This window comes from Dromiciops gliroides, chromosome 4 (genome assembly GCF_019393635.1).
Source record: "Dromiciops gliroides isolate mDroGli1 chromosome 4, mDroGli1.pri, whole genome shotgun sequence".
NCBI classification, from domain to species: Eukaryota; Metazoa; Chordata; class Mammalia; order Microbiotheria; family Microbiotheriidae; genus Dromiciops; species Dromiciops gliroides.
The window spans coordinates 254386915-254531093 of NC_057864.1; the positions used below are offsets into that span (position 1 = coordinate 254386915).

The 144179-nt window shown below is 41.8% G+C and overlaps 3 protein-coding genes across 14 annotated transcripts; all 3 read right to left on the reverse strand.

Moving 5' to 3' along the window:
* Nucleotides 1-2969: 2969 nt before the first annotated feature.
* Nucleotides 2970-92015, reverse strand: LOC122752894 (trem-like transcript 4 protein). Of its 8 annotated transcripts, none has more exons than XM_043999863.1 (7): nt 23510-23520; nt 22708-22815; nt 22471-22517; nt 20718-20802; nt 13521-13633; nt 11409-11470; nt 2970-4763 (listed from the first exon to the last, which is right to left on the reverse strand). In XM_043999863.1, exons 2-7 carry the CDS (start codon nt 22710-22712, stop codon nt 4566-4568), a joined length of 510 nt encoding a protein of 169 aa, XP_043855798.1. In that variant the 5' UTR covers nt 22713-22815; nt 23510-23520; the 3' UTR covers nt 2970-4565. The 8 variants fall into 8 exon arrangements, with proteins under 8 accessions (XP_043855798.1, XP_043855797.1, XP_043855791.1 ...); XM_043999862.1 differs by lacking the exon at nt 23510-23520 and adding an exon at nt 23273-23489; XM_043999856.1 differs by lacking the exon at nt 23510-23520 and adding an exon at nt 83893-84047 and having other exon boundaries at nt 22471-22815.
* Nucleotides 50701-63982, reverse strand: LOC122752896 (natural cytotoxicity triggering receptor 2-like). Its single transcript, XM_043999864.1, has 5 exons — nt 63823-63982; nt 62815-63159; nt 61692-61776; nt 52437-52558; nt 50701-51276 (listed from the first exon to the last, which is right to left on the reverse strand). Exons 1-5 carry the CDS (start codon nt 63884-63886, stop codon nt 51257-51259), a joined length of 636 nt encoding a protein of 211 aa, XP_043855799.1. The 5' UTR covers nt 63887-63982; the 3' UTR covers nt 50701-51256.
* A 10358-nt stretch (nt 92016-102373) lies between the features above and the next one.
* Nucleotides 102374-110083, reverse strand: LOC122725632 (natural cytotoxicity triggering receptor 2-like). Of its 5 annotated transcripts, none has more exons than XM_043962840.1 (6): nt 109935-110083; nt 108914-109096; nt 107810-107867; nt 103566-103660; nt 103073-103155; nt 102374-102984 (listed from the first exon to the last, which is right to left on the reverse strand). In XM_043962840.1, the coding sequence occupies exons 1-5, from the start codon at nt 109981-109983 to the stop codon at nt 103079-103081; spliced, it is 462 nt and encodes a 153-aa protein (XP_043818775.1). In that variant the 5' UTR covers nt 109984-110083; the 3' UTR covers nt 102374-102984; nt 103073-103078. The 5 variants fall into 5 exon arrangements, with proteins under 5 accessions (XP_043818775.1, XP_043818770.1, XP_043818774.1 ...); XM_043962835.1 differs by having other exon boundaries at nt 108914-109258; XM_043962839.1 differs by having other exon boundaries at nt 108914-109258; nt 109978-110036.
* Nucleotides 110084-144179: the final 34096 nt, after the last annotated feature.

The following is a 144179-nucleotide window of genomic DNA, read 5'->3' on the forward strand; positions in this document are numbered from 1 at the left end:
TTGGGAAAGTCACTTAACCCTGTTTGCATCAGTTTCCTCATCTGTCATATGAGCTGGAGAAGGACATGGCGAACCACTCCAGTGTCTTTACCAAGAAAACTCCAAATGGGGTCATGATGAGTCAGACACAACTGAATGACAACATAATTATGCTTTAACTTCACATCCCATCCAGCTGTCCATTTTGGTATATTGCCTTCTTGGTATATTTCCATGGCATAACACCCCCCCAAAAAATACCCACAACAATTTTCTACTCCATGCTCTTGTGTCTCTCTTTTTGTATATGTATCCCTAGCACTTTGCATAGTGACTGGCACATAGCAAGTGCTTAATAATTGCTTTGCCATTTATTCATTTATTTATACATGCATGTATACATACACGCATTTTTTTCATCATGAAAACTACAAGGAAATAAGAAAAAATGTTTCTATTGCCTTTAGGAACATGATAAAGCAAATTCCGTAATCTATAACAACTCCTTCATTTGTCTTTCTAGGACACCTTATGCACCTATTTTCCATCCAACCTCCTAATTATTCCAATTTCAAAAATGTAATACTGTCTTGGCCATGCCTATAATAGGCACTGCCAAAGAGACCAGGATGATAGAGGTAGATGCCTGCTGATTTTGGTCAGAGGTCTCCCAGATTCTCTTCCTTGATTCCCTAAGTTTTTTCCTGACCTGAGAAGTGTCAGAGAGCCTAATTTGACTGATAAGCATACTCAAATTCATCCAGTAAACTTAGGAAAAAGAGAAATTTTAGACTGATGAGTGGTCAAAAGATAAAAATATTTTCCTTTTTTAAAAAAAGGAATAGCAAGTTGTATATGATAGATTTGCAGTTTCATGTGCAATCATTTTCTCATTCTACTGTATCGTGGAAATGCTTGCTTTCTTCCATAAATTAAAAATTTAATTAAATATTATTTTAAAAATAAGCCCTCTATCCTTCCCCAATTTGAGAATAAAAGAAAAACAGAATCCCTATTGCAAGCCTGTATGTGTAGTTAAGCAAAACACACGTCTGTATTGTCCATGTTCAGAAATACATGCACACACATATATGTGTATATATACATACACACACATATATTATAAACAAAATAAAAATAAAATACTCTAACACTAATTTTAAGCCTCATTCTTCCCAAGAGTTTCTAGCTCTCTTCTCTCTTGGATCTACATACTTATTTTTAGCCCCAGGAATTAAGTAGTCTTTTCATTTCTCTTCTGTGTCATCAATCCACCATTTAGCCTCTTGATCCAAGTCAAGATTTCCTTCTTCAGATTGTTTTTCTACTCTCTCTGATTTTACTTTGAAAGAATTATTCTATTTTTTCTGGAAATATTTTGTCTTCCCTAACAATCAGGAGAATGGATAAGTATTCTAGCACTTACACATTCTCCTACAGAAAGGAACTCCATCTACATCTAGTCTATCCCTAAGATCTTCTTGCCCCTGGCAGATATAACCAGCACATTCTCATCAGTTTACCATTATCATTCAGTCAATCTAAGTCAAGTCTGACTCTCTGTGACCTCATGTGGGGTTTTCTTGGCAAAGACACTGGGGTGGTTTTTCACAGTAGTTTTTGTATCCAACTGTGATAGTGAACTGACATGTGATAGTGAACTACTTGTGGCCACATTTATTTGACCCATTGATCAGTTTTCGGGGGATCCAAGCAGGTTCTTAGTGATGACCACTTCCCTTTCCAGATACCCAGTAATGAGCTCTTGAATCTTGCAGAATCTACCCTGTTTTCCTTTTTGAAAATTGGGTGACATTTCCTCTTCTCCAGTCCCACAACACTTCAAATACTCTCTGTGAGTTTTCAAAGATCACTTATACAATGGTTTAATAATCAAATCTGTTAGTTCTTTACATATCATAGGATACCAGATTCCTCCGGATCCAGTGAACTGAACTCAATGAGGACATGTAGGTTATCTCTTATCATATCCTGACTTGGGTTGGGATTGAAACACGGGAATCACCATCCCTTGTGTTTCCTACATTTGGCAGACACCTTCTAGTACCTCTATTTTGGGGGGGGGGAGAGAGAAAAGAGGGCAAGCTCCATGGAAGAAATGAGAAGCTAGAAAATTGTTATTTGGGGTCCCTAGGCCTCCTTGCTTTTCCTCACACAGAAAACCCTTGGCTTGGTGTGTTTTGCAGTAGCTATCCCCCATATGGGAATTCACTCCCTCCTCAGGTTTCCCTGGCATCTTTCAGGTCCCAATTTGAAGGCAAAATAACTTCTTCAACCCCTCTATCTTTTATAAGTGCATATATCTTCTTGGTCTATAGTTCTTTGCATCTTATCCCCCCTCCCCCATTACAGTGCCTTCAGCAGAGACTGTTTTTTGCCTATCTTTATATCCTCAATGCTTAGCACAGTGACTGGCACATAGTAGGTGTTTAATAAATACTAGTCGACTTGAGTTTTTCTGCCCACTTTTTCCTTTGGCAAGGTCTTTGATGTGAATTATTATATTACCCCTAGGACCTTAGTTCCTCTCTCAATAAAATAGGTGGGGTGGGGGGTGGTGGTGGATAGGGAGACAGTGTCTAAACTATGGTTTCTGAGCTTCCCTGCGGCTGTGACATTTTATGGAAAGGTGATTATGAGTACTATTTCTGTGTTTAATTTGCATAATTGTTACTAGAACCTTAAGAGAATGAACTGAGGAACAAATGAGTTGTCTGGAATTGTATATCACACAGTGCCTTGGCACATAGGAGATGCTTAACAAATATTTGACTGACTGACTGGTAGACACTGGAGAAATAGGGTCTAGTCTCTTGAACAACATTTCATCTACAAGGCTGGGATGAGGTGTAGGTCATCCTAACTAAATAAAGGTCACAATCTGTGGTATAATAAACTGAGGCAAGATTAGAACAATTTTAGGAAGAGAAGATTCTCTAGAGATGGAAATTTAAGGAGAGGAAGATACATCATTCTGTGGGAGCAGCACAAAAGCCTTATAAGGATAAATTGTGAGAATGTAGAAAAAGATCTTAGAGGAAGATGTGACCTTCTTCAATTGGTGACCCTGAGAGGCACATACCATGAGAAAATCATGGGGAGGTAAAGAGAGTAGGTGCTAGAACTATAAGTGGCAATGGAAGTACTCATTGGGAAATCTTTGGGATTTGGAGTTTATTATAAGTTTTTTTTTGCTGCAGATTATATGATTCTTTAAATATATAACACAACTTTGTTCTGATATTTCTTAACCAGTGTGCTTGTGAGTTCACACCACTCTATGGTTCTAAGGTCTTCTGATATGATAATGAGAGAACATCTACTATGGAGATGTGATGAGAGTAGTTGTTCAAACTCTCAGTGACACTGGGAAGTACTCACTGTGAAATGTTTGCATTGGAGATTTACTTATTGCAGATTATATGATACTTAGTGCTCCCTTTTTAATTTAATGAACTAAATTATGAATAGACATTAGCTAGTGTGTTTGCCCATGAGGTATTCACAGCACCATTTTACCCTCTTCTGGGAAGAGATTTCCCTGGGGTTGTGGGTAGGGATTCACACAGAAGAAAGAGAACATTACCCCCAAACTAGACTTGGTTCTGGTATAACAACAAACACTTCTGGTGCAAGGATTACAGAAAATCATCATTTATATGATGTCTCTCCTCCAGATCAGCTCAAGAACACTTCCATCTGAGTTGCTTTGTGAGCTATGTTGACTTAGTGGTTGCCAAATGATGTGTTTGAGGGAGATTCTTGGGGTGGAGTTATCTGGTTTGATGCCACAGACTACTTTCTAGGTCTGGATTCTGGAACATTCCCTATTTGAACTCACATACTCCTATTTAACTTATTCACTTCCTCTGACTCTTCTTTCACTTTGCTAAGGACTCAGAAGAACCCCTCTTGTTAGTTGTCTCTGCTATTCTCTCTCTCTCTCTCTCTCTGCTATTCTGTCTTCCCCTTTGTTCTAAGGCTCTCAAATATTGGAAAAATACTGTCATCTTCTCTGTGCCTTATCCTTCCTCTATACCAACACCCTCGTCCTTCTGTGCTCCACATACAGTAACTGTGCTTCACCAAGGGTCCTGGTTCACAATTCCAGGGATTCAAGGTTTTCACATGGGACTGATTAATCCTTGAGGGTGCTAGGGGAAGGAAAGGGGTAACTGGGCCGGCTGAGTAAGAATTCTCCATATAAGGAGGGATAGACTGAGGAAGGAAGAATTGATGAGTAGCAGAAAGGGCCTGGCTGTGGTTATACACCAAAAATTTGTGATGGGTAAATTAGCCCATTAATATGTTAATGTGGGGAAATCAGCTCATAATTCATGAGATAATCAGCCCATTAATACATAGATATGTTGATTTGTCATTTATCCTAAAATTATTTCCTGCCTTAATTCCCCAGTGAAACTGTTAGCACCTCAGTGGTGGGACTGGGTCTCCTCATGTTTTCTCTCCTATGACCCTTAAGACTGCTATCCCCCCAAAACTTGAGGTTCTATACTAAGTAGGTCTTTCAATGACTACCTCACCACTGCCTTCTCAGGGGAAATTTATCTGGGAAGCTGGCATCTGGTTCTTGCAATGCTGGCATATTCCACAGACTCGTTGGGGATATGAGTCAAAACAGGGTTGTGCTCCATCTGTGTGTTGGCATAGATTGACTCTCCAAAGCTCAGCTGGGTTCCATGGACCACTAAGGCATATTGGATGACCTCAGAATCCTCTTCTTGCATTTCTATGGTGACATCCTAGGAGAGAGAGAGAGAGAGAGAGAGAGAGAGAGAGAGAGAGAGAGAGAGAGAGAATCAACCAGAAAGTAGAGATCATGGTGGGGGAAGTTTCCAGTATCAACTTTGGAAAGGGAAATGCAACATTACAACATGCCTAGGAAACATACCTGGGAATGTCATGGAGTCACCTATGAACTATTGGAGCTGTCTAACACATTTCCCTCTTTTTATAGAAGAGAATACTGAGGCCAGGAGAGGGGAGATGACTTTCCTAAAGTCACATATGGAGTTAGTGATATAGTCAGAACTAGATCCAAGATGTCACAGTCATATTTATTCATTCATTCAACAACCTTTTATTAAGTGATTACTCTGTGCCTGGCACCAAGCTAGTTGCTTCCTTAATCTGTTAACAAACATTTACCAAGTGTGTACCATTTGCTAAGTACTATGCTAAGTGCATTTGTCTTAACTGGATACTTGGGAATTACATGAAATAGCTTATGATGCAATAGGAATCATATTAGGGAATGTAGGTCAAGTCCAAACTAAGGAATCCAACTGTGAGTTCTGTAGCTGCCTTACACAACAGAAATAGTTTATGGGGCAGCTAGGTGGCACAGTGGATAGAGCACCGGCCCTGAAGTCAGGAGTACCTGAGTTCAAACCCTGCCTCAGACACTTGACACTTATTAGCTGTGTGACCCTGGGCAAGTCACTTAACCCCAATTGCCTCACCAAAAAAAAAAAGTAGTTTATAAGGTTCAATCATGCAACACATTGCTTATAATGAGCATTTGACATCTACTACAATCCTAGATCTCTCAGGAACCTTTTTTTTTTTTTTTTTAAGTGAGGCAATCGGGGTTAAGTAACTTGCCCAGGGTCACACAGCTAGTAAGTGTCAAGTGTCTGAGGCCGGATTTGAACTCAGGTACTCCTGAATCCAGGGCCGGTGCTCTATCCACTGCGCCACCTAGCTGCCCCTCTCAGGAACCTTTGATAGCACCAATGACCCATTTCCTGGTATTCTCTTTTCTCTAGGTTGCTATGACACTACCTTATCCTTCTCCTCCTTCCTTACTCACCTTTGCTGGATCTTCATCCAGATTACATTCACTAAGATGAGCATCACCTAAGACTCTATCCCAGACTCTCTTATCTTCTTTTTCTCTACTAGTTCAATTGCTGATCTCATTAACTCGTTTGTTAATGATTCTCACATCTACTTATTCAACCCTTATTTCTCTTCCAGCCTCTAGACTGAAATCTGCAACTGCCTATTGGACATCTTGAACTGGATATCCATAGATATCTCAAACTCAAAATGTCTAAAATGAATTCATTATCTTTCTCCCCAAACCCTCTCCTCTTCCAAACTTCTCCATTACTATATAGGGCATCACTATTCCTCCAGTAACAGAATCTCATGACATAGGTATCATCCTCAACTCATCTCTCTCTCTCTCTCTCTCTCTCTCTCTCTCTCTCTCTCTTTCTCTATCTTCCATGCCCAATCTGTTGCCAAGGCCTGTTAATTTTACCTTTATAACATCTCTCTCACACTCCTTTCTCTCTTGACACTGCTACCACCCTAATGTAGTCCTTTATCATTTAGTTGTTGTTCAGTTGTTTTTTAGTCATGTCTGATTCTTCTTGACCCCATTTGGGTATTTTTTGCTAAAGATACTAGAGTAATTTGCCATTGCATTCTCCAGTTCATTTTACAGATGAGGAAACTGAGGCAAACAGGGTTGTGATATGCCCAGGGTCACACAGCTAGTAAGTATCTGAGGCCATATTTGAACTCATGAAGTAGAGTCTTCCTGATTCCAAGCCCAGTGCTCTATTTACTGTGCCACCTAGCCTCCAAAGCTCTTGGGCTATTACAATCATCTGCTGGTTGGTCTTTCTGCCTCAATACTTTTCCCATTCTGGTTCATCCTGCATGCAGCTGTCTAAGTGATCTTACTAAAGTGCAAGTTGATTTTGTTACACCATCCAACCTTCCTCCAAATTCAATAAACTTCAGTGGTTCCTTATCATCTCCAGGACAAAATATACCATCCTTTGCCATTCTAAGCTCTTCACAATCTGGTACCCTTCTGCCTTTTTTATTCTTCTTACTCCATACTCCTGCAACCCTTGAAGTACTCTGTGATCCAATGACACTGGCTTCCTTGCACAAGACAGTCTATCTCTCAATTTGGTGCATTTTTGCTGACTGTTCCCCATGCTTAGAATTCTCTCCCTCTTCATCCCCACCTTTTGGCTTTCTTGTCTTCCTTCAAGTCTGAGCAAAAATCTTAACTTCTATCAGAAATCTTTCCCAATCCCCTCTATATGCTAGTGCCATCCCTATGTTGATTATCTCTAGAGAACCAGTCAAGAAACATTAAGCACCTACTATGTGCTAGGCACTGAAGATACAAAGGAAAGCAAAAGTTCCTGCCAAGGAACTCACAGTCTAATGGAGGAAACAAAATATAAACAATTTTGTATAAATAATCTATAGGGAGGTTAAACTGGAAATAATCAGCAGAGGGAAGGCACTGACCTTCTATAATCTATTCTTATCTAGATTTAGAACCAGAAGGAAACTTGAAGGTCATTTAGTCCAACCCCCTCATTTTACAAATGAAGAAACTGTGGCCAAGGAAGTTACTTGTGACTTACCTAAGACCTCACAGCTAGTACATATCTGTTGTAGGCATTAAAATTAGCCTCAGGATCCCTGAGCAGAGCTGCCCCTCCCTCTGTTTCAGCTGCAGGTAGCCTCTGAGCTGGGCTAAGCTGTACGGGAAGCTGGAGGGATACCGGAGTTTGCTTCACATTGCCCTCAGCTCCTGGCATGTGTGGCATGGAGCTCAGCCAGCCCAAGTTTCACCTGAGAGAGGTGGTTAATAAAAAGAGACATAGGGAGACATAAGGGGGTTGCTACAGTGAAGAGGAAAGAAAAAAAAAGGGGACTGACAGAGCAAGTAGAGAAGACAGAAAGTGGGGGGTCGACAAAGTGAAGGGGGCTTGGAGTTAGAAGACAGGAGTGGAGCAGTGAAGCAGAGGGCTTTCAAGTTAAAAGAAGAAGCATGGAACTGAGAAAGCTGGAGAGGACTGAAGGCGAACCTGTCCAAGCGAGGCATGGCTGCAGGCCACAGAGGCTCTCGCCAGAACACCCATAGGCGAGAGGTGGCAGAAAGTTTAAAAAGCTGACAGGTTGTATTTTAATTTTGTTATCCTACTTCTTTTGTTGCCTTTATCCCTAAGTTTATTCATCTAAAGAAATCCTTATGCTGTTATTTACAGAGAGGCGTTTGCTTATCAATTTGGGAGAAGCAGTTGTGGGGGAATTTTTAAAGGGTCATATTATATTAAAAGCAGTCAGATAGCCAACCAGTCAAAAGTCCACAGATTAGGCCCCCCAAGTTAATAAAATATTTTGACATTTGAATGGTGACCATGGCAGGGACTTATGGCCCAATTATAATTTTTCTAAAGTTGTAATTTTTCATATAAGCCCAGTTATACATTTTTCAGATTAGATTAGCTAGTTAATAATTTTTTTACAGAGATTGGCAAGCTACAGCTGAAAGATGCTGGGAATCCAGCTGTAAAGATACTTGGATAGAATTTTTTGTTAGAGCCACAAGTGGCTTAGCAATTTCACCAAAACAGGGTATCCATTGCCTGCAATACCCAGCTGCTCCCAGAATGGCCCTTAGCTGCTTCTTAGTTAATTCTGCCACTCTTTGGGCTTCTAATAAGCAGTCATAATGTGTGTCCCCAACTTTAAGGGTCACATGGGGTTTGTTACTCTGGGGAGGAGAATGGATTGGGATAAAAGGATTAATATATTCAGGGACTCATTGGAAAAATAAAACTTTCAGTATTTACTGTTGTCTCCTCCCCTGAACGGTATCATTTATCTATATTTCCCTGATCTGTACCCCTTTGAGAGGGTATGTGACTGTTCTCATTTTGTTCCTTTATATCTCTCTGAAAAGGCCTATAACTGTTTTGACTCCGCTTCTCTATATCTCCCTGATAAGACCTAAATCTATTTTGATTCTGATTGTAATAAGGCCTGTAATTGCCCTGATTCTTTCCTTCTGTACCTTCCTGATAGGGTCTACGATTATTCCGGTTCTGTTGGTAATAAGGCCTGTAATTGCCTTGGTTGTTCCCTCTCTGGTAAAAGTTTCCCTGATTATTCCTATTTCTCCTAAAAAATTCTTTAAGGCTTTCAGACATTACCTGTCTCAGTTCATACTTTCTAGTTCTACATTCTTTCAACAAGTGTCCTTGTTTTCCACAATATTGACACACTTTAGGGGTTCTGTACTGACTTTTAAATGTTTGACCTGAGATGCTTCTGCGAGCTTGCTTTGCAGTATCCTGCATGGGGGGCTTCTGCTGACCTGCTTTTAAAGACTGGTCAAAATCTGTTACTGTACCCAGGTTATTTTTTGCAGAGGGAACAGTGTCCCTCTGAATACATGGCTCACTATGGGTAAAATTCTTTCTCTCTTTCAGTATTGTATAAGAAAATACCATGCTATAATATTAGTAATGGGGAGAAAAAAATTACAATTGCTAGAGCTATTATTATGCTACCAAAATATGGCTCAAAATTAGTCAAAATGTCACCAGTAATATTAACCATGGGCTCAGTGGGGAAAACAGACTCACTCATCCCATCATTCCAAAAATTTTTTATAGTATGGATGAGGAGAAATCCGGGAAGGCCATAAGAAAATACTGAGCAAGACACGTGTTTGAAATGAGATATTATGTCATCCCAGAATACCCTAATGAAAAAAGGCAAGAGGTAAAAAAAATATTCAATCATGGTTCAGTATAAACGCTAAGGCTTTTCCCTGGTAGCAAAAACAAAACAAAAAAACACTAAGGCTTGAGAGGCTTTTGTAATTAAGGGAGGCAGTGGGTGGAAAAATTTTTCTTTTTATAAAAAAACAAAATTTCCTAGTGGCCTTTTTTTTTTTCAAATTTACCAGGTTAGTAGGTTAGCAATTCCTTTGGCTCGCCAATAAATATGTAAAAAAAATTAACCTAATATGTAAATTTTATAACTGTGGTCTATATGAAAAATTATAGCTATAATTGAAAAATTATAACTAGTCTGTAAGTCCTTGCCACGGTCACCATTCAAATGTTAAAGTATTTTATTAACTTGGGGGGCCTAATCTGTGGACTTTTGACTGGTTGGCTATCTGACTGCTTTTAATATAATATGGCCCTTTAAAAATTCCCCCACAACTGCTTCTCCCAAATTGATAAGCAAACGCCTCTCTGTAAATAACAGCACAAGGATTTATTTAGATAAATAAACTTAGGGATAAAGGCAACAAAAGAAGTAGGATAACAAAATTAAAATACAACCTGTCAGCTTTTTAAACTTTCTGCCACCTCTCGCCTATGGGTGTTCTGGCGAGAGCCTCTGTGGCCTGCAGCCATGCCTCGCTTGGACAGGTTCGCCTTCAGTCCTCTCCAGCTTTCTCAGTTCCATGCTGCTTCTTTTAACTTGAAAGCCCTCTGCTTCACTGCTCCACTCCTGTCTTCTAACTCCAAGCCCCTTTCACTTTGTCGACCCCCCACTTTCTGTCTTCTCTACTTGCTCTGTCAGTCCCCTTTTTTTTTCTTTCCTCTCCACAGTAGCGACCCCCTTATGTCTTTCTGCATCTCTTTTTATTAATCGCCTCTCTCAGGTGAAACTCAGGCTGGCCACCCCAGAGCCAGCCGAGCCCTGTGTTGCGTTTGCTGGGCGCTAAGCAGCAAACTCCGGTGTCCCTCCAGCCTCCAATGCAGCTTAGCTCAGCTCAGAGGCTACCTGAAGCTGAAACAGAGGGGGAGGAGCAGCTCTGCTGGGGAGCCTGAGGCTAATTTTAAGGCCTCTTACTGTGGTGAGGTTCAAACCTACATCTTTCTGATTCCATATCCAGTCATCTTGTCTGCTAAGCTGCTGTGTGAGTGGAAAAGTCAGTTTACCTCTATAGATCTCTGGTTCCTTATTTCTAAAATGAGAAGGTTGGCCCAGATAATCCTTAAACTCCTTTCCCTCTCTTAACCCTATGATCCTGTGATCTGCTTGGAGGTGGATTTTTTTTTCCCCTTTCTGGTCTAAAATGATGATTTCACTGGGGAATTCCAAAGGAGGAAACTGCTTTTACCCGTGCAGATCAGCTTCTGTTTTGAAACCTACTATCTTTTTTTTTTTTTTAGTGAGGCAATTGGGGTTAAGTGACTTACCCAGGGTCACACAGCTAGTAAGTGTTAAGTGTCTGAGGCCGGATTTGAACTCAGGTACTCCTGACTCCAGGGCCGGTGCTCTATCCACTGCGCCACCTAGGTGCCCCGAAACTTACTATCTTAAGAACATTAGTTGCCTTCGGTCCCCAAGAGGCTAAGTGGTTTTTCCAAGGTCACCCACCCCGTGTGTGTCAGACACAGGACTTGAAACCAGGTCTTCCTTACTCATTGGCAAGTTCTCTATCCACTGGGTCATGCTGTTCTGTGCCATGGAGAGAACACACTCCCAATCCAGGTCACAGGACTGTTGTCAAGGGCAAATGAGATAAGGTATGTAAAGTTGCATTGAAAGCTACAATGCTCTGTGGACACATGTAAAGGATGATTAGTGTGACTTACCCTGGCCTTTTGCTTCTGGTCTTTTGCTTCTGGTTCATCATAGATGTTATGGTGATCATCACCTGTCAAAGCACATGCCTTTAAAGGACCTGCCCTTTAGGAGTGATCTGAGATCTACTCCATTCCTCATCATCCCCCCAATTGGGACCTACCCACTGAAAGAAGTGTTTGGTATGTTTCATAATGCCTTTCACCATTACCCCGATCAAAACTTACCTGTTTTGTGTTCTACTTCTACTTAGTGCTCTAAGGGGAGAGAGAGAGAGAGAGAGAGAGAGAGAGAGAGAGAGAGAGAGTGTGTGTGTGTGTGTGTGTGTGTGTGTGTGTGTGTGTGTGTGTGTGTGAGACAGACAGAGACAGAGACAGAAAGAGACAGAGGCAGAGAAAAACAGAATAAAACAGAAACAGAAAAAAACTCAGAAGGAAGGAAGGAAAGAAAGGGAGTCAGAGACAAAGACAGAGAGAGAGACAGAGGTAATGGTAGAGAAAGAAAAAGAAAGAGAGAGGGGGTGGGGAGAGGCTGACAGAGACAAACAAAGACAGAGAAACAGAGGTAGAGAAAGAGAAAATCAGAGTGAGAAATCAACTTTCTTCTCTATTCAAAAGCCTTCAGTGGCACCCCATTGCCTCCTCAATAAGGTATCAACTTCTTGCTTGGCATCCAAGCACTCTACAATTTAATTATTGACTACCTTTTCCATCCTCTATGTTCCAGCCAGACAAGGTAATTCTCTACGCTGCCTTTCTCAACATGACTGTTCCTTGTCTTCAAGCTTGTGCTAATGATCCCTCCTGAGCCTAGAATCAGACTTCTTATCGCTTAAACCCATCATCCTCTATTGAAGTCTTTCTATTCCAACCTGGTTTAGGCAAAGTACCACCTGTCCCATGAAGTCTTTCTTTCTTTTTTTTTTTTTTTTTGGTTTTTGTTTTCTGAGGGGCAATTGGGGTTAAGTGACTTGCGCAGGGTCACACAGCTAGTAAGTGTTAAGTGTCTGAGGCCGGACTTGAACTCAGGTATTCCTGAATCCAGGGCCGGTGCTCTATCCACTGCGCCATCTAGCTGCCCCATGAAGTCTTTCTTGATCCTCTCAAATCCAGGCCCCTAACTGGGCTCAAAGTGATCCCTTCCTTTTCAAAGTTCCACTTTTGCTGGATCTGCCATGACTATATTTCACTTTCTCGCATTTGATCCTTATTCACAAACAAGTCTTTTCCTCCATTAGAAGGAGAGTTCTAATGTAAGTGCCTTGAGGGTAGGCTTGGGGTCACATCTTTCTTTGTATTCCTAGCACCTGCCATAATGCCTTGTAAAATGGAAATCCTTAAATGTTTGCAGCTTTAAATTGGTTTGTGAAGGGGCAGCTAGGTGGTGCAGTGGATAAAACACTGGCCTTGGATTCAGGAGGACCTGAGTTCAAATCCAGCCTCAGACACTTGACACTAGCTGTGACCCTGGGCAAGTCACTTAACCCTCATTGCCCCCCAAAACAAAACAAAACAAAATAAATTGGTTTGTGAGGGATAGGATAGGAAAAAAAGGAGAGAAAAAATGTTTTCATAGGAAACCTTTTATTTACTTGAGATTTCTAGCCATTCATTCATTCATTTTATATACATTGATTGATTACCTTTTGTATGCAAAGTACTTTGCTAGGCTCTGAGAATGAGGGGGAAGGAGAAAAGAGAAAAGCAATAAACACCAATATAGTGCCTACTATGTACCACCTTTTGTACTAAGAGCTTTACAAATATTTCTTCACTTGATCCTTACAACAAACCTGTGAGACAGGTGCCTGCATGAAAGAAAGATGAAAAAGAAGACAAGACAGTATCTGGCCCTGGGAAGCTCCCTGTGTATGGGGGGGGGGGACAGATAAGAAAAGTATACACAAACTAGAATAAAAATGAGAATGAGTCAAGTGTCATAGAGGAGAAAAAGAAAAGGGGATCAGCACAGGCTATGTGGAGCCCTGGGCTCATCTTCCCTCAGTCTGGGAGTCAGCAATGTTAAAAGGGTGTGAGAGTGAAAAACCTAGAGCAGTAAGGGAAGGAAGGTAGGAGGGAGCTGAGGGTTCCTCAGGAAGAAGGCCAAGTGACCATGTGTCTTACCTGCCCTTGGTTTTGGGGAGATTTTCACGGTATACACTATGCCTGCACTGAGGAGCCCGAGTAGGAGCAAAGAGGCCAGCGCCGCACCCCAAATGATGAATGTCTGGTGGTCTCTGAGACAAATGGGAAGGGAGACCAGTCAGGTGAGTTAGTATTAAAAAAAACAAAATCACCCAGGGGAAGGCAGTTTGCACTGTGTTTGAGGAAATAAAAGAACAGAGTTTTGTCTTTGGGGCTTCCTACACCCTTCTCCACAGGTGCCCACAGGAAACCCCAAAATCCTCCAAGCTACTTGGCATCCTGCTTCAGGGCCTGACTTACTTCAACTAAATCCAAGCAGTGCCTTATATTCCAGATCTTTCCCAGAATTCCCCACTATCAAATAGATGATATTTGTAAAGCACTTAGTATGGTGTCTGGTACATAGTAGGTCTTAAAAAATTGTTTGTTCCTTTACCTTCTTCCCTTACCAAAAGTTAACTGTTCCTACTATTATGTCTCATTCCCACCCTAGGATATTTCAAATTGGATGCCCTGTACTCTCAGCCTCAAATCTGACATGTTCAAAACAAACCTATCATCTTCTTCCAAAGTTCCTTAAACCTCAGTATTATTTTTGGTATTTATTTATTTATTTATTTGTTTGTTTGTTTATTCATTCATTTATTTGTTTGTTTGTTTATTGGTTTTTATTTATTTATTTACTTTTCTCAGTATTATTTTTGACTCCTCACAATCTCATCCCACATATAACCAAGTTGACCCCTCTGTCAAATCTTTCTATCTTATATCAAATGATTTATATAATTTATCTCATATCAATAAATCAACAAGCATTTATTAAATACCTACTATGTGTCAGATGCTGTAAGGATATAAAACACTGAGGTACAAATAATGAGACAATCCGTTCTCTCAAGAAGCGTATATTCTACTGAGGAGGGAACAAATTCATGTATAAGCTTATTCAGAGGAAATGCAAAATAAATTCAAACAATTTAAATTTTTCAGTAGTTAGGGAGAAAGAGGGGGCACTAATAGTTGGGGGGATCAGAAAAGGTCTCATATAGAAGATGGTTCTTCAGCTTCATTTTGAAGGAAGAGAGAGAAACCCTGAGGCAGAGATGAGGAGGGGATGCATTCTAGGCATTGGGGACAATCCATACAATACATGGAATTGGGAGATGGGCTATTGGGTGAGAGAAATGGAGAGAAGACCAATTTGGTCGATCTCTAAAGAAAGAGTAGAGGTTTAATATGCAATTAGGCTAAAAAGAGAGAGTAAGCCCAGTTGTAAAGAGATTTAAAAGCCAAGAAGAGATTATTATATTTTATTCTAGAGGCAATAAGGAGACAGTGGAGTTTATTGACTTAGGGATGTGACACAGCAGTCTGCACTAAAGAAATATTACTTTGGCAGCTTCTTGGAGAAGAAAGACTTGGGGCAGGAGAGTGATATAGGAAGGTATCCCAATGGTCTAGGCAAGGAGTAATGAGAATCTGAAGCAAGCTGATGAATATGTGAATAGAGAGAAGGGAATGGAAGAGAAATATTGTGGAGGTACAAATGGGCAAAACTTACACAATGTATATATACACATATGTATGTCAATGTGTATATACACATATCTGTATCTGATATATGATACATAAACATACATATATGTATTTTTATACTTACATACATACATATTCAGGGCAGTTAGGTGGCTCAGTGGATAGAGTGCTGGGCCTGAAGTCAGGAAGATCTGAGTTCAAACCCCTGGCTCAGACACTTACTAGCTGTGACCCTGGGTGAGTCCCTTAACCCCTATTTTCCTCAGTTCCTCACCTGTAAAATGATGACACTCTAAAAAAGAAAATAGCAAACCACTCCAGTATCTTTGCCAGTAAAATCCCATGAATATAGTCCACGGGGTCATGAAGATTCAGGCATGACAAAGCTACCTAACCACAACAACACACGCATATACATATATGTACAAATATACATATGTATACAGGGAATCTCAAAAGTCCTAGTGAAATTTTAAGCTTCAATCCCTTCAGAAGGACACATGTTGCAAACTTTTAAATCTGAAAATTAACTATTTAAATGTTAGTAAATTTTAGAACTTTTAATTAGCTTTCATCAGCGGCTACTCAGCAGCTGAAATTACTGTACTTGTGATCCTAGCTGCAAAATCATCTAAAAGAATGAAGTGTCGATGCAGACCTGGCAGTTTTTATGTGACCACACAAGAAAAAGTCTAATGAAGATAGATCAAGTAATTGAAATAGCCATGCAAGGAGACCTTCTCTACCATCTACTGGTCTGAGAAGTATCATCAAGACACTTTTGCACATGAAATGCATAACGCAAAGTCTTAATAAAATTAAAATTTAATATTTAAAATTCACAAAATGAATTAACTGCAAAACAAATTTAAATAATTAGGCTTTCAAAAAACTTTTTGCAATTTTGTAGCACATATACTTCTGAAGTTGTTGAAGTATAAAACTTCACTAAGCTTTTTGGGACATGTTAGATGTACACACATATGTGTATATGTATGCATATATGCACAAATACAGGCATACATGGTTTTGTCAGAGCAAAAGATCCATGAGAGCAGGAATTGTTTCATTTTTAGTCCTGGTATAGTTGGGCTTAGCATAATGTTTATGCTAAATATTAAGTGCTAAATTAATGCTAAATGCTAAATGGGCTTGCTAGATGTTTATTGAATGATGAGGTTGTAGAATCATAGACTTAGAGCTAGGAGGGACCTTAGAGGCCATGGGGATTAAGTCCATCCTCATTCTAAAGACGTCAAAACTGATGTCCAGAGAGGTTGGGTCACTTGCCTAGAGTCACACAGCTAATGAAAGTCAAAGACAGGATTTAAGCCCATTGGCCAGGTAGGTGGCACAATGGGTAGAGAGTCTGGCCTGCATCCAGGAAGACTCATCTTCCTGACTTCAAATCAGACCTCAGACACTTACTAGCTGTGTGACCATGGACAAGTCACTTAGCGCTATTTACCTCAGTTTCCTCATTAATAAAATGATTTGGAGAAGGAGATGGCGAACCACTCCATTATCTTTGCCAAGAAAACTCCAAATGGGGTCACAAAGAATTGGACACGACTGAAAACAACTGCACAACAATAGGTGGCACAGTGGCTAGAGGGCTAGGCTGGGACTAAGGAAGGCCAAAATTCAAATCCATTCTCAGATACTTACTAGCTCTGTGATTCTGGGTAAGTCATTAACCTCTATTTGTCTCAGTTTCTTCATTTGTAAAATGGGGATAATAATAGCCCCTACCTCCCAGGGTTGTTGTGAGGATCAAATGAGATAATAATTGTAAAACACTTAGCACAATGCCTGTCACATAGTAAGCAATATATAAATGTTGGATGTTATTATTATTATGCCAAGTCCAGAATTCCGTTCACTACTCTGAATCAATCACCAAGGATTTACTAGGTTCCTGCCTGAGGAAGAAAAGCATTATGCTAGACTTCAGGGATATAAAGACAAAAATGAAAGTATAGCTGTTCTGAAGAAGCTTACATTTTATTGAGGGAAATCAACATGTATATAGACAAATAAATACATAATGCATCCAAAGCAATACATGAGTGGAAGGCATTAACAACTGAAAGGAAAAGGGAAGGCAAAGCTTCTTTTAGAGGGTTCTATGTGAGCTAAAAGGGGCAGCTAGGTGCTTAGGGGAAGCTAGGTGACTCAGTGGATAGAGCCCTAGTCCTGGAGTCAGGAAGATCTGAGTTCAAATCCTCTCTCAGAGATTTACTAGCTGTGTGACCCTGGGAAAGCGACTTAGCCTCTATTTGCCTCAGTTATTCATCTGGAAAATGAGGACACTGTAGAAGCAAATGGCAAAGCACTCTCATATCTTTGCCTGGAAAAGTCCATGGAGTTATGTAGAGTCTAAAGAACTGACTAAACAACAATATGAACTAAACCATGAAGAAAACCAGTGATTCTTAGAGATATATATGCAGAGGGAGGGCCTTTCAGGCAGGAGATGGAATGTCACGTTACAAGAATTGCAAGTAAGCCTGTTTTGTCAGAATGTAGAAAGCATGAAGCAAGCAGTGGACAGTTAACCTGGAAAGGTGTGACCCACATTATGAAGGCCTTAAAAGGCCAAACATAGAAGCCTGCTTTTTATCCTAAAGGCAATAGGGCTCCACTGGATTTTTCTGAGGTATGTGATCACACGTGTGCCATTGATTGGAGCATGAACTCATAGCTCTATAGAAGTTGTATTAGAAAAGAGAGAGAATGGATTCAGGGAGACCATTTAGGAAGCTATGGACACAATCCAAACAAGAGGTGACAAGGATGTGTGCCTCAAACTTATCTGCAGAAAGCCTTTCCTAATCTCTCCTCTCTCTCTCTCTCTCTCTCTCTCTCTCTCTCTCTCTCTCTCTCTCTCACACACACACACACACACACACACACACACACACACACACAGTTAATACTTCCACTCCAGTGACCAACTTCCATTTATATTTTATGTTAATATATCTTATTTTATTTATTCATTTATTGCATGTTGTCTCTCTCCATTAGACTATAAGTCTCTTGAGGGCAGGACCTGTGTTTTTGCTTTCTTTTCTATGTCCTCAGCTAAGCAGAGTACCCCACCCATAGTCTTGCTTATTGACTAACAAGCTAAATCAGAGTGGTGGCTATTTGGGTGGGAAAGGGAAGACAGAGGAAAGAGAAATTGGTGAGATAGAATGAGTAAGTTAGGGATCTATTTGGATCTGGAGAGTGAAGAACCAAGGGTGACTCCTAGGTTGCCAACATGGCTGACTAGAAGGGTTGGAGGCTCTTAATAGAAATGGGGAAATTGGGAAGAGGGGTTGGTGTGGGGGCAGACAACGGATAGGTTGGGGAAGATAGTGAGTTCATTTTGGACCTGTTGAGTCTGAAGTGCCTATATGAAATCTAGCTTTTTATAAACAATGGCTATTTGATGATGTATGATTGGGACTGAGGAAGAACTGAGGAAAAACACACACATATACATATAATATATACGCATTATATATATACACACATATACGTATATACACATTATATATATGCACACACACATATATGTATATATGTCCATCTGTATGTGTGTGTGTGTATATATATATATATATATGGGCAGCTAGGTGGTACAGTTAATGGAGCACTGGCCATGGAGTCAGGAGGAATTGAGTTCAAATCCAGCTTTAGACACTTAACTAGCTGTGTGACCCTGGGCAAGTCACTTAACCCCAATTGCCTCAAATATCCTGGGCCATCTCTAGTCATCTTGATATATATCACAACACTGAACCCAGATGGCTCTGGAGGAAAGAGTGAGGTTGGTGACCTTGCATAGCACTCTCTCACTGAAATCCAATTCATTGAGAATCATGACATCAACTCTGGATATCACAGTCCTCTTTGAGAACAAAGGACAAACAACTACAGCCATACATATGCATGCATGCATGTGTAATGATTGGAGTGACGCCACCTGCTGGAGAGTTACTGTAGGAAAGCTCTGCCATGAGGAGAAGATGTCTGAGGGCAAGCCATGAGGCTTTTCTTTGGCATCAGGAAGTGTCGTTTGCTCATGGGTACTGTCTATCAAAGCTACCAGCCAATTAATTTGGAGCTGTGTGTGTGAGTGGATGGGATGTTCCCAGTTTCACAGGAGGCCTGTGCGATGAAGGAGGTGTGGTGCTTTTTCTTTCATCAGGACTCTCATGGAGAGTAGAGCAGAAATGCGGGCTTCCTGAGATAGATAGCTGAATCTAGGCCTCTTTCTCTCTCTCTCTTCAGCAAATTCTTATTCTCCTTAATAAATGCTTAAAAGTCTAACTCTTGCTGAAGCTTCTAATTTATTGAAAACCACTCATTAGATATTTCAGACAGATTAGCTAGAATTTTAGCCCCTTACACATGCATGTGCAGACACACATGTATATGCATGCATGTGTATATTTATGTGCACATACATATTTACATATATGCATATCTATATCTATCTATATATCTATATATGTGTGTGTGTCATATGACTAGACAAGCTAATTCAATCACCTAGAAGTAATTATCTGTTCTTAATCCTTTTTGTGTCCTGGAGTCCTTTGTCATTCTGGTAAAGCCTATGGACATGCCCTTTGCAGAAAAGTGCTTTTAAACGCCTAAAATAAAATATTTAGGGTTACAAAGAAAACATTTTATAAAGCAAAATAATTAATACAATATTTTTGTAACAAGTTCATGGACCCCAGGTTTAGAACCTTTGATCTAGAGAGAGATTAGAGAGATGAAAATCAGGATCAGGCTAGATCAGAAACACTCAGCCAGAAGGGGCAGACATGAAGGATAAGACACCAAAGGAAACTGAGAAGGAGCTGAGAGGAGGTGAGAGATCAGAGAAAGCAGTTTCATGAAAAGCCAAGAAAGAGTTTCCAAGAGAAGGGGAGGTGAGGTGGGGGTGGGGATGATCAGCAGGGGGAATATTAAGAAAAAGGACAATTAAGAGATCTTTGGTAATCTTGGAGAGAGCAGTTTCAGCTGAGTGATGAAGTCTGAGAAATGAGTGAGAAGGGAAGTGGCAGCAACAAGAACATTCTTCTGGGCAGGCATGTTTTAAGCAATCTTTGTTAGGAGGGAAATTTTCCTTGCTTCACAATTTTGCCTGGTTCTCTAATCTATAATGGGGGGAAAGGGAAAGGCAATCAGTAAGGAGAGAATGCTGCCCAGCTTATGAAGAAGAGAGAATTGTTTAACAGAGGACTTGGGGCTTTGTCTGGTTCATGTGGGCATGAGGAATGTGATAAGCCCATTGTCCAAATTTTAGTGGTTTGGGGGGGAAGGTCTTAGCATATAACAGATGGCAGTGTGGGTTCAGGACTGAAAAGTGCCAGGCTAGGGCTAAAAGAAATCAGACTTTAAGCCAAGCTTAACTTTAAAATGAGGGAAAGAGGGAAAGGTAAGAAGTACAGGTTCACTAGACCCAAGGCAACCCTCAGTTCCCTTTGTTTGCCCTTTTGTTCTCCTAACCAGAATGGGAGGCTGGAAGGAGGTCACTTAAGACCAATAGTCTGAGGCAGCACAAGTGAGACCCACATGACCTGCTGAGGCTGGGAGCTCTTGAGACCCAATGGATTTCCAAAAAAGGAGTTGTACCTGCTGGTGACCAAGGGGGTGGCAGAGGTTGTGACAGGTGTCTCAGTGGTAGTTTGAGAATGTTTGGTGGTCCTCAATGTCGGGGCTGAAAAAAGAACAAAGCCAAGGAAATTCCTGCCCTTGACCCTACACTCTCACATGCCCCCTCTTCCCCGGAGAGGCCAGAACAACTGGACTGCTGGTCACTGTGAGCTGCTGGGCCTTGAAAAAGCTTAGGCATCACATAGATGCATGCTGTGGGGTAATATTATAGAAGATCATATCCTATTCAATATGTATTGTCAAGTAGTCTAGCCTATTGTTCCTATGACTAATGCTACCATTAGATTCCTCCAGGCATTCTGATGGCCTGACCAAGGATTTCCCCATGAGATGCTTTCTCTATCCCCAGGAGTTGGGTGGAGCTGGTGTCCAGAATGAAAGCAACACTAATAATTTCCAGATGGAAAGCATTTATAATTAATAGAGTATATTTCCCACAATAGTTGTAACAATTGTACCACTCCCCACACAGGCCCATTTTACAAATGAGTCTAAGAGAAGTGGAATGACCTCTCAGGGTCACAAACCAGGTCATTTTTAAAACTAAGACTTGAACTTAGTTCTATTTTCTTTCCATTAGAACCTGCCAGGATCTGCTCCAACACCACAGCTGGTGGGAACCCCTCTCTCCCTCCCCCAACCCCTTGGCTCATGGGACCTGTGGTAAAAAGTTTTAACAGTCGGTTAGTGATAATGGAGAGATGCCAGTTTTTTTAAGGACCACCCTTACGGGGAGGAGACCAGCAGCATGAGCTACACACCCCAGGCTGCCTGCTGAGCTGGTCCCCTGGCTGCGCTGCACAGACAGATGCTGACTAGAGTTCAACTTGGCCTGGCTTGCGGTAGCAGCACACGCTTGACTCAGTCTCTCTCCCCAAAGGTGGCCTTGGGCTTTTGGTGAGTTTTATACGGAATATAGACTAAGCTTAGACTTAAGACTATTTGTTTTGGGGCAGCTAGGTGGCGCAGTGGATAGAGCACTGGCCCTGGAATCAGGAGTACCTGAGTTCAAATCCGGCCTCAGACACTTAATACTTACTAGCTGTGTGACCCTGGGCAAGTCGCTTAACCCCAATTGCCTCACTAAAAAAAAAAAAAAAAGACTATTTGTTTTGTATTTCTACTTTCCTATCCCTCTAATCAACATCACCTGGTAACTACCACACAATAAAAGCTCTAACTAGAAAACCAGAAGCTTCTTCCATTTACTAGTTTGGGAGATAAATTAAGGGAAAGGTTAAAGAGGGGAGATTTATGATCTAATATCTAATTTTAAATCTCACAGACCAGAGCTACAGGCATCATAAATCAGTGGAGAACAATTCCATGTGTCTGTGTATATGCTAAGAGGACCCTATGTGTGTCTCTGTCTGTGAAAGCCACAGGTACATTTGTATGAATGAGGGGGAGGGTGTGACACTAAACACCCAAAACATAGAAGCCTCAGAAAAATCATCTGCTCTGCATGGGACTGAGACCAGGGAAGAAAATGCCTCACCAGGCCCAGGGCCCAGAGGACAAATCATGGTGGGGAAAGAAGTGAGGGGAGGATAGGAATGGGGAGGGGCAGGAAGCTGAAGGCCTGAAAGAGGGGGAGCAGCTTTCCCCTGGAGACCAGCCTAAGCTCCCATCCTAGCCCAGGGTCATGCTCACAGTAGGTGCCTCCTAAGCTCTGCTTGACCTGAAGGGGGTTGAGTTGGAAGGGACTTACCTGGAGAAACCTGGAGGCTGATTGTCCTGATAAACTCAAAAGTGTTGCTGAAAGAGACATAGATTCCACATGAATAGATTCCTGAGTCCTCCACCCTGAGCTTAGACATGGTGATGGTGATGATGCCACTGTAGGGGTCAACCTGCAGGGAGGCTCGTGGGTCCCAGATTTCCAAGAGAGAGACTGAGTTCTTGGTAATTAGTCTATCACACACCCCTCCATTCTCTCTCCACTTACACCATGTTGTCCACCTCATCTCATATATTTGGGGATTGTAGCTGCATCTCAGTATGAGTGTCTGCCCCAGCTCGTGCTTCACTTTTTCAGGCCTTTGGCCCTGAGAGCCTGAAAAGCAGATCTTCAGATCAGGGCGAGCCCAGCTGGGCCTCCCTTGTGTCCCCTCCCTTCCTTGACTGAAGAATATGACCAAGCTAAGAGAGCTGGTCACCTATAATAACATTCTTTTCTAAGAAGAAATGGCTCAGAGAGCCAGCCCCTCAACCAAAGGAGCCTGCTACTGAGTGCTGGGCTAGTGAACAATTAGCAACTAGTTCAATCAATCTGTCTCTTTCCCTCCCTCTGTGCCTCTGCCTCTTCTCCTCTCCCCCTCCTCTGTCTTTCCTTCTCTCTTTTCTTTTTCTTATACGTTATATTTCTTATACGTTATATTTCTAAACATAGCCATGAACATACATATACAAATATATGCATATATATATATGACATTTTAAAATTTAATCTGCATTATTAATGATTTCTACATCCCTTTTTAAGTCATAAATCAATAAAAACAATAAATCACCTCTTCCTTTGTATGTGCTGTTTGGCAGTTTTCAAAGTGTAAATGCTCCCATTGGAAATTTAACAATCAGCTCTTACAAGGCAGTGGCTCCAGCACACCACTGTTCCTATCCCTCCCCAGTCCTTCATACTAACACAACATTGCACTCCCTCCCTTCTCCTGCTCTCCTCTCTCTCCTCTGCTCCCTATCAGTCATCACCTCCACCCTTCTCTGACCTCCTCCTCACCCCCAGATACCCATTAACAGCAAAAGGAGCAGCAGCAGCAGCAGCAGTGGATCTGCCTGGGCCATCATGCCTCCATGGGTCCAGAGACAGGGCACATGGGAGGTGGTCTCTTCATGCTGCCCTTGGGCTGATGTGTGGCAGGAGGGTGTTGGTCCTGATTCTCTACTGCCTAATTCTGAGCCACTGAGAGGAAAGAAGAAGGAAGAGAGAATGAGGGAAGTTATGGTTGGGGAAGTGAGAGGAGTGGAAAGAGCAGAAGGGCTGACCTCAGAGCAGAGGGGAGAGAGCACTTATTTCTGGATGATTCCACTTGTCAAGGCTCTGACCCCCAGGATGACCTAGGGACCCTCCTCAAGAAGAGCCTTGGAGCATGATTTCAGAGGGGCCTGAAAAGATTTGTATGAACTGATGTATAGTGGAGTGAGCAGAACCAAGAGAACATTGTGCACAGAGATTGCAACACTGTTTGCTGAAGAACAAACAACTACAATATGTTGAAATTCTTTCCTCCATAAATACCTGAGAAGATGGTGAGAGCTACCCCTCTGCATATACAGCCTCCTGGACTTTGGAATCTGGCAGTCCACAGCTGGATGCAGCTTTGAGACTGAGCTAAGAGAACAGGGAGAACATCTGCTGTTCTTAAAGATGATAAAAACCTAAACTGTGGCCATGTAGTATGATCCTCAGTCATGTCAAGTCCCCTGTGGGAGAAGAATGAAATCTGGCAGACACCAGGTGGCTACATGAATACCCCTTCTAGCCTAACTTCAAAGTGGTGTCACTGGGTTAATACATCCTGCCAACCTGCAGATTGAATTAATGTAACATAAACTAATTGATGTTGTCAAGGGTGACTTGTTCAATATCCCAGATCTTCCCACTAAGTAAAATGGGAGAAATCTATGGTGAGATTGCCTTCTAGGAAGATCTGGGAAGAAGCCTAAGGCCGACTTTCCAAAGTTTTGCTCTAAACTAACACAAATGCTTATAAAGGGAGTTAATAACTGTCCTTGGTGGAATTCCTGATCCTGGTATTCCCAGGGCCTACCATTCATTAGTGAGAGAGTACAATTAGCCACAGAAGAGAAAGTCATCCAGAAGACTACTCACCTCACACCTGTTAGTAGGGCATGTCTGATACAAGAGTTATCTGTTTGTTGGAGACAGATTATTTCCTCAGTCTACTGAAAATCTGTGAGTTCAGTTTTTTATATTTTTATTTTTTTACCTCTCAGTTCTTTATTGAGATGGCTCCCTTGCAACAAATTCTGGGCACCATGACTTACCTCCCTCACTTGAAACATGAGGAATTAGAGGTTCAGAGGAGACAAGTGACAAGTACAAACCAGGGAGAAGCAGATGTGGGGTAGACCAGAGGCCTTTCAGCTCTCAGGACAATGGTCTTTCTTACACACCACAGTTCTCCCACCCAAAGATCATGCAGCTGCACTCTGCTCCTGTCCCCTTCCTCATGGCAGGGTCATGCTCTTCAAGAAAAGACAGGTGTCACATTTTTTGTCTGTTACAAATGGGGCCTTTGGTGATTTTGGGGTGGGGTTGAATCCCTTTACTAGAACAGAGCAGCTGCTCTTGTTTCTACTCCAGAATAAGGGGCAGTGCCAAGCCTGGGATTGGGTCTGTGGAATGGGAGGAGGGATTCATTGTGAGCCAATCAATGAAGAATGATGTGTCAATCAGTAAGTCACCAAGCATTTGTTAAATACTTGCTGTGGTAGAAGGTCAGTAATCATTTATTTGATCAATTCAATAAACATTTATGAAGTGACTACTATGTGCCAGGAAATATGTTAAGTGATGGAGCTACACATAACAATATGAGACTCTTCCTGCCCATGTGGAGCTGATAATCTAATGGAGGAAGACACACAAAAAGAAAGCAGAAAAAAAAGGAGTGACAGTTGATAGAAAATAGAGGTACTAAGCATGTTGAGAGTTTAGTGCTAAACCCTCCAGGCCTCCAGTTAGAGGGAAGGGTCAGTTAAGGATTAGCTGGTGTTATGGGCCCAGAGCACCCCAGAAGTTCTCCGGGGTACATCAAAGAACCTTCTCCTTGAGAAACTAAACCAAAGGGCAGACACACCTAAAGAGATAAGTGTAACCAGATTGGACTGAGCTAGCTTTGGGACCCCCACCCTTCATTCTAGTCTCCCTCACCCCTGGGGAGATAAGATTAGGTGTGGCTGATGCTTTTATGTCCTGAGGAGAAAGATGGCTTGAGGAATCTGCAGCCACCGCTCACCCAACTCCCTTAGCCACCACCAGGGGAGATGGTCCTCCCTCAATAGGGAAACTTTCCAGTGAGACGATCACCTCATCAGACCACCATCAGACCTCTTTAAAAGTATCTGCCTGTCTCCTGCTCGAGGAGACTGGTATTTCAGAGCCATGCTCTGTGCCATGCCTTTCTCCCCATGAAAAGAAGTCCAAGGATTTCTCTCTTGGTTTCCCTTCCTCAGCCCCTAAATAAACCACTATATTATTCTTATTGTTTTTGTGTGGAAGAGGGTGTAATTCTTTAAAGAGGAATTCCTAAGGACCCCAAACCCCAACCCCTATCCTGAAACCCCTACCCAATTTTCCCCACAACACTGGGAAGGTGAATACAATCAAAAGCAGAGTCTTTCTTCTGGGTGATGAGGTCTCAGGAGATCAGCTTTTCCTGGGAGGGAGAAGGGCATGTTATTCCCTGGAGTCGAAGTCAAACACAAAAACCCTAGAAAGGAGGGAGTTTGGAAGAGTAGAGGATCCCAGACCTTGTCAGAGGCTGCAGAGATGTCAGGAAGAAAGAGGATCAAGGATGTAGGGGCCAAATTTTAATTGGGGAGCGTTAGGCGGCTTGCTGCAATATTGAGGCAAGGAAGGAGATTAACAGCCTCTTTCAAAAACAGAACAGGGTTTATTAACAAGAATGAACTTAAAAACACAAATAAGATTAGTAGAATTAAGGGAAAGGGAAAAAAAAGAATGGGGGAAGGCAAATAATACGACCTGAATCACACCACTGCCCCGGGCTCAGCAGAACATACAGCTGCGTCCTGTCTTTTTTCAGCTCCAGGCCAAATCTCCTTCCTTCTCCTTACCAGCAACACCTAGGCTCCCAGGAAACAGGGCAGACAGACACACAGCTCCAAGCTAATTGGCCGGCAGCCCTGATTGACAGAATTAGCAAGCCACTCTACAACTGCCATCCCCCCTTCAGCTTCCAGATGCCAGAGGTCACCTGACTGCCTTCACCAAGCTTCCAGTCATGCTGTGGCTGCCCTCATTATAATTTGGCCAGACCCATGCAGGCAAGCGGGTGTGTGCCAGAGTGAGGTCAGGGTGCATGTGTGAGCACCAGGGTCAGGCCACACAGGGTTTCTAATTTTAGGCAAAAATGGGGTCATAGAAACCTCAAATCACAATTAATTCTTTACATTCCCCCTTTGTTTCATCAAGAAACACAGGGTGTTTCCTTGATGAAACAATTAATAAACAATAAATACATTTTAAAAAATAACAGAATGTCATAAACTACGCTAACAAACAATACACTAATAACAATACAGGAAGAGGCAGAGCCAATATGGCGGAGGAGAGGCTGTGAGTCCCACAAGCTCCAGATAAACCTGTCCATTCATGCCCAAATAATGCAGTAAAAATTAAAACCCAGAATAGCCTAATGCACATAAGAACAGAGTGAGACTATTTCTCCACAAAAGAGAGCAATTCTGATCACCTACTGATCAGGCTGAACAGCTTAGCACATGGTCCAGACCCAGCCGGGGATACTGCTTCCAGTGCATGTCAGAGTCTTCAGCACCAGCAGCTTCTGAGGCTCAGATTACAGACTGGTGAGGGGGTTTGGCGGTAGGCCGGGGTGAAGTGGAGGCAGTATATACTGGAGTTGGGGTAAAGCGCCCTGGGTCTGAACCAGTGAGCTGAATCGAGCGGTGGTGGCCAAGTGGGGGAGGGGTAAAAGTATGCCAAGCTTCCGACCATAGAGAATCAGAGTTCAATCAGACTTCTGTTTCTGGGTCAAAGAGAAAGCGGCTGTGATTACTCACAAGCCAGGCAGGCTGAGAAGAAGCCCAATCACCCCCTTGGGCCATACTGTAGCACGAACAGTGTGTCCTGGAAGCAGCGCTACACTTTAAGAAGGAGTAAAAAGCCAAGAAATAGTAAGCCAGGATGAGTAGGCAGAGAAAGCAGAAGACCAGTGAAAACTTCTTTGGGGGAAAGGTAGACCACAATACATCCTCAGAAGAAGAAGATAATAATAGGGTCAAAGCTCCAACATCCAAAGCTTTAAGAAAAATATGAACTGGTCTCAGGCCATGGAAGCTCTCAAAAGGGACTTTGAAGAGAAAGTAGGAGAGATAGAACTAAGATGTAGAGAAAGAGAGGAAGGAATGGAAAGAGAAATGAGAGTGATGCAGGAGAGTCATGAGAAAAAAGTCAACAGTTTGAAAAGCCAAATGGAAAAGGAGATTAAAAAACTGTCTGATGAAAATAATTGCATAAGAATTAGGATTGAACAAATGGAAGCTAGTGACCTTATGAGAAATCAAGACACAGTAAAGCAAGTCCAGTTGAATGAAAAAATAGAGGGCAATGTGAAATATCTCCTTGGAAAAACAGCTGACCTGGAAAATAAATCTAGGAGAGATAATTTGAAAATCATTGGACTACCTGAAAACCATGACCAAAACAAGAGCTTAGACATCATCCTCCAAGAGATTGTGAGGGAAAATTGCCCGGATATTCTAGAAGCAGAAGCTAAAATAGAAATTGAAAGAATCCACCAATCACCTCCTGAAAGAGATCCCAAAAGGAAAACCTGCAGGAATATTATAGCCAAATTCCAGAACTCCCAGGTCAAGGAGAAAATATTGCAAGCAGCTAGAAAAAAGGAATTTAAATACTGTGGAGCTCCAATAAGGATAAAGCAAGATCTAGCAGCTTCTACATTAAAGGACCGGAGGGCATGGAATATGATATTCCAGAGGGCAAAGGAACTGGGACTACAGCCAAAAATCATGTACCCAGCAAAACTAAGCATCATCTTTCAGAGGCAAACATGGAATTTCAATGAGAAAGAAGACTTTCAGGCATTTGTTATGAAAAGACCTGAACTGAATAGAAAATTTGACTTTAAAATACAAGACCCTGGAGAAGCATAAAAAGATAAACAGGAAAAATACTTCATGAGGGATATTAAAAGATCAAACTATTTATATTCCTACATGGGAAGATAATACTTCAAACTCATAAGAACTATCTCAGTAAGGAATTAACAGAGGACACAAGTGTGAACTGAATATGAAGGGATGTTATGTTTTGTTCTTTGTGGGGTGTCTTATGTCTGGGGCTGGATTTGGGCTTGGGGCCTCCTGGGTCCAGGGCTGGTGCATTGTCCACTGTGCCACTATGGAAGAAACTATGGTGGTAGGACTAGGGACTATAGCATGTCTAGGTATAACATAATTGTTCATCTCTCTAAGATCCTGTACGAAACGATAAACAGGTTTGCCATCTGCCCCAGGCTTGGGTTTCATAACTGGCAAAATGGTAGTATTACATGGAGAATGATGGCATGGGACAATAATACCCTGACATTTCAGAGCCTCAATTATATGGGTGATCCCTTCTATGGCTTCTTTAGACAATGCATACTGTGGAATGGATGGAGGTAGTCCCTCTTTAGCTTTAATAGTAAAAGGCATAGCAGATTTAAGGAGCCCTACTTCAGTAGAGGATGAGGCCCATAGGAACTCAGGAATGTCAGAGGGGATTTTGGATGTATCCCCTACTGCTCCTTGAGCATTTGCAATCAAAATTGGTAATAAATGAATAGTATCCTCTGTCAATTGTAGGGAGACAGCCCCATCTGGAGCACAAGATATGGTTGCTCTAAGTTTACAAAGGAAATCATGACTTAATAAATTTACAGGAGCATCAGACATAAGTAAAAATTAATGTTCTTCTGTTAAAGGCCCCATAGATACCATGCAAGGGGTTAATTCTGCCACTCTTTGGGCCTTACCTGAGACTCCTACCACATTTAAAGATCCAATAGCATTGCATCCAGGGTCTGGTTTAAGCACTAAGACTGATTTAGAGGCTCCTGTATCTAACAGACAATCATTATACATGTCCCCAATTTTGAGGGTCACATGGGGTTCGTTACTCTGGGGAGGTGAATGGTTTGGTATAAGGGGGTTCATATATTCACGTTCTGGAAAAATGAAACTTTCATTGTCTACTGTCCATTCCTCCCCTGTACAACATCATTCCTGTGTCTCCCTCTGAGGGATTCTAGAATTACCCCGATTCTGATTCTGTCCTTCTGTACCTCCCTGATACGGTCTATGATTATACTGATTCTGATTGTAATAAGGCCTGTAATTATCTTGTTTTTTTTCTTTCTGGTAAAAGTTTCCACAATTATTCTGGTTTCTCCTGAAAAAATATTCAAGACCCTCAGTTGCTGCCTGCCTGAGTTCTTGCTTTCTAATTCTACATTCTCACAATGAGTGTCCTTGTTTTTCACAGTACTGACACACCTTAGGGGTTTTGTACTGACCTTTAAATGCCTGACCTGAAAGTGCTGGTGCCAGAATACTTTGCTTAGCTGTATTTTCTTCATTTGCCTCGAAGATATAGGTGGCAATTTCTTTAAGCCTTTCTACAGCCATATCTTTCAAGCCTGAACACTGTGTCATAAAAATTTACTGATTTCTGGCAAGGATTGGTAGACAAATGTACAAGTGTATTACACACAATATAGGAGTCTTTTGAATCTAATGGGTCCAGGCTTGTAAATTGCCCAGCAGCTTCACAAAGTCTATCATAAAATGTATTAGGTTGTTCATTAGGCTCCTGAGTGTGTTTTAAAATTTTTTGCCAGTTTTCAGATTTCTTAGAACAGGATTCCATTCCTTTTAGTAGTGTTTGCCTAGCATTTTTTAATTCTTGGTATTGCTGTGGATTGTTATAATGCCAGTTTAGCTCCTGGAGAGACCATTCTGTGGAAGCTCTTCCTGAGGCTACTAAGGAATTTCCTGCTGTGACAATATCTTCAATTTCACTTGGGGATAGTATAATTTCCATAAGACAAATGACATTGGCCCAAGTGGGTTGATGTGTATTAAATATAGACCTTAACTGCTAAATTACTGACTTCAGATTCTGATCAAACCTAGGTATAAGTTTCTTCCATGCACTCAGATCCTTTGGACTGAATGGGCCATATGTTTTATGCTGTACTCCTCTGCAGGTATGGTCTGTAACATACTACAGGGGGAGCAGTTTCTGTTGATCTGATTCTAAAGACTGGTCTAAATCTGTTTCTGAACTCAGGTCATCTCCAGTAGAGGGAGCTGTTCTGGCATCCCTCTGAACATGTGGCCTACTAAGGCCATATCCTTTCCTCTCTTTCCAGTTTTTTTTTTGGGGGGGAAATGCCACATTATAATAATGAAAATAGCGAGAATAAAATTTATAGCCGTTTGTGCTATGATTATACTACTATAGTAAGGTTCAAATTTAGTTATAATGCCTCCAGTAATATTAAACATGTGCTCAGTGGGGAAGATAAACTCTCCCATACCATTGTTCCAAAGATTTTTTACTGTTTGTGAGGAGGAAACCAGTAATGCTATGAATACATATTAAGTAGGTTAATAATTTAAATCAGGACAATATACTGTCCCAAAATATGCCAATTGGAATATACAAGGGGGGAGCAAATTATTCAATCATGGTGCCGTTTAAAACAGACTGGCTTTTCTCTGACCAGCAAGATAAGCGCTAAGGTTTTTTAAGAGGAAGGGAGATTGTCTAAGGGAGGCAGTGGGGGAGAGTTAAAAAGGTCCCCCAGGTTAGTTGCCATGTGGCCAAATGGGCGGGGGAGGGTAAAGAAATTCACTAGGTTAGTCAACTCCTGGCTGGCTCGTCAATGTGTAGGGGCCAAATTTTAATTGGGGAGTGTTAGGCGGCTCACTGCAATATTGGGGCAAGGAAGGAAATTAACAGCCTCTTTCAAAAACAGAACAGGGTTTATTAACAAGAATGAATTTAAAAACACAAGTAAGTTTAGTAGAATTAAGGGAAAGGGATAAAAAACAAGAATGGGAGAAGGGAAATAATACAACCTGAATCACACCACTGCCCAGGGCTCAGCAGAACACACAGCTCCATGCCAGAATGGCAAATCTCCTCCCTTCTCCTTACCAGCAACCCCCAGGCTCCCAGGAAACAGGGCAGACAGACACACAGCTCCAAGCTAATTGGCCAGCAGCCCTGATTGACAGAATTAACAAGCCACTCTACAACTGCCAGCCCCACTTCAGCTTCTGGACACTGAAGGCCACCTGACTGCTCTCCCCCAGCTTCCAGTCATGGTGGGGCTGCCCTCTGTAAGGGGCTAAAATTCTAGCTAGTCTGTCTAAAATATCTAATGAGTGGTCACCAATAAATTATAAGCTTTAGCAAGAGTTAGACTTTTAAGCATTTATTAAGGAGAATAAGAATTTGGTGAAGAGAGAGAGAAAGGCCTAGATTCATCTATCTATCTCAGGGAACTACAGTTCTCCTACTCTGCTCTCCACAAGAGTCCTGGTGAAAGAGCAAGAGTGCCAGCCTCGCCCCCTCTTCCTCTGACAAGCAAATGTCACTTCCTGACGCCAAACAAAAGCCATGTCTTGCCTTCAGGTGCCTTCTCCTCAGTAAGTCTCCAGCAGGTGACATCATTCCAATCGTTATAGCTCATTATAATTTGGCCAGGCCTATGCAGGCACGCACGTGCATGCTGGAGCAAGGTTAGGGTCCAGGGGTGGACACCAGGGTCAGGGCACACAGGGTTTCTAATTTTAGGCAAAGATGGGGTCATAGAAACCTCAAATTACAAATAATTCTATACAGGAAAGAGCCTCATGGCCCTTCTTCAGCCATCAGAGCCCCTAACAGCCCCAGCCCAGCTTGGGGAGGTCCCCTTGGTGAGTCAAGCCTGCAGCTGGAGGATGTGGCAGGAGGGGCTGCTCCCCCTTCCCAGGAAGGGAGAAGGTTCTTGGAGTGTGGAAGGCCCCACCTCAAACACCCTCCCTCAGTTGGCCACATGACTTCCAGCAGCATGGGAAGGAGGAGCTCTTAGAAAACAGCTCCTTTGAAAGGCTCTCATGGTGCTGCTGAGAACCAGCTGTACTGGATAGAGGAGAGAGAGGCAGGGGAGGGGCTGGGGTGTTCTAGCCTCTTCTTCCATCATCCTCATCATCCTCTTCACTGGCTGAGCCATCTAAGGAGGGCCCAGGGGGAGGGAGGTGATGGGCAGGAATTGAGATCCCTGGGTCTGTGTCAGGCCCCAAACCCCCACCCCACTTTAAAAGTGATTTTGGAGGGGGGCACAAAAGAGGCCCTCTGGGCAGGGGGTTGGAACAATTGGGGATGTTCCCAGGGGAGCTCCTCTCCAAGGCCCATTTCCTTGGAATGTCTCTTTCATCTTCAAGTAACCTCTGAAACTGAAAAGCAGGGGGTCGATGTCTTCAGAAAGATAAAAGTTAATAGGTGTGAGGGAACAACAATCCTCTTCTCAATAATTTTTGGAAACTCAGTAGCAATGTGACATAGGTTCTTTTATTTCCTTTTCCTGAGAAGGAGGGACCCTAGTCTGCAGCTAGTGGGTGCAAAGAAAGGGGGCTCACAGGTCCTGTTTTAAACCCTAATCCCTATTGTGAATGGACCCTCCCCTTTTTCATCTTTGGTCTGATTACTCAAGGGTTACAATCTACCTGCAAAAACTAGCTAATCAGAACACAGTATTCCCATCCCTCTTCCTCATATGGGCATTAACTCAGGAGTGGGCTTTATACTTCCTTATGTGGACACAACTCCAGAGTGGACCTTATTGAGACCAGGGCTCCTTGAACCATGTGATTTTGTTAACCTGAGGGGGAGGAGGGGATCTGAGACCTTTGTTCTAAAAACAGGTCAGGAGGAGTAGGACTGACTGTTATATCCTCATTAAGAGGAGACAACTATCGATTTTCTCACAATAGGTGACTGCTAAATGAGCAAGCAAGGGTAAACTGGGGATTTCCTGTGAAGAGATAAAATCAATTTTCTTTGGGAAGGGGTGGGAGTTGTAGCCAGGATAAAACATCAAGACTGGTTTAGAGAGAAGGGATTGTGAATGACTGGAGAAAATAAATGGAGTCCTAAGGTAGGAAATAACTAGAATTATTGGTGGGAGAGGGAGAGGGAGGAAAGTGAAGCATAATGGAACAGATAAAGTGTTGTTTGTCCTTCACTCTTTAAGAGGCCCATGACATCTGGAGGTAACATCATGACTTGCAGTGAATTGGATTTAAGTGAGAGAGGTCTGTGCAAAGTCACCAACCTTACTCTCTCCTCCAGAGCCACCTGGGTGTAGTGGCAAGATTGTCTATCAGGACCACTGGAGATGGCCCTGTAAACTGGGGTGAAGTGATTTGCCCAGGGTCACATAGCCAGTAAGTGTCTGAGGTCAGAGTTGAACTCAGGTCCTCCCAACTTCAGGGCCAGTGCTCTGTGCAATGTTCCATTTGCATGTTCCACTGTTCCATTGAATAGATAAAATACAAACAAGGTGTTATGGGCCCATAGCACCCCAGAAGTTCTCTGGGGCACATCAAAGAACCTTCTCCTTGAGAAACTAAACCAAAGGACAGGCACACCTAAAGAGATAAGTGGAATCACATTGGACTGAGCTAGCTCTGCTGCCTTTGTGTCCTGAGGAGAAAGATGACTTGAGAGATCTGCAGCCACCCCTCACCCAACTGCCCCAGCCACCACCAGAAGGTGGTGGTCCTCCCTCAATAGGGGAACTTTCCACAGTCAGAGGATCACCTCATCAGACCATCATCAGACCTCTATAAAAATATCTGCCTGTCTCCTGCTTGAGGAGATTGGTATCTCTGAGCCATGCTCTGTGCCATGCCTTTTTCCCCATGAGAAGTCCAAGGATTTCTCTCTTGGTTTCCCTTCCCCAGTCCCTAAATAAACTATTATCTTATTCTATTGGATTTGTGTGCAAGAGGGTGTAATTCTTTAAAGAAGAATTCCTAAGAACCCCAAACCCCTATCCTCTATCCCTAACCCCCTACCCCATTTTCCCCATGACAAAGGGAAGTGATGAGGGATAGAATTAGGGTCAAATTGATCATGAGTCGTCCCAAAAGAATTACAAGACTCAGTGACTCAGTTTCCCAAGTTTTATTGAAATACTGTCAGTGATAATAGGGAGAGAATCAGAAAAGTGGAAAGTTATCTCTCCAACGGTGAAAAAGAAGACAGTTATATTTATAGTATAGCTAAATTATCAGTCTCATTATAATAATCTCTACCTTAGGGAGGTACAGGGTAGGGCCCATCCTAATTTGAAGTTCCTGGGGTCCTAAGCCAACCCCCAATGAGGGTACCTTTTTCTGTGGAGGTATGTTTTGTGGGTTTACATGGCATAAGGTGAATCTGGGGACAAATTTGGCCTTTTCTGCGCATGTCTCTTTCTGATTCCCATGCTTAGTTTCAGAACATTATCATTTATCATTTATTCCTAGTTTGAGTTTCTAAAGCCTGTCATTTAGTCCAAGGTTTTCATGGCCTCTCTCCCTCTGTTCGTGTTATGGGTACTGATTTATGTGGGCAAGAGAATTTAGCATACTGACTTGTAAGTTATCCATTAACCATAGTCTGAATCCCTCTTAGAGCTCATATCTGAATTAGAGCTTGGATCTTAGGTTTTTCTGTTAACCCCTTTTTGCCTCCTACATCAGGAAGCATCCTGAAGTCTACCCAGGTCCTGCATCCACCCTTTCCTTTCTCCACTCTTCTTTTCCCCATCTCAGCCTCCAGGGCTGCATCTTCAAGCTCCAAACCATTCCAAGGTTTCCTAGGCACCATCACCATCCCCCTTCCTCAGCTCCTTTTCCCAAAGGCTAAAAATTCTTTGTTCTCTGAAGAACACTCTCTGGACCCTGGGAGTCCCCAAAGATTGACTGCCTTGGGTGGGGGTCAGGCCGATGAGGTGGGAGGAGGGGAGGGGAGAAGAGATTAAGCTTGTTGAGCTCTAACAGAGGGGAGGTGAAGGAAGCCCCTTCTCTTGGGCCAAGGGAGAGAAGAATCTGGGTGGGGCTCATTCTGGCTTAGAGGGATGGGAACTGAGGGGGTGGGATCCTGTCCTCAATTGTGGGAGGAGGATAGTGCTCACTTCCACCTCACATCTCACCCTGGAAAGAGGCAGAAGAAGCCCCTTCAGGGTGGGTGTGGTCAGTGCTGAACATTCTGAGAGGGGAGGGGTCTCACAGTGGGGTCCTGCCCAAGGGGAGCTGGAAGAGTAGGGCAGGGGGAGGGAGGGGAACCCAGGAGTCTCAGGACCCTTGCCTCTTCTCCCTTTCCCTGCCTGTCTGACTGAGGGCTTTGCCTCCTCTGCCCTGGTTCACTTTCCTCTGGCTTTGCAACCATTAGGGCCTCCTGTGCTCTCTGTTCTGTGACTTTTCCCTTAACCCCTCATCCCTTCTTCATATTCTCTGCCCTTTCCTCCCCTCCATCCCCTCCCACAGGCCCAAGGATCTGGGGGATTACAGCAGCAGGAGGTGAAATTCACCTGGTTCTAAACGTTGTGCCCCAAGCCTTCAGCAGCCACTGAGCATGGGCCCAGGAGGGGAAAGAGCTGAGAGGATCAGGGAAGAGAGTGACACTCTTCTCCCTGGAGCCTGGAGATCAGGCAGATACAGGAGGAGGAGGTGGGAGTCTGGAAAGCAGGGGAAGTCACATTACCCTCCGAGGACACACCAGGCAGGAGAGAGAAGGGGCTCAGTCAGGGAAGGACCATTTATTAAGACACTGTGCTAAGTGTAGGGGTTACAAAGAGAGGCAAAAATCTGTCCTTGCTTTTAAACAGCTCACAGTCTAATGGCAACTCAACATGCAAACAACTATGTGCAAGCATGCTCTATATGGCATGAAATGGGAATAATCAAAAGAGGGCAGGAACTTGAAGTAAGGGTTAATGATAAAAGCTTCCTATAGAAGGTGGGAATTTAGATGAGGCTTGGTGGTAGCAAGGGAAGCCAGGGGGCAGAGGTGAAGAAACAGAGCATTGCATGCATGGAACTAAGCCACAGAAAATGCCCAGAGTCAGGAGATGGAGAGGACAGAACCCTGGTTCTCAGAGTCCAAGGTGGGAGATAGAATGTGAATAGGGTCTGGGGGAGGCGTGTAGCATGGAAGAAGACTGGAAAGAGGAAGAAAGAGAGCTTTGAATTCCAACCTACTGTGTATTTGCCCCTGGAGGTGATGGGAGCTACCAGAGTATATTGATTAGGGCTTGGGCAGGTAAGGCCTATGCCTTAGGAAGATCACTTTGACAGCTGAGAGGAAGCTAGAGCAGGGAGAGACCCAAAGCCAATAGCAGTTGTTGCAGTGGTACAGGAATGAGGAGATGAGGGTCTGCAGCAAGGGGTGGCAGTGCCAGAGGAGAGGAAGGGGTGTGTGAGAGAGAGGGTAAGAGGGTAAAATCGAGAGGCTATGGCAGCAAAGGAGGTATGGGAATGTGTGTGTGTGTGTGTGTGTGTGTGTAGGGGGTGGTGGTTATAGTGCTGAGTAAGAGTCAGGAGTCAAAATAATACCAGATTACAAGCCTGGGTTGATTGAGAAGATGGTTATGGGAACCTGAGTGTAGTAACTGGGTTATTTGAACCCTTTCTTTTTGGATGCTTATTGGTGTTTTGTTTTGTTTTTCCTTTAACTCAGGCTTGATTTGGGTTATGCTCCTGGAAGTTTGTAATATGAGGCTTGTTTTAGGAAGTGATAGGTAGATTCTGTCTATTTTCATTTTGCCCTCTGATTCTAAGAGATCTGGGCATTTGTCAAGATCAACATTTCTAGACATTTCTTCGGGTTGAGGAGACACAGATGTCAGGTATTCCAATCTTTATTAATAAATTTATATCTGCTTACTCTCATTTCCAGCTCAGTTTTTAAGATGAGGGATTTTACATTTTTACTCTTTTTCATCTTTCCCTTGAATTTAATATTTCTTATTACCCAGTGGAAGCATTATCTTCTAAGTCCTTTCTTATTTTGCAGGAATTTGTTGCTTGAAAAAGCTTTTCTATTTATTATCCTAACCTGCTAATTCCCTTTCTAATTGTTTACTCCATAGCACTTGTTTCTTTTCCAAATTTTTCTTCAAGTACTCTCATTTCATTCATAGAAACAATTTTTAACTCTTGCTTCATCTGTTCCAGGAATTCTAATTTAATTTGTGCCTAAGCTGTGTTTTTCTTTTTTTTTCTTTTTGTTTTATAAAGTATTTAATTATTCTCCAGTTACATGTAAGGATAGGTTGTATTTTGTTTTGTTTTGTTTTGGTAGGGCAATGAGCATTAAGTGACTTCCCCAGGGTCACACAGCTAGTAAGTGTCAAGTGTCTGAGGCTGGATTTGAACTCAGGTCCTCCTGAATCCAGGGCTACTGCTTTATCTACTGGGCCATCTAGCTGTCCCTAGAATAGGTTTTATCACTTCTTTTCATAGGATTTTTAGTTCCAAATATTTCTCCAATCCTCTCTTCCTTCCCTCCTCCCAAAGACAGAAATCAATCTGATATGTTATATATGTACAATCACATTAAACATATTTCTGCAATAGTCATATTGAGAAAAAAGAATCAGAGCACAAGGGGAAAAACTCAAAAAAGAAGGAAAAAACAGCCAAAAGATAGAAACCATATGATTGAATCTGCATTCATAATTCACAGTTCTTTTTTTCTGGATGTTGAGAACATTTTCTATTATGAGTTCTTTGAAATTGTTTTGGATCATTGAACTGCTGAGAAGAGCCAAGTCCATCACCATTGTTCATCACATAATGTTGCTGTTACTGTGTACAATGTTCTCCTGGTTCTGCTCCTCTCAGTCAGCATCAGTTCATGTAAGTCCTCCCAGGTTTCTCTGAACTCCTCCTGCTCATCATTTCTTACAGCACAATAGCATTCCACTACATTCATATACCACAACTTGTTTAGACATTCCCCAATTGATGGGCATTCCCTTGATTTCCAATTCTTTGCCACCACAAAGAGAGCTGCTATAAATACTTTCGTACATGTGGGTCCTTTCCCCTCTTCCATGATCTCTTTGTGATACAGACCTAGTAGTGATATTACTGAGTCAAAGGGTAAGAACAGTACCATAGCCTTTTGGGCATAGTTCCAAATTGCTCTTCAGAATGGTTGGATCAGTTCACAGCTCCACCAACAATACATTAGTGTTCCAGTTTTCCCACATAAGCTGTGTTTTTCTATGAAGCATTGCTTATAGATGTTTTGGAATCATTGCTGTCTTCTACAATTGTGTTTTCAGTTTCCCTACTAACAAAATAACTCTTTATGCTGGAGTTCTTTTTTGCTTGCTTATCCTTCTGGCTGATTTCTTGCCTTTAGGTTTGATTTTAGTGCTGGACTCTGTGGACCTTCTGGAGAGACAGTCTGGACTGATCCTATTGCTTCTTTCTTGAACGTTGAGTATTATGTTAGTCCCAGGATCTCAGGAACAAGTGGAGCACCTGAAAGTTTTCAGGGCTCACCATGTATTTTGATTTGGGGCAAGTGTACATGCTGCTTCCCTGATGTAAGTCCCTGACCTGAATTTCAGCCTGACCAACAGTGGAGTGCTACTGGACTCTGCCCAGCTGGAAGATGCCATCTGGAAAGTTTTGTTGGGTCAGAGAGACAGAATTGGACACTTCCCTTTGTGTTATTTTTGTTGTTGTTGTTTTGTTTTTGCGGGACAATGGGGGTTAAGTGACTTGCCCAGGGTCACACAGCTAGTAAGTGTCAAGTGTCTGAGGCCGGATTTGAACTCAGGTACTCCTGAATCCAGGGCCGGTGCTTTATCCACTGTGCCACCTAGCCGCCCCTCATTTCCCTTTGTTTTGATTTCCATACCCTGCTTATTTCTCTATAGGCTGTGCTGATGTTAGAAATGAGCCTGTTCCTGGGTCTCACCCACACTAGTACTCCTTGCTTTTGAACTTCTTCCTTTCTAAGTAGGCCAGGATAGTACCTGGGGCCTCCCTACCCTGGGACACAGACTTTAGCAGCAGGGCTCCTTCTCTGTCTACCCTGCATCTATGACCAAGAACTGGGTAAGTAGGCAACAAAGCTGACAGTTGGCACCATTCCCCACTACATTGACCTATTCTTGGTCTGATGTGCTTTGGTGTCTATATAGGGCATCCTCTACACTCAGTACACAACTTCTTCCTGGGTACTGGAGCGTTCTGGTCTATTTTCAACCCAGGGTCCACAGGTCTCTGTCTTTCTCTCCATGCTAAACTGAGCTGGACAACAAATGACTGAAAGGGACTCGTTCTGGATTTCCCCATCAGGATTCAGTCTGGTGCCTTTCCTAGGCCTTTTTGGAGGAATTTTCTGGAGGGAAGCTTATCTGTCTGGCTTCCTGTTAGTCTGCCATCTTGGCTCTACCTCCCTAACACCTGAGGCTGCCCTAGAGCTCCTACCTGGGCCTCTACAAGGACAGAACTACAACTGGAGCTTATTTTACTGCCATGTTTTTCTGTTCTCATACCATGAACCCTATATTTAGGACCCCCAAAAGTCTGGGATTTGAGAAGAGGGGGAGGGGACAAAATTGCTAGAACTGGGTCTGGGATTCGTTCAGGACCCAGAGAAATGAAAATGGAAGTTGTCTTGTCTGAAAGGGAGCATTTCAGATGGAACACAATTTCCAAGGATATGGGGGTATACTTAGAAGGATATCTATGGAAGAAGCAGGGGGTGACTCCTGGATGTCCTCTTCATCTCTTCCACTATTCCCTTCCTCTGGCCAGGAGGGCCCAGTAGTAAAATGAGAGACTGCCCATTCTCTTCTTCTTTCTGCTCATACTATGTCCTCCCCACCCAGCCTTATCTGTCCTTTTTTCCTTTTTTTTAGAATTCTATTTTCCCATATTACATGTAAAAACAAATTTTGACCTCAATTTTTTAAAACTTCACATTCCAAATTCTCTTCTTCCCTCCCTCTGCACCTGCCCTTGAGAATTCAAGCAATTCAAAATAAGTTATATATATATATAATTTATATATATATATAAATTTATATATATTATATATAAATATATATAAATATTTATATATATATATGTACGTGTGTGTGTGTTGTCATGCAAAACATTTCCTCAGTCAGATTGTTAGTGAAAATGGGCAAAAAAACTTTAGAAAAAGAAACAAAAAATTATGCTTCAATCTGTATTCAGATACCATCAGTTCTTTCTCTGTGGATGGATTGTATTTTTCATAAGCCCTTCAGAGTTTTCTTGGATCATTGCATTGCTGAATATAACCAAGTCATTCACAGCAGATCATTTTACAATATTGCTGTTATTTGGTATATGGTGCATTTCACTCTGCATCAGCTCATGTAGGTCTTTCCAGGTTTTTCTGATAGCATCCTGCTCATCTTTTTTTTTTTAATAGTAAACTACATTTATACAGTACTTTAATGAGAGATTTCCTTACAATTAACCCATGAGGTTGATTATTCCAACAACAGTAATATATAACATTTATATAGTACCTTATACCTGACAAAGAGTTGTCTTCAAAATAGCCCAGCAAAGTACCATATGTTTTATCATCATCATCATGAAATCAATCCTCATCTTCATCTAGTCATCATCAATCAAGTCATCATTCAATCATTCACTCAATCATTCAATCATCATCATCATCTTACTTCTTGCTTCTGCTTCAGAATTTTTTTCAGTTACTATTGCCAATTGTTTCACTCCATCCTATTCCCTCCCCAAGTTATTTACTCTATTTTCTATCTTCTTTCACACTATCCCTCCTCAAAAGTGTTTTGCTTCTGGCTGCCCCTCCCCCAATCTGCCCTCCCTTCCTTTACCCCTCCCTCCTCATCCCCTTCCTCTCCTACTTTCCTGCAATGTTCTACCTAAATGAATGTGTATGTTATTCCCTCTTTGAGCCAGTTCTGATAAGAGTAAGGTTGAGTCACTCCCCAGTACCTCCTCCATCTTCCTCTCCAATCCATAAGCTTTTTCTTGTTTCTTTTATGTGATATACTTTACCCTATTCCACCTCTCACTTTCCCTTTCTCCCAGGGCATTCCTCTCACTGCTTAATTTTATTTTTTAAAGATGTCATTCCTTCATATTCAAATCACACCTGTGACCCCTGTTTAATAAATTCCATCCACCTGTGCTAATGATGAGAAAGTTCTTATGAGTTACAAGTATCATCTTCTTATGTAGGAATGTAAACAGTTTAATCTTTTAATATCCCTTATGATTTTTTAATCTTATTTACTTTTTTATGTTTCTCTAGGATCTTGCATTTGAAAGTTAAATTTTCTATTCATCTCAGGTCTTTTCATCATGAATGCCTGAAAGTCCTCTCTTTCATTGAATTCCCATTTTTCACTCAGTAAGATTATACACAGTTTTTCTGGGTAGGTGATTCTTGGTTGTAATCCCAATTCTTTTTCCCTCTGGAATATCAGATTCCAAGCCCTCCAATCTTTTAATGTAGAAGCTTCTAGATCTTGTGTTATCCTGACTGTGGCTCCACCATACTTGAATTGTTTCTTTCTGACTGCTTACAATATTTTCTCCTTGACTTGGGAGTTCTGGAATTTGGCTATAATATTCCTGGAGGTTTTCCTTTTGGGATCTCTTTCAGGAGGTGATTGGTGGATTCTTTCAATTTCTATTTTACCTCCTGCTTCTAGAATAACCGGGCAATTTTCCCTGATAATTTCTAGGAAGATGATGTCTAAGCTTATTTTTGGATCATGGCTTTCAGGTAGTCCAGTAATTTTCAAATTATCTCTCCTGGATATATTTTCTAAGTCAGCTGTTTTTTCCAAGGAGATATTTCACATCGCCCTCTATTTTTTCATTCTTTGGGGTTTGCTTTATTGTCTTGATTTCTCATAAAGTCACTAGTTTCCATTTGCTCAATCCTATTGTTAAGCATTTATTTTCTTCAGAATGCTTTTGTATCTCCTTTTCCATTTGGCTTTTCAAGCTGTTGACTTTTTTTTCATGACTTTCCTACATCACTCCCATTTATCTTTCCACTTTTTCCTCTACCTCTCTTACCTTCTCTTCAAAGTCCTTTTTGAGTGCTTCCATGGCCTGAGAACAATTCATATTTTTCTTGGAAGCTTTGGGTGTAGGAGCTTTGACTTTGCTATCTTCCTTTAAGGGTATATTTTGATCTTCCTTGTCAACAAAGGAAATTTCTAGAGTCTGCATTTTTTTTCTGTCTGCTCATTTTGTCAGCCTGTTTCTTGACATTTAACTTCTTAAAATGTGGCACTGCTGGGGGCAGCTAGGTGGCACAGTGGATAAAGCACTAGCCTTGGATTCAGGAGGACCTGAGTTCAAATTCAGCCTCAGACACTCAACACTTACAAGCTGTGTGACCCTGGGCAAGTCACTTAACCCTCATTGCCCCACAAAAAAATAAATGCAGCACTGCTTCCAGAGTACACTCCCAAGCTTCAGGGGGTCCCAGGTGGTACAATTTAAGGAGAGGTACATTCTACACTCCCCTGGCCTGTGCTCTTGTCCATAAGTAACCACAGGCCTACTTACTCTTTAACCCAGGAACAGAATTCTGTTTCATTGTGGTTGCAAGCTCTGACATGCCTATGCCCCTCCCTCACCTGGGCCACCACTCAAGACTGCTTCCTGGTTCTGAGCATGGGCAATACAACAGAATTCTGCCTCAGTGCCAGCAGAGATGCTTGCAATCTCCCTCTGGCCAACCACTCAGCCCCCTTACCAGTTGCAGAAGTAGCTGCTGCCTCAGCTGACTCCAAGATTCCAGAGGCCTGACTCTCAGGCTAGGGCTGGGTCTATGAGGTGCTGTCTGGATCTGCACTCCACTGTCACCCTGGTATAATAGACCTTTCCTGCAAACTGTCTAAGCCATCTTTGGCTGGAAAATTATCTCACCCTGTCCTTTTGTTGGTTCTGCTGCTTGAGGAATTGTCTTTTTTTTTTTTTTTAGTGAGGCAATTGGGGTTAAGTGACCTGCCCAGGGTCACACAGCTAGTAAGTGTTAAGTGTCTGAGGCCAGATTTGAACTCAGGTACTCCTGACTCCAGGGCTGGTGCTCTATCCACTGTGCCACCTAGCTGCCGCCTTGAGGAATTGTCTTATGGCATTACTTGAAGGGATTTGGAGGGATTTGGGGGAGAGCTCCAAGGAGTCACTGCCTGTCCTCTTCCATCTTGGATCAGCCTAGTAGAAGCCCTCATCTGTCTTTTTTCCACCTCTTGGGAAGGAATTTGGCTAAGAAGGGTTAGGAACAAGAGGATGCATGAATGGTCAACATTCTCTTTTAGAACTTATCCTCTATCTTTTATTAAAAATTGAAATTTTACAAAAATCTTTGTTCTCTTCCTTCTGCCTGCTTTCGACACTCTCCCCACCTCTTCTGGCCAAATATAATATGAGGAGAGTTAATTGGGTGGCTCACCATAATATTGGTTTCAGCAAATAATGAGAGACCTCTAGGTCCAGAGTTTCCCCTTCTCCAAACTGCCTCTTTTTCAGTTGTGTCTCCTGGACTGATAAGAAAGGAGATTAACAGCCTCTTTTCCACAAACAAATCATATTTTATTAATAGGAACAAAATTTACAACACAAGTGGAGTTAATAAAGTCAGGGACAGTGAGAAAGGGAATAGAGAAAGGGAAAAATATGACCTTCTTCCCAGTTGGTTAGAATCTAAATCTCTAGGGTAAAAAAGCACCCAGTTATCTCAAATAAGCTCTGCTTCCTCAGCTACTCAGAACAGCTTGGGTCTGAAAAAACTAACACAAACTCTAAACTTGTTTCCAGCTCAGCTGTCTTAATGAGCTAGCCTTGCTTCAATAACACAAACTCACCACCACCTGGAATCTGTAGTTCTAAGGAGAATCAGCTTTTTAGTCTCTCCTGGTTAGGTCTGAAGATCAAAACAACAGCAGCTCCTCTCTCTCTCCCTCTCTTCTGTCTCTATCCCTCTCTGAGAGTCTCTCCCCTTTCCTGCCTCTCTCACAGGAAGGGTGGTTCTATAGCAATGCCAAGTCTCCAATTGGTTCAACATATAATAGTCCCCATTTTAATTTGGCCAGGCCCATGTAGGGGTGGGGGAACTCCTAGGTGGGGGTTAGGTACTTAGTTTGATACTTTGACTTGATAAATGTTTTTTGTGCTGTTTATTCTATAATCTCTTAAAGTACATGCCCATCTTCTCTTAGGCTTTTAAAGCTTGCATCTTTTCAGTATGACCATGGTGAAGCAAAGATGGGGTTATAAAAACACCAAATCACAATTAATTCCTTACACACGTCAATCACCCACTGCATAAGAAGGAAAACAATCACTGGAACAAATGTTATTCAGTCATTTTTCAGTTACGTCCAATTCTTTGTGAACCTATTTGAAGTTTTCTTGGCAAAGATACTGGGGTGGTTTGCCATTTCCTTCTCTAACTCATTTTACAGATGAGGAACTGAAGGAAATAGGCTTAAAGGACTTGCCCAGAGTCACACAGCTAGTAAGTGTCTGAGACCAGATTTGAACTCAGGTCTTTCTGCCTTCAGATCCAATTCTCTATCCACTGTACCACCTAGCTGCCCTGGAACAAATACATTCAAACAAAACAAATCCACACATTTGCCATGTCTACATAGGGCTGTCTCACTCTTCATTTATAGAGATCCCTCCTCTGTCAGGAGATGGGCTGAATACAAATTGTAAGTATTCTGGAATCATAGTTGATCATTACACTGAATAGAGTTCTTAAGTCTCAAAATCGATTTCCACCCAATATTTGTTATACTGTGAATTTTTCTCCTGTTTCTACCGACTTCACTCTGCAAGAGTTCAAAATGAAGATAGAATGACCTCCACTCCTCCTATCCCTCTGCAATTTCTATACTATTCTACTGGAAACCCCTCTCATTACATGAAAGACTAAGTTCTGCCAACCCCATCACTGCTCTGATTATACCTAATGTGGCTTTTGCTCCCTCCCTTGTCTTACATTTCTTAGATCACCACGGTGGAACAAAAATCATTTCCAACTTTCCGTTTATTTGACTCCTTCTACAATCCCTGGTGATAGTATAATTCTCAGAAGATCCATATTTTGGCCCCCACCTCCCATTAAATGTAAATATTTCCTCCATAGAAATCTTTTCTGGTCATTTTATTTTTCCTCTTTATGTCTCTCTTTACTCCTGTATTTGAATTTCACAGTCTCTAATCAGTTCTTCCCCTCCCCCCTTCTCCTCCCTCAGCTATGCTTCCATTTTGTGAAAGATCCATTAACTTTTTTCCTCTATAAGATTACTCTCAGGTTGCTAGGACTCTTGGTAGTAAGTCCATATCTTTCCCTCAGACCACTATCTAGGCCCACCCTGCTCCCACAGTTTACACTTTAGACATTTGCACAGAGGGCATTAAGTGTGATATTGGACTGGAAAGATGATTCACTGCAATTTCTTCTTTAATGTTTCAATTCCTACTCCATCTGGTTGTTTTCCTCCTAGATCACTATTGCGACCTGGGCTGTACCATTTCCTCCTATTCTATTATCTTGGATGGTCTTCCTCTCATTCTCTGTCCAATCTCACTCTCATTGTGTGCACAAACCCAATCCAGACTGACTTTCTTCTGAGGTCTTTAGCTGGTGAGGTAACATTGAGTCTTCTCTTATGTATCAGCTCATGCTTAGCTAAAATCAAGAATCACTCCCAATGCTCAGAGCAAGATTCCCTTGACCCCCAGTTACTTTTAGAGAACCAAATCAATCTTTGACTGACTGGTCTTTGACCCTCACTTCACCCAAAGATTCTTATCACCTCACTTGTTTTGATCCAAGATGACAACAGGGCTCTGATGGCCTGATGACTCTATAAGCATGTATTCCTTCCTTACTTGTCATCAACCAAATAAGTCCAGTGCAAGTCTCCAAATTTTATTGAACACCTACTATATGCTCCCAAGTAGAAGGAGCATAGATAAGTCACATCTGTTGTATTCCATCATGGACCTGCAGTTTTGAAGGAGTCCTTAATGTGGGGGGCATGTCCTGAATCCCTTAGAGAATCTGGTGAGGTCATTGGGCCCTTTGTCAGAATAATGTTTTCAAATATGTAAAACAAAATACATAGTATCACTAAGGAAAATAATTATGTTGTTGTTCAATCCTTTCAGTTTCTTCTAACTCTTCATGTCTCCTATATGGGATTTTCTTGGCAAGGACCCTTGGCTGTCAAATGCTAGTGTTATGGGGAAAATGGAGTAGGGGGTTTGGGTAGTTGTTAGGGGTTTTGGGTCCTTAGGAATTCCTCTTTAAAGAATTACACCCTCTTGCACACAAAAGCAGTTAGAATAAGATAGTAGTTTATTTAGGGGGAAGGGAAGGGAATGGAAACCATGCGAGAAGTCCCTGGACTTCTCATGGGGAGAAAGGCATGACACAGAGGTGGCTCTGAAATACCAATCTCCTCGAGCTGGAGACAGGCAGGTACTTTTATAGAGGACTGATGGGGGTGACCATCTGACTATGGAAAGTTCCCTTAGTGAGGGAGGACCATCCCCCACTGGTGGTGGCCTGGAGGAATTGGGTCAGGGGTAGCTGCAGATCTCTCAAGCCATCTCTTTCCTCTGGACACAAAGGCTGCAGCCACACCCAAACTTATCTCCCCAGGGTTGAGGGAGACTAGAATGAAGGGTGGAGGTCCTGAAGTTATCTCAGTCAGATCTGGTTCTACTTATCTCTTTAGGTATGTCTGTCCTTTGGATTAATTTCTCAAGGAGGTTCTTTGATGTGCCCCAGAGAACTTCTGGGGTGCTATGGGCCCATAACATTTCCCACTTCTCTATATATAAGGAAAGGGGACGAGAGTTCTTCTGAAACTGCTTCAGGCTGAGCGGGGTCGAAGAGATCACAATGTGGGGGAGGGGGAGGGGAGAAGTGGAGAAGGCCTGGTCCCAAGTGTGAGGAGCTGTGAGGTCCAGAGGGTGGGAGGAGACATATAGGCACAGTGGGTAACTGCCATGAATCCTTGAGCCTAGATGGAACAGACTTAAACAAAGATTTTAAAATAAACCAGGGCAAAAAAATGAAAAAGGGTTTCTCAGATAAGGAGTAAAAAGTGTTGTTGCCTTTTTTTTTCCCCCAGTGGAAGCTGGAAAGGCTGAATGCAAGACAGGGCATGGCCTGCCTTACAAGAGTTAAGTAATCAGATCAAAGCTTAGTTCTGTGAAAGGCAGTGTCCATCTACATTTTAGGGTCTGTCCCAGATCCCTACAACTTTGTGCCTTGATTGAATGGTAGGACCTGAATGAGAGAGTAAGACAGTGGTCACCCCTGAATTATCCCTAGACTTGCCTCCTATGTCACAGTGGGGCTGGCCAGAAGACCAAACTACAGGGAGCTGGGTTTTTGCTAGGCCAGCTTCTTGGGGGCTGCACTGGGGACAAAGAGGTAGGAGAGCTGGCCTCACCTTTGTGGGGTGCCCCCCACTCCTGTGTCCCAGTTTACTGCAGCTGCCAGAATCTCAGCCACCTGGAGATCTGCTGGTAGCAGACATGATGGCTGCTACTATTAGCAAGGCTTATTCTGTGGAGCTAGCAAGAGCCATCTTTTCTCTCTCTTTGGCTACCACAATGTCCCTGTTAACAAAAATCTTAAAAACAATATCAAGGAGTTGTGAGGATGGGGGGACCCCAGTCTAACTTCTGGAGTCCTCTCCTAATGTCAAGAGCAGATTGGCTGATAAAAGGAATATTGAGGACAGTTATTCTTACATCTCTTCCTGGATCTAGAATGGTATATTTCTTCAGAGAGTCCACGAGGAGACTCATGAAAAGAGCTAGGTGTTCCTCAGGCCCCTGTGTGATCTCCTTCATCTTTACCTTTTCATAATTGACTTGTTTCTTAACCCCCTCCCCCCTCATTCCCTCAAACAGCAGGTGACCATGTGGTTCCTATGAGCCCTGTCTTCTCTATTATGATAATCCCATCTTGGGTCTACAGCTGGAACAGCTGTAGTTCCAGGAACCCCAATCCAATTTCCAACCTGCGAGTATTCATCCCCAACTTGTACCACCAGGTCCCAAATCTTTTTTTTTCTCATTGGGGGTACAACAGCTGGCAAGAATAATTTGCAAATCGGTCCATGAAAGGTCAATCTGCAGTGTCACAGACTTAAAGCCATCTATGAACTTTGTGGGGTTTTCTGAGTAACACCCCAATTTCTCTTTAATCTGAGATAAACTGCTCATGGAAAAAGGAACATGCATTAGTGTTCTACCCTTCCCAATGGGAAATTCCCTTAATCAAAGCAAGAGAGAAGTGGAAGATGCTGGCACGGACCTGGGTGAAGCCTGTTGGGGAGGGAAGGAGGGGGCTAATGGAATAGGTGGCTTGGGTGGAGGCAGAGAATTGGGTGGAGGAGCCAGGTTAGTCTGTGAGGTGGGTGGGGGAGGGGTAGCAGTCTTTGGCTGTGGAGTGGGTAGAGGAGGGGTAAAGGAGACTGGAGGAATGGATGCAGGCAACTGCAGATTAGGTAAAGCAGATGGGAACAACTGCTGAATGGAAAAAATAGGAGAATAGAGAACGTATTGGAGCTCTCCCAGATTGTGACAGGAGTACAACTATGTGGAGACCACTGTTGGGTGGGGCAAATAGAAGAATAATGACGTCCACTTCCAGTGTGGCCAGAGCTTGGCTGTGGAGGGCATAGGGGATTGGTTCTGAGATCAGCCAGTGGGCAAGGAGAGGTCTCAGTCATGGACCGGTATGACAGTGGTTGACCCATAGGTATGGAAGCAGGCAGGGAAGAAGTTAGGGTGGTGTGACCCTGGGCAAGTCACTTAACCCCCATTGCCATTCAAAACAAACAAACAAAAAAAGAAGTTAGGGCGAGGAACGAGTAGGGAATGAGGCTGAGGAGCAGGAGGGGAGGGGGTACCAGAAGAGGTGCCGGAAGGGTTAGCTAATTACTTGGACTTGTGGTGTTTTTCTACCAGCAAGAGGACATTATCCTTTATGGCCATACAGTGTTACAATAACAGATCATGCATCTCTTTCTCAAGTTTGTAAGTTCTAATTTAGTCTAATCTCTTAGGATGCACCCCAGTGGTGAACCTTTTGGTACACCCCCTTTCTGCCCCATGGCTGCACCCAGATATTGTCCTGTCTAAGGAGAACGGTCTGAATGTGGTTCAGACGTTAGACTGAGCTTTCTCAAGGGAGGGAGATTCTGGCTGCCTGTCTTGTGGAGGAGCAGAGCGCTAGCCAGGGATAGACACACAAACACAAAAGTTCTTACCCAGAAGCATGGAGTCTAAGGGTCTGAGCGTGGTTCAGACATCTGGCTGAGCTTTTGGCGAGGGAGGGAGACCCAGGCCGCCCGTCTGCTGTCACGTGCAAAAGCTGACTGTCTCTACCTCTCTGTGACTCAAATGGGAGGTTGAGTTGGGTGGGAGAGGGAGAAAGGAAACCCAGAAGGGAGGTTTCAACCTCCAGGTTTTGTGTGCCAAGAGGAAAGAGGAAATGTCCTGTAATATTCAGTGTTGGGGGCCAGTTTATATTATGGGGAAAATGGGGTAGGGGGTTTGGGTAGGCTGAGATCCCCAGTTCTAGGAGAGCCGCATGAGGAAAGTACAAGTAGGGAAGTAATAAATATTCTGGAGTGATTGTATCATGAGTTTGAGAGCTTTAGTAATAAGTATTGTGAAAGGAGAAATGGAATGTCATGGGATTCCAAGAGAAGGGAGGCATCAAATCTAGTTGGGTGAATCCCACAAGATTCCGTGAAAGAATTAAACTTTCTAAATGGTTCTAAGGGATAAATAGGACTTGCACAGGAGCCCAAGGAGTAGGACCTTATAAATAGGCAGAATAGGAAGGAGCAGAGGTAGGGAGGTGAACAAGAACCTATTCTAGAGCAAATGTGTCCAATGCCATCCAGAGCAACATTTGGGCTGCACACAACCCACAGTATTCCCAAGTGCAGCCTGAACCAGATAAAGATGTAATTGGTAAATAGATAACAAAATAAATAAAAACAAATATAATTCAGATAACATTAATGATTGGGCTTTTTTGTCATAATGTAGCACACAGGGATCCTTATGTACAGAGCTGGCAAGCATTCAGACTGGAGTTTTATGCATTGATACAGAGAACATGAAGAGCCCAGTCTGACTACAGGGGAGAGTCTCAGTGGGGAAATAGAAACAAGAATGGATCAATAATTGAGGGCCACACCATGAGAGTCCTTGAATACCAGGAATTTGAACCTCATTTCAAAGACAACGAGGAGCCATTCTAAAGCTTAAGAGGGACAGACTGACTCACCTACAGAGCAATTACAAAGCCAGGGATAGACATGGCAGAGGGTGTGGGGGTGTTAGCACAAGAGGAAAGAAGAGGTGAGCTCAGAGGTCCACTCAGGGCTGGAAGGGCAGGCAAAGGGCTTCAAGGATCTGGGTGGGGGTGTCAGCATATGATGGTGGATGGATCCTTTGTGCAGAGAGGGAAAGCCCCTCATTGCCTGTGGCCCAGGCAAAGCTCAGCATGGCAGGACCATGAATCAAGTTGGGATATTCATTGAAATGATTTCATTTCATCCCGGGCCATTTGGATGCTGAGAAAGCTCTCAGTGGCTCCTTCCTTTCCCTGAGGAAAGAAGAGAAAGTTTAGATAACAGATCTGTCCCCATGGGCCTACAGCCTGAAATGATTCCTTTTCCCCCAAGCCTGGCACCTCTTGTTTTCACTTGTCACCCACATCCACCCAGGTCAGAGGTCTAGGCTGAGACCCCAGCCCCAGGGGCATAATCAATGACAGGGAAAGAAACCCCAAACAACAACCTGACCCAACTAGCTGCCATTTCCACTTTCTCATTACCCCACATTCTTCCCTCTCCTTTGGGAAAACAAGCTCAGTGTGTCTCTTGCAAGCCCTCCCCAAGGCCTCCAGCTCACAGTCCCTAGGACAACACCACAAATAGGTATGTTAAGGGGAGAAAGCATGTGGGTCCCTAGGATTCCTCTGTAAAGAATTACACTCTTGAGCAATTCCTACTTAGGAATAAAAGAACATGTTTATTGGGTCCAAGAGAAACTGGCCAGGAAGAAGGTTTAATACACTTTCCTCCCCACCTAGCCTGGGGAGCGTCCTTTTATAGGGCTAAGATGGCATGGGTGAAATGTCCCTTATTGGGTGATGGGTTGGAGGTAGTATGGTGGTGAGTTGAGATAGTCTGTTCATGGGTTGTGGGCAATCTGCTGATGGACGATAATTCTGTCCTGGTGAGTAGCAAGCAGTCTGCTGCTGAGTGGTTTCTTTGTCCCCTCCAGGTGCAGCCACATCTAACAAGATTACCTCATCAAGGGGGTGAGGATGACTGTAATGCAGGGTGGTTGTCCTGGAGCCAGCTCAGTTTGATCCTGTGCTGCTTATCTCTTTGGGTGTGTCTGTCCTTTGGTTTAGTTTCAAGAAGGTTCCTTGATCTCAAGGGAAAACTCCTGGGGTTTCAAGGAAAAAGTTCCTTGACCTCCCCAGACAATCTCTGGGGTAACCAGGGCCCATAATACTCCCATAACAGCTACTTATATTCAGGATGACATTTCTTCACATTTGTTTATCACTGTTGGCTTTTCAAGGCATTCTCAACCATACCACCTCAGAGCCTGGCCCTAGGAATGAGAGTTTTAGAAGTGCCTGGGCATCTTTCCTTCAGTTTGTTGCTGAGGGAGCTGCTTCTCTCTGGGGATTGAAAAGGCCATGCTTCTTGGTCCATTTAAAATGAAGTCAGATTGTGGGACTTTACTCACCTAGATACCTGCATGTGCTCATGAGAACAACCAGAGCTGTGAAGATTAGGCTTTTGGTCACAATGAGCCAAGACAGTACCTGGATAACTGGGTAACTGGTGCAAATGGAAGAATGTGATGGCCTAAGGGAGAGAGTAAAACAAGTGGGAGATGTCGAATATAAAAATATAGTTTTTACATCTGCCTGTCTCCTACAAACAAACCAGAGAAATAATCTTTAATCTCTCCTACAAAATTAATAAAACATATCAAAGAAATTATAATATCTTATAATATCTCCTATGAAACAAAGCAGAGACAGACAGGAAAACATAATATCAGTTATGATGTGGGGAAAATGGGGTAGGGGTTTGGGAAAGGGATGGGGGTTAGGGGTTTGGGGTCCTTAGGAATTCCTCTTTAAAGGATTTCAGCCTCTTGCACACAAAACCAATAGAATAAGATAATAATTTATTTAGGGGCTGGGGAAGGGAAGGGAAACCAAGAGAGAAATCCTTGGACAACTTCTCATGGGGAGAAAGGCATGGCACAGAGATTGGCTCTGAGATACCAATCTCCACAAGCAGGAGACAGGCAGATACTTTTATAGAGGACTGATGGGGGTGATCATCTGACTGTGGAAAGTTCCCTTAGTGAGGGAGGACCCTCCCCCCTGGTGGTGGCTGGAGGAGTTGGGTGAGGGGTGACTGGGTTCTCTCAAGCCATCTCTCTCCTCAGGACACAGAAGCAGGAGCCACAACTAATCTTATCTTCCCCAGGGGTGAGGGAGACTAGAATGAATGGTGGGGGTCCAGGAGCCAGCTGCACTGCAATCCTGTTCCACTTCTCTCTTTAGGTGTGTCTGTCCTTTGAATTAGTTTCTCAAGGAGAAGGTTCTTTGATGTACCCCCAGAGAACTCTGGGGGTGCTCTGGGTCCATAACAAATTTAATATTTTGTTGTCCCAAGAAGAAAGAAATAACACATGATCATGTGTGGAGTCTTCCCTAAGAGAGAAGCTCAGAGACCCTTCTTTCTAAGGGTTTTTTAAAGTTACTTGGCTCACAGGTTACAGAAATAACTTCATTAGCATGATACAGATAAATCAGTCAAACAATACAAATCAGTTTAACAGCTCAACTTAAAGCAGATTCTAATGAATAGATAGGTGGAAATAGGAACAGGTATTATCAAAGACAAGGAGGTCTCTTCCTGGGTTAAAAAACTAGTGAATGGGAATTTTAAAGGGGCATTTGGGTTTGCTAGGGACTGTGTGATTGCTTTGAAGTCTGAGCAAAGGGCATCTTGCTCCTATTAATCCAGGGTCTCATAAAATCCATTTGGATAGTAAAGCACCTCCATCAAATCCAGGTGATTCATATATTCATATTAACAGAGATAACTGGGGTAGGGGGCAGGGAGTGGAAGTGGGGGGCAGAGTGACACTTCAGGTTTAGGCATCAGCACAGCTGTGGAGGTTCCCAGCATTCCTTCTGTTGATCATCTCCTGTGTCTGCTATATCCTGTATAATTTATCCTGTGTATTAATTTTTCTACAGAATTGTTTACATGTTGTCTCCTCCATTTTTCTTTGAACTCTTTGAGACCAGAGATGATCTTTTTTTCCTTCTTCTATAACCCCAGAACTTAGCATAACACTCAGCATACAGTAGGTACTTACTAAATTCTAGTTATCTTATTGGCTGACTGAATGATGGAATCCATTTAGGTACTGTTCACAGTTGGTACACAGTGTTTTAATTATGAAGGATTAATGGATTGATGAAGAACAGGAAGCCCCCTTGGTTCCTTGCAGAACCACCAACAGAGTGTGGGGTTAAGGGAATCAAAGAATAAAGAGGTAATGCAAGGTGAGACACCAAGGAGAGCTAAGGTAAAAGAGAGAAAGAAAAAAAAAAACATCACTCAGTAGGAATCTTTATCACAACTTCTCATTAATTTTTGACTTTAGGATGGGTAAAAATTAGATTTGTTTTTGTTGAGTTTTCTGTTTTCACAGTGGCCAAAAGGGGGACTGAGGTCTTTGACATGAACAGTTATGAATTAAGTTCCTGCCTAGAACCAGGAGATGTACTAGATAGGGGAAGACAAAGACAGAAATTAAATGATCACATCCTACAGGAAGCTTCCTGGTGTTCTGGAGGAATGACAATACATACACCATGAAGTGAATGCAAAATTGTAACCAGATAAACACAAAGAAATATTGGGAGAATTTACTGGCAATTATGGGGGATGCAGAAAGTCTCTTGTAGAAGGGGAGGCTTAAGTTCACCTTTGAAGGAAGCTACAGATAATTAAAAGTGGAGGTGAGGAGGGGTTGCAGGCTAGTCATGGGACAATGCCAGTACACAGGCATGGAAATAAGAGATGGCATGTCATGGGTGAGAAAAAGCAAGTAAGACTGTTTGGGTGGAACATGAGGGGTGTGGAATACAACCAGGTTCCATAAATCTGAGAAAGTTGTCTGTAGCCAGATTCTGAAAACTGTTAAATACCTAATACAGGAGTTAGGATTATATCCTCAAAGGAATAGGGAGCCTATAGAGCTTCTAGAATGACAGAGCCAGATCTCTGCCATAGGATGGGATCAGTTTTGGCAGATGTGGAGGGTGGGAAAAAGAGGGGAGTGACTGGAATAAAGGTGACCAAAGGGCTATAATTAGGAAGCTATTGAAACAAACAGCCTGAGCAATAGTGGATAAGGGCCTTACTTAGGGTAGTAGTCATATGTGTAACAATTGGAATGATGCCACCTGCTGGAGACTTACTGTAGGAAAGCTTCACCATGAGAAGAAGGGACCTGAGGGCAAGACATGTGGCTTTTCTTTGGCATCAGGAAGTAACGTTTGCTTGTGGGAGGAAGAGGGGGGAAGGCTGGTGTTTTCGCTCTTTTTCATCAGGACCCTGGTGGAGAGTGGGGCTAAAAATGCGCTCTCCCTTTGATAGATAGATGAATCTAGGCCTTTCTCTCTCTCTTCACCAAATTCTCATTCTCCTTAATAAATGCTTAAAAGTCTAAACTCTTGCTAAAACTTATAATTTATTGGCAACCACTCATTAGATATTTTAGACAGACTAGCTAGAATTTTAGCCCCTTACATATGAACGTGGAAAATATGACTGGAGCCAAAATGTTGTGGAATGGAGGCAGAAGGGACAAGACATGGCAAGAGACTAGATATGGGGAGGGGAAAAATAGTCAAGGATTGTGCTGAGGATGAAAGCCTGTGTGACTAGCAGGATGGTAGAGCATTTGAGAGAAATAAATTGTGAATCTGGGAAGATGCTTGCTTTTAGGAGAAAGTGTTGAGATCTCTTTCTGACATGTAGTGTTTGAAGTTGTTAGAGGACATCCAGTTGAAATGGCCAATGAGAAGTTAGTGCTGTGGGTCTGGAGTTCAAGATGGATGAGGCTGGGTTTTTGGCTCTGGGAATAATCTGTTCTCAGATGATAACTGGATTTATTAGAGCTAATGAGATGAAGCAGAGATAATGGTAGAGTCACTGAGGCCAGGAAAGAGCCATGTAGACTGATAAACTGGGCAGAACCAATAAGAGCCATGCAGAATTTGGGGACTGGAGACCCTTGTGATGCAACGGATCTTGAGGAATGTAGAAAGAGAAATACTGAGAGCCCAGGCAAGATTCTAGGGACAAGCCAGTACAGAAGAAGTCTTAGGGAAGGATTTTGGTGGGATGCCCACAGATAGGAAGTGGGGCTTGAATGATAAACTACCAAAGGAGGTTGAGAAAGAGTTGCCTGAAGGTGGAGCCAAGATAGTGGAGAGAAGTCAAGAAGTTACCTGAGCTCTCCCCAGGTTCCTTCAAAAACAATGTTAAAGGGGCAGCTAGGTGGTGCAGTGGATAAAGCACTGGCCTTGGATTCAGGAGGACCTGAGTTCAAATCCAGCCTCAGACATTTGATACTTACTAGCTGTGTGACCCTGGGCAAGTCACTTAACCCTCATTGCCCAGCCCCCTCAAAACAAAAACAAAACAAAAACAATGTTAAACCAAACCTCCAAACAGGTTCCACAAAAAGATGGAGTGAAACAATTTTCTAGTTTCTAGTTTCTACTTTGGAGGGACTTCAGCAAAGGTCTGTCTCAATTGGATGGAAGGTGAGGGCAGCCCAGCTCAGGCAGTGTCCAGGCTAGCAACCAGGAAGTGCTTAACCACTACACAGATTAGGAACTGAAGCCCCTTGGTCCTGCCTCAAAAGGCTAGTGGCACTGAAGGTCAGCTGTGAGGCTTCTAACCACAGCAGAGAAGGTAAATTGCCAGCCCAAGAAATGGGCACAACTGGAATAACTAGGTCAGGACATGTCACCAAAGTGGGAAATCCTTGAGCACCAGAGGCTGCAGCAGAGAAAGCCATTGAAAAGTCCCCTGAACCCCAGTGCAAAAAGCTTGGGACAGTACACACTGTGCCCAAGGAACAGAGCTCAACTTCACCAAATAGGGCACGGCTAGGTGGTGCAGTAGATGAAGCACCAGCCCTACATTTAGCAGGACCTGAGTTTAAATACAGCCCCAGACACTTGACAAAGTCACTAGCTGTGTGACCCTGAGACAATCACTTAACTGTCATTGCCAGGGTATTATTATTCCATGTCATCACTCTCCATGCAATACTCCCCAATACTTCCAAATTCTATTCCTCCCTCTCTCCCCAACTCCCCTTAAGAACACAAGTAATTGAATATAAGTTATACATGTGTAGTCATGCAAAACATTTCCATATTAGTCAGGTTGTGAAAGTAAACAGACAAAAAACTTTAGAAAAAGAAAATTTAAAAATTATACTTCAATCTCTATTCAAACACCACCAGCTCTTTCTCGGGAAATGGATTGCATTTTTCATAAGTCCTTTTGAGTTGTCTTGGATCACTGTCTTGCTGAAAATAGCCAAGTCATTCACGGCTCATCTTATAATATTGCTGTTATTTTGTATACATTACATTTCACTTTGCATCAGCTCATGTAAGTCTTTCCAGGTTTTTCTGAGAGGATCCTGCTCATCCTTTCCTCTAGCTCTGCCAATAAGGCTTTTGGGGCTTGAGATCCATTTACATTCCCCTTCAGGCTTCACATGTAGTCATTTTGACATTGTCCTCATGTTTTGATCTTCTCTGTCACCACAGTAACTTTTTATAGAATGGCTTTTTTCTTTTATTTTTTCTCATTTTAAGCCTATTTGGTGAACAGTTTATTTGTTTTGTAGGACAATGACAGTAAAGTGACTTGCCCAGGGTCACACAGCTAGTAAGTGTTTCAAGTGTCTAAGGCTGGATTTTAACTCAGGTCCTGGTGAATCCAGGGCCAGTGCTTTATCCACTGCACTACCTAGCTGCCCCCTATTTGGTGACTATTAAAGTTTAGCTCTGCTCCTGGGGCACAAGGTGTACTGTCCCAAGATTCTTGCACTGGGGCTCAGGGGACTATTCAATGGATTTCTCTGCTGCAGCCTCTGGCGCTCAAGGGTTCCCCACTTTGCTGACATGTCCTGGCCTATTTGTTCCAGTTGTGTTGAGTTCTTGGGCTGGCAATTTACCTTCTCTGCTGTGGTTAGAAGCCTCACAGCTGGCCTTCAGTGCCACTATAGCCTTTTGAGGCAGAACAAAGAGGCCTCAGTTGCTCATCTGTGCAGTGGTTGAACACTTCTTGGTTGTTAGCCTGGACACTTCCTGTGCTGGGTTCCATCCAATTGAGACAGACCTTTGCTGGCAAAATGAGAGTATTGCATGGAGAGTGATGACATGGAATAATAATACCCTGGCTTTTCAAAGCCTCAATTATAGGGGTGATCCCTTCTATTGCTTCCCTAGAAAATGGATACTGTGGAATGGAAGGGGGTGGTCCCCCCTTAACTTTAAAGGTAACAGGCATGGCAGACTTAAGGAGCCCCACCTCATTAGTGGATGAGGCCCATAAAGACTCAGGAATGTCCGAGGGAATTTTGGATACCTCCCCTACTGTTCCTTGAGCTTCTGTAAGTAAAATTGGTAATAAATGAACAGTATTCTCTGGCAATTGTAGGGAGACAGCCCCATCTGGAGCATAAGATATGGTTGCTCTAAGCTTGCAAAGGAGATCATGACCTAATAAATTTACAGGGGCATCAGGCATGAGTAAGAATGAATGTTGGGGCAGCTAGATGGCACAGTGGTTAAAGCACCGGCCCTGAATTCAGGAGTACCTGAGTTCAAATTCGGCCTCAGACACTTGACACTTACTATCTGTGTGACCCTGGGCAAGTCACTTAACCCCCATTGCCTACAAAAAAAACAAAACAAAAAAAACAAAAACCCCAACAACAACAACAAAAAAGAATAAATGTTCCACTGTTAAGGGCCCCATAGATACCATGCGAGGGTTCAATTTTGCCACTCTCTGGGTTTTTCCTGAGACTCCTACTACATTCAAAAATCCTACAGGTCTACACCCAGGGTCTGGTTTGCTTACCAATACTGATTTAGAAGCTCCTGTGTCTAGCAGACAATCGTAATAAGTCTCCCCCACTTTTAGGGTGACGTGCAGTTCTTTACTCTGGGGAGGTGAATGGACTGGTACGAGGGCATTAAAAAAAATCTGGATCTGGGAATATATGGCTTTCATTATCTATGTTCCATTCCTCCCCAAGACCCCATCATTCCTGTGCCCTCCTCTGAGGGGGACCTTGGTTACCATTATTCTGGTACTGCCTTTCTGTAAAAAGTACGCCAGTTTTTGAAGGACCACCCTTTTGGGGAGGAGACTGTGAAGAACGGCCGTGTACTCTACCTCCGTCTGTTAGGCACTCCACTTCCGGGGTGCAAGCTTAAAAGGCAAGGAGAGAATGGAAGGTCTTTTGTCCACTCTCCTTGTCCACTGGTTGAGCTGCACACACAGATGCTGACTGAAGTGCGACTTGGCCAGGTTCACCGTAACAGCACATGCTTGACGCAGCTCTCAGCTTCAGAGGTGGCCTTGGGTTTTTTGTGAGCCCTATACGGGTTTTTGGTGAGTTTTATATGGAATATAGACTAAGCTTAGATTTAAGACTATTTGTTTGTATTTCTACCTTCCTATCTCTTTAATCAACATGACCTTATAATTTCCAAACAATAAAAGCTCTAACTAGAGACCAGAGGCTTCTTCCACTTACTAGTCTGGGAGATAAATAAGGGAAAGGTTAAAAGGGGAGGTTAATGCTCTAGTATCTAATTTTAAATCTCACATTTGGGAGCAGAGAGGGGATAGGTGGAGGAAGATAGTGGGTTCATTTTCGGCCTGCTGAGTCTGAATTGCCCACATGAAATCCATTTTTTGATTTAAAATAGTTATTTGATGATGTGTGACTAGGAGTCAGGAAAGACTAGGGCACAATTCACACAGGCACACATATATACATATGCATATATGTATACATATACAGATAATGTATATAGGTACATATATGTCTATCTGTCCATCTGTATGTGTGTATATATACATACATACATACACATATGTGTATATATACATACATATATACACACATATACATATACATATACACATACATATATATACACATATATATGGGGAGCTAGGTGGCATAGTGAATATAGCACAGGCCCTAGAGTCAGGAGGAACTGAGTTAAAATACAGCCTTAGACACACACTAGCTGTGTGATGCTGGGCAAATCACTTAACCCCAATCGCCTCAAATATCCGGGGCCATCTCTAGTCTAGATCTATATCTTGCCACTGGACCCAGATGCCTCTGGAGGAGAGAATGATGTGGGTTACTTCCCTCACTTAAATCCAATTCACTGCAAATCATGACATCACCTCCTGATGTCATGATCCTCTTTGAGAATGAAGAAGAGGGGCAGCTAGTTGGCACAGTGGATAGAGCACCAGCCCTGGAGTCAGGAGTACCTGAGTTCAAATCCAGCCTCAGACACTTAACACTTAGTAGCTGTGTGACCCTTGGCAAGTCACTTAACCCCATTTGCCTCACTAAAAAAAAAAGAGAGAGAGAATGAAGAAGAAACAAAAACAGCCATGCATGTGTATGTATGTTTATGTATATATGCACATATGTATACACATGTACATATGTAAATATATCTGTGTGTGTGTCATCTGAATAGACAAGATGATTTAATCACCTAGAATTAATTATCTGTTGCATCACCTAGAAAAAGGCTTCTTCTTTTGTCCTGGAGTCCTTTGTCAGTCTGAAAAAGCCTATGGACATACCCTTTGCAGAAGAGTGCTTTTAAATGCCTAAAATAAAATATTTAGGGTTACAAAGAAAACCTTTTATAAAGCAATAGAATTAATAAAATATTTTTGTAACAAGTTCATGGAACCCAGGTTTAGAACCTTTGATCTAGAGAGAGATTAGAGAGATGAAAATCAGGATCAGGCTAGATCAGGAACACTCAGCCAGAAGGGGCAGACATGAAGGATAAGCCACCAAAGGAAACTGAGAAGGAGCTGAGAGGAGGTGAGAGATCAGAGAAAGCAGTTTCATGAAAAGCCAAGAAAGAGTTTCCAAGAGAAGGAGAGATGAGGTGGGGGTGGGGATGATCAGCAGGGGGAGTATTAAGAAAAAGGACAATTAAGAGATATTTGGTAACCTTGGAGAGAGCAGTTTAATCTGAGTGATGAAGTCAGAAGGGGTCTGAGAAATGAGTGAGAAGGGAAGTGGCAGCAACAAGAACTTTCTTATGGGCAGGCAAGTTTTAAGCAATCTTTGTTAGGAGGGAAATTTTCCTTGCTTCACAATTTTGCCTAGTTCTTTAATCTCTAACAGGGGGAAAAAAGAAAGACAATCAGTGAGGAGGGAATGCTGCCCAGCTTATCAAGAAGAGAGAGTTGTTTAACAGAGGAATATGGGGCTTTGTCTGGTTCATCTGGAGATGGGGGATGTGATAAGCCTATTGTCCAAATTTTAGTGGTTTGGGTGGGGGAGGGATTAGCATATGACAGATGTCAGTGTGGGTTCAGGACTGAAAAATGCCAGGCTAGGGCTAAAAGAAATCAGACTTCAAGCCAACCTAAACTTTAAAATGAGGGAAAGAGGGAAGGGTAATAAGTTCACTAGACCCAAGGCAACCCTCAGTTCCCTTTGTTTGCCCTTTTGTTCTCCCATCCAGAATGGGAGGCTGGAAAGAGGTCACTTAAGACCAATAGTCTGAGGCAGCACAAGTGAGACCCACATGACCTTTTGAGGCTGGGAGCTCTTGAGACCCAATGGATTTCCAAAAAGGAGTTATACCTGCTGGTGACCAAGGGGGTGGCAGAGGTGGTGACAGGTGTCTCAGTGGTAGTTTGAGAATGTTTGATGGTCCTCAATGTTGGGGCTGAAAAAAGAATGAAGTAAGGAAATCCCTGCCCTTGACCCCACACCCTCACATGACCCTTCTTCCCTGGAGGGGCCAGAACAACTGGAATGCTGGTCACTGTGAGCTGTTAGGCCTTGAAAAAGCTTAGGCATCACATGTATGCATGCTGTGGGGTAATATTATAGAAGATCATATCCTATTCAATATGTATTGTCAAGTAGTCTAGTCTATTGTTCCTATGCCTAATGCTACCATCAGACTCCCCCAGGCATTCTGATGGCCTGACCAAGGATTTCCCTATGGGATGCTTTCTCTATCTCCAGGAATTGGGTGGAGTTGGTGTCCAGAATGAAGGCCACACTAATAATTCCCAGATGGAAAACATTTATAATTAATAGAGTATATTTCCCACACTAGTTCTTACAATTGTACCACTCCCCACACAGGCCTATTTTACAGATGAGTCTAAGAGAAATGGAATGACCTCTCAGGGTCACAAGCCAGGTCATTTTTACAACTAAGACTTGACCCTAGTTCTATGCTCTTTCCATTAGAACCTGTCAGGATCTGCTCCAACACCACAACTGGTGGGAACCCCTCTCTCCCTCCCCCCACCCCTTGGCTCATGGGACCAGAGCTACAGGCATCATAAATCAGTGAAGAACAATTCCGTGTGTCTGTGTATGTGCTAAGAGGTCCCTATGTGTGCCTCTGTCTGTAAAAGTCACAAGCACATTTGTATGAATGAGGGGGAGGGTGTGACACTAAACACCCAAAACATAGAAGCCCCAGAAAAATCATCTGCTCTACATGGGACTGAGACCAGGGAAGAAAATACCTCACCAGGCCCAGGGCCCAGGGGACAAATCATGGTGGGGAAAGAAGTGAGGGGAGGATGGGAATGGGGAGGGGCAGGAAGCTGAAGACCTGAAAGAGGGGGAGCAGCTTCTCCCTGGAGACCAGCCTAAGCTCCCATCCTAGCCCAGGGTCATATTCACAACAGGTGCCTCCTAAGCTCTGCTGGAACTGAAAGGGATTGAGTTGGAAGGGACTTACCTGGAGAAACCTGGAGGCTGATTGTCCTGATAACCTCAATTAAAGGGATGTCCAGGTAATAGATTCCACATGAATAGTTGCCTGAGTCCTCCACCCTAAGCTCAGACATACTGATGGTCATAATGCCAGTGTTGTGGTTATCCTTCAGGGAGGCTCGTGGGTCCCAGATTTCCAAGAGAGAGCCTGAGTTCTTGGTAATTAGTCTATCACACACCCCTCCATTCTCTCTCCACTTACACCAGGTTTTCCACCTCCTCTCATATATTTGGGGATTGTATCTGCATCTCAGTATGAGTGTCCTCCCCTCCTGCAAATTCACTTCTTCAGGCCCTTGGCCCTGGGAGCCTGAAAAGCAGATCTTCAGGTCAGGGGGAGCCCAGCTGGGCCTCCCTTGTGTCCTCTCCCTTCCTTGACTGAAGAATAAGACCAAGGTAAGGGAGCTGATCTCCCATAATAACATTCTTTTCTAAGAAAACATGGTTTATAGAGCCAGCCCCTCACCCAAGGGAACCTCCTACTGAGTGCTGGGCTACTGAACAATTAGCATCCAGTTCAATCCGTCTGTCTCTTTCCCTCCCTCTGTGCCTCTGCCTCTTCTCCTCTCCCCCTTCTCTGTCTTTCCTCTCTTCTCTCTCCTTTTCTCTCATTTTATATTTCTAACCATAGCCATGTATGTATATGATTGTCATTTTAAAATTTAATCTGCATTATTAATATTTTCTCCATCCCTTTTTAAGTCATCAATCAATAAAAGAATAAATCAACTCTTCCTTTGTATGTGCTGTTTGCCTGTTTTCAAAGTGTAAAAGCTTTCACTGGAAATTTAACAATCAGCTCTTAGAAGGCAGTGTGAACTGGCTCCAGGACACCACTGTTCTTATGCCTCCCCAGTCCTTCATACTAACACAACATTGCACTCCCTCCTTTCTCTTCCTCTACTCTCTCTTCTCTGCTCCCTATCAGTCATCACCTCCATGCTTCTCTGACCTCCTCCTTACCCCCAGATACCCATTAACAGCAAAAGCAGTAGCAGGAGCAGCAGCAGCAGCAGTGGGTCTGCCTGGGCCATCATGCCTCCATGGGTTCAGAGGCAGGGGACATGGGAGGTGGTCTCTTCATGCTGTCCTTGGCCTGATGGGTGGCAGGAGGGTGTTGGTCCTGATTCTCCACTGCCTGATTCTGAGCCACTGAGAGGAAAGAAGAAGGAAGAGAGAATGGGGGAAGCCAGGGTTGGGGAAGTGAGAGGAGTGGAAAGAGCAGAAGTGCTGACCTCAGAGCAGAAGGGAGAGAGCACTTATTCCTGGGTGATTCCACTTGTCAGGGCTCTGACCCCTAGGATGACCTAGGGACCCTCTTCAAGGAGAGCCTTGGAGCATGATTTCAGAGAAGCCTGAAAAGATTTGTATGAACTGATCTATATTGGAGTGAGCAGAACCAAGAGAACATTGTGCACAGAGATTGCAACACTGTTTGCTGAAGAACAAACAACTACAATATGTTGAAATTCTTTCCTCCATAAATACCTGAGAAGATGGTGAGAGCTACCCCTCTGCATGTACAGTCTCCTGGACTTTGGAATCTGACCAGTCCACATCTGTTTGTAGGTTTGAGACTGAGCTTAGTGTGCAGGGAGAGCATCTGTTGTTCTTAAAGATGATTAAGACCTAAACTGTGGCCATGTAGTATGATCCTCAGTCATGTCAAGTCCCCTGTGGGAGAAGAATGAAATCTGGCAGACACCAGGTGGGTACATGAATACCCCTTCTAGCCTAACTCGTAAGTGATATCATTGGGTTAATACATTCTGCCAACCTGCAGATTAAATTAATGTAACATAAACTAATTGATGTTGTCAAGGGTAACTTGTTCAATATCCCAGCTCTGCCCACTAAGTAAAATGGGAGAAATCTATGGTGAGATTGTCTTTTAAGAAGAGCTGGGAAGAAGCCTAAGGCTGACTTTCCAAAGTTTTGATCTAAATTAACACAAATGCTTATAAAGGGAGTTAATAACTATCTTTGGTGGAATTCCTGAGACTGGTATTCCCAGGGCCTACCATTCATTAGTAGGGGAGAGGAGAGATTACAATTAGCCACAGAAGGGAAAGTAATCCAAAAATTTATCCTTACTTCACTCCTGTTAGCAGGGCATGTCTGATACAAGAGCTATCTGTGTGTTGTAGACAGACTATTTCCTCAGTCTACTGAATAGTGAGATGGCTCCCTTGCAATAAATTCTGGGCTCCATGCCTTCCCTCCCTTACTTGGAAAATGAGGAATTAGAGGCTCAGAGGAGACAAGGGACAAGTCCAAACCAGGGAGAAGCAGATGTGGGGTAGACCAGAGGCCTCCCAGCTCCCAGGGCAATGTTCTTTCTAACACACTATAGTTATCCCACCCAAAGACCATGCAGCAGCATGCTGCTCCTGCCCCCTTTCTCATGGCAGGGTCATGCTCTTCAAGAAAAGACAGGTGTCATTTTTTTGTCCCTTACAAATGTGGCCTTTGGTGATTCATGGCTGGGGGAGAATCCCTTTACTAGAACAGAGCAGCTACTCTTATTTCTACTCCAGAATAAGGGGCAGAGCCAAGCCTGGGATTGGGTCTGTGGAATGGGAGGAGGGATTCCTTGTGAGCCAATTGATGAAGAATGATGTGTCAGTAAGTGAATCACCAAGCATTTATTAAGTACTTGATGTGGCAGAATGTCAATAACCATTTATTCAATCAATTCAATAAACATTTATGAAGTGCCTACTATATGCCAGGAGATATGTTAAAGTGCTGGAGTTACACATAACCATATGAGACTCTTCCTGCCCACATGGAGCTGATAATCTAATGGAGGAAGACAACAGGCATCTAAGGAGGGTCCAGGGAGAGGGAGGTAGGTGATGGGCAGGAACTGAGATCCCTGGACCTGTGTCAGGCCCCCCCCCCCTTTAGTAGTGATTTTGGAGGGGGAGGGGTAGCCAAAAGAGGCACTGTAGGTAGGGAGGTGGAAAGATTGGTGATGTTACCAGGGGAGTTGGCCTACAAGGCCCATTTCCTTGGAAAGTCTCTTTCCTCTTCAAGTAACCTCTGAGACTGAAGAGCAAGGGGTCAGTGTCTTCAGAAAGATAAAGGTTAACAGATGACAGCTAAATGTGAAAGTAAAGGTAAATTGGGAGTTTCCTGTGAAGAGATAAAATTAATTTTCTCTGGGAAGGGATGGGAGTTGGAGCCAAAACACCAAGAGTTGTTTAGAGAGAAGGGATTGTGAATGACTCTGGAGAAAGGAAATGGGGCCCTAAGGTAGGAAATAACTAGTATTAATGGTGAGGGAGGGAGAGGGAGGAAAGTACAGCATAATGGAATAGGATAAACTGTTGTTTGTCCTTCTATCTCTAAGAGAACCATAACATCAGAAGGTGACATCATGACTTGCAGTGAGTTGGATTTAAGTGAGGGAGGGCTGTGCAAAGTCACCAATCTTATGCTCTCCTCCAGAGCCACCTGGATGTAATGGCAAAATTATCTATCAGGATCAATGGAGATGGCCCTGGATGTTTAAGGCAATTGGGGTTACGTGACTTGCCCAGGGTCACACAGCCAGCAAGTGTCTGAGGTCAAAGTTGAATTCAGGTCCTCCCAACTTCAGGACCAGTGTTCTATCTACCTAGCTGCCCCATACAGCAAATAAAATACAAAACGGAAGTAGCCCTAAGCCTCCCCAGTTCCTGCATCCACCCTTTCCCTTTTCCACTCCTCTTTTTCCCTTCTCAGCTTCCAGGATTGCATCTTCAAGCTCCAGACCATTCCAAGGTTTCCTAGGTGCCGTCACCATCCCTCTCCCTCAGCTCCTTTTTCCAAAGGCTAAAAATGTTTCATTCTCTGGAGAAAGTTCTCTGGACCCTGCTATTCCTTAAAGGTTGGCTGCCTTGGGGGTGTGGGGTCCAGGAGAAAGAGGTGGGAGGAGGGCAGGGGAGAAGAGGTTAAGCTTGTTGAACTCTAACTGAGGGGTGGTGGAGGAGGCCCCTTCCCTTGGACTAAGAGAGAGGAGAGTAGGGATGGGGTTTATTCTGATTCTGGCTTTGAGGTATGGGAATGGCGGGGAGGGGATCCTGTCCTCTATCGTGGAGGAGGATCTTGCTCACTTCCACCTCACATCTCACCCTGGAAAGAGGCAGAAGCCCCTTCAGGGTGGTTGTGGTCAGTCCTGAACATTCTGAGAGGGTGGGGTCTCACAGTGGGGTCCTCCCCAAGCAGAACAGAAAGAGGAATCAGCAGGGAGAGGGAGGGGAGCCTAGGAGTCTCAGGACCCCTGCCTCTTCTCCTCCTTTTCCCTGCCTGTCTGACTGAGGGCTTCTCCTCCTCTGCCTTGGTGCACATTCCTCCTGTTTTGCAACCATTAGCGCCTCCTGCGCTCTCTGCTCTGCTACTTTTCCTTTTCCTTCTTTTCCCTTCCCCCTCCATCCCTCCTTCACATTCTCTGCCCTTTCCTGTCCTTCATCCCCTCCAGCGGGCCGAAGGATCTGGAGTGTATGGGATAATTATGGATTTGAGTCAGATTAAACTCTGAGAATGGAGTCTGAAAGATACCCAGTCCCCCTCCCCTGCCCCAGTATAGTTAGTCTCTCACTTTGCCTAAAAGTTCATTGCTTGTTAAATTCTCACTGAATTCTTTAAGTTTTATTGATGAGATAATGGACTTGGGTCAGTTCTGTAAACTCTGAGGATGGGGTCTGGAAGATATCCAGCCCCCCCAGTAAGTTTTATTACTTGTCAGTTCTACCAATTAGCACTATTTACTTTACTTCTTCTCAGTCTCCCCACTTGTCAGCTACATCTTATGTTTATGGCCTGTAATAAAAGTTGTGTCTTCAGCCTATCTGGAATCCATCACATGTCAGAGCCCCCGTCCCTGCCAGAATCAATTGCAGTCAGATAAGGAAGTGATTCCTTCCTCTCCTTTTCTTTGACATTCCTCAGACTCATTACCCCCTCCCCTTTTCCCCCTTGTTCTTGGAACATGTATACATGTCTCCATACATTGATCACGAGCTAAGCACACATCCTGGTTGAGACAGGATTGGATGTTAGATGGTGAGCTCACCCTAGTGCAGGTGGGGACTTCCCCCCCACCCCCACCAAAATTACTATAAAAACTCAAGGCATGTATTAGTTATTGCAACTCAATTGGTCATTGAGTTTGCCTGTTCCTGCAAGAATGTAATAAATCTGTCTCTGCTTGACTTGGTGGTCTCCTCGAGTTATTTGGGTAAACTGAGGCAGTTTGTTCCAAACATGGAGGATTACAGCAGCAGGTTAAATTCACCTGGTTCTAAACGTTGTTCCATGAGCCCTCAGCAGCCTCTGAGCAGGGGCCCAGGAGGGGACAGAGCAGGGAGGATCATGGAGGATAGAGTGACACTCTTCTCAATGGAGCCTGGAGATCAGGCAGGTGCAGGAGGAGGTGGGAGTCTGGAAAGCAGGAGGAAGTCATGTTTGGAACAGAAGGCCCTTGTCTCTTACCCTCCAGAGACACAGGAGGCAGGAGAGAGAAGGTGCTCAGTCAGGGAAGGACCATTTACTAAGACACTGTACTAAGTGCAGGGGGTACAAAGAGAGGCAAAAACTGGTCCTTGCTTTTTTTATATAATATTTTTGGTGGGTGAGGCAATGAGGGGTAAGTGCCTTGCCCAGGGTCACACAGCTAGTAAGTGTCAAGTGTCTGAGGACAGATTTGTACTCAGGTATTCCTGAATCCAGGGCTGGAGCTTTGTCCTCTATGTCACACAGCTGCCCCAGAGTAGGATTTCTTCCATCCCATCTAGGTGGTGTCAATCCCTGAATTTTCAGCCAACATCTTATCAAGGGCCATCCTGTTTTTCAAAGCCATTTTGCTAGTTACAGCCAGTTGTTCAGAAATACCCTCTACAGTGTCCCTTCAAGACTGGCTTTATTCCTTGGAAAATTCTGTAACAAATGTCATGGGGAAAATAGGATAGGGGGTTTGGGATAGGGGTAGGGGTTTAGGGTCCTTAGGAATTCCTCTTTAAAGAATTACACTCGGGGCAGCTAGGTGGCACAGTGGATAGAGCACCAACCCTGGATTCAGGAGGACCTGAGTTCAAATCCGGCCTCAGACACTTGACAACTTACTAGCTGTGTGACCCTGGGCAAGTCACGTAACCCCAATTGCCTCACCAAAGGGGAAAAAAAAAGAATTACTCTCTTGCACACAAAAGCAGTTAAATAAGATAGTAATTTATTTAGAGGCACAAAGTGTGGCTCTGAGATACCAATCTCCTTGAGCAAGAGACTGGCAGGTACTTTTATAGAGGACTGATGAGGGGAGGGTGACCATCTGACTGTGGAAAGTTCCTTTAATGAGGGAGGACCATCCCCCACTGGTGGTGGCTGGGGGAATTGGGTGAGGAGTGGAGGACCATCCCCCACTGGTGGTGGCTGGAGGAGTTGGGTGAGGGGTGGCTTCAGATCTCCCAAGCCATCTCTGCAGGACACAAAGGAAGCAGCCACACCTAATCTTATCACTCCAGGGTTGAGGGAGACTAGAATGAAGGGTGGGGGTGGCAGAGTTAGCTAGGTCAGAACTGGTTCTGCCTATCTCTCTAGGCTTATCTGTCCTCTGGTTTAGTTTCTCAAGAAGATTCCTTGATGTACCCCAGAGAACTTCTGGGGTACTCTGCGCCCATAACAGTTAGCAATTTTATCTTGGATCTCAGATGTCCCATATAACCATCCAGTCTCTGGAACTACTTTTCTTGAGGCAGTCTCTAAGATGTCTTTGTCTCTAGGTACCTCTCCTGTAGATTTACTTCTCAGGTTTCAAATTGCTTGTAGAGACTCCTCAGATATTCCTATTAAAATCTCAATACAATACAGATCTCAACACAAATTGGTACAGTCTCCCAAATTCTACTCCCCCAATAACCATTCCATTCAGTAAAAACTACCTCAAACATTAATGATTGTTTTGGGTTGGTTTGTTTGGTTTTTGGTCATAATGTAGTACATAGGAATCCTTATGTACAGAGCACTGGCACACATTCACACTGGAGTTTTATACATTGATACAGAGAACATGAAGAGCCCAGTCTGACTGCAGGGGAGAGTCTTAGTGGGGAAATAGTGAGAAAGAAGGATGGATCAATAATTGAGGACCACACCATGAGAGTCCATGAGTACCAGGAATTTGAACCTCATTTCAAAGACAATGAGGAGCCATTCTAAGGCTTAAGAGGGACACACTGACTCATCTACAGAGCAATTACAAAGCCAGGAATAGACACAGGGTGGCAGTGGTGGGGCAGTGTTGTTCTTATGACAAGAGGAAAAAAGAGGTGAACTGAGGTCCACTCAGGGCTGGAAGGGCAGGCAAAGGGCTTCAAGGATCTGTGTGGGGAATCAGCATGGGTATGGTGGCTGGATCCCCTGTGCTAGGGAAAGCCTCTCATTGCCTGTGGTCCAGGCCAAGCTCAGGATGGCAGGAACATGAATCAAGTTGGGATATTCATTGAAATAAATTCATTTCATCCAAGGCCATTTTGATTCTGAGAAAGCTCACAGTGGCTCGTTCCTTTCCCTGAGGAAAGAAGAGAAAGTTTAGATAACAAATCTGTCTCCATGGGCCTAAGGCCTGAAATGACTCCTTTTCCCCAAGCCTGGTGCCTCTTGTTTTCACTTCTCATCCACATCCACCCAGGTCAGAGGTCTAGGCTGAGACCCCAGCCCCAGGGGTAGAATCAATGACAGGGAAAGAAACCCCAAACAACAACCTGACCCAACCAGCTGCCATTTGCATTTTCTCATTACCCCACATCCTTCCCTCCCCTTTGGAGACACAAGCTCAGTGTCTCCTGTAAGCCCTGACCAAGGCTTCCAGCTCACAGCCTCCAGGATAATGCCACAAATACTAATATTCAGGATGATATTTTCTCACATTTGCTTATCACTTTTGGTTCCTCAAGTCATTCCCAGCAGAGCCTGGCCCTAGGAATGAGACTTTTAGAAGTGCTTGAGCATCTTTCCTCCAGAGCTTGGAGATGGGGAAGTTGCTTGTCTAGGGAGTGATAAGGCCATGCTTCCTGGTGCATTTAAAATGAAGTCATATTGTGGAACCCTACTCACCTGGGCCCCTGCACCTACTCAGGAGAACAACCAGAGCTGTGAAGATTAGGCCTTTGGTCACAATGAGTCCACACAGTACCTGGATAACTGGGGAACTGGCAAAAATGGAAGAATGTGAAGGCCTAAGGGAGAGAGAAAAAACAGAAAAATTGGGACATAACTGGTGTAGGGGTTGTGGTGGGACAGGGTGGAGTGAGTCCTTAGGTCTAGGCCACAGCCCACCTGTGGAGACTCCCAGCATTCCCTCTGTTGATCATCTCCTGTGTCTACTATGTTCTGTATAATTTATGCTGTGTATTAATTTTTCTACAGAATTGTTTACATGTTGTCTTATCCATTTTTCTTTGAATTCCTTGAGACCAGAGATGATCTTTTTTCCTTCTTCTATAACCTCAGAACTTAGCATAACACTCAGCATATAGTAGGTACTTAGGAAATTCTAGTTTTCTTATTGGCTGACTGAATGATGGAATCCCCTTTAGGTACTGTTCACCTTTGGTATACAGTGTTTTAACCATCAAGGGTTAATGGATTGATGGTGAAGAAGAGGAAGCCCCTCTGGCTCCTTGCAGAACCACCAGCAGAGTATGGGCTGAAGAGAATAAAAGACCAAAGAAGTCATGCAAGGTGAGACACCAAGGAGAGCTAAGGGAAAAGAGAGAAAGAAAAAAAATATCACTCAGTAGGAATCCTTATCACATCTCCTCCCTAATTTTTGACTTTAGGATGTATAAATTAGGTTTGTTTTTGTTGAGTTTTCTGTTTTCACAGTGGCCAAAAGGGGGACTGAGGTCTTTGACTTATTCCATGAACAGTTATGAATTAAGTGCCTGCCTAGAACTAGGAGATGTACTAGATAGGGAAAGACAAGGACAGAAATGAAATGATCACATCCTACAGGAAACTTCCTGGTGTTCTGGAGGAGTGAGAATACATATACCATGAAGTAAATGCAAAATTGTAACCAGATAAACACAAAGAAATATTGGGGCAAATTACTGGCAATTAGGGAGGATGCAGAAAGTCTCTTGTAGAATGGGATGCTTAAGTTCAGCCTAGAAGGAAGCTACAGATAATTAAAAGGGGAGGTGAGGAGGGATTGCATGCCAGTCATGGGACGATGCCAGTGCATAGGCATGAAAATGAGAGATGGCATGTCATGGGTGAGGAAAAGCAATTAATATTGTGTGGGTGGAACATGAAGGGTGTGGAATCCATCCTGGTTCCATAAATCTAAGAAAATTGTCTGTAGCCAGATTCTGAAGACTGTTCAATGCCCAACACAGGAGTTAGAATTATATCCTCAAAGGAATAGGGAGCCACTAAAGCTTCTAGAGTGACAGAGCCAGATCTCTGCCATAGGATGATCAGTTTTGGAAGCTGTGGAGGGTGGGAAAAAGGAGGGAGTGACTGGAATAAAGGTGACCAAAGGGCTATAATTAGGAAGCTTATGAAACAAACAGCCTGAGCAATAGTGGATGAGGGCTTGCTTGGGGTAGTAGTCATATGAACAGGGAAAATAGGACTGGAGCTAAAATGTTGTGGAATGGAGGCAGAAGGGACAAGACATGGCAAGAGATTAGATATGGTGAGGGGGAAAATAGTCAAGGATTGTGCTGAGGATGAAAGCCTGTGTGACTAGCAGGATGGTAGAGCATTTGATTGAAATACATTGTGAATCTGGGGGAAAATGCTTGGGTTTAGGAGGAAGTGTTGAGATCTCTTTCTGACATGTAGTGTTTGAAGTTGTTAGAGGACATCCAGTTGAAATGGCCAATGAGAAGTTAGTGCTGTGGGTCTGGAGTTCAAGATGGATGAGGCTGGGTTTTTGGTTCTGGGAATAATCTGTGCTCAGATGATAACTGGACCTATTAGAGCTAATGAGATGAAGCAGAGATAATGGTAGAGTCACTGAGGCCAGGAAGGAGCCATGTAGACTGATAAACTGGGCAGAACCAGTAAGAACCATGCAGAATTTGGGGACTGGAGGTATTTGTTGCACAACGGATTTTGAGGAATGTAGAAAGAGAAATACTGAGAGCCCAGGCAAGATTCTAGGGGTAAGCCATCACAGAAGAAGTCTTAGGGAAAGGATTTTGGTGGGATGCCCACAGACAGGAAGTGGGGCTTGAATGATAAACTAGGAAAGGAGGTTGAGAAAGAGTTGCCTGAAGGTGGAGCCAAGATAGTGGAGAGAAGTCAAGAAGTTACCTGAGCTCTCCTCAGGTTCATTCAAAAACAATTTTAAACCGACTATAGTAATCTACTGTTTGATAAAACCAAAGAATCCAGCTTCTAGGACAGGAACTCAGTATTTGACAAAAACTGCTGTGAAAACTGTAAGATAATGTGGCAGAAACTAGGAAAAAACCCAACATCTTATACCTTATAGAAAAATAAGGTCAAAATGTGCTCAAGATTTAGACATAAGGGTTGATACCATAGATAACTTAGGAGAGGAAGGAGTAGTTTACCTCTGAGATCTAAGAAAATGAAAACAATTTATGTCCAAACAAGAGACAGAGAATATTATGCAATGCAAAATGGAAGACTTTGATTACATTAAATTAAAAATGTTTTGTATAAACAGAAGCAACACAGCCAAAATTAGAAGGGAGGCAGAAAACTGGGAAACAATTTTTATAGCCAGTATTTCTGATAAAGGCTTCATTTCTAAAATATTTTGGGAACTAAATCAAATTTATAAGAATGTAAGTCATTCCCCAATTGAGAAACGGTTAAAGGATATGAAGAGACAGTTTTCTGATGAAGAAATAAAAGCTATTGCCATATGAAAAACATGCTCTAAATCACTATTAATCAGAGAAATGTAAATTAAAACAACTCTTACCACATCACACCTATCAGATTAGCTAATATGACAAAAAAGGAAAATAATAAATGTTGGAGAAGCTGTGGAAAAATTGGAATACTAATGCATTGTTGGTGGAGCTGTGAACTGATCCAACCATTCTGGAGAGCAATTTGGAACTATGCCCAAAGGGCTATTGGACTGTTCATACCCTTTGACCCAGTGGTACTGAAGTAGGAGGCAAAAAAGGGTTAATAGAAAAACCTAAGACCCAAGCTCTAATTCAGATATTAGCTCTCAAAGGGATTCAGATCCCAGTTTATGGATAACTTACAAGTCAAAATTCTAGGTTCTCTTACCCACAGAATTCAGGACCCATAACAGGACTGTAGGAATTTATTGTGATTTGGGGACCCTTCCTTTGTGCTGAGATTAAAAAGCCTTAGGCCCTCAGGGATTTTCTCTGTGTGAGACTGGCTGATGCCCCTCCCCGCTGCTTCAGTGGCCAAGCTGAGAAGCCCTGGCTGGCCCCTGGCACGGCCAGTGCGGAGGTACCAGGTGCACAGCGGGGGGCACAGCCCCCTTGAGCCCTGGGCATGGTATGCATGGCTTCCTCAAGCCTCTCAGGTATAGCTCTAGCCAGGGCCAGTGAATTAGCTTGGCATGCATAGGTGGTCTGCCCAAGTTTCAGGTGAGAAAGAGAGGCCTTTTATATACTAAGGAAGAGAAGAGAGAAAAAGAAAAAGGGGGACTGACAAAGCAAGTAGAGAAGACATAGAGGGAGGTCAACAAAGTGAAAGGGGGCTTTGAGTGAGAAGGGGAAACAGAGGAAGCTAAGGAGATACAGAAAGGGCCAGACCAGGGAAGGAGATGTGGTTCAGGTTGTAAGTGCAGATGGCAGACGGGCAGGACACCCACAGGCAAGAGGTGGCAGAAAGTTTAAAAAGCCGACAGGTCATATTTTAATTTTGTTATCTTACTTCTTTTGTTGCCTTTATCCCTAAGTTTATTCATCTAAATAAATCCTTGTGCTCTTATTTACAGAGACGTGTTTGCTTATCAATTTGGGAGGAGCAGTGTAGGATTTCATAAATGGCCCATATTATATTAAAAGCAGTCAGATAGCCAACCAGTCAAATGTTCACAGATTAGGCCCCAGTTAAAGTTAGTTAAAATATTTTTATAGGACCATAAACGGTCAGGTTAAATAAGAATAAAGGAAATGACAACCTATAGAAATTTAGACCAGAAATAAAAGAAAAATGATTATGTTTTAAAACTAGCCATGGGAAACAGAAAGAGACATGCGTAGAAAAGGCCAAATTTGTCCCCAGATTCACCTTATGATGTGTAAACCCCAAAAACACACCTCCACTGAAAAAGGTACCCACCTTAGGGGTTGGCTTAGGACCCCAGGAACTCCAAATTGGGATAAGGCCTCCCCTGTACCTCCCAAAAGTGGAAAATATTATAATGAGGACAGGCCCTCCCCTGTACCTCCCAAAGGTGGAGAATATTATAATTAGAAGGACAGGCCCTCCCCTGTACCTCCCTAAGGTGTAAATTATTACAATGAGATTGATAATCAGTTTATCCATACTATAAATATAACTGTCTTTCCTTTCACTATTTGAGAGATACCTTTCTACTATTCTGGTTCTCTCCCTGTGATCACTCACAGTATTGCAATAAAACTTGGTAAACTGAGTTACTGAGTTTTGTAATTCTTTTGGGATGACTCATGATCAATTTGACCCCAAATTTCATCCCACATCAGTACCACTGCTAGGTCTCTATCCCAAAGAGACCGTAGAAAAAGGAAAAGGACCCACATGTACAAAAATATTTATAGAAGCTCTCTTTGTGGTGGCAAAGAATTGGAAATTGAGGGAATGCCCATCAATTGGGGAATGTCTAAACAAGTTGTGGTATATGTGAGAACCAGGGTGCCACCCCCTGCTGAACATACATGAATGTAATGGAATACTATTGTGCTGGAAGAAAAGATGAACAGGAGAAGTTTAGAGAAACCTGGAAGGATTTACATAAACTGATGCTGACTGAGAGGAACAGAACCAGGAGAACATTGTACACAGTAACAGCAACACTATGTGAGGAACAATGGTGATAGACACGGATCTTCTTATCAGTGCAATGATCCAAACAGTCATAAAGAACTCATGATAGAAAATGTTATCAACATCCAGAAAAAAAGAACTGTGGATTCTGAATGCAGATTGAACTGTACTGTTTCTACATTTGGACTGTTGTGGGGTTTTTTCCTTCTTTTTTTAGTTTTTTTCCCTTGTGGTCTGATTCAAATTTCACACAATGACTAATGCAGAAATATGTTTAATGTGATTGTACATATGTAACCTATATCAGACTGTGTTCCATCGTGAGGAGGAGGGAGGGAAAGGAGGGTCAGAGAAAAACTTGGACCTACAAATCTTATGAAAACAAATGTTGAAAACTGTCCTGATGTGTAACTGAAAATAATAAAATACTTTTAAAAAATGTTAAACCAAGACTCCAAACAGATTCAACAAAAAGATGGAATGACACAATTTTCCAGCTCAAGATACTTTGGAGGGACTTCAGGAAAGGTCTGTGTCAATGGGTGAAAGGGGAGGGCAGCCCAGCACAGGCAGTAGACAGGCCAGCAACCAGGAAGAACTTAGCCACTTCACAGATCAACAACTGAGGCCCCTTGGTCCTGCCTCAAAAGGCTAGTGGCACTGAAGGCCAGCTGTGAGGCTCCTAACCACAGCAGAGAAGATAAATTGCTAGCCCAAGAACTGGGCACAACTGGAATAACTAGGCCAGGACGTGTCAGCAAAGTGGGAAATCCTTGAGCACCAGAGGCTTCAGCAGAGAAAGCCATTGAAAAGTCCCCTGAGCCCCAGTGCAAAAAGCTTGGGACAGTACACACTGTGCCCAAGGAACAGAGCTCAACTTCACCAAATAGGGCGCGGCTAGGTGGTGCAGTAGATGAAGCACCAGCCCTACATTTAGCAGGATCTGAGTTTAAATACAGCCCCAGACACTTGACAAACTTACTAGCTGTGTGACCCTGAGAAAATCACTTAACTGTCATTGCCCTGCAAAAAAAAAACCAAAACAACAACAACAACAAATTTACCAAATAAATTTAAAGTAAGAAAAAAAAAACAGAAAAAAATCAGAGTATAAAAACTTACTGTGGTGACACAGAAGATCAAAACATGGAGGACAAGTTCAAAATGACTACATGTGAAGCCTGAAAGGGGAATATGAATAGGTCTGAAACCCAAAAAGCTTTCTTGGCAGAGCTAGAGGAAAGGATGAGCAGGATCCTCTCAGAAAAACCTGGAAAGACTTACTTGAACTGATGCAAAGTGAAATGTAATGTATACAAAATAACATCAATATTGTAAGATGATGAGCTGTGAGTGACTTGGTTATTTTCAGCAAGACAATGATCCAAGACAACTCTGAAGGACTTATGAAAAATGCAGTCCATCTCCAGAGAAAAAGCTGATGGTGTTTGAATACAGATTGAAGCATAATTTCTTTAATTCCTTTTTCTAAAGTTTTTTTGGGTCTGTTTTCTTTCACAACATGACTAATATGGAAATGTTTTGAATGACTACACATGTACAATATATATTGAATCACTTGCGTCCTTAAAGGGGAGTGGGGAGGGAGGGAGGAAGACAATTTGGAACACGAAGTTTTAAAAATAAATATTAAAATTGTTTTTACATTTAATTTGGGGAAAATTCCAAATGAATGGGAAAAAAGTTAGTCAAACAAAATGAAAAGAATGAAAAAATTGAAGAAAATGTAAAATCCCTCATTGGAAGAACAACTGACCTGGAAAATATATGCAGTAGACATAATTTAAGAATTATTGAACTACCTGAAAGCCATGATCAGAAAAAGAGCCTGGACAGTATATTTCAGGAAATTATCAAGGAGAACTACCCCCATATCCTAGAACCAAATGATAAAATAGTCATTGAAAGAATTCATCAATAACTTCCTGAAAGAAATCCCAAAATGAAAACTCCATAGAATATTGTACCCAGATCCCACAATTATCAGGTCAAGGAGAAAACATTGTAAGCAGCTAGAAAGAAACCATTCAAATATCAAGGAGCCACAGTCAGGGTTACATAGGACTGAGCAGCTTCTACATTAAAGGATCAGAGGGCTTGGAATATGATATTCCAGAAGACAAAAAAGCTTGGATTACAACCAAGAATCAACTAGCCAGTAAAATCAAACATAATATTTCACGGAAAAAGATGGACATTCAGATAAATAGGAGACGTTCAAACTTTCCTGATAAAAAGACCAGAACTGAACAGATGATTTGATTTTCAAATAGAAGACTCAAGAGAAGCATAAAAATATAAACAGAAAAGAAAAAAAAGAGCATGTTATTAAAGAAGGTGAAACTGTTTACATCACTAAAGACAAGATGATATTTGTAACTCTTGAGGACTGAATCTCTATTAGGGCAGTTAGAAGGAGTATACATAGACAAATTGTGTTTGTATTTATTGACTTTGATGTAATGATATAAAAAATAAGGGGTGGAAAAAAAGAATTATACTGGAAGAAGAAAAGAGGAGGCAGGCTAGGGTAAATAATATTTTGTGAAGAGGCATGAAACACCAATTCTAGTAGAGTAAAAGAAGAGAGGGGATGAGCATGGTTTGATCAGATTTGCCTCAAAGAGTGAAAAATAAACACCCTCAGTTGTGTATAGAAATTTATCTTACCTTTAAGGAAGTAGGAGGTAGAAAGCGGGAACAAAATGGATTGGGGTGGGGGAGCTGAGAGAAGGGAGGGCAAAAGTAGGAGGGGGAACTAATAGAAAGAAGGACAGATTGAGGAAGGGAGGTGTTCAAAAGCAAGATACTAGTGAGGAAGGAAAGGGTGAAAGGAGAGATTAAAATAGAAATGGGGAAAGATAAGATGGAAGGAAATACACCATTAGTAATCATAACTTTGAACATAAAACAGAAGCAGATAGCAGAGTGTATGAAAAATCAGAATCCTACAATATATTGTTAACAAGAAACACATTTGAAGCAGAGAGATGCACACAGAGTAAAGGTAAAAGGCTAGAGCAGAATATATCATGATTCAGCTGAATTTTTTAAAAAGTAGGGGTCACAATCCTGATCTCAAAGCAAAAGCAAAAATAGATCTAATTAAAAGAGATAAGGCAGGAAACTATATCTTGTTAAAAAGATAGCATAGGGGCAGCTAGGTGGCGCAGTGGATAAAACACCGGCCCTGGATTCAGGAGTACCTGAGTTCAAATCTAGCCTCAGACACTTGACACTTACTAGCTGTGTGACCCTGGGCAAGTCACTTAACCCCCATTGCCCTGCAAAAAAAAAACAAAAAAAAAGATAGCATAGACAGTGAAGTAATATCAATACTAAACATATATGCACCAAGTGGTATAGCATCCAAATTCTTAGCATAGAAGTTAAGGGAATTACAGGAAAAAATAAATAGCATAACTATACTGGTGGGGGACCTCAACCTTTCTGTCTCAAAACTAGATAAATTTAACCATAAAATAAAGAAGAAAGAAGGAGGTGAATGGAATTTTAGAAAATTTAGATATGATAGACCTCTGGAGAACACTGATGGGCATAGAAAGGAATGTACCTTTTTCTTAGTTGTACATGGTACCTATACAAAAATTGACCATATATAAGGGCATAAAAATCTCAAGATAAGATGCACAAAGGAAGAAATAGTTAAATCATCCTTTTCAGATCATGATGCAATAAAATTACCTATAATAAAGGATCATGGAAAGATAGGTTAAGAATTAATTGGAGGGGGCAGCTAGGTGGTGCAGTGGATAAAGCACCGGCCCTGGATTCAGAAGTACCTGAGTTCAAATCCGGCCTCAGACACTTAACACTTACTAGCTGTGTGACCCTGGGCAAGTCACTTAACCCTCATTGCCCAGCAAAAAAAAAAAAAAAGAATTAATTGGAAACAAAATAAAGATAAAATAGAGATAAAATAAAGATAGGTTAAGAATTCATTGGAAACAAAACAAAGTGGATGAATAAGAAAATCATAGAAACAAAAAATAATTTCATAAAAGAGAATGACATTAATGAGATAACATACCAGAACTTATGGGATGCAGCCAAAGCAGTTCGTAGTGGAAATTTTGTATCTCGAAGTGCTTACGTGAATAAAATAGAGAAATTGGGCATACAACTTAAAATGGTGGAAAAAAAAAACACATTAAAAATCTCCAACTAAATACCAAATTAGATATTCTGAAAATTAAAGGAGAAATTAACAACGTTGAAAGTAAGATAACTATTGAACTACTAAATAAAACTAAGAACTGGTTTTATGGGGAAAAATAATAAAATAGATAAACATTTGTCTAATTTGATTTTAAAATGAAAGAAGAAAACAAAATTATTAGTATAAAAAGTGAAAGGGGGGGCCAGCTAGGTGGCTCAGTGGATAGAGCACCGGCTCTAGAGTCAGGAGTACTGAGTTCAAATCTGGCCTCAGACACTTGACACTTACTAGCTTGTGACCCTGGGCAAGTCATTTAACCCCAGTTGCCTCAAAAATCTGGGGCCATCTTTAGTCATTCTGACATATATCTTGCCATTAGACACAGATGCCTGTGGAGGAGAGAGTGATGTATGTGACCTTGCACAGCCCTTCCTCACTTAAATCCAATTCATGGCAAGTCATGACACCACCCCTCGATGTCATTGTTCTCTTTGAGAATGAAGGAGAAACAACAGCTATACGTGTGTGTGCATGTGTATGTGTGTATATATATGGATACACACATGTATATACATATGCACAATGTACATATGTTTATATATTTGTATATACATATTTCTGTAAAAGCATGTATATCTGCAGGTGTCATATGAATAGACAAGCTAATTCAAAAACCTAGAATTAATTATCTGTTGCATCACCTAGAAAAAGGGTTCTTCTTGTGTCCTGGCATCCTTTGTCAGTCTGGTAAAGCCTATGGACATACCCTTTGCAGAAGAATGCTTTTAAACTCCTAAAATAAGATACTTAATATTACAAAGAAAACCATTTATAAAAAATAGAATTAATGAAATATTTTTGTAACAAGTTCATGGACCCCAGGTTTAGAACCTTTGATCTAGAGAGAGATGAGAGAGATGAAAATCAGGATGAGGCTAGATCAGAAACACTCATCCAGAAGGGGCAGACATGAAGGATAAGCCACCAAAGGAAACTGAGAAGGAGCTGAGAGGAGGTGAGAGATCAGAGAAAGCAGTTTCATGAAAAGCCAAGAAAGAGTTTCCAAGAGAAGGGGAGGTGAGGTGGGGGTGGGGATGATCAGCAGGGGGAGTATTAAGAAAATGACAATTAAGAGATTTTTGGTAACCTCGGAAAGAGCAGTTTCAGCTGAGTGATGAAGGCAGAAGGGGTCTGAGAAATGAGTGAGAAGGGAAGTGGTAGCAACAAGAACTTTCTTCTGGGCAGGCATGTTTTAAGCAATCTTTGTTAGGAGGCAAATTTTCCTTGGTTCACAATTTTGCCTAGTTCTTTAATCTCTAACAGGGAGGGAAGGGAAAGGCAATCAGTGAGGAGGGAATGCTGCCCAGCTTATGTTGTTTAAGAGAGGAATTTGGGGCTTTGTCTGGCTCATCTGGGGATGAGGAATGTGTTAAACTCATTGTCCAAATTTTAGTGGTTTGGGGGGAAGGGCTTAGCATATGACAGATGGCACTGTGGGTTCAGGACTGAAAAATGCTAGGCTAGGGCTAAAAGAAATCAGACTTCAAGCCAAGCTTAAATTAAAAATGAGGGAAAGAGGGAAAGGTAATAAGAACAGACCCAATGGATTTCCAAAAAGGAGTTGTACCTGCTGGTGACCAAGGGGGTGGCAGAGGTGGTGACAGGTGTCTCAGTGGTAGTTTGAGAATGTTTGATGGTCCTGAATGTCGGGGCTGAAAAAAGAACAGAACAAGGAAATCCCTGCCCTTGACCCCACACCCTCACATGCCCCCTCTTCCCTGGAGGGGCCAGAACAACTAGACTGCTGGTCCCTGTGAGCTCTTGGGCCTTGAAAAAGCTTAGACATCACATGTATGCATGCTGGGAGGTAATATTATAGAAGATCATATCCTATTCAATATGTATTGTCAAGTAGTCTAGCCTATTGTTCCTATGGCTAATGCTACCATCAGACTCCCCCAGGCATTCTGATGTCCTGACCAAGGATTTCCCTATGGGATGCTTTCTCTATCCCCAGGAGCTGGGTGGAGTTGGTGTCCATAATGAAGGAAACACTAATAATTCCCAGATGGAAAGCATTTATAATTCATGGAGTATATTTCCCATACAATTGCACCACTCTCCCACACAAGCCCATTTTAAAGATGTGTCTAAGAGAAGTGAAATGACCTCTCAGGGTCACAAGATAGATCACTTTCACAACCAAGACTTGACCATAGCTCTATGTTCTTTCCATTAGAACCTGTCAGGATCTGCTCCAACACCACAACTGGTGGGAACCCCTCTCTCCCTCCCCCCACCCCTTGGCTCATGGGACCAGAGCTACAGGCATCATAAATCACTGAGGAACAATTCCATGTGTCTGTATACATGCTGAGAGGACTTTATGTATGTCTCTACTTGTACAAGCCACAGGTACATTTGTATGAATGAGGGGGAGGGTGTGACACTAAACACCCAAAACATAGAAGCCCCCAGAAAAATCATCTGCTCTGCATGGGACTGACACCAGAGAAGAACATGCCTCACCAGGCCCAGGGCCCAGAGGACAAATCATGGTGGGGAAAGAAGTGAGGGGAGGATGGGAATGGGGAGGGGCAGGAAGCTGAAGGCCTAAAAGAGGGGGAGCAGCTTCTCCCTGGAGAGCAGCCTAAGCTCCCATCCTATCCCAGGGTCATGCTCACAGTAGGGGCCTTCTAAGCTCTTCTAGAACTGAAGGGGATTGAGTTGGAAGGGACTTACCTGGAGAAATCTGGAGGCTGATTCTCCTGATAACCTCAATAGTGTTTCTGACAGAGTCATAGATTCCACATGAATAGCTGCCTGAGTCCTTCACCCTGAGCTCAGACATGGTGATGATCATGATGCCAGTGTTGGGGTCATCCTGCAGGGAGTCTCGTGGGTCCTGATGTTCTCTTATGATGACTGAGTTGCTGATAATTAGGTCATCACACCACCTTCTATTCTCTCTCCACTTACACCACATTTTCCAACTTCTCTCACGTATTTGAGGATTGTATCTGCATCTCAGCATGAGGGTTTGTCCCTCCTGCAAATTCACTTCTTCAGGCCCTTGGCCCTGGGAGCCTGAAAAGCAGATCTTCAAGTCAGAGGGGAGCCCAGCTGGGCCTCTCTTGTGTCCTCTCCCTTGCTTCACTGAAGAATATGACCAAGGTAAGGCAGCTGGTCATGTATAATAACATTTTTTTCTAAGAAAACATGGCTCAAAGAGCCAGCCCCTCACCCAAGGGAGCCTCCTACTGAATGCTGGGCTAGTGAACAATTAGCAACCAGTTCAATCAATCTGTCTCTCTCCCTCCCTCTGTGCCTCTGCCTCTTCTCCCCTCCCCCTCCTCTGTCTTTCCTTCTCTCTTCTCTCTCCTTTTCTCTCACTTTATATTTCTAAACATAGTCATGTACATATATATATATATTAATAGGCTTCTGCCAGTCATGGACAACCATGGATTTACATATATATGTGTGTGTGTGTGTGTGTGTGTGTGTGTGTGTGTGTGTGTATGTATATATATGTGTATATATATACTCTTGACATTTTAAAATTTTATCTGCATTATTAATAATTTCTCTATCTCAATCAATAAAACAGTAAAGCACTTCTTCCTTTGTATGCGTTGTTTGCCAGTTTTCAAAGTGTAAAAATTTTCACTGGAAATTTAACAATCAGCTCTTACAAGGCAGTGGCTCCAGCACACCACTGTTCCTATCCCTCCCCAGTCCTTCATACTAACACAACATCGCACTCCCTCCCTTCTCTTCCTCTCCTCTCTCTTTTCTGCTCCCTATCAGTCATCACCTCCACCCTTCTCTGACCTCCTCCTCACCCCCAAATACCCATTAACAGCTAAAGCAGCAGCAGGAGCAGCAGCAGCAGCAGCAGCAGTGGGTCTGCCTGGGCCATCATGCCTCCATGGGTTCAGAGGCAGGGGACATGAGAGGTGGTCTCTTCATGCTGCCCTTGGGCTGATTGGTGGCAGGTGGTTGTTGGTCCTGATTCTCCACTGCCTGATTCTGAGCCACTGAGAGGAAAGAAGAAGGAAGAGAGAATGGGGGAAGCCAGGGTTGGGGAAGTGAGAGGAATGGAAAAAGCAGAAGTGCTGACCTCAGAGCAGAGGGGAGAGAGCACTTATTCCTGGGTGATTCCACTTGTCAGGGCTCTGAACCCCAGGATGACCTAGGGACCCTCTTCAAGAAGAGCCTTGGAGCATGATTTCAGAGAAGCCTGAAAAGATTTGTATGAACTGATGTATAGTGAAGTGAGCAGAACCAAGAGAACACTGGGCACAGAGACAGCAACACTGTTTGCTGAAGAACAAACAACTATAATATGTTGAAATTCTTTCCTCCATAAATAACTGAGAAAATGGTGAGAGCTACACCTCTGCATGTACAGTCTCCTGGACTTTGGAATCTGATCAGTCCCCAGCTGGATGCATGTTTGAGACTGAGCTAAGAGAGCAGGGAAAACATCTGTTGTTCTTAAAGATGATAAAAACCTAAGGTGAGGCCAGGTAGTATGATCCTCAGCCATGTCAAATCCCCTGTGGGAGAAGAATGGAATTTGGCAGACACCAGGTGGCTACATGAATGCCCCTTCTAGCCTAACTTCAAAGTGAATATCATTGGGTTAATACATCCTGCCAACCTGCAGATTAAATTAATGTAACATAAACTAATTGATGTTGTCAAGGGTGACTTGTTCAATATCCCAGCTCTGCCCACTACCTAAAATGGGAGAAATCTATGGTGAGATTGTCTTCTAGGTAGAGCTGGGAAGAAGCCTAAGTCTCACTTTCCAAAGTTTTGATCTAAACTAACACAAATGCTTATCAAGGGAGTTAATAACAATCATTGGTGGAATTCCTGATACTGATATTCCCACTGCCTACCATTCATTAGTGAGAGAGTACAATTAGCCACAGAAGGGAAAGTCATCCAAAAGATTACTCACCTCACACCTGTTAGTAGGGCATGTCTGATACAAGAGTTATCTGTGTGTTGGAGACAGATTATTTCCTCAGTCTACTGAAAATCTGTGAGTTCAGTTTTTTATATTTTTATTTTTTTACCTCTCAGTTCTTTATTGAGATGTCTCTCTTGCAATACATTTTTGGCTCCATGCCTTCCCTCCCTCACTTGAAAGATGAGGAATTAGAGGTTCAGAGGAGACAAGGGACAAGTCCAAACCAATGAGAAGCAGATGTCGGGTAGACCAGAGGCCTCCCAGCTCCCAGGGCAATGGTCTTTCTAACACACCATAGTTCTCCCATCCACAGAACATGCAGCAGCATGCTGCTCCTGCCCCCTTGCTCATGACAGGGTCATGCTCTTCAAGAAAAGACAGGTGTCACTTTCTTGTTCCTTACAAATGGGGCCTTTGGTGATTCGTGGGTGGAGTAGAATCCCTTTACTAGAACAGAGCAGCTGCTCTTGTTTCTACTCCAGAATAACGGGCAGAGCCAAGCCTGGGATTAGGTCTGTGGAATGGGAAGAAGCATTCCTTGTGACCCAATCAATGAAGAATGATGTGTCAGTCAGTAAGTCAGTCACCAAGCATTTATTAAGTACTTGCTGTGGCAGAATGTCAATCATCATTTATTAGTTCAATTCAATACACATTTATGAAGTGCCTACTATATGCTGGGAAATCACATAACAATATGAGACTCTTCCTGCCCACATGGAGCTGATAATCTAATGGAGGAAGACAACACATAAAAAGAAAGCAGAAAAAAAAGAGTGACTGTTGATAGAAAATTGAGGTACCAGGAATGTTGGGAGTTTAGTGCTCAGCCCTGCAGGCCTCCAGTTAGAGGGAAGAGTCAGTTGAGGATTATCTGGGAAGGTGAAGACAATCAAAAGCTGAGTCTTTCTTCTGGGTGATGAGGTCTCAGGAGATCAGCTTTTCCTGGGAGGGAGGAGGGCATGTTATTCCCTGGAGTTGAGGTCAAGCACAAAAACCCTAGAGAGGAGGGAGTTTGGAAGAGAAGAGGATCCCAGACCTTGTCAGAGGCTGCAGAGAGGTCAGGAAGAAAGAGGATCAAGGAAAGAGCCTCAGGGCCCCTAACAGCCCCAGCCCAGCTTGGGGAGGTCCCCTTGGTGAGTCAAGCCTGCAGCTGGAGGATGTGGCAGGAGGGGCTGCTCCCCCTTCCCAGGAATGGAGGAGGTTCTTGGAGTGTGGAAGGCCCCACCTCAAACACCCTCCCTCAGTTGGCCACACAACTTCCAGCAGCATGGGAAGGAGGAGCTCTTAGAAAACAGCTCCTTTGAAAGGCTCTCATGGTGCTGCTGAGAACCAGCTGTACTGGATAGGGGAGAGAGACAGGGGAGGGTCTGGGGTGTTCTAGCCTCTTCTTCCATCATCCTCATCATCGTCTTCACTGGCTGAGCCACCTAAAGGTTTCACATAACAGCTGATACCATTGTTTACCAATTTTTAAACTATAAGAAAATCTAGAAAGATAATACCTTAAAGCATTAGGTATTTTTAAAACTTGAAACAAAACCCATCAATTACCAATCCACCCCTCAGGGAAAGAAGACCAGGTGCGGGTTCTGACCCACTGGCACCAGGGGGACAGAGATGGCCTGAGGTATCAGGAGCCACCCCTCACCCAACCTTCCTCAGCCATCACCAGTGGGGGATGGTCCTCCCCCAAACAAGGGAACACTTCACAGTCAGATGATGACCCCACCAGACCACCACCATCCACACACACACAAAAATACTTGCTCATCTCCCACTCAGGGACAAAGGCATCCCAGAGAGCCATGCCTCCACACCATGTTCTCTCCTCATGAGAAGAAGTTCAGGGACCTCTCTCCTGGCTTTCTCCCAACCCCAAAATTAACCATTATTTCACTCCTAATGAGCTGGTATGCAAGAGGATGCAATTCTTCAAAGAGGAATTCCAAAGAACCCCTATACCAATTTTCCCATAACATTTTTGCTCTCTACTTTACACAGAAAATTATTTATATAACACACACCCTATGATAAGCACTTTACAATCATGTGATCCTCACAACCCTGGGAGGTAAGCTTTATTACAGAAAAGTAAGCTGAAAAAGATAGAACTGTCTTGGGGTCACACAACTAGTAGATTTCTTTTTTTTTTTAATTTTTAAAATTTATTTATTCATTCATTCATTCGTTTGTTTGTTTATTTATTTTTGGTGAGGCAATTGGGGTTAAGTGACTTGCCCAAAGTCATACAGTTAGTAAGTGTTAAGTGTCTGAGGCCGGATTTGAACTCAGGTCCTCCTGATTCCAGGGCCAGTGCTTTATCCACTGTGCCACCAAGCTGCCCTTAGTAGATTCCTTAATGCCAAATCTTCCTAATTTAGAAGAGTACACCTTCAGACCACGTTATTTCTTTTAGGGCAAATTTTGGTTTAAATCTAATCAACAGTGGATTTATAGTAACTAATGGTAACATTTTAATTCTATGGCCTAGTACTCTGCATTTGCAAAAGAAAAAAATATTATCATTCACAAATTCATACAATACCCCTGCATAAGATGCGTACCAATGACTTCCCCATCATGAAAAAGATTCATTTCCTCCTTCTTTCTAAGGAGGTAGGACCTCCCATCCTACCTCACAAAATCATCAGATAACAAGCCAAAGCCAAAATGTGCTGGCTTTTCCTTCCTTCCCACAGCAGTCCCTTGGTCCCAAGACTTTGCAGCCTGCAGGTGAAGAATCCAGCTGAATGCTGACAAGGTGTGGCTTGTTTCAACCTGGCCTGCACAAATAGACACTTCAGACTGACAAACACTTAAAGTACAGAACACATTTTTTTCCTTTCAGGTTTTCTTTTTTCACTGTCAGTACAAACAGGGTTCAGTTCCTTTCTACTAGCTTCACTAAGAAGAGGCTTGTCCTTCTAGGGATTTCTTAAGAGGCCAGTCTTACTCAGTTCCTTCAATACCATCCTTAGTGACTTTTCTAAATGGGGGGGTGGGGTGGGTTCCTTATAATCTAATCCTGGTCTTTGGACTTGAACCGACTGGCCCCTGTTGGAGTTTTACCTAGAACCCCAGCTTTCTTAACTACTCAGCCTACAGACACAAACTGCTTGACCCCACCAGGGTTTTGCCTTGATCTCCCCTGGCTCTCTTAACCACTCAGGAAGTAATCAACAGCCTTTTCCTCCCATGGAATTTGTGTGCACAGGCATATGTGGCTTGAAATTCTCCACTGATATGATAAATTCTTACCCCTTGAGCCTAGCACAATTGCTGGATGTCTCAGGAACCATATTATATATAATATGTTAATATATCTTATATTAATTTTTTTCATGTTGTCTCTCTCCATTAAACTATAAGTCTCTTGAGGGCAGGACCTATGTTTTTGCTTTCTTTTCTAGGTCCTCAGCTTAGCAGAGGGCCCCACCCATAGTCAGTGCTCAATGGCTATTTCGAGTGGAAAGGGAAGACAGGAGAAAGAAAGATTGCTAAGGGTAGGATGAGTAAGTTAGGGATATAATTGGATCTGGAGAGTGAAGAATCATGGGTGACTCAGAGCTTGCCAGCCTGGCTGACTAGAGGGGTTGGAGGCCCTTAATAGAAATGGGGAAGTTGGGAAGAGGGGTTGGTTTGGGGGCAGAGGGGTATAGGTGGGGGTCAGGAAGACAGTGAGTTTATTTTGAGCCTATTGAATCTGAATTGCCTACATGAAATCCATTTTTGGATATAAAATAGCTATTTGATGATGTGTAACTAGGGGACTCAGGAAAGATTAGGGCAGAATATACACAGGCACACATATATAAATATGCATATTATACACATAATATATATATATGTATACACATTATATATGTGTGTGTGTGTGTGTGTGTCTGTCCATCTGTATGTATGTATACATATATATGGGCAGCTAGGTGGCATAGTAAACAGAGCAGTGAACCTGGAGTCAGGAGTAACTGAATTCAAATCCAGCCTTAGATACATACTAGCTGTGTGACCCTGGGCAAGTCACTTAACCCCAATCACCTCAAATATCCGGGGCCATCTTTAGTCATTCTGATCTATATCTTGCCACAGGACCCAGATGCCTCTGGAGGAGAGAGTGAGGTGGATAACCTTGCACAGTCCTTCCTCACTTAAATCCAATTCATGGCAAGTCATGACATCACCTCTTGATGTCATTGTCCTCTTTGAAAATGAAGGAGAAACAACAGCCATATGTGTGTGCATGTGTATATATATACATGTACACACACATATATATATATGTATACACACATTAATATACAGATTCACACATATACACATGTTTCTATATCTCTATGTACATATTTCTGTAAAAGCATGTATATCTGTGAGTGTCATATGAATAGACAATCGAATTCAATCACCTAGAATTAATTATCTGTTGCATCACCTAGAAAAAGGGTTCTTTTTTATATTCCAGAGTCCTTTGTCAGTCTGAAAAAGTCTATGGACATACCCTTTGCAGAAGAGTACTATTGAACGCCTAAAATAAAATACTTAAGATTACAAAGAAAACCATGTATACAGCAATAGAATTAATAAAATATTTTTGTAACAAGTTCATGGACCCCAGGTTTAGAATCTTTGACCTACAGAGATATTAGAGAGATGGAAATCAGGATGAGGCTAGATCAGGAACACTCCACCAGAAGGGGCAGGCATGAAGGATAAGCCACCAAAGGAAACTGAGAAGGAGCTGAGAGGAACTGAGAGATCAGAGAAAGCAGTTTCATGAAAAGCCAAGAAAGAGTTTCCAAGAGAAGAAGAGATGAGGTGGGGGTAGGGATGATCAGCAGGGGGAGTATTAAGAAAAGGACAATTAAGAGATGTTTGGTAACCTTGGAGAGAGCAGTTTCAGCTGAGTGATGAAGTCTGAGAAATGAGTGAGAAGGGAAGTGGCAGCAACAAGAACTTTCTTCTGGGCAGGCATGTCTTAAGCAATCTGTATTAGGAGGGAAATTTTCCTTGCTTCACAATTTTGCCTAGTTCTTTAATCTCTAACAGGGAGGGAATGGAAAGGCAATCAGTGAGGAGGGAATGCTGTCCAGCTTATCAAGAAGAGAGAGTTGTTGAACAGAGGAATTGGGGGCTTTGTCTGGTTCATCAGGAGATGAGGAATGTGATAAGCCCATTGTCCAAATTTTAGTGGTTTGGGGGGGGGGGAAGGTCTTAGCATATGACAGATGGCAGTGTGGGTTCAGGACTGAAAAATGCCAGGCTAGGGCTAAAAGAAATCAGACTTCAAGCCAACCTAAACTTAAAAATGAGGGAAAGAGGGAAAGGTAATAAGTACAGTTTCACTAGACCCAAGGCAATCCTCAGTTCCCTTTGTTTGCCTTTTTGTTCTCCCATCCAGAATGGGAGGCTGGAAGGAGGTCACTTAAGACCAATAGTCTAGGGGCAGCTGGGTGACAGTGGAGAACGCACTGGCCCTGAATTCAAGAGGACCTGAGTTCAAATCCTGTCTTGGACACTTGAAACTTACTAGCTGTGTGACCCTGGGCAAGTCATTTCACCATCATTGCCCCGGGAAGAAAAAAAAAACCAATAGTCTGAGTCAACACAAGTAAGACCACATGAACTGCTGAGGCTGGGAGCTCTTGAGACCCAATGGATGTCCACAAAGGAGTTGTACCTGCTGGTGACCAAGGGGGTGGCAGAGTTGGTGATAGGTGTCTCAGTGGTAGTTTGAGTATGTTTGGTGGTCCTCAGTGTTGGGGCTGAAAAAAGAACAGACCAAGGAAATGCCTGCCCTTGACCCCACACCTGCACATGCCCCCTCTTTCCTGGAGGAGCTAGCACAACTAGACTGCTGGTTCCTGTGAGCGCTTGGGCCTTGAAAAAGCTTAGGCATCACATGGATGCATGCTGGGGGGTAATATATTATAGAAGATCATATCCTATTCAATATGTATTGTCAAGTAGTCTAGCCTATTGTTCCTATGGCTAATGCTACCATCAGACTCCCCCAGGCATTTTGACCAAGGACATCCCCATGGGATGCTTTCTCTATCCCCAGGAGCCGGGTGGAGTTGGTGTCCAGAATGAAGGAAACATTAATAATTCCCAGATGGTAAACATTTATAATTAATAGAGTATATTTCTGACACTAGTTCTTACAATTGCACCACTCCCCACACAACCCCATTTTACAGATGTGTCTAAGAGAAGTAGAATGACCTCTCAGGGTCAGAAGACTAAGACTTGACCGCAGTTCTATTCTCTTTCCATTAGAACCTGCCAGGATCTGCTCCAACACCACAATTGGGAACCCCTCTCTCCCTCCCCCCACCCCTTGGCTCATGGGACCAGAGCTACAGGCATCATAAATCAGTGAAGAACAATTCCATGTGTCTGTGTACATGATGAGAGGACACTATGCGTGTCTCTGTCTGTGAAAGCCACAAGTACATTTGTATGAATGAGGGGGAGGATGTGACACTAAACACCCAAAACATAGAAGCCCCCAGAAAAATCATCTGCTCTGCATGGGACTGACACCAGAGAAGAACATGCCTCACCAGGCCCAAGGCCCAGAGGATAAATCACGGTGGGGAAAGAAGTGAGGGGAGGATGGGAATGGGGAGGGGCAGGAAGCTGAAGGCCTGAAAGAGGGGGAGCAGCTTCTCCTTGGAGACCAGCCTAAGCTCCCATCCTAGCCCAGGGTTGTGTTCACAGTTGGTGCCTCCTAAGCTCTGCTGGAACTGAAGGGGATTGAGTTGGAAGGGACTTACCTGGAGAAACCTGGAGGCTGATTGTCCTGATAACCTCAATTAAAGGGATGTCCAGGTAATAGATTCCACATGAATAGTTGCCTGAGTCCTCCACCCTGAGCTCAGACATGGTGATGGTGATGATGCCAATATTGTTGTCATCCTTCAGGGAGGCTCGTGGGTCCTGATGTTCTCTTATGATGGCTGAGTTGCTGATAATTAGGCTATCACACCCCCTTCCATTCTCTCTCCACTTACACCAGGTTTTCCACCTCTTCTCATCTCTCTGGGCATAGTAGCTGCATCTGACTCTGAGTGTCTGTCCCTCCTTGTGCTTTACTTCTTCAGGCCCTTGGCCCTGGGAGCCTGAAAACAAATCTTCAGGTCAGAGGGAGCTCAGCTGGGCCTCCCTTGTGTACTCTCCCTTCCTTGACTGAAAAATATTACCAAGATATGAGAGCTGGTCACCTAAAATAACATTCTTTTCTAGAAAACATGGCTCAGAGAGCCAGCCACTCGTCCAAAGGCGCCTCCTACTGAGTGCTGGGCTAGTGAACAATTAGCAACCAGTTTTCTCAGTCTTTCTCTTTCCCTCCCTCTATGCCTCTTCCTCTTCTCCTCTCCCCCTCCTCTTTCCTTCCTTCTCTCTTCTTTCTCCTTTTCTCTCACTTTATATTTCTAAACATAGCCGTGTACATATATATACACATATATGTATATATAATACTCTTGACACATTTTAAAATTAATCTGCATTATTAATATTTTCTCCACCTCTTTTTAAGTCATCAATCAATAAAACAATAAATCAACTTCATTTGTATGTGCCGTTTGTCAATTTTCAAAGTGTAAATGCTCTCACTGGAAATTTAACAATCAGCTCTTACAAGCCAGTGTGAACTGCCTCCAGCACACCACTATTCCTATCCCTCCCCAGTCCTTCATACTAACACAACATTGCACTCCTTCCCTTCTTCTCCTCTCTTCTCTCTTCTCTGCTCCCTATCAGTCATCACCTCCACCCTTCTCTGACCTCCTCCTCACCCCCAGATACCCATTAACAGCAAAAGCAGCAGCAGGAGCAGCAGCAGCAGGACTGCCCTGGCCATCATGTTCTTATGGGTCCAGAGGCAGGGGACATGAGAGGTGGTCTCTTCATGCTGCCCTTTGGCTGATGGGTGGCAGGAGGGTGTTGGTCCTGATTCTCCACTGCCTGATTCTGAGCCGCTGAGAGGAAAGAGGAAGGACGAGATAATGGGGGTAACTGAGAGTTGGGGAAGTGAGAGTAGAAGGAGTAGAAGGGGTGATCTCAGAGCAGAGGGGAGAGAGCACTTATTTGTGGGTGATTCCATTTATCAGAGCTCTGACCCCCAGGATGTCCCAGTGACCCTCCTCAAGAACAGCCTTGGCCCTTAGAAGGTGAGAAGCACTACTGGAGCTTGTGTTACTCCATAGACTTCCTGATCTCACAAGCATCTATGCCATGTTTAGGTATCCAAAGAGTCTGAGCATAGAAAGTGGGGAAGGGGATGAGTTAGGTATGAGAACTGGGCCTAGAACTCCATCAGGATTCAGGCAAATGGACAAGGAGTTGCCTGGTCTGAGAAGATAACTTTGGATGGATGGCAGCTGCTGGGGACATGGGAGTCTGTTTAGGAAGGACATCCAGTATAGAAGGATGCTATGTCCTCACTGTCTCTTCTTTTATCTTCTCCCTATAGCCAAGAGCACCTAGTGGTACACTGAGAGACCCTTCCTCCTCTTCCTCTTCTTCCTGGTCACACTAAGTCCTCCCCCCTCCCCAGCATTCTATGTCCTCTCTCCAATCCCAGGGTAGGAATCTGCCTAAAGGGAGTTGAGAGAATGGGAAAGGTGACTGTTGGGCACAGAGCCCCGTGGTCTAGTCAGAAATTATTTTTCATTATTCCCCTGGGGGAGAGAGAGGGATATGTCTAGGATTGCTAACTATGTAAGCTGTACCATGGGACCATAGAGCATTAATCCACAGCCAGAAGACACCTCAGGAACCATTTAATACAGCAATTCTCAATGGTCCAGGGTCCTCTGTGTGGTAAAATTAAAGATGGCTGACTCGTTTGGGATGGGCCACACCTGGCCCGCCCTGAAGTTCCGTGTGCTACTGAGTTCAGAATGAGAAGCCTCTCTCCACAGGCAGTTTTTTTTTAATTGTTTTTTTTTTGGTGGGGCAATGGGGGTTAAGTGACTTGCCCAGGGTCACACAGCTAGCAAGTGTCAAGTGTCTAAGGCCAGATTTGAACTCAGGTCCTCCTGAATCCAAGGCCGGTGCTTTATCCACTGTGCCATCTAGCTGCCCCACACAGGCAGTTTTTGAAGGACCTCCCCTTTTGGGGGAGGAAAATTGGACGCTCACTGAGGGGAGTCTGAGTCTCTTCCAGAGCTCTCTCTCTCTTCTTCCTTCTTCTTCTCTTCCAGTGGCACGAGAAGGAGGAGCAGCAGCTGAGACATTCAAGCCTGGTTGTAAGCTATGCTTTCCATTGAAGCTACAAGCTCCAGATGGTAAGTCACTCTGCTCTTTTTTTTTTTTTTTTTTTTTTTAGTGAGGCAATTGGGGTTAAGTGACTTGCCCAGGGTCACACAGCTAGTAAGTGTTAAGTGTCTGAGGCCGGATTTGAACTCAGGTACTCCTGACTCCAGGGCAGGTGCTCTATCCACTGCACCATCTAGCTGCCCCTCACTCTGCTCTTTTTAATAAACTTAGGTTAGAGCTAAAAGGATTATCCATATTTCTTTTTCCCTATTTCCTTGTCTTTGATTTTATTAATTTCACCTTTGCTGTTTACTTTATTCTCCCTGATAAAACATCTGTGGAACAGAGGCTGTAAGGCTCCTTTCTTATTGGCCTGGGAGAAATATCTAAAAAGGCAGATTCTGAGGGGAGGGAGCTTTAAACCTAGAGGTCCCTCATTATTTCTGGGACTCCAATATTTTGGTGAGCCACCCAATTAACTCTTCATATATTAAATTTGGCCCCCACAGTTTGGCAAGCCAGCTAGGATCTAATTTTATACTTTAGGAAAATAAGGAAAAAGAGGGTAGTGACTTGCCCAGGTTCACAAAACTAATAAATATCTGAGACTGGATTTGAACCCGGCTCTGATTGACTTCATGCTCAGAACTCTATCCATTGTACAAATAGGTGCTGCTCAGTACCCAATATTGTTTTAGGGGGTCTTCATAGGTCACAACTATTTACACAATTGTACTAAGTCTCAATTTCCCTTTTAGAATACATCTCCCTTTTCCAACTATATATCAGTGTGAGTTCAGATTTTTATATATACTTCAGCTAAAACAACAGATTGAATGGAGAGAAGATCTGAGAATCTACCTTTGTCCTATTAAGCCAGATGGTGAAGAGATTTCCACAATTGGTTAAGACATTGACATTTCTCACTGATATATTTTTTAAATAGTTGTTTTTAATTTTAACATTTTATTAACATGGAACATGCTTTTATTATTGTTATTGTTCTAATTGTATTAATGAATAGTTGATTTAAATTTATCCCTTTTAATTTCTAATACAGTAAATATCATTAGATATGTCTCATAAACAAAAGCATTTTGGGAAATATTTAATTTTTTATCATAAAAGAATTTTTTTAAATTTTCCAATTACATGTAAAGAAGTTTTCAACATTTGTTTTCATGAGATTTTTAGTTCCAAATTTTTCTCCAACCCTCCCTTTCCGCCCCCCTCCCCAAGACAGAAATCAATCAGATATAGGTTATATATGTATAATCACATTAAACATATTTCTGCATTAGTCATGTTATGAAAGAAGAATCAAAACACAAGGGAAAAACCTCAGAAAAGAAAAAAAACAACAACCAAAAAGTAGAAATATTATGGTTCAATCTACATTCAGAACCCACAGTTCTTTTTTCTGGACATGGAGAACATTTTCTTTTTCATTTTTGGGGGGGTGGGGCAATGATGGTTAAGTGACTTGCCCAAGGTCACACAGCTAATAAGTACCAAGTGTCTGAGGTTGGATTTGAACTCAGGTATTCCTGAATCCAGGGCTGGTGCTCTATCCACTGCCCCTGAGAACATTTTGCATCATGAGTTCTTTGGAATTATCTTGGATCATTGCATTGGTGAGAAGAGCCACATCGATCACAATTGATCATCACACAATGTAGCTGTTACTGTGTACAATGTTCTCCTGGTTCTACTCACTTCTCTCAGCATCAGTCCACTTAAGTTTTTCCAAGTTTTTCCAAAATCTGCCTGCTCATCCTTTCTTACAGCACAATAGTATTCCATTACATTCATATACCACAACTTATTCAGTCATTCGCCAATTGATGGGCATTCCCTCAATTTCCAATTCTTTGACACCACAGAGCTTCTATAAATATTTTTGTACATGTGGGTCCTTTTCCCTTTTCTATGATCTTTTGGGGATATAGACCTGTTAGTGGTACTACTGGGTCAAAAGGTATGCACAGTCCTATAGGCCTTTGGGCATAGTTCCAAATTGCTCTCCAGAATGGTTGGATCAGTTCACAGCTCCACCAACAATGCATTAGTGTTCCAATTTTTCCACAGTTTCTCTGACATTTATTCTCCCTTTTTGTCATATTAGCCAATCTGATAAGTGTGAGGTGGTACCTCAGAGTTGTTTTAATTTGCATTTTTCTAATCAATAGTGATTTAGAGATTTTTTCATATGGCAATAGATAGCTTTGATTAATTCATCTGAAAATTGCCTTTGACCATTTCTAAATTAAAGAATGACTTGCTTTCTTACAAATTTGATATACTTCCCTATATGTTTTAGAAATGAGACCTTTATCAGAAACACTGGCTGTAAAAATTATTTCCCAGCTTTCTGCTTCCCTTCTAATTTTGGCTTCATTGCTTCTGTTTGTACAAACCCTTTTTAATTTAATGTAATCAAAATCATCCATTTTTCATTTCATAATATTCTCTATCTCTTGTTTGGTCATAAATTGCTCTCCTTTACATAGATCTGAGAGGTAAACTATTCCTTCTCCTAATTTACCTATGGTATCACCCTTTATGTGTAAATCATTTACCCATTTTGACCCTATTTTGGTATACAGTGTAAGATGTTGGTCTATAGGCAGCTAGGTGGAGCAGTGAATAGAGCACTGGCCCAGGAGTCAGGAGGACCTGAGTTCAAATCTGGCCTCAGACACTTGACAACTTACTAGCTGTGTGACCCTGGGCAAGTCACTTAACCCCAGTTGCCTCACCAAAAACAAACAAATACGTTGGTCTATGCCGAGTTTCTGCCATACTATCTTCCAGTTTTCCCAGCAGTTTTTGTCAAATACTGAGTTCCTATCACAGAAACTGGAGTCTTTGGGTTTATCAAACAGTAGATTACTATAATCATTTACTACTCTGTTTCCTATGCCTAACCTATTTAATTGATCCATCACTCTATTTCTTAGCCAGTACCAAATTGTTTTTATGACTGCCCCTTTATAGTATAGCTTCAGATTTGGTACAGCTAGCCTACCTTCCTGTGCATTTTTTGTTATTAGTTCTCTTGATATTCTTGACTTTTTGTTCTTCCAGATGAATTTTATTATTATTTTTTCTAGCTCTATAAAATAATTTTTAGGTAGTCTGATTGGTATGACACTGAATAAATAAGTTAATTTAAGTAGAGTTGTCATCTTTATTATATTATCTCATCCTATCCATGAGCAACTGATATTTTTCCAATTATTTAGATCTGATTTTATTTGTGTGAAAAATGTTTTGTCATTGTGTTCATAGAGTTCCTGGGTTTGTCTTGGCAAGTAGACTCCCAAGTATTTCATATTGTCTACAGTTATTTTAAATGGAATTTCTTTTTCTATCTCCTGCTGATGAGTTTTGTTGGTCACGTATAGAAATGCTGATGATTTATGTGGATTTATTTTATATCCTGCAACTTTGCTAAAGTTGTTAATTGTTTCAAGTAGCTTTTTTAGTTGATTCTCTAGGATTCTCTAAGTATACCATCATATCATTTGCAAAGTGTGATAGTTTTTTTGTTTCCTCCTTGCCTATTCTAATTCCTTTAATTCTTTTTTCTTCTCTTATTGCTGAAGCTAACATTTTTAGTATAATATTAAATAATAGAGGTGATAATGAACATCCCAGTTTCACTCCTGATCTTATTGGGAATGCCTCTATCTTATCCCTGTTACATAAAATGTTTGCTGATGGTTTTAGGTAGATACTGATTATTATTTTAAGGAAAGCTTAATAGGAATGAGTCTTGTATTTTGTTAAATACTTTCTCTGCATCTATTGAGAGAATCATATGATTTTGGTTAGTTTTGTTATTGATATGGTTGATTATGCTGTTAGTTTTCCTAATGTTGAACCAGCCCTGCATTCCTGGTGTAAATTCCATCTGGTCATAATGTAGTATCTTGGTGATAAATTGCTTTAATCTCCTTGCTAATATACATATTTTTTAATTTTTGCATCAATATTCATTAGGGAAATTGGTCTATAATTTTCTTTCTCTGTTTTTTGCTCTTCCTGGTATAAACACCATATTTGTGTCATAAAAGGAATTTGGTAGAACTTCTTCTTCACCTATTTTTCCAAATACTTTGTATAGTATTGAAATTAACTGTTCTGTAAATATTTGGTAGAATTCACTTGTAAACCCATCTGGCCCTGGAGATTTTTTCTTAGGGAGTTCATTGAAGGCTTGTTCAATTTCTTTTTCTAAAATAGGCTTATTTAAGGATTTTATTTCCTCTTCTGTTAATCTGGACAGTTTATATTTTTGTAAATATTCATCCATTTCATCTAGATTGTCAAATTTATTGGTATACAGTTGAGTAAAATAGCTCTTAATTATTGCTTTAATTTCCACTTCATTGGGGGTGAATTCACCCCTTTCAGTTTTGAGACTGTTAATTTGGTTTTCTTCTTTCTTTTTGTAAACCAAATTAACCAAAGGTTTACATATAATATTGATTTTTTCATAGAACCAGCTCTTTGTTTTATTGATTAATTCTATAGTCTTCTTACTTTAAATTTTATTAATCTCTCCTTTGATTTATCAGGATTTCTAATTTAGTATTTAATTGGGGATTTTTAATTTGTTCTTTTTCTAGCTTTTTAGTTGCATGCCCAATTCATTGATCTCCTCTTTCTCTATTTTATTCATGTAAGCATTTTTTTTTGCAGGGCAATGGTAGTTAATTGATTTGCCCAGGGTCACACAGATAGTAAGTGTCCAGTGTCTGAGGCCAGACTTGAACTCAGGTACTCCTGAATCCAGGGCCGGTGCTCTATCCATTGTGCCACCTAGCTGCCCCCCATGTAAGCATTTTGAGATATAAAATTTCCCCTAAGAACTGCTTTGGCTGCAATCCATAAGTTTTGGTATATTGTGTCATTATTGTCATTCTCTTGGATGAAGTTATTGCCTGTTTCTATGATTTGTTGTTTGACCCATTCACTCTTTAGGATGAGATTGTTTAGTTTCAATGAATTTTCAGTCTATCTTTACAGTTGTCGGTAATTTTAAAGAATATGTTTGGGTCCTGAGGCCAACAAGTTTAAGAACTGCTTCTTAAAGAATTGTTGGGAGAATGTTCTGAGTATGAAGTCCTTTGGGAACCAAGATTTTTTTTATCATTTTACTGCATAAATACCAGAGAAGGTAGTGAGAACTACTCCTCTATGTGTGCAGTCCCTTGACCTTTGGAATCTGACCAGCCCACAGCTGTATCTAGGTGTGATATTGAGCTTAAGAGCAGGTAGAATATCCATTTTCCCTAAAGATTATAAAAACCTCAGGTGAGGCCAGGTAGTATCATCTTCATTCATGTAAAGTCCCCTGAGAGAGAAGAATGAAATCTTGGCCCTGGCTATGTCCATCTCCATGGGACAAGAGATAGAACAGTGGTGTTCAACTGTAGCAAAGATACTGGAATGCTTTGCCATTTCCTTTTCTGTCTCATTTGACAGATGAGGAAACAGGCAAACAGGGTCAAGTGACTTGGCCAGGGTCACATTGCCAGAAAGTGTCTGAGGCCATATTTGCACTAAGGTCTTCTTGATTCCAGGCCCAGCATTCTAACCTTTATACCACTTAGTTGCCCTGCAAAAAATACATCCAAACAACATCCAATAAGCACATTTGCCATGTTCAAATATGACTGTTTCATTCTGACCCCTTTGTCAGAAGATGAGCTATTTTCTAAATTATAAGTCCCTTAGAATCACAGTTAAGCATTGCAATGAACAGTGTTCCTAAATCTTTCAAAATGGTTATTCCCCCCAAAGTTTATTACGCTGTGATTTTTTTCTTCTACTGACTTCACTCTGTAAGAGTTTGAAATGAAGATAAAGTGATCTCCACTCCTAATATCTTTTTCTCATTTCTACTGAATTTTAGTGGAAACCCTTCCCATTATGTGAGAGAATAAGTTCTCCCAACTCCATTCCTCCTATTATCCCTAATGTCTCTTTTCTCCCTCCTTTGCTTTTCATCTCTTCGATTATCACAGCAGAACACAAAGCATTCCCAACTTTCCATTTGACTCCTTCTACAACCCCTGCAGATATTATATTTCTCAGAGGATGCATGCTTTGTTCCCCACCTCCCATTAAATGCAAATATTTCTTCCATAAAAATATTTTCTTGTTGCTCTATGTTTTCTTACTTTTTGTATGTATCTCTTTAGTGCTGTGTTTGAATTTCACACTTTCTACTCGGTTCTAATTTTTTTCCTCAGGAATGCTTGCAAGCCTTCCATTTTGCAAAAGATCCATTTATTTTTTCCTCAATAGGATTACACCTGGGGTTGCCAGGTAAGTGATTCTTGCTGGTAAGCCTATATTTTCCCCGAAGACCATTATCTAGGCTCATCCTGCTCCCACAGTTCATGCTTTGAACATTTGCAAAGGGCTGAAAGTGTGATGTTGGGCTGGAAAGATGATTCACTGTGCTTTCTTCTTTAATGCCTCAATCCCTACTCCAGCTGGTGGTTTTCCTCCAAAATTACTGTTAGAGCCCCTGGGATGTACTGTTTCTTCCTATTCTACTATGATGGCCATTCTCCCTTTTATTCTCTCTCCAATCTCACCCTCATTGTGTGCCCAAACCCATCTAGACGGAATTTCTTCTGCTCTCTTTGGCTGGTGAAGGAACTTTGGTTCTCCTCCCATCTATCAGCCTATGCTCAGCTAAAATCAAGAACCATTCCCAATGCTCAGACCAACAATACTCCCTTGCCCCCCCCCATTACTTCTAGAGAACCAATTCAAGCTTCTTCAAATTACTGCTCTTGGACCCTGCTCTTTACCAAAAGATTCTTGATCCCCTCTTTTTTGATCTGTGATACAAATTGGGCTTTGAAGACCTCATACTCTAGAAGAATATATTCCTTCCTTACCTGTCATCACCCAATTCAGTCAAGTGTAAGTCACCAAACATTTAATAAGCACCTACTGTATGCTTCCAGGTAGAGGGAGCACAAATAAGTCACATCTGTTTCCTTCCAACAAAGACCTGCCATCCAAAATAAGGAGCTAAGACAGGAATTCTTAATTTGGGGGGCATGTCATGAATCCCTTAGACAGTAAGTTGATTTATATGGACTTCTCCTCAAAATAATGGTTCCAAATCCATAAAACAAAATGCATAGATGTATCAAGGAAAACAATTATGTTGTTGTTCAGTTGTTTTAGTTTTCTCTATTCCTCTTGACCCCATTTGGGATTTTCTTATCAAAGATAAGTGTTTTGCCATTTTCTTCTCCAGATCATTTTACAGATGAGGAACTGAGGTGAAGAGGGTTGAGTGACTTGCCGAAGGTCACATAGGTGGTAAGTGTCTGACGTCAGATTTGAACTCAGGAAGAGGAGTCTTCCTGGCTTCAAGCCCAGTGCTCTGTCCAGTGCCTAGCTGCCTGAATAACAATTATATTGGAACTTATTTTAAGAATATTTGTAGAAAAAGCTCACAGATGCTAGGTTGAGATACCCTGGTCTAGAAAAGCCCACATCAAGCAAGTTCAAGAGGGAAAATGATAAATATTCAGAAAGGGGAAATGGAATGTCATGGAATTCCAAGAGAAGGGAGGCATCATATTGAATTGGGTGAATCACACAAGACTTGTTAAAGGTGTTAGCATTTCTAAAGGGTTCTAAGGGATAAACAGGACCTGCATAGGAGTCCAGGGAGCAGGCCATTTTATATAGGCAGAATGGGAGGGAGCCAGGTAGGGAGGTGAACATGAATCTGTTCTAGAGCAGATATGTCCAAACATAGCATTTTGGCAGCACATAGCCCCCAGTGCTCCCAAGTGCATCCTGAACTTGATTAAAATGTAATTGGGGGCAGCTAGGTGGCACAGTGAATAAAGCACCAGTCCTGGATTCAGAAGGACCTGTGTTAAAATCCAGCATCAGACACTTGACACATACTAGCTGTGTGACCCTGGGCAAGTCACTTAACCCTCATTGCCCTATAAAAAAAATTTTAAAAAGTAAAAACAAAAAAACAAAAAAAACAAAAAAATGAAATTGGGTAATAGCTAACAAAATAAAAACACAATATGCTGTAGATACCTTTATTGATTGTTTTTTGTAAGTCAGAACATAGCACACAGGAAGCCTCATGTATAGGTTAGTGGACCCCATTTATACTTGATTTCTATATGATGTTCTACAGAATGTGAAGAGCCCAGTCTGGCTATAGGGGAAAGTTACTGTAGAGAAATATTGAGAAAGAAATATGGATCAATAATTGAGGGCCATACCAGGAGAGGCCTTGAGTACCAGGAATTTGAACTTCATTTCAAAGGCTAGGAGGAGCCATTCTAAGGCCTAAGAGAGATAGACTGACCCATCTACAGAGCAATTACAAAGTCAGGAATAGACATGGTGGGGGGATGTGTTCTTATCACAAGAGGAAAAAAGAGGTGAGCTGTAAGGTCCATCCAAAGCTGAAAGTGCAGGCAAAGGGCTTCAAGGATCTGGGAAGGGAATCAGCATGTTATGGTGGCTGGATCCCCTGTGCTGATAGGGAAAGCCCCTCATTGCCTGTGGCCTGGGCCAAGCTGAGGATGGCAGGAACATGGATCAGGTTGGGATATACATTGAAATGAATTCATTTCATCCCAGGCCATTTTGATGCTGAGAAAGCTCTAAGTGGCTCTTTCCTTTCCCTGAGGAGAGAAGAGAAAGTTTAGAAAACAAGTCTGTCCCCATGGGCCTACAGCCTGAAATGATTCTGCTTTTCCCCAAGCCTCACACCTGTTTTCACTTCTCATCCAAATCCACAGTGGACAGAGGTCTAGGCAGAGAACCCAGCCCCATGGGCAGAATCAATGACATAACTACAACAATAAAATAATAACATCAATAATAACAATAATCTGACCCATCCAGCTGCCATTTCCACTTTCTCATTACCCCACATCCTTCCCTCTCCTTTGGGGACACAAGCTCAGTGTGTCACCTGAAAGCCCCCCTTAAAGTCTCCAGCTCACAGCCTCCAGGACAATGCCACAAACAGCTACTTATATTCAGGACAACATTTCTTCACATTTGTTTATCACTGTTGGCTTTTCAAGGCATTCCCAACCATACTACCTCAGAGCCTGGCCCTAGGAATGAGGCTTTTAGAAGTGCCTTGACATCTTTCCTTCAGAGTTTAGAGCTGGTGGAGTTGCTTGTGTAGGGGGAGTGATAAGGCCATGCTTCCTGGTGCATTTAAAATGAAGTCAGATTGAGGGTCCCCACTCACCTGGACACCTGCACCTGCTCAGGAGAATAACCAGAGCTGTGAAGACTAGGCCTTTGGTCACAATGAGCCCACACAGTACCTGGATAAATGGGGAACTGAAGATAACAGAAGATTATGATGGAATAAGGGAGAGAGGAAAATAGAAAAAGTGGGACGGGGATGCAGGTGGTGAGTGACTCCTTAGTTCTAGGCCTCAGCATGCTACCTGTGGAAGATTCCTGTATTTCCTCTGTTGATTATATCCTGTATGTTCTATCTCCTTTATAATTTATTCTGTACATAGATTTTTTTTCAATAGAATTATTTGAATTTTGTTATCTTCATTTTTCTTTGAGCTCCTTGAGGTCAGAGATGGTCTTTTGTTCCTTCCTCTGTATCCTTGGAGCTTAGCATAGTACTCAATATAGAGTAGGTAGTTAAAAATTCTATTTACCAGGGGGCAGCTAGGTGGCACAGTGGATAAAGCACCAGCCCTGGATTCAGGAGGACCTGAGTTCAAATCCAGACTCAGACACCTGACACTTACTAGCTGTGTGACCCTGGGCAAGTCACTTAACCCTCATTGCCCCACAAAAAAAAAACCACCACCACCAACAAAAATTCTAGTTACCTTATCAGTCAGTCAACTGACTGATAGAATCTTCTTTAGGTACTGTTTACATTTGATTCATAGCATGTACCACTTGTGACACAGTGGATTTTAAGGAAGGAAGAGAGAGAAACACTGAGAGTCCAAGCAAGATTCTAGGGACAAACCACCACAGAAGTCCTAGGCAAAGATTTTGGGGGAATGCCCACTGATAGGAAGTGGGGCTTGAAGTGGGCACCTATTGTTGTACAAAGGGATTTCTCATTTTACCCTCATGACTCTGAGAGGTAGGTGCTATTATTATCCCCATTTTACAGATGAGAAAACTGAGGCAAACAGAGTTAAGTAGCTTGCCCAGGGTCATACAGCTAGTAAATGTTCAAGGCCAGGTTTGAATTCAGGAAGATAAGTCTTCCTGACTCTAGGCGTGTCACTCTATCCCCTGTGCCACCTTGCAGCCCATAGAACCAGTTAGCTGCTTCCAGAATCCAGGGAGGAGACAGTAGAAGTGCTTAAATGGTGTCAGAAACAACTGAGAGAACAAGAAGAATGAAAACTAAGAAATGGCCATAACATTCAGCCAATTCTGTTCACTGGTTACCTTGGAGAGAATAGTTTCAAGTTTGGTGGTGAGGAAGGTAGCTACATAGTAAGGGGATTGAGAAATTAATGAGAGCATTAATATTCTCAGCAATATAGTGATCCAAGACAATCGCAAAAGACTAATGATGAAACATACTGTCTACCTCCAAAGAAAGAACTGAAAATGAATTGAACCCAGACTCAAGCATACTATTTTCACGGTTTTCTTATTCAAGTTTTCTTGTACAAAATGACTAATGTGGTAATGTTTTACATAATTTCACATGTATCACCTATATATGATTGTTTACCACCTTGTGGGGGTAGGGAAGGAGAAAAGGAGGGATAGAATTTGGAACTCAAAACTTTAAATTAAAATGTTTATTATTTTAAAAAAAAGAAAATGAGCTGGACTTGTGGAGGGGGGAAAGTGTACATTTTACTGTAAAAAAATAGCGTAAGTGAGATAGAGGAAGGGAAATTGCGGCAGAGTGAGAGGTGACCACTTTGTTTCAACTTCCCTAAAACCTTTCACACAATAGCCTCAGAAAACGTGACCAATTGAATTCTGAGTGTGAAAGGCAAGAAAAAGCACAGTGAATCATTTCGCCAGCCCAAAGTAGCTTAGGAAGATAGACAGAGAGGTTCACAGATGTTGACAAAAACAGAAGAAGAGCCATCTGGATAATAAAGAGTGTGGTTGATTGATGGAACAGAAGCAAATGAACACTGTAACCTAGTATTTGGTAAACCCAAAGATTCCACCTATTACTGCAAGAAATCAGTATTTGACAAAAACTACTGAGAAAAGTGGAAGGTACTCTGGCAGAAACTAGGCATAGGGGCAGCTAGGTGGTACAGTGGATAGAGCACTGGCCCTGGATTCAGGAGGACCTTAGTTCAAATCCGGCCTCAGACACTTAACACTTACTAGCTGTATGACCCTAGGCAAGTCACTTAACCCCAATTGCCTCACCAAAAAAAAAAAAAAAGAAAGAAAGAAAGAAAGAAAGAAAAGAAACTAGGCACAGATTAATATCTCACACTTGATAGCCAAATAAGCTCTAAGGGGTACATAATTGAGCTATAAAGGGCAATATCAGAAGCAACTTAGAGGAGCATAGAAAAAATGTCTCAGATCTATGCCTAAGGGGAGAGTTTATGACCAAATAGATAATAGATAGAAATGAATAATTGCATTCACATAAAATTAATTTGTTTTGCACAAACAAAATCAAAGTAGCCAAAATTAGGAGAAAAGCAGGAAACTGGGAAAGGAGGGAATTTACAGCAACTTTCTCTGACCATGGTCTCCTTTTTCAACTATATAGGGAACTAAGCCAAATTTTTATTTATAAAAAGAAGAGCCATTCCCCAATTGATGAATGGTTAAAGAATGTGAATAAGAGAGAGCAGCTAGGTGGTGCAGTGGATAGACCACCAGTCCTGGATTCAGACGGATCTGAGTTCAAATCCAGCTTCAGACACTTGACACTTCCTAGCTGTGTGACCCTGGGCAAGTCACTTAACCCCCATTGCCCCACCAAAAAAAAGAAAGAAAAAAAAAGAAAAAAGAAAGAAAAGAAAAGAAAAAGAATGTGAACAGGCAATTTTCAGAGGAAAAAAAAATCAAAGCTATCAATAGCCATGTGAAAAAATGCTACAAATCACTAATAATTAGATAAATGCAAATTAAAATGACTCTGAGGAACCACCTCACATAATTCAAATTGGCCAAGATGACAGAAAAGGAAAATGGGGAAAAATACACTGTTGGTGGAATTGTGAACTGGTCCAGCCATTCTGGAGAAGAATTTGGAACTATGCCCAAAGAGACCTAAAACTATGCATATCAGTTGTCTTACCAACACCACTGCTGAGTTTCAACCCATTGAAGAGATCAAAGAAAAAGTATCCATATATACAAAAATAACTATAGAAGCTCTTTTGTGATGGCAGAGAATTGAAAATTGAGGGTATCAATTGAGAAATAGCTGAACAAATTAGGGGATAGGAATGTGATACAATGCTATCATATGGAAAAATACTGAAGGGGACTGTTGCAGAAACACTTGTTAAAACTCGTATGAACTGAAGCAAAGTGAGGTGAGCAGAACCAAGAGAATAATCTACCTAGTAACTTCAGTATTATAAAGACGATCAACTGTGAAATATTATTTAATATATTTAATAACTCTGATCAACACGATGATCCTCAACAATTCCAAAAGGCTCATGATGAAAAATACTATCCACCTACAGATAGAGAACAAATGGACTCGGCATGCCAATTGAAGAATATTAAATTTGGGGGGGAACATGGCTAATGTAGAGATATGTTTTGTATAACTTCATTTCTATAATGGGTTTTGTATATCCAGCCTTCTCAGTGGCTGGGAGAAGAGGTAGAGGGAAGGAGAAACTTTGGAACTTAAAAAAAAATTTGAAGTAAGACTTTTTATGCAAGCTTTTGCTAAGCAAACCTTTTCTATATGCAAATTTTCTCTACTTCACAATTTTGCTTAGGGTTATGCACTCTGTAATAAATTGGAGAGAAAGGGACAGACAGTCATTCACTGGGGAGTCTGCCTAGCTTGGGAGGAAGCAAAAGTTCTTTGCTCCTGAGGACTCTTGGGGAACCAGCACTCCCGATCGGTGGACCTAGAATCCTCTGGTTGTTTTGGAGATGAGAAAGCATGATGAGCATGAGTGAGAGGTTTCCTCATCATCAAATGATTGATGCTAGAACAAGGGAAGGGGGGAAATAGAACTTACACATAACACAAATCATTGTGTAACACAATGTCAGGCCAGTGCCAAAAGAAATCAGACTTCATGTCTCCTAAAATGGCAATTAGGAGGAATGGGGCAAAGACAATAAGTATAGATTCCCCAAGTCCAAAGTACCCTCACTTTCCTGGTGCGCCCACTTTTAAAAATCCAAAACGGGGAGGCTCATTGAGACTGGAGAGAGGCCCATTTAGACTGATATGCTGGGGCAACACAAGTGAGACCATATTGATTTCTGGGACTAAGGCTATTGTGACAGTGGATTGCAGGGAAGAAATGATACCTGCTGATGGTCACAGGGGAGATAGGTTGAGAATAGTTGGTGGAACTCCTGTTTGGATCTGCAAAAAGAACAGAGTAAGGATTCACATGGGCCCCTGAGCCCACATTCTCAAGTGACCCCCTCTTCCCTGCTCCTGTCCAGGACTAGTCTAACAAGACTCCAGGCTCCATGGCTTCAGGCGCCATATGCTTTCATTCTATGGGCTAACATCACTGCACTTTACATACCATTTATTATATATAATCTAGTAGTCCAGCCTATTTTTCCTCTTCCAGTTTTCACCAGAGGGTTTCTTTGCCTCCTCCAGTCAGACTGATGGTCTGGCTAAGCATATCCCTTTGAGATGCTTTTCTCTGTCCCCATGATCTGGGTGTTTCTGATATTCAGAATGAAGGCAATTCTAATACCCCCAGATACAGACCATTTTAAAGTTCACAAAATGCTTCCCTCACTCATTGTTACAACCCCCACCTCAACATTTGAAAATGAAAAATGAATTGGAAGAGAGCTGGAATGAATTTCTAGGGTCACAGTCTAGGTCAATTTCACAACTAAGACCTGACCCTATTTCTGTGCTCTTTCCATTAGGACCTATGGTAGACCCCACAACACCCCGCCCCTTGTCTGATGGGGCCAGAGCTGCTGGCATCATAAATCAGTAAAGGACAAGTCTGTGTGCGTGCGTGTGTGTGTGTGTGTGTGTGTGTGTGTGTGTGTGTGTGTGTGTGTGTGTGTGTAAATCCAGGGGACTCTGTGTGTGTTCATACCTGTGTAAGCCAAAAAGATATTGGTAGGAATGAGTGTGACTGTGTGACACTGAACACCCAAGATAACAAGGGCCAGAAAAATCATCTGCTCTGCATGGGACTGAGACCATGGAAGAACATGCCTCACCAGGCCCAGGGCCCAGAGGACAAATCATGGTGGGGAAAGAAGTGAGAAGATGAGAATGGGGAGGGGCAGGAAGCTGAAGGCCTGAAAGAGGGGGAGGAGCTTCTCCCTGGAGACCAGCCTAAGCCCCCATCCTAGCCCAGGGTCATGTTCACAGTAGGGGCCTCCTAAGCTCTGCTGGAACTGAAGGGGATTGAGTTGGAAGGGACTTACCTGGAGAAATCTGGAGGCTGATTCTCCTGATAACCTCAATAGTGTTGCTGACAGAGGAATAGATGCCACATGAGTAGATTCCTGAGTCCTTCACACTGAGGTCAGACATGGTGATGGTGATGATGCCAGTGTTGGGGTCATCCTGCAGGGAGGCTCGTGGGTCCCAGATTTTCAAAAGAGAGACTGAGTTCTTTGTAATTAGTCTATCACACACCCTGCCATTCTCTCTCCACTTACACCAGGTTTTCCACCTCATCTCATATATTTGGAAATTGTATCTGCATCTCAGTATGAGTGTCCTCCCCTTCTGCAAATTCATTTCTTCAGGCCCTTGGCCTTGGGAGCCTGAAAAGCAGATCTTCAGGTCAGGGGGAGCCCAGCTGGGCATCCCTTGTGTCCCCTTGACTGAAGAATATGACCAAGCTAAGGGAGCTGATCTCCTATAATAACATTCTTTTTGAAGAAAACATAGCTCAGAGAGCCAGACCCTTGCCCAAAGAAGCCTCCTACTGAGTGCTGGGCTAGTGAACAATTAGCATCCAGTTCAATCATTCTGTCTCTTTTCCTCCCTCTGTGCCTCTGCCTCTTCTCCCCTCACCCTCCTCTTTCCTTCCTTCTCTCTTCTCTCTCCTTTTCTCTCACTTTATTTTTCTAAACATAGACATGTACACACACGCACATATATGTATATATGTGATTGACATTTTAAAATTTAACCTGCATTATTATAATTTTCACCATCCTTTTAAATTCATCAATCAATAAAACAATAAATCAATTCTTCATTTGTATGTGCTGTTTGTCACTTTTCAAAGTGTAAATGTTCTCACTGGAAATTTAACAATTATCTCTTACAAGGCAGTGTGAACTGCCTCCAGCACACCAGTTCCTATCCCTCCCCAGTCCTTCATACTAACACAACATTGCACTCCCTCCCTTCTTCCCCCCCTCCTCTCTCTTCTCTGCTCCCTATCAGTCATCACCTCCACCCTTCTCTGACCTTCCCCTCACCCCCAGATACCCATTAGCTGCAAAAGCAGCAGGAGCAGTGGGGCTGCCCCAACCATCATGTCTCTATGGGTCCAGAGACAGGGGATATGGGAGGTGGTCTCTTCATGCTGCTCTTGGGCTGATGGGTGGCAAGAGGGTGTTGGTCCTGATTCTCCACTGCCTGATTCTGAGCCACTGAGAGGAAAGAAGAATGAAGAAAGAATGGGGGAAGCTAGGGTTGGGGAAGTGAGAGGAGTGGAAAGAGCAGAAGTGCTGACCTCAGAGCAGAGGGGGGAAGAGCACTTATTTGTGGATGATTCCACTTGTCAGGGCTCTGAACCCCAGGATGACCTAGTGACCCTCTTCAAGAAGAGCCTTGGCCTTTAGAATTCCAGAAGCACTACTGGAGCTTGTGTTACTCCATAGCCTTCCTGATCTTTTTTTTTTTCATCACAAATGCTTGAAAGACCTCTTTCTCATCGAAATCCCATTTTTGCCTCTGAAAGATTATACTCAGTTTTGCTGGGTACGTGATTTTTGGCTGTAGTCCCAGTTCCTTTTCCCTCTGAAATATCATATTCCATGCCCTTCAGTCCTTTGATGTAGAAGCTGCTAGATCTTGCTTTATCCTTATTGGAACTCCATAGTATTTGAATTCCTTCTTTCTAGCTGCTTGCATCATTTTTTCCTTCACCTGGGAGTTCTGGAATTTGGCTATAATATTCCTGGAGGTTTTCCTTTTGGGATCTCTTTCAGGAGGTGATTGGCGGATTCTTTCAATTTCTATTTTATCTTCTGCTTCTAGAATATCAGGGCAATTTTCCCTCACAATCTCTTGGAGGATGGTGTCTAAGCTTTTGTTTTGGTCATGGTTTTCAGGTAGTCCAATGATTTTCAAATTATCTCTCCTAGATTTATTTTCCAGGTCAGCTGTTTTTCCAAGGAGATATTTCACATTGCCCTCTATTTTTTCATTCAATTGGATTTGCTTTACTGTGTCTTGGTTTCTCATAAGATCACTAGCTTCCATTTCTTCAATCCTAGTTCTTAGGCAGTTATTTTCATCAGACAGTTTTGTAATCTCCTTTTCCATTTGGCTTTTCAAACTGTTGACTTTTTTCTCATGACTCTCCTGCATTGCTCTCATTTCCCTTTCCCTTCTTTCCTCCCTTTCTCTACATTTTCTTTCTATTTCTCCTACTTTTTCTTCAAAGTCCCTTTTGAGAGCTTCCATGGCCTGAGACCAGTTTATATTTTTCTTGGAAGCTTTGGATGTTGGAGCTTTGACCCTGTTATTATCTTCTTCTTCTGAGGTTGTATTGTGGTCTACCTTTCCCCCAAAGAAGTTTTTGATGGTCTTCTGCTTTCTCTGCCTGCTCATCCTGGCTTATTATTTCTTGGCTTTTAACTCCTTCTTAAAGTGTGGCGCCGCTTCCAGGACAAATTGTTTGAACAACAGCATGGCCGAGGGATTGATTGGGCTTCTTCTCAGCCTGCCTGGCCTTGCTTTCATTTGATTTTAAATTCTCCACTGGGGTGTGGGGGGGGGGAGAGGGGGGGCGGGAAGGGCTGCTTCTTGGCTCAGGTCTTGTTACCAGCTTCAGAGGGTTCCAGGGGTTTTGGTTTAAGGGGGGGGGGACAGGTTTTAATCTCACCTGGCCTGTTCTCAGGTCCGGAGATAACCTCAGGCTTACTTACTAAGCCACCAACCAGCAAAGCTTTCTGTGGTGTGGTTCTTAGCTTCCGATGAGCCTGCTCCCTTGCTCCCCTCCCCCACCTGGGCCTTCAGCCACTCAGGATTTCTTCCTGGTTGCCTGCTGGGGTGGGACAGTTGAATCCTTCTCCCCAGTCCACTGGTACCCCTGAACTTACCCCCCCACCCCCTGAGCCAGCCGTTCAGCCTGACCATGTGCTCAGTTCCAGAAGACGCCGGTGCTGCAGCCAATTCAGAGGCACTGGGGCAAATTCCTCTGGTGGGTGTCTGGTGTGTTGGCTGATTGAGGGGTTAGGCTTTATTTGTGGCCCAGCACGGCCCCCTGAAATCTACCTATAGCTGGCGAAAACTCTCAGACAGTATTTTTGTGTGTTTTTCTGCCCCAAGGGTTCTTTTATTGCTATTTTGGGGGTGATTGTATCAGGAGCCCTGTGTGTTTAATGTCTTTCCTCCGCCATCTTGGCTCCACCCCATTCTAGGCTTCCTGATCTTACAGACATCTATCCCATGTTTTAGGTATCCAAAGAACCTGGGAATAGGGAAGAGGGTAAGGGGGTAAGGGGATTATGAGAACTGGGACTAGCACTTAATTAGCATTCAAGCAAAAGAAATAGGATTGTCTGGTCTGAAAGGATAACTTCAGATGGATGGCAGCTGCTGGGACTTGGGGTTCTGTTTAAGAAAGACATCTAGTATAGAAGGATGCCATGTCCTCACTGCTTCTTCCCTTATCCTCTCCCTATGGCCAAGAGGACTCAGTGGTACATTGAGAGACTCTTTCTCTTCTCCCTTGTCATACTACATCCTCCCCACCAACCATTCTATGTCCTTTCTCTAACCCCAGGGAAGAGATTTGGCTAAAGGGAGTTGGGAGAATGGGGAGGGATGACTTTTGGACACAGATTCCTGTAGGCTAATAATTTTCCATTATTCTACTGGGGGAAAGAGAGAGAGGGATGTATCTAGGATTGTCATGAGGCCATAGAGTATAAATCCACAGCCAGAAGAAACTTAAGAGACCATTTAATCCAGAAGTTTTCAATGGTCCAAGGACCTCTGGCAGAGGGGAATGGAGGGAATAAGCAATATATGGTGTCTACTGTGTGCCAGGAACTATGCTAAGCATTTTTTTTTACAAATATTATATGATGGATCCTCACAATATCCAAGGGAAGTACATACCACTGTTACCTTTCATTTTATAGTTGAGAAAACTGAGGTAAAAAGGGGGTAAGTGACTTGCCCAGGTTCACAGGACCAATAAATATCTGAGATTGGTTTTGAACCCACTTCTAATTGACTCTATGCCCCAAACTCTATCCATTGTACAATGAGGTGCTTCTCAGTCCACAACCCTCTTTGAGGAGATCTTCATAGGTCATAACTATTTTCACAATTATGCACAACTTATACAATTATCTATTTGCATTTTAATATATACCTCCCTTTTCCAACTATATGTCAGTGTAAGTTCAGATTTTTTTTATGTACTTCATCTAAAACAACAGATTAAATGGAGAGCAGATCTGAGAATATAACTTTGTCCTATTAAGCCAGATAGTGAAGAGATTTCCACATTTAGTTAAGACAATGACCCTTCTCATGGAAACTTAAAAAAAATTGTTTTTACTTTGACATGTTTTTATTAACACTTAACAGGTTATTGTTGTTATTGTTTTAATTGAACTAATTAATAAATAATTCAAATTTGTCATTTTAGATTTCTAATATGCTCAATATCACTAGATATATCCCATAAACAAAAGCATTTGGGGGTTCTTGGTAATATTTGAGTGTATTTGGGTCCTGAGTACAAAAATGTTCAAGAACCACTGTTTTAAGAGTTGGGGGAGGGTGGGAATGTTCTTTTTATGAACTCATTTGGTAACCAGTTCATGTTTAAATTCTTTTCTGCATAAATACCTGAGAAGATGGTGAGAACTACCCCTATGGATGTGCAGTTTCTTGGCCTTTGGAATCTGACCAGCCCACAGAGGTATCCAGGTTTGAGACTGAGCTTAAGGAAGTAGTGAGAACATCCATTGTTCTTAAAGATGATAAAAACCTAAGGTGAGGCCAGGTCATATGATTCTCAGTCATGTCAAGTCCCCTGTGGGAGAAGAATGAAATCTGGGCCCTAGTCATGTTCATCTCCATGAGAAAAAAGAGACCAGGGACCTGAACAGCACCAGACACCATGAGGCTACACGAATGCCCCTTCTAGCCTAAATTTATGGTGATATAATTGGGTTAATATAGCCTGCTGTCCTGAAGATTAAATTAATCCTTGACATGTTACATTAATTATAAAATAATGTAACATGTCAAGGATGGCTTGTTCAGTATCTCAGATCTGGCCTCTACAAGAAATTAGAGAAATCTATGGTGAGATTGCCTTCTGGGAAGAGGAGAGAAGGAGTCTGTGGATGTCTTTTCAAAGTTTTGAGCTAAAGTAACACAAATGCTTATGAAAGAAGTTAGAAACTACCCTTAGTGGAATTCCTGATACTGACGTTCCCAGGGTATACCATTGATTAGTGGCAGAGGGGAGGGAGCCCACTTAGCAACAGAAGGGAAAGGCATCCAAAAGTCTGCCCTCCCCCTAATCCTGATAGCCAAACTTGTCTGATACAAGAGATATATGTGGTTTGGAGACATATTACTTATTCAACCAAGAGAAATATGTGAGTGGGATATATGTATATGTATATACATATATATGTAATTATAGTTATAATTTTAGCTATAGCTACAGATACACACACACACACACACACACACACACACACACACACACATATATATACACCGCTGAGTTCTCTATTGAGATGGCTCCCTTGCAATAAATTACTGGCTCCCCAGCCTACAAGTGAAAAATGACTGATCTATCTTATCTCCCTCACTTGAAAGATGAGGAAATAGAGGTTCAGAGGAGACTAGTGACGAATCCAAGGCAATGAGAAGCAGATCTGGGACTAGACCCAAGGTCTCCCAGTTCCTAGGACAATGCTCTTTCTTTTTTTAATTTTTAAAATATTTATTAATATGTTTGGTGACAATGCTCTTTCTAATACACCATAGCTCTTCTATTCAAAGTCCATGCAACAGCAAGCTGCTCCTGGCTCCTTGCTCATGAAAGGGTTGTGGTCTTCAAGAAAAGACAGGTGTCACTTTTTTTTGTCATAAAACCCTAGAGAGAAGGGAAGTTTTAAGGAGAAGATGATCACAGACCTTGTCAGAGGCTGCAAAGAGGTCAGGAAAGACCCTCAGGGCCCTTCTTCAGCCAACAGGGCCCCTAACAGCCCCAGCCCAGCTTAGGTGAGTCAAGCCTGCAGCTGGAGGATGTGGCAGGAGGGGCTGCTCCCCCTTCCCAGGAATGGAAGAGGTTCTTGGAGTGTGGAGGGCCCTCCTTCAGACCCCCTCAGTTGGCCACTCCAGGAGTGTTTCAAGGAGGAGCACTTAGAGAACAGCAGCATTTGGAAGGCTCTCATAGGTGAGTGGTGCTGCTGAGAACCAGCTGTACAGGGTGGAGGACAAAGATGAGGAGGGGGAAGCTGAGGTATTCCTAGCTTCTTCTTCTTCATCATCCTCATCATCATCTTCACTGACTGAAACATCAAAGGAGAACCCAGGGGGAGGTAGTCCATGGGCAGAACTGTGATTCCCTTTTGAGTCTTCTCCTATCAGCCCACACTCAGAACCATTCCCAATTTTCAGAGCAACAAGACTCTCTTGGCTTCCACTTACTCCTAGATAACTGGTTCACTTCTTTGACTGACTAGTGTTGGCCTCTCTCCATTACCCAAAGATCCTTGGTCCCCTTTATTTTTGGACCTATGATGGCAACTGGGATCATAATCCCCTTACCCCCTGATGCCCCTAGAAATATGTGTGTCTTCTTTACCTGCCATTACCTAATTCAGTCCAGTGTAAGTAACCAAACATTTATTGAACACTTACTGTGTGCTTTTGGGTTGATGTTACATAGATTTTCTCATAAGAGAAAAAAGAGATGAGCTTTGAGATTCACCCAGAGCTGAAAGGGTAGGGAAAAAGCTTCAGAGTTCTGGGCAGGGAATCAGGATGGGCATTGCTCCTTGATTTCCTGTCCCGATGGGGATATTCTCATATTCCCTGTGGCCTGGGGCAAGCTCAGGATGACAGGAACATTCATCAGGTTGGAATATACATTGAAATGAATTTTTCAGCCCAGGTCAATTTTTTTTTTTGTGAGGCAATTGGGGTTAAGTGACTTGCCCAGGGTCACACAGCTACTAAGTGTTAAGTGTCTGAGCCTGGATTTGAACTCAGGTCCTCCTGACTCCAGGGCCAGTGCTCTATCCACTGTACCAACTAGCTGCCCCTCAACCCAGGTCATTTTGATCCTAAGAAAGCTCTCAGTGGCTCCTTCCTATACCTGAGGAAAAAAAAGAAAGTTCAGATAATGAATCTGCCCCCCTTGTCCTACAGCCTTATCACATCTACCATGAAATTATTCCTTTTTTCCAAGCCTGATAGCTCTTGTTTTCAAATATCACTCAAAGATACGTAGGAGAGAAGTTTAAGTAGAGAATTCAGCCCTAGGGGAAGAATCAGTCAGAGAAAAATAACAATAATCTGACCCATCTAGCTGCCATTTTCACTTTCTCATTAACTTACATCCATTCTTCCCCTTTGGGGACATGGGCCCAGTATGTCTCCAGAAAGCCCTCCCCAAGGTCTCCAGCTCACAGCCTCCAGGACAATGCCACAAACAGCTACTTAAATTCAGAATGACATTTCCTCACATTTGTTTACCACTGTTGGCTTTCCGAATAATTCTCAACAATACTACCTCAGGGCATGGCCCTAGGAATGAGACATGTAAATGCCTGGGCATCTTTCTTCCAGAGCTCGGGACTGAGGGAGCTGCTTCTGTCTAGATATTTAAAAGACCATGCTTCAAAAATAAATAAATAAATAAATTTTGGGGGCAGGTAGGTGGTGCAGTGGATTAAGCACTGGTCCTGGAGTCAGAAGTACCTGAGTACAAATCTGACCTCAGACACTTGACACATACTAGCTGTGTGACCCTGAGCAAATCACTTAACCCCAATTGCCTCACCAAAAAAAAAAAAAAGTTCTTAAAAATTAGAATAGTAAAGTGGAAGTTAATGTCTCCATGAAATGTCAAGAAAAAGTAAATCAAGGTTTAAGCATGAAAAAATCAAACAAAATGTAAGATATCTCACAAGAAAAACTTAGATGGAAAATAGATAAAGAAGAGATAACTTAAGAATTTTTTTGTCTTCCTCAAGGCCTTGATCAAGAAAAGAGCCTAGACATTATATTTCAAGAAATTATTCAGGAAAACTGCCCATATATTTTAGAACTAGAAATCAAAATAAAAGTTGAAAGCATCCATTGATCACCTCCTTAATGAAATCCCCAAATGAAAACTCCAAGAATTATTATGGTTGAATTCCAGAGCTCCCAGGTGAAGGTGAAAATAGTGCAAGCAGGCAGAAAGAAACCACTCATACACAGTGGAGACATAGTAAGGATCACACAAGATTTAGCAGAAGGCGAAGGAGCTAGTACTATAACCAAGCATAACTTACCCAGAAAAACTAAATATAATCCTTTAAAGGGAAAATAAATAGTTAATGAAGTAGAGAACTTTAAAGCATTCCTGGTGAAAAGAAAAGAGCTAAATAGAAATTTTGACATTCAAACACAAGAGTCAAGAGAAATGTAAAAAAGTAAACGTGAAGGAAAGATCATATGGGACTTAATAAAGTTAAACTACTTACATGTAATTCCTAAGAACTTTATCATTATTAGGGCAGTTAGAAGGAATCTACATAGACAGAGGGCATGGATGGGTGTTATGGCATGTATGATGAGTCGATCTCAAAAAAAAAGAATAGAAGGATGAGAAAAGGGGATGCACTGGAAGAAGGGGAAAGGGAGATGAAGAAGGGAGGAAATTATCTCACTTAAAAGAGGAATTCAAAGAAGAGTACTTATAGTGGAGAGGAAAATGGCAGCAGTGGGAGGGAGGGGTTCTTATCTGCACTGGTTCAAAGAGGGGAGATTATAAATTATATACACACACACATATATTCTTATATATTAAGTGTATATCTATGTTTACATGCATGCATGCATGTATTGTGAGTGTATTGTCTGTGTATGTAGTATGTAGTATGTATGTGTGTATGTAGTATGTATGTATAAATACCAACTAGTTGGTTCCATGAATAGAGCACTGGGCCTGGAGTCAGGAAGACCTAAATTACAATCTGACCTCAGACCTTACTAACTGTGTAACCCTGGACAAGTCACTTTACCTCTATTTTTCTTAAGCCACTGGAGAAGGAAATGGCAAAACCACTCCAGTATCTTTGCCAAGAAAACCCCAAGGACAGTATGGTCCACAGAGTCACAAAGAAGTGGACACAACTGAATGATTTAACAACAACAACAAAATTCTCTCTCTCTCTCTCTCTCTCTCTCTCTCTCTCTCTCTCTCTCTCTCTCTCCCTCCCTCTCTCCCATGCTCTCTCTCCTTTCCTCCCCCCAAATATATGTATGTGTATGTATAAAACATATTCATATACATATATACATTTGTATGTAGATAGATGCACATACACAAAACATATATGTGTGTATATTCAGTTGGGTATAGAAATATACACATACACAATTGGGTGCAGAAATTGGATATATAAATATATCTTACCTGGGGGGCAGATAGGTGGCACAGTGGATAAAGCACCACACCTGTATTCAGGAGGACTTGAGTTCAAATCCAGACTCAGACACTTGATACTTGCTAGCTGTGTGACCCTGGGCAAGTCACTTAACCCTCATTGCCTGACAAAAAAAAGAAAAAAGAAAGAAAGAAAGAAAGAAATCTATCTTACTCAACAGGTAAGTAAGAGAATAAGAGACTAAGAGAAGGAGCAATTGATAAGAGGGAGTAGGGAGCCAAGAAGGTGGAGGAAAGGTTGTAACTTTCAGAGGTCCCCACAGGATCTGTCCACATAACTCTAAATAATGCTATAAGACAATTCCTAGAGCAGCAGAACCCTCAAAGGAACAGAGTGAGATCATTTTCCAGCCAAAGACAGCTTAAAAGGGTAGTAGGGAAGGTCTGCGTACCAGGGTGAGAGGAGAGCTCAGCCACGCTGTGCAGATACAGTCCCAGGTAAGCCACACCTCCAGAGCTTCAGAATCTTAAGCATCAGCAGGTACTTTTAGAACTCAGCTCACAAATTGGTGAGGGGGTCCAGTGGTTGGCCCAGGGGAGATAGCAGGGGTATCTGTTGGAGCTGAGGTAGAGTGCTATAGTGTTGGCTTGAGTGGCAGTGGCCCAGTGGGGGAGAGGCACAGGCATGCCAAGCTTGCAACTACAATGAATCATATTTATGCTTCCTGGTTAAAGAGTAATCAGGCCTATTGTTACTTGTAGACCAGAGAACAGGCCAGGAGAGCTGAGAATGTGCCTGTCCTTAAATCGTACCACCTGGGACTTCCTGAAGCTTGGGACAGTGCATCCTGGGAGCAGTGACCCACTTTAAGGAGTTAAAAGCCAATAAATAGGGGCAGCTAGATGGTGCAGTGGATAGAGCACTGGCCCTGGAGTCAGGAGTACCTGAGTTCAAATCCGGCCTCAGACACTTAACACTTACTAGCTGTGTGACCCTGGGCAAGTCACTTAACCCCAATTGCCTCACTAAAAAAAAAAAAGCCAATAAATAGGCTAGGATAATGAGCAGGCAGAAAAAGCTGTGAGCCATTGAAAGTTTCTTTGGTGACAAGGTAGATCAAAATATACAACCTCAGAAGAAGATAACAAAGTCAAAGCTCCTACATCCAAAGCTTCCAAGAAAAAATATGAATTTGTCTCAGGCAATAGAAGTTCTCAAAAAGGACTTTGAAGATAAAGTAAGAGAGGTAGAGGGAAAAGTAAGAGAAGTAGAGGAAAAAATGGAAAGAGAAATGAGAGTGATGCAGGAGGGTCATGAAAAAAAAAGTCAACAGCTTGAAAAGCCAAATTAGCCAAATGGAAAAGGAGGTACAAAAGCTCTCTGAAGAAAAACATTGCTTAAAAATCAGGATTGAACAAATAGAAGCTAATGACTTTATAAGAAATCAAGAAAAAAAAAAGCAAATCCAAATGAATAAAAAAATTGAGGGCAATGTGAAATATCTCCTTGGAAAAACAGCTGACCCGGAAAATAGATCCAGGAGAGATAAATTGAAAATTATTGGACTACCTGAAAACCATAATTAAAAGAAAGAGCTTAGACATCACCTTCCAAGAAATTATTAGGGAAAATTGTCCTGATATTCTAGAAGCAGAAGGTAAAATAGAAATCACCTCCTTAAAGAAATCCCAAAATAAAAACTCCCAGGAATATTATAGCCAAATTCCAGAGCTTCCAGGTTAAGGAGAAAATATTGTAAGTAGCTAGAAAGAAATAATTCAAGTACTATGGAGCTACAGTCAGGATAACACAAGATCTAGCAGCTTCTACATTAAAAATCCATAGGGCATAGAATATGATATTCTGGAGGGCAAATGAACTGGGATTACAACCAAGAATCACCTACCCAGAAAAACTGAGTATATTCTTTCAGGGGAAAAAATAGGACTTCAATGAAAAAGAGGACTTTCAGGCATTTGTGATGAAAATACCTGAACTGAATAGAAAATTTGACTTTGAAATACAAGACCCTAGAGAAGCATAAAAAGGTAAACAGGAAAAAGAAATTATGGGGGGGGGATTAAAAGGTTAAACTGTTTACATTCCTACATGGGAAGATGATACTTCTAACTCATAAGAACTTTCTCTTCTCTGTATTAGGGCAGATGAAAGGAATGTACTTAAAAGACACAGGCATGAATTGAATATGAAGGAATAATGTCTGTAAAGCATTTATTTTTTGTTTATCCTTTTTTGTGGGACAGACAGGGTTGGGTGGCTTCTGTCTGGGGCCAGATTTGGGCTCAAGGCCTCCTGGGTCCAGGGCCAGTTCTTTGTCCACTGTGTCACCTAGCTGTCCCATGATGACATCTTTAAAATATTTTTCTTTCTTTTTCATCTTTAAAATAAATTAAGAAGTGAGAGGAATGCACTGGAAGAGCACGGAGATGTGGAATGGGGTAAAGGAGCTCACATAAAATAAGCAAGAAAAAGCTTATGGAGTGGAGGGGAAGATGGGGAAGGAACAGGGGAGTGAGTGAGCCTTATTCATCAGAATTGGCTCAAAGAGGGAACAACAGACACACTCAAGTGGCTATAGTAATATATCTTGCCCTGCAGGAAAGTGGGAGGGGAGAGGGATAAGGGGGAAGATGTGAAGGAAGGGAGGGCAGATTGGGGGAGTGGGCAGTAAAAAGCAAAACACTTTTGAGGAAGGATAGGGTGAAAGAAGATATAAAATAGAGTAAATATCAAGGGAAGGGAATAGCATGGAGGGTAATACAGTTAGGAATAGTAACTGTGAAAGAAATGATGAGCAGGATGCTTTCAGAAGGACTTATGAAAATGTAATCATCTACAGAGAAAGAACTGATGGTATCTGAGTACATATTGAAGTAAAAAAAAATTTGTTAGTTCCTCTTTCTAAAGTTATTTTGTTTGTTTTCTTTCACAACCTGACTAACATGGAGATGTTTTACATGACTGCACATGTATAATTTATATTGAATTGCTTGATTTCTTAGGGAGGGTTGGGGGGGGAGGGAGGGAGGAAGAGAATTTGGAATATGAAGTTTTTAAAAAATAAATGTGAAAATTTGTTTTTGCATGTAATAGGGGAAATTCTAAATAAATAAATTTATTATTAAAATTTAAAAAGAGGGAGGGTAAATTAAGAGAAGTAGTGGTCAAAAGCCAAAAAAAAAAAAAAAAGACTTTTGAGGAGAGAGAGACAAAAAGAGACAGAGACAGAGAGACAGAGACAGGGAGAAAATAAACAGAAAAAATAGAATGGAGAAAAATACATAGTAATCACAATTGTGATTGAAAAGAAATCATCCATAAAGTGGTAGAGAATAGCAGAATTTAAAACAGAATCCAACAACATGTTTTTTACAAGAAACACACTTGAAATAGAAAAATACAGGGTTAAAAAGAGATAATTAGTGAAACAACATTGTGCTAAAAGATACCATAGACCATGAAGTAGTGTCAATACTAAATATATATGCACCAAGTGGGGTAGCTAGATGGTAGAGTAAATAGAGTGCCAATCAAGCCTTAGACACTTAATAACTACATGACCCTGAGCAAATCACTTCATCCTGTTTGCCTCAGTTACCTCATCTGTACAATGAGCTAAAGAAGGACATGGCAAGCCATTCCAGTATCTTTACCAAGAAAACCCCAAATGGGGTAATGAAAAGTTGGACACTATTGAACAACAACATACACTAAATGGAATAGCATACAAATTCTGAAAGAAATATAAATAAGGAGGAAGTATACAATAAAACTATACTAGTGGTGGACCTCAATTTTTCCCTCTCAGAATTAGATAAATATAACCATAATATACCTAAGAAAGAAGTTAAGAAGGATGAATAGAATTTTTAAAAAGTGAAATTATGATAGACCTCTGGAGAAAAATGAATGGGAATAGAAAATATTCCTTTTTCTCATTTGTACCTTTACAAAAATTGACCATGCATTAGAACACTAAATGCTCACAAACAAATGAAGAAAATCAGAAGTATTAAATGCACCCTTTAAAGACTACAATTCATTAAAATTGCATTCAATAAAGGGCCATAGAAGCATAGATTAAAAATTAAATTGGAAACTAAATAATCTAATTCTAAAGAATAAACGAGTCAAAGAATAAATCATAGAAACAATCAATAATTTCTTTTTTTTTTTTTGGTGAGGCAATTGGGGTTAAGTGACTTGCCCAGGGTCACACAGCTAGTAAGTGTCAAGGGTCTTTAAAGATAGTGACAACAATAAGACAACCTACCAAAATTTGGAGGATAAAATCAAAACAGTATTTAGGGGAAAATTTATATCTTTAGATGTGTACATCAATAAAAGAGGGAAAAGAGAAATTAACTAATTAAACATGCAACAAAAAACCCTAAAATAGAACAAATGTAAAATTCCCAACTAAACACCAAAATAGAAGTTCTGAAAATCAAAGGAAAGATTAATAAAATTAAAATTTTTAAAGTCATTGAACTAATAAATGAAAGGAGCTGGTTTTATGGGGGAAGGGAATAATAAAATATATGTACCATTGGTTAATTTTATTTTTTTTTAAAAGAAAGGAAAACCCACTTACCAGTATAAAAATGAAAAGGGTGATCAACAAAGATGAAATTAAAACAATTTTAGTAGCTATTTTGCCCAATTATATGCCAATAGCACTGACAATCTAAGTGAAATGATTTACTAAAATATCAATTGCCCTGATTAGCAGAAAAGGAAATAGAATACTTAAATAACTATTTCACAGAAAAAGAAATTGAAAAGGCTACAAATGAACTACCTAAGAAAAAGAAAATCCCCAGGGCCAGATGGAGTTACAAGTGAATTCTAGCAAATATTTAAAGAATGATTAATACCAATGCTATACAAACTATTTGAGTTGAACCTCAAAGGAAGCTACAAATAATGAGACATGGAGGTGAGAAAGGACTAACTTCTGGGCATGGAGCAAAGCCATTGCAAAGGCATGGAAATGGGGAGTGGTATATCATGTATGAAGCAATTAAGATTGTTTGGCTAGTTTGAGGTTGTTAAAGGACATCCAGTTGAAAATGGCTAATGGGCAGTTAGTGCTATGGGTCTGGAATTCAAGATGGATGAAGGCTGGATATTTAGCTCTGGGAGTAACCTCTTCTCAGATGATAACTGGATCTATAAGAGCTAATGAGATGATCTAGAAAGAATGGGGAGAGTCACTGAGGCTGGGAAGAAACCATGTAGACTGAGAAACTGGGGCATAACAAGTGAGACACACAGTGAATTCTGAAGTTAGGTGTACTTGGGACACAGTGGATTTCAAGTGAGGTAGAAAGAGGAATACAGATAGATGGTCTGGGGGCAGGACTGAGGGCATCTAGTTAGTGCAGTGGATAGAGAGCTAGGAATGGAGACAAGAAGATTCACCTTCATGAGTTCAAATCTGACCTCAGACGCTTACTAGCTGTTGTGACCCTGAGAAAGTTACTTAATCCTTGTTTGCCTCGGTTCTTCATTGGTAAAATGAGCTGGAGAAGGAAATGACAAACCACTTCAGTATCTTTGGCAAGAAAACCCCAAATGGGAATGGCTGAACATGTTGCGGTATATGAATGTAATGGAATTCTATTGTGCTGTAAGAAATGATGAGCAGGAGGAGTTCAGAGAAACCTGGAAGGACTTGCATGAACTGATGATGAATGAGATGAGCAGAACCAGGAGAACATTGTACACAGTATCAACAACATTGTGTGTTGATCAACTGTGATAGGCTTGATTCTTCTCAGCAATACAATGGTACAAGATAGTTCCAAAGGACTCATGATGGAAAAGGCTCTCCAAATCCAGAAAAAAAAAAAAAAGAACTGTGGAATATGGATGCAGATTGAACCATACTATTTCTTTTGTTTTTGGTGCTGTTGTTTTTCTTTTTCAAGGTTTTTCCTTTTTGCTCTGATTCTTCTCTTATAACTTGACTAATGCAGAAATATGTTTAATGTTATTGTACATATATAACCTATATCAGATTACTTGCTGTCTTAGGGAGGAGGGGAGGGAGAAAAATTTGAAACCAGAAATCTTATAAAAACAAATGTTGAAAACCATCTCTACATGTAACTGGAAAATAATAAAATACTTTCATAATTAAAAAACCGCAAATGGGGTCACAAAGAGCCTGACATGACTGAAATAACTGAACAAAAAGGGCAGGACTTCAAGAAAAAGCCACCAAAGAAGTTTTGAGACAGGACCTTGCAGAGATGAAGAAGGGTATGAAGATAACCTAGCAAAGACTACCTAGAAAAGGCAGTTAGATGAAAAGGAGAAGTTCTCTTAAAATAATAATAATAACAACAACAACTACAATTTATCTAATTTACTATCTAATCAATATAGAACCTACTATGTGCTGGGCAGTGTGCTAAGGGCTTTAGCAGGAGCTATTATCATGCCCATTTTACAGTTGAGGAAACTGAGGCAAACGGAAGTGAAGTGACTTGCCCAAGTCAGTAAGCATCTGAGGATGAATTCAAACTCCAGTTTTCCTGACTCCAGGCCTATTGCTCCATCCACCATGCTAGTCAGCTGCCTCCAAAATCAAGGGAAAAGAAAGTATTCCAGTGAGGGAGGTGTTTTTCAGCGTAAGAAGGTCAAGAAGGATGAAGACTGAGAAAAGATTGGATTTGGCAAGTTGAGAGAATATTGGTAACTTTGGAGAGAACAGTTTCAATGAGTGATGAAATGGGAAACCAGATAGCAGTGGGGTTGAGAAATGAGTCAGCATTATGTGTAAAAAAAAATCTTTCTAGAGGAGTTTTTTTTTTTTTTTCCAGTAAACAAAGTTTCTCTGCTTCTTAGTTTTGCTTGGAACATTGCAACCTTCTGGTAAATTTGAAATCAAGCTGTTTCCATTGGAACCTGTCAATTTCTCTAGCTTCAGCAACACTTCTGGTGGAAGTCCCTCCCTTCGACCCCCAACCTTGTCTCATGGGGCCAGAGCTGCTGGTATCATAAATCTGTGAAGCACAAATATTTATGACTATGTTTACTGGTATAAAACCAGGGGGCCCTGTGTGCATTTGTATCTGTGTAAGTCATAGGCACATTTGGATGAATGAATATTAATGTGTGACACTGAATACCCAAGATAATGAGGCCCCAGGAAAGGAATCTATCCTGCATGGGAATGAGACTAGAGAAGAAAGTGACTTACCATTCCCAAGGACCAGAGGACAACCCCCCCCCCAAAAAACAACCAACAAACAAAAAACAAAACATGGTGTGGAAAGAAGTGAGGAGAGGATGGGAAAGGGGAGGGGCAGGGGCAGGAAACTGAAGGAGGGGGAGAAGCTTCTCCCTGGAGACTCCAAGGAAGCCTAAGCTTCCATCCCAGCTCAGGGTCATGTTTACACTAGGTACCTCCTAAGCTCTACTTGAACTGAGAGGGATTGAGTTAGAAAGGACTTACCTGGAAAAACCTCCAGACTGATTCTCCTGATAATGTCAATAGTGTTCCTAAAAGGGTCATCTATTCCACACCAATAGATACCTGAGTCCTCCACTCTGAGCCCAGACATGGTGATGGTGATGATACTAGTGTTGGCATTATCCACCAGGAAGACTTGTGGGTCCCAAGGTTGCTCTATGGAGCCTGAGTTCCTGGTAATTATTCTCACACAGCCATGCATCCACTCTCACAATTTCCATGACATTTTCCACCTTCTCAGCTCTGTGGGAATTGTGACTGCAACTTACTCTGAGTGTCTGCCCCTCCTTAGCCTCTTTGGGATCTGCTTGTCCTTGGGAGTCTGGAAAACAAAAGCCCAAGTCAAGGAGAGTTTGTACCATTGCTCAAATATCCTCCCTTGTTTGACTAAATAATATGAATGTGATGATGGAAAATGCTCTCCACATCCAGAGAAAGAACTGTGGAGTCTGAATGCAGATTGAGGCATACTATTTTCACTTTTTTTGTTGTTTTTTCATTCTTGCGGTTTTCCCTTTTTGTTCTATTTCTTCTTCCAAAACATGACTAATGTGGAAATGTGTTAAACATGATTTCACATGGATAACCTAGGTCAGATTGCTTGCCACTTTGAGGAGGGGGTAAGGGAGAGGAGGCAGGAGAAAAATTTGGAACTCAAAATCTTATAAAAATGATAAAAGATCAGATAGGGTGATTTTGGCTGGACATGGCAGTGGAGCGCTTGTGGCTGGTAGCAGGATCATGGGTATGTTCATTTCTGTGGGTAGTTAAAGTAGAATGGAGAAGCAACTCATGGCAATTGAATATAGTGAAAATGTGGGAAGTTCATCATTATATATGTTGAATTCCCCTAGTATGAGGGCAGGGAAAGTATGGTGAAAAGAGAGAATGTGAGCCAAGACCTGGATTCACTGAGGAAGGAAGGAGAGTGTTTTGGGGGGTCAGTAGATAACAGCTACTAGAACCTTGATTGAGTATTAAGTTGGAATTGAATGAATGACAGAGAAGGGGCAGCTAGGTGGCACAGTGGATAGAGTGCCAGCCCTGGAATCAGGAGGAACTGGATTGAAATCCAGCCTCAGAAACTTACTAGCTGTGTGATCCTGAACAAGTCACTTAACCCTATTTGCCTCAGTTTTCTCATCTATAAAACGAGTTGGAGAAGTAAATGGCAAACCACTCCAATATCTTTGCTAAGAAAAATACAAATGGGGTCATGAAGAGTCAAACGTGACTAGTTGACCAAACAACAAAGGAGAAAGGTTACCTAGTGGTGGTTGTTGTGAGAGAATCTGAAGTGGCTGTGGGGTGGAAGGTGTGCTCCAATTCCTCTACCACAACTAGAGAATTGGAAGATAGGAGTGAAATATAGTCAGTAGTGGAAATGGTGGGCAGGGACACACTGTTAACGAGAGAGTTAGCTTTCAGTGACAACCAGAAAGCTGAGGGAACAGGGGGTGGAGTGGAACATTGACCCTGAGTAAAGTCAAGGGGGATAGGAGTAAGGGAGTTGACTTGGGGAATAGGGAATAGGGTTTGTATGACAGGGTGCACAATAGCTGAAAGCATTTCATAACTGCATAACTGACGAACTAGAGAGATTGTAAAACACTGGCATCCAGGAGAGATAGGGAAACAGAAAATAGGAAGATTGGTACAGCTAGGTGGTGCAGTGGATAAAGCACTGGCCCTGGTTTCAGGAGGACCTGAGTTCAAATCCAGCCTGAAACACTTGACACTTACTAGCTGTGTGACCCTGGGTGAGTCACTTAACCCTCATTGCCCCCCACACAAAAAAAAAAGTTAATAAATTTAGGGGTAAGAAGGTGGCCTCCTTGGCTCCTCAAGGAGCCTCACTGCAAAAATAAAAGGGGACATGAAGGGTGGAACACACCAAAGAAGTAGGGAAAGAGAAAAATTATAATTCAGTAACATTCAGTAACTAGAAGAAAGAAACTATTTATCTAATAGTTTAGCATTGACATGGAATAGAACTGGAGCTAGAAAGAAAATACAGATTCTTGAGGATAAAGGTAGAGAAGAATCCCAGAAAAAAAAGATAAAGTTGCATACTTCCCTTTGTTATTTTTGCCACTTTGCTTTTTGTTTGTAAAAGTGAAAATCCTTAGAAAACCTCTCAACGTTTCCATTGCCTATTTCAGAGACAATGGAGCATGGGGAGAAGTGAAAGTTTGGGGCCTTCTAACCTTGGAGAATTTACATAAAGAAGGAAGGGATACTAGTAAAAAAGGGGACAGAGAGGAAAGCCCTTGGCATGGGAAGATAAGAATAGAAGGCAAGACTTCTAAAGGCAAAAGCCCTGCCTTGAGACTCAACAAGAACTAGGTTCTCATCTGCTTTTCCTTACTGTGTGACCTTGGGCAAATCCATTTCCCTCTCTGGGCCTTAGTTGGGTGAGATCATCTCTAAATGTCCTTCCAACTGTAATAGTCCATAAGTCAGCCAAGACAAAGGTTTTAACACCAGTGGGAAACTCACTATGTGTTCTTCAAGGAGGTTCTACTGAAAGAGAAGAATGAAGAAGTAGAAATACTGCTACCTAGCTGCCCCCCTTCCTTAATAATTAAAGGTGTAGTGGCAGTTAGGTGGTACAGTGGATAAAGTACCAGCCCTGGATTCAGGAGGACCTGAGTTCAAATCCGGTCTCAGACCCTTGACACTTACTAGTTGTGTGACCCTGGGCAAGTCACTTAACCCTCATTGCCCTGCAAAAACAAAAAAATTAAAGGTGTACACAGTAACAGCAACTTTGTGTGATGTTCAACTGTGATAGACTTAGCTCTTCTCAACAATACAATGATCTAACATAATTCCGAAGGACTCATGATGGAAAATGCTTTCCACATCCAGAAAAAAAAGAATTGGAATTTGAATGCAGATTGAACCATACTGTTTCTACTATTTTGTTTTTTTTTCTCTTTTAAGGTTTTTCCCTTTTGTTCTGACTCTTCTTTCACAAGATGACTAATGGAGAAATATCTTTAAAGTAATTGTACGTATATAACCTATATCAGATTGTTTTCTGTCTTGGGGAGGGGGGAAGGAAAGGAGGGAGGGAGAAAAATTTGGAACTCAAAATCTTATAAAAACAAATGTTGAAAACTCTCTTTACATGTAACTGGAAAATGATAAAATACTTTTAAGAGTTTAAAGAAATAAATATTTTTTAAAAGAGTGTTAAGGTGTCCTGAGACCAAAAAGTTTAAAAACTACTCACTGGCAACTATTTTCTTTCCAATTAATTACTAAAGCAAAAAGTATTGCTGTAAGTATCCTTGTACCTAGGGATTCTTTCCATCTGTCCTTGACCTCCTTGAGGGTACATGACAACAGTAGTGCTATTGGATCAAAAGATAAGCAAAGTTTAATAATTTACCATCTGATTCTAATTCCATCAATTTTGCTTGTACACAAGTTTTTCCATTTAATGTTTAAAAATGCAATCCTGAAAAAAGAAAGGAATAGGCAAATAAATGAATAAATGTGTAAATAAATAAGTGGGCAGACAGACAAACAAACAAATAAATAAATAGGTAGGTAGATAGAGAAATAAATAAATAAGTGAATAGACTATTTAATTAATTAATTTTTTAAAATGCGATCCTGAGAAGCGACCCTTATGCAGCTACCGGTCACCAAGCCCTTGCTATCAGACACTGAGAAAATCTATCAATGGGAATGATAAGAGGTGTTAACGTCTGTGTTGTCTCTGAACCTTAAGGACCATGGGACTTTTCCATCTGATCTGCAATTGAAACTTTCTATATGGGTTGTCTCCCCCATTGGAATGTGAACTCTTTGAGGGCAGAAACTGTCTTTTTTCTTAGTATCTCTAGTGCTTGGTACAGTGCTTTGAAGATTGTTGTTATTGTTCAGTGGTGTCCAACTCTTCATGACCCCATTTGGGATTTTCTTGGCAAAGACGCTAGAGTGATTTGTCATTTCCTTCTCCAGTTCACTTTACATATGAGGAAACTGAGGCAAGCAAAGTTAATAATAATAATAATAATATCTTACTTATTCAATTTAATTAATGGCCTTCTCTCAGTCCTCATCCTTCTTGAACTCTCTACAGCCTTTAACATTCAATCATCTTCTCCTTGATAGTCTCTTGTCTCCAGTTTTTCATGACCCTATTCTCTCCTGGCTCTCCTTCTTTTTTGACCACTCCTTTGATGGATCCTCATTCAGGTCATGCTTGCTAACAATGGTGTCCCACAAGCCTCTGTCCGTGACCTCTTCTCTTCTATCTCTAAATTATTTCACTTGGTGATCTTATCAGGTCCCATAGATTCAATGATCATTTTTATGCTGATGATCCTCAAATCTGCTTATCCAACCCTAACCTCTATGCTGACCTCCACTCTTCCATCTCTAGCTTTCTATTAGACATCCCAAACTGGGTGTACCATAGACATCATAAACTCAACATATCCCAAACTGATCTCATTATCTTTCCCATCAATCCTTCCTTTTTTTCCTAATTTTCCTTATTTCTGTTGAAGGTACCACCATATTCCAGTCAACCAGGCTCATAAGTGTCACCCTCATCTCCTGAGCCTCTCTCATTCCCTTTGTTGATTGTTTTAAGTTTATCCTGTATACGGGCAGCTAGGTGGCGAAGTGCATAAAGCACTGGCCCTGGATTCAGGAGGACCTGAGTTCAAATCCAGCCTCAGACAATTGATACTTACTAGCTGTGTGACCCAGGATAAGTCACTTAACCCTCATTGCCCCACCCCACCCCCCAGAAAAGTTTATCCTGTATATAGTTTGTGTGTATGTAGCTATATACATGTTGTCTCTGGCATTAAACAGGATCTTGAAAATAAGGACTATCTTTTACCTTTCTTCATATACCCATTGTTTAAGGCAGTGTTTGACACAAAGTTGGCATGTAATAAATGTTTATTGAATGACTGACTTAATTCCCCCCTCCCCAGTACTAACTAGTGGCTAGAACCAGATAAAGCTATTGACCTTTCTTCCACTGGCCAGAGTTAGGAGAGTTTATTTGGGCATGAGGAAAGATCCTAAATAAGAGCTCAGAGATTTCTTCATTGTCCAAAAGTTGTTGATGCAAGAAAGAAGTGAGGCTCAGTGGGCTATGCAGCCTGGGAAATATCAGGTTAGGCCTAAAATAAATGAATTTATAGGCCATACTAAATTGAAATATAGTGGTGGGGCCATTGGAGCCCTGGATTCCCTGGTCAAATCTACAATTATTAATTAACCTTCTACTATGTGCCACATACTGTTCTAAGGATGGGGATACAAAGAAATGCAAGAGGCAGATCCTCTTCTGCAAGAGTTCATGATCTAATTGGAGAGATAGTGTGCAAGCAACTATGTTGTTGGTCAATAAGCATTTATTAAGCATCAATTGTGTGTCAGTCACCCTGCTAAGTGTTGGGAGTACAAAGAAAGGCACAAGGGGGCGGCTAGATAGCACAGTGGATAAAGCACCGGCCCCGGATTCAGGAGGACCTGAGTTCAAATCCGGCCTCAGACACTTGACACTTACTAGCTGTGTGACCCTGGGCAAGTCACTTAACCCCCATTGCCCCACAAAAAAAAAAAAAAAAAAAGAAAGGCACAATACAATCCCTGTCTCAAGAAAGACTAAAAAGGCAGTAACATGCAAACATGTACAAACAAATACATAGAATAAATTAGAGATAATCACCAGAGGTAGAGCATTAGCATTAAGGGGTATAGGGATGCTATTTTGTCTTCCCCATAGAACATGGAGAGTACAAAGGTGGCTGGGAACAGGCCAGTTTAGATTGTAAGACTGAGGAAATAAAAATGTAGCTTGAAGACACATACTCTTGAGACTGGGGGGCGGGGGATAGAGCTTTTAGGACATCTTGGTCTCTCAAGGAATAAATTGTATCTGTTACTGTCCAAGGTAGAGGTGTCTCTGGAGTAGCTTGACTCTCATGGCCTCTATATTTGGGCTATAAATAGAACACAGTGAGGAAACACTTGGTCCCCAGTCCTCACACCCTCACTTCCTCCCTCTTCCAAGAAAATCTAGCACAAAGCTTGGGGCCCAAATAAGGTAATGACATTTCGTGCACCATATACAAGCATTCTATGAGCCTTCCATTTGAAGTACGATATTCTCATACATCCTCCCTATCAGGGGTTCTTAGCCTTTTTATGTGCCATTAATTACCTTGGCAGTCTCATAAAGACTATAAACTCCTCAGAAGGATAATTTAAAAAAATAATTTAAAGAAATGCTAAATTAAAATTAGAAGTTAGTGAAAATAAATGTATGATTTTTTCCTCATAAATATTCACAGATCTCCTGAAATCTGCCCATAGACCCCTTGGTATTCTGGGGACCCCAGATTAAGAACGCCTGGGTTATTATTTTAGTTTATTGTTCCTGCAGTTGTGTTCAGGCTAATCTGCCTTCCCCAAATCCACTGATGACCTAGCCAAGCATATCAATATGATATGCTCTCAAATCACAAGAACCATTGTCCAGCACTAAGCAAGCAAGTAACAAGTATTTTTTATTAAGTACCTAGAACATACTAGTCACTGTCCTAGGTGCTTAGTATGCAAAGATAAAAATGAAACCATTTCTGCTCTCAAAGGACCTTACATTCTATCAGAGGCTGACATGTCCAAAAATATGTATATGTAAAATAGATAACAAGGTTAAATTGTTGATGAGACACTAGCAGCTTCAGGAATCAGAAAAGACTTTACATAGATGTTACTTGGCAGATAAGCAAAATGGCTTTTGTTTTTTGTTTTTTGGTTTTTTTTGTGGGGAAATGAGGGTTAAATGTCTTGTCCAGGGTCACACAGCTAGTAAGTGTCAAGTGTCTAAGGCTGGATTTGAACTCAGGTCCTCCTGAATCCAGGGCCAGTGCTTTATCCAATGCACCACCTAGCTGCCCCCTAGCAGAATGGTTTTGAAAGCAACATGTGGCATTTAATATACACTTGTTTTAAAAACTCAGTACAAAATGGAAATTCGTCATTTCATACGCAATCTGTGCACATGGAAATGCTTCTATTTGGGGAATTTGAGTTCAAAATAAAACTTTTTTTAACGATTTGGCTTGATCAAAGTTTAGAAGTATAACAATTGGAATGACGCCACCTGCTGGAGACTTACTGTAGCAAAACTCCGCCATGAGGAGAAGGCGTCTGAAGGCAAGACATGCAGCTCTTTGGTGTCAGGAAGTGACGTTTGCTTGTGGGAGGAAGAGGGGGAGAGGCTGGCTCTCTGTCTCTCTTTTGTCAGGACTCTGGGGGAGAGTGGAGCGCAAAATGCTCTCTCCCTTTAATAGATAGATGAATCTAGGCCTTTCTCTCTCTCTTTACCAAATTCTTATTCTCCTTAATAAATGCTTAAAAGTCTAACTCTTGCTAAAGCTTATAATTTATTGGCGAATACTCATTAGATATTTTAGACAGTATAGCTAGAATTTTAGCCCCTTACAGAAGGAAATAAATTGATTCTAAGCATTGAAGTGAGAGTTAATTCCAGCCATAGTCAATACAAAGGCACAGAGACAGGAAATGGAGCATCCTATGTGAGGAACAAGGAAAGAAACATTTACATAGCACCTACTCTGTAGGGCCACTAGGTGACACAGTGGATTGTTTGTTGTTTGTCCTTCATTCTGAAAGAGGAAAATAACATTGGGGTGATATCATAACTTGCAATGAATTGGATTTATATGAGACAGGTCTGTGCAAAGTCACCAGCTTCACTCTCTCCTCCAGAGCCATCTGGGTCTAGTGGCAAGATATACATCAGGACTATTGGAGATGTCCCTAGATGTTTAAGGCAATTGGGGTTAAGTGACTTGCCCAGGGTCATACAGCTAATAAGTGTCTGAGGTCAAATTTGAACTTGGGTCCTCCCAACTTGAAGGCCAGTTCTCTATCTACTGTGACACCTAGTTTCCACAATTAGAAAGCTGGATTTGGAATCAGGAAGACTCAGCTTCATGAATTCAAATTCTATAGCTGTAAAATGAACTGGAGAAAGGAATGGTATACAGTATCTTTGCCAAGAAAACCCTAAAATGAGGTCATGGAGAGTCAGACACAGCTGAAATGACTCTGAACAACAACACTGTATACCAGGCCCTTCACTAAGCATTTTATAACTATTATCCCATTTAATCCTCACAAAAACCCTGAGAGATAAGTGCTGTTACTATCCCCATTTTAAAGATGAGGAAACTGAGGAGAGAGGATTAACACCTTCAGACAAAATTAAATGAGGAAAGAATAGTCCGAGAAATCAGTGGGAGTCTGACACCTTTCAGGCTTAGATGAAGCCTAGAGGCTTAGGAGGCCATTAACTTTCTAAAATACCCCTGGGGTATTTCTCTCTCTCTTTCTTTCTTTCTTTTTTTTTTTTTTTTGCTGGGCAATGAGGGTTAAGTGACTTGCCCAGGGTCACACAGCTAGTAAGTGTCAAGTGTTTCAGGCCAGATTTGAACTCAGGTACTCCTGAATCCAGGGCCAGTGCTTTATCCACTGTGCCACCTAGCTGCCCCATTTCTCTCTTTCTAAAATACCCCTCATTTTGATAGTTCTGTCACTTGCCTCATTTTTTCTAGAGTCTTTAGGAAAACTCACCCAGACCGTTTGTTTCTAAGCCAGCAGAGCCTAGGGAAAAACCAGTCTGGATCCCTGTGTGGGTTCCTTACTTGGCTGAGGAACTCAGGCAGAGGAAGGGACCAGGGTGTCAGTAGATCTAAACAGACATCTCTAATGCAGAGGGCAAGCCCTGATTCTGGAGGGAAAGGAGAACATAGAGAAGAAGGGTGCCATTTTAGAGGGAAGAGCCCTGGGCTGAGGTTCAACAGCACTGGGTACTAGGTTCTGCTCTTCCATTTCCTTACTGCATGAGCTTGAACAAATTCCTTTTCTTCTCTGGGCCTTAGTCCCCTCCTCTGTAAAATCATATTAAGCTTTAGAAGTTGAAAACCACATTCAGTCTTTTAGGACACTTCCTTCCAGCTCTGAGTGACTGTGACTTTGAGTTGGGCAGGAAAAGAATTTCAACAGCAGGAGGTTGGAGTTCATGGCCCAAAAGGAGTTTCTACTGAGAGTTAGTAGGAAGGGAGAAAGGGAGAATAAGGAAGTGTATATTTAAAGCATCTATATATACTATATATGATAGATAAATATACACATATTCATATATACTCATACACAAACACAAGGTATTTCAAAACATGTATGAATACATACTGTTTATATGTATAAATATAAAAGACTGAATGTGGTTTTTAAGTCCTAAAGCCTAATATTGTAGTAAAACTTTTTAGGACACCGTGTGTGTGTGTGTGTGTGTGTGTGTGTGTGTGTGTGTGTGTGTGTTTAACAAGGTAGAAAAAAGTTACTTTTATGTCCCCTCTTGTAATTCATATATACATATATGCAGATGTACATATACAGAGAGAGAGAGAATATGTAGCGACAATGTAGTGATAAGTTGCTCTATTTTTGTCCCTTCTGGTAATTCTTTTTTTTTTTTCCTGTGCATTGAAAATATATACGTTTGGTGATTTTTTTTTATGTCTGTCACTAACCACTAACCCATCTCCCACCTGCCCAACCCCAGTCAAAAGTATAAATGCTCCCTTGTAACAGATAAGTAGAGTTCATTGAATTTTTCATTTCTTATAGCACAATAAAATTCTACTGCATTCAACTCCACAGTTTGTTCAGCCATTTCACAATTAATGGGAACCTTTTAAAAATATTTTTCTCTTTGTTATATCAAAAAAGTGCTGCTATAAATATCATTGTAGAAATTCTTTCTCTCTGTCTTTGGCTTCTTTAGGGAGTCAGGGTTAACAGGTATGTACAGTTTTTAAAAAATCAGGGGCATTCTTCCACACTAATTTCCAAAATGTTTGAATCAACTCACATCTCCAACAAAAGTCCTTTCATATTGCTGTCTTGTCACAACCCTTCTAACAACTGATGTTTTATCTCTTTTATTATCTCTGCAAATTTAATAAGTGTCAGATGGAGATTCAGAGCTGTATTAATCTGCATTTCTCTGATCATTCTCCATGTGGAGCATTTTTATATAGTTTTTTTTTAAATTTTTTTTTATGAGATATTTAATTTTTTCCGTTACATGTAAAGATAGTTCTCAACTTTTGTTTATACATGCTTTACAATTTCAGATTTTTCTCCCTCTCTCCCCTCCCTCCCCCCCTCCCCTAGACAGCAGGTAATCTGATATAGGTTATATCTATATATCTCTATACATATACATATAGATATATATATATATATATATACACACACATATATATACACATAATAACATTAATCCTATTTCTGCATTAATCCTGTTACAAGAGAAAGAATCAGAGCAGTGATGCAAAACCTCAAAATAGAAAAAAAAAACACAACAGCACCCAAAACAAAAGAAATAATATGGTTCAATCAGCATCTATACTCCACAGTTCTTTCTTTCTTTTTTTTTTCTTGGATTTGGAGATCCTCTTCTATCATGAGTTCCCTGGAACTCTTCTGTACCATTGCATTGGTGAGAAGAATATAGTTCATCACAGTAGGTCAACACTCAATGTTGATGATACTGTGTACAATGTTCTTCTGGTTCTGCTCATCTCACTCATCATCAGCTCACGTAAGACCCTCCAGGTTTCTCTGAACTCTTCCTGCTCATCATTTCTTACAGCACAATAGTATTCCATTGTATTCATATACCACAACTTGTCCAGTCATTCCCCAATTGATGGGCACCCCCTCAACTTCCAATTCCTTGCTACCACGTAAAGAGCAGCTATAAATATTTTTGTATATGTGGGTCCCTTTCCCCCTTCCATGATTTCTTTGGGCAAAAGACCTAAAAGTGGGATTGCTGGGTCAAAGGGTATGCACAGCTATATAGCCCTTTGGGCATAATTCCAAATTGCTCTCCAGAATGGTTGGATCAGCTCACAGCTCCACCAACAATGCATTAGTGTTCCAATTTTCCCACAGCCTCTCCAACATTTATTATCTTCCTTTTTTGTCATTTTAGCCAATCTGATAGGTGTCAGGTGGTACCTCAGAGTTGTTTTAATTTGCATCTCTCTAATCATTAGAGATTTAGAGCATTTTTTCATATGGGAATAGATAGCTTTGGTTTCTTCATCAGAAAACTGCCTGTTCATATCCTTTGACCATTTCTCAATTGGGGAATGAGTTGGATTCTTATAAATTTGATTTAATTCCCTATATATTTTAGAGATGAGGCCTTTATCAGAAGCACTGGCCTCAAAAATTGTTTCCCAGCTTTCTGCCTCCCTTCCAATTTTGGATGCATTGCTTCTGTTTGTACAAAAATTTTTTAATTTAATATAATCAAAATCATCCACTTTGCATTTTATAATATACTCTATCTCATGTTTGGTCAAAAACTGTTCTCCTTTTCAAAGATCTGATAGGTACACTATTCCTTTCTCTCCTAATTTACCTATGGTATCACCTCTTATGTCTAAATCATGTATCCATTTTGACCTTATTTTAGTATAAGGTGTAAGATGTTGGTCTAAGCCTAATTTCTGCCATACTATCTTCCAGTTTTCCCAGCAGTTTTTGTCAAATACTGAGTTCCTATCCCAGAAGCTGGAGTCTTTGGGTTTATCAAACACTACATTACTAGTGTCATTTACTACTGCATTTCCTGAGCCTAGCCTATTCCATTGATCTACCACTCTATTTTTTAGCCAGTACCAGATAGTTTTGATGACTGCTGCTTTATAGTAAAGCTCCAGGTTTGGTACCGCTAACCCACCTTCCTGTGAATTTTTTTTCATTATTTCCCTGGATATTCTTGATTTTTTGTTTTTCCAGATGAATTTTGTTATTATTTTTTCTAGCTGTATAAAATAATTTTTAGGTAGCCTGATTGGTATGGCACTGAATAAGTAAATTAATTTAGGCAGTATTGTCATTTTTACTATATTAGCTCTGCCTATCCATGAGCAATTGATATCTTTCCAATTATTTAGATCTGATTTGATTTGTGTGAAGAGTGTTTGGTAGTTGTGTTCATAGAGTTCCTGGGTTTGTCTTGGCAAGTAGACTCCCAAGTATTTTATATTACCTACCGTTACTTTAAATGGAATTTCTCTTTCTATTTCTTGCTGCTGGACTTTGTTGGTCATGTATAGAAATGCTGATGATTTATGTGGATTTATTTTATATCCTGCTACTTTGCTAAAGTTGTTAATTGTTTCAAGTAATTTTTGACTTGATTCTCAAGGATTCCTTAAGTATACCATCATATCATCTGCAAAGAGTGATAGTTTTGTTTCCTCCTTGCCTATTCTAATTCCTTTAATTCCTTTCTCTTCTCTGATTGCTAAAGCTAACATTTCTAGAACAATATTAAATAATAGGGGTGATAATGGACATCCCTGTTTCACCCCTGATCTTATTGGGAAGGCCTCTAATTTATCTCCATTGCATATAATACTTGCTGATGGCTTTAGGTAGATACTGTTTATTATTCTAAGGAAAGCTCCCCCTATTCCTAAACTCTCTAGTGTTTTTATTAGGAATGGGTGCTGTACTTTGTCAAAAGCTTTCTCTGCATCTATTGAGATAATCATATGATTTTGGTTGGTTTTCTTATTGATGTGGTTGATTATGTTAATAGTTTTCCTAATGTTGAACCAGCCCTGCATTCCTGGTATAAATCCCACCTGGTCATAGTGTATTATCCTGGTGATCACTTGCTGTAATCTCCTTGCTAATATCTTATTTAAGATTTTAGCATCAATATTCATTAGGGAAATTGGTCTATAATTTTCTTTCTCTGTTTTTGCTTTGCCTGGTTTTGGTATCACCACCATATTTGTGTCATAAAACGAATTTGGTAGAACTCCTTCTTCACCTATTTTTCCAAATAATTTGTATAATATTGGAATTAATTGTTCTTTAAATGTTTGGTAAAATTCACCTGTAAACCCATCTGGCCCTGGGGATTTTTTCTTAGGGAGTTCATTAATAGCTTGTTCAATTTCTTTTTCTAATATGGGTTTATTTAAGGATTTTATTTCCTCTTCAGTTAACCTGGGCAGTTTGTATTTTTGTAAATATTCATCCATTTCATTTAGATTGTCAAATTTATTGGCATACAGTTGGGCAAAATATTTCCTACTTATTGCTTTAATTTCCACTTCATTGGTGGTAACATCACCCTTTTCATTTTTGATACTGGTAATTTGGTTTTCTTCTTTCTTTTTTTTAATCAAATTAACCAATATTTTATCTATTTTATTGGTTTTTTCATAAAACCAGCTCTTAGTTTTATTGATTAATTCTATAGTTTTTTTGCTTTCAATCTTATTGATTTCTCCTTTAATTTTCAGGATCTCTAATTTAGTGTCTAATTGGGGATTTCTAATTTGTTCTTTTTCTAGCTTTTTAAGTTGCATGCCCAATTCATTAATCTCCTCTTTCTCTTTCTTATTCATGTAAGCATTTAGAGCTATAAATTTTCCCCTAAGCACTGCTTTGGCTGCATCCCATAGATTTTGGTATGTTGTCTCACTATTGTCATTCTCTTGGATAAAGTTATTGATTGTTTCTATGATTTCTTGTTTGGCCCATTCATTCTTTAGAATGAAATTATTTAGTTTCCAATTGATTTTCATTCTACTTTTCCCTGGCTCTTTCTTACATGTAATTTTTATTGCATCATGATCTGAGAAGGATGCATTTACTATTTCTGCCTTTCTACATTTGACTATGATGTTTTTGTGCCCTAATACATGGTCAATTTTTGAAAATGTGCCATGTACTGCTGAGAAAAAGGTATATTCCTTTCTATCCCCATTCAATTTTCTCCAGACATCTATCATGTCTAACTTTTCTAGTAATCTATTCACCTCTTTCACTTCTTTCTTATTTATTTTTTGGCTAGATTTATCTAATTCTGAGAGGGGGAGATTCAGATCCCCCACTAGTATAGTATTACTATCTAATTCCTCTTGTAACTCATTTAACTTCTCCTCTAAGAACTTGGATGCTATACCACTTGGCGCATACATATTCAATATTGATATTACTTCATTATCTATAGTACCTTTAAGTAAGATGTAATTTCCTTCCTTATCTCTTTTAATGAGATCTATTTTTGCCTGCACTTTGTCTGAGATAAGGATTGCTACCCCTGCCTTTTTTACTTTAGCTGAGGCATAATATATTCTGCTCCAGCCTTTTACCTTTACTCTGTGTGTATCTCTCTGCTTCAAATGTGTTTCTTGTAAACAGCATATTGTAGGGTTCTGGTTTTTAATCCACTCTGCAATTCGCTTCCGTTTTATAGCAGAGTTCATCCCATTCACATTCACAGTTATTATTACTGACTGTCTATTCCCCTCCATTCTATTTACCCCCTTTGTACTTTTCCCCCCTTCTTTCACCCTATTCCTCCTCACCGACGTTTTACTTCTTACCCCTGCCTCCCCCAATCTGCCCTCCCTTTTTATCACCCCCCTCTCTTTTCTTTACCCTTTTCTCCCTTGCTTTTGTCCTCCCTTCTATCAGTCCCCCCCCTTTCCCTTCCCCTTTTGTTTCCCTAAAGAATGAGTTAAGTTTCTTTATCCCAATGAACGTATATGTTATTCCCTCTTTGAGTCAAATCTAATGAGAATAGGGTTGAAACCATGTTCCCCCCTCCTTTCTTCCCTCTATTATAATAGGTTTTTATCCACCTCTTCATATGATATAATTCATCCCATTCCACCTCCCCTTTCCTCTCCTCCCCATAGACTCCCTTTTTATCCCCTTAATTCTTTTGTATCATCACATCAAAGACAATTTATATTTATACCCTCTATATAAAGTCCTTCTCTCTGCCCAAATACTTTTACAGTTCTTAAGAGTTATGAGTATTATCTTCCTGTGTAGGGATATAAACAGTTTAACCTAATAGGGTAACTTTTTTTTTTCCCCCTCTGTTTACCTTTTTAAACTTCTCTTGAGTCTTGTATGTTGAGATCAAATTTTCTATTCAGTTCTGGTCTTTTCACCAGGAAAGATTGAAAGTCGCCAATGTCATTAAATGTCCATCTTTTCCCCTGAAAGAAAATGCACATTTTTGCTGGGTAATAGATTCTCGGCTGCAATCCAATCTCCTTTGCCTTCCGGAATATCATATTCCAAGCCTTGCGGTCCTTTAATGTTGAAGCTGCCAGGTCCTGAGCAATCCTGACTGTGGCTCCATGATATTTAAATTGCTTCTTTCTGGCTGCTTGGAGTATTTTCTCCTTCACCTGATAATTCTGGAATTTGGCTACAATATTCCTTGGAGTTTTCCTTTTGGGGTCTCTTTCAGGAGGTGATTGATGGATTCTTTCAATGATGATTTTATCCTCTGATTCTATGATATCAGGGCAGTTCTCCTTAATAATTTCCTGGAATATGGTATTTAGGTTCTTTTTCTGGTCATGGCTTTCAGGCAGTCCAATGATTCTCAAATTGTCTCTCCTCGATCTGTTTTCCAGATCAGTTGTCTTTCCAATGAGGTATTTCACATTTTCTTCTATTTTTTCATTTTTTTTATTCTGCTTGACTGATTCTTGGTGTCTCATGGATTCCTTATCTTCCAACTGTCCCACTTTAATTTTTAAGGCATTGTTTTCTTCAGTGAGATTATGCACCTTTTTTTCCATTTGGCTAAGTGAATTTTTTAAGGTATTGTTTTCTTCAGTGAGATTATGCAGCTTTTTTTCCATTTGGCCAAATGAATTTTTTTAAGGCTTTGTTTTCTTCAGCTTCCTTTTCTAAGCTGCTGATTCTTTTTTCATAGTTTTTTTGTTTTGCTTTCATTTCTCTCCCCATTTTTTCTTCTACCTCTTGCAATTGATTTTTAAAATCCTTTTTGAGCTCTTCCAGGAAGGCTTTTTGTTCTTGGGACCAATTCACCTTCCCTTGTGAGGCTTCAGATGTAGACAATTTGAGGCTATTGTCCTCATCTGAGTTTGTGTTGGCTTCTTCCCTATTGATACAGAAGCTCTCAATGGAGAGGGCTCTTTTTTGCTTCTTACTCATTATTGCAGCTTATTTATTTATTCCTTACGTTGAGGTCTGCTCTGGGGGCACCAGGGTCCCTGTTTTGGGCTTCTTGTGCAGGTGTATAGGTGCTGTGTGACCGGGCTTTTACTCTGAGGCCTTTATGGTGTGTGGAGATGCCCCGCCCTGCACTTCCTGTATGATTGTGCTCAGCCAGCCAGGCGCCAGACCCCGGCGTCTGATCCCGCCGTTCGTGGCCCTCTCGGCCGGTGCAGGTAAGGTTTTCCACTGTCCTTCTTGGCCACCAGATTTTTGAACCAGGTTCCGGGAGCCTCAGTTGTTCGGCTGTGGCCCGCAGCTCCTGCTGACTTGCCCCGACCCCCTCGGCGCTGGGTTGCTGCCCTGCGCTGGGCCTCCCTTTTGCCCGAGTCAGACCGACCTTTTCCTGAAGTCTTCTAAATTATCTCTGGTTGGAGGACTGTGATCTCTGTCTCTTTGCAGGTTCTGTAGTTTCAGAATCAATCCAGAGGCTTGATTTAATGTTCGTTTTGAGGGAACAGAAGGAGAGCTCAGGCAGCTTGCTGCTTCCTCTCCGCCATCTTGGCTCTGCCCCCTATATAGTTTTTGATAGCTGCATTTCTTCATTTGATATTGTATTTGGTTAATTGAAGAAGGCAAAGGAAATTAATCTTTAATAAATAGGAGTTGACATAAAAGGCAGATTTCCCTTTTCCCTTTCCTATCCCATCCCAATCCCTACTCCCCTGTTAAAGAAAGAGTGAGTAGGGAGAGAGGCGTGTGTTTGTCTTTGTGTCTGTGTGTGTGTGTGTGGGGGGGTGCTGTGCAGACTGACCATTACCCACTGGGAAATGCTTTTTATTCTTTTATATTTGTTTCAGTATAATTTTTTAAAATAATAAACTTTTTTATTTATAGTTTTGGGTTCCAATTTTTATCCCTCCTTCCCTCCCTCCCCCCGCCCTGCCCCAGCAGTAAGCAATCAGATATGGGTTATACATGAGCAATTATGTAAACTATTACCATATTTGTCATTTTGTACAAGAAAACTTGATTAAAAGAAAAAAAATGGAAGAAAGTAAAAAAAAATAGCATGCTTCAGTCTGTGTTCCATCAATATCAATTCTGTCTTTGGAGGTGGATAGTATGTTTCATCAATAGTCCTTTGGGATTGTATTGTTGAGAATAGTCAAGTCATTCACAGTTCTTCATCAAACAATATTGCTGTCTCTGTGTACAAAGTTCTCTTGGTTCTGCTCACTTCACAATACATCATTTCAAACATGTCTTTCAGGCCTTTCTGAAGTCATTCTGCTTGTCATTTCTTATATAGCACAATAATATTCCATCATCATCATATACCACAGTTTGTTTAGCTGTTCGCCCATTGATGGGCATTTCTTAGATTTCCAATTCTTAGCCACCACAAAAAAGAGCTGCTATAAATATTTTTGTACAAATAGATCTTTTTCTCTTTTGGGGGATGTCTTTGGGATATAAACCTAGCAGTGGTATTGCTGGATCAAAGGGTATGCACAATTCTAAAGCCCTCTGGGCACAGTTCCAAATTGCTCTCCAGAATGGTTGGATCTTTTCACAACTCCACCAACAGTAGATTAGCTTCCCAGTTTTCCCACATCCCCTCCAACAGAAATCAAAGCTATCCATAATCATAAGAAAAAATGCTCTAGATCACTATTCATCAGAGAAATGCAAATTAAAACAACTCTGAGGTATCACCTCACACCTATCAGAGTGGCAAATATAATAAAAACAGAAAATGTGTTGGTATTATTTAATTGAAATGGATTTGGATTTAGTCAAAAAAGCATTTTTCCCACCTATTGATATAAACATGATTTAGCATATGTACAGGCATTTCTCACTTTATGTAAGTGGAGTGTTCCACAGACCTCTGCTTAAAGTGATTTTTACATAATGTGAATTTGCCTGTGAATGTGGGGAAGGGAGGGAGGAAGGGATACTGGAAGGGGGCCTTGTTAGTAGAGGATGGGGCCAGTACATGGTTCAAGGACATGATGAGGCTGGGGACAGAGAAGTGAGGCACAACAGGATAGGGCCAGGCCAGCCACTTGGAGGTCTGGCCAAACTGAGAGGAAGAACATGGAGGTGGCAGACACGTGGGACATAGACATAGACAAGAGAGGGTGGGCAACACCCTCAGCAATAGACACTCAATAACCAAATGCCAATGGACATATAGGGACCAGCTGGTGGGCAGGGGCAGGAGGGTAGAGAGGGGCAAAGGCTTTCTCTGTCCTT

What these genes read in the sequence shown, in the direction of transcription:
- LOC122752894 (XM_043999855.1), bottom strand. Translation starts at nt 23,567, where the DNA reads ATGATGGCCCAGGCAGATCCACTGCTGCTGCTGCTGCTGCTCCTTTTG. An exon ending in ACCCCCTTGGTCACCAGCAG is followed by an intron (nt 13,634 to 20,717) that starts GTACAACTCCTT and finishes CATTTGTCTCAG; the next exon opens with AGACCACCAGACATTCATCA. An exon ending in ACCAGAAGCAAAAGGCCAGG is followed by an intron (nt 4,764 to 11,408) that starts GTAAGTCACACT and finishes TCTCTCTCCTAG; the next exon opens with GATGTCACCATAGAAATGCA.
- LOC122752896 (XM_043999864.1), bottom strand. Translation starts at nt 63,886, where the DNA reads ATGATGGCCCAGGCAGACCCACTGCTGCTGCTGCTGCTCCTGCTACTG. An exon ending in ACTGCTTTTGCTGTTAATGG is followed by an intron (nt 63,160 to 63,822) that starts GTATCTGGGGGT and finishes TCTGCTTTTCAG; the next exon opens with GCTCCCAGGGCCAAGGGCCT. An exon ending in GAGCACATGCAGGTATCTAG is followed by an intron (nt 51,277 to 52,436) that starts GTGAGTAAAGTC and finishes TTCTTTCCTCAG; the next exon opens with GGAAAGGAAGGAGCCACTGA.
- LOC122725632 (XM_043962835.1), bottom strand. Translation starts at nt 109,983, where the DNA reads ATGATGGTTGGGGCAGCCCCACTGCTCCTGCTGCTTTTGCAGCTAATG. An exon ending in GCTGCTTTTGCAGCTAATGG is followed by an intron (nt 109,259 to 109,934) that starts GTATCTGGGGGT and finishes TCTGCTTTTCAG; the next exon opens with GCTCCCAAGGCCAAGGGCCT. An exon ending in CAGCCTCCAGATTTCTCCAG is followed by an intron (nt 107,868 to 108,913) that starts GTAAGTCCCTTC and finishes TTCTTTTTGCAG; the next exon opens with ATCCAAACAGGAGTTCCACC.